This window comes from Zosterops lateralis (genome assembly GCF_965231275.1).
Source record: "Zosterops lateralis genome assembly, chromosome: 6".
NCBI classification, from domain to species: domain Eukaryota; kingdom Metazoa; phylum Chordata; class Aves; order Passeriformes; family Zosteropidae; genus Zosterops; species Zosterops lateralis.
This window is the reverse complement of record NC_139761.1, coordinates 10127964-10271311: the sequence shown is the minus strand read 5'-3', so window position 1 is coordinate 10271311 and position 143348 is coordinate 10127964. Positions and strand designations below refer to the sequence as shown.

General features: G+C 46.1%; 3 protein-coding genes across 3 annotated transcripts; 2 read left to right on the top strand and 1 right to left on the bottom strand.

The window, feature by feature from the left end:
* The first annotated feature begins 41490 nt into the window (after positions 1–41490).
* On the top strand, positions 41491–63417 carry EXOC3L4 (exocyst complex component 3 like 4). The gene is made up of 12 exons (XM_083863606.1): positions 41491–41828; positions 43665–44055; positions 46657–47305; positions 49856–49973; positions 50950–51075; positions 52339–52439; positions 53796–53891; positions 55845–55959; positions 57935–58057; positions 58334–58486; positions 59852–59973; positions 62075–63417. Exons 2-12 carry the CDS (start codon positions 43722–43724, stop codon positions 62235–62237), a joined length of 2100 nt encoding a protein of 699 aa, XP_083719732.1. The 5' UTR covers positions 41491–41828; positions 43665–43721; the 3' UTR covers positions 62238–63417.
* A 14246-nt stretch (positions 63418–77663) lies between these two features.
* Positions 77664–95400, top strand: LOC310910594 (tumor necrosis factor alpha-induced protein 2-like). Its single transcript, XM_083863434.1, has 12 exons — positions 77664–77770; positions 83467–83815; positions 85453–86080; positions 87377–87491; positions 88722–88847; positions 89582–89682; positions 89774–89872; positions 90060–90183; positions 91176–91298; positions 92181–92336; positions 93405–93526; positions 93945–95400. The coding sequence occupies exons 2-12, from the start codon at positions 83479–83481 to the stop codon at positions 94084–94086; spliced, it is 2073 nt and encodes a 690-aa protein (XP_083719560.1). The 5' UTR covers positions 77664–77770; positions 83467–83478; the 3' UTR covers positions 94087–95400.
* Positions 95401–119619: 24219 nt separating this feature from the next.
* LOC310910134 (tumor necrosis factor alpha-induced protein 2-like) lies at positions 119620–142105 on the bottom strand. The gene is made up of 12 exons (XM_083862587.1): positions 141458–142105; positions 139517–140111; positions 137763–137880; positions 134108–134182; positions 131882–131982; positions 130787–130879; positions 129346–129478; positions 128304–128414; positions 126377–126532; positions 123259–123380; positions 121629–121814; positions 119620–119729 (listed from the first exon to the last, which is right to left on the bottom strand). Exons 1-11 carry the CDS (start codon positions 141741–141743, stop codon positions 121634–121636), a joined length of 1971 nt encoding a protein of 656 aa, XP_083718713.1. The 5' UTR covers positions 141744–142105; the 3' UTR covers positions 119620–119729; positions 121629–121633.
* Positions 142106–143348: the final 1243 nt, after the last annotated feature.

Genomic DNA, 143348 nt, shown 5'->3' with positions numbered 1-143348 from the left:
ACTGCAGCCTTGCAACTCCCTAGTGCTTTACAGAGCAATCTGAGGCAGGAAATGTGGTCAAATCCCTCCGGCAGACATGAAAACTCCTGAGGCTTCCTCACATTCCAGTGTGTGCACTAAGCAGCTGAGCCCCTGGGTCTGAAAGTGATGGCTTTATCCTGATGCTGCCTCTTGGGGACAACACTGACCCACTCAGGCAGGATGAGGAGCATGCCAGTGACCTTTTTCAACTCAGAAAAACTGTGGAATAATTTAGATTGGGAGGCATCTGTAGACTTTATTTGGTCCAACCCTGCTCCGAGCATGGCTACCTTTGGTGGTAGAGCAGGCTGCTCCTGGCTGTATCCCATTGAATCTCGAACAACTTAAAGGACAGATGTCTTTTTTCCTTATGTCCCATCCTTTTCTACAATATGTGATTGTTACCTTGAGCCCTTTCACTGCACACACCTGAGAAGAGTTTGCCTCTTCTCTATGACCATCCACTGCTAATTAGACAAGACAAGACAGAAGGGAGCCTTCTTCAGCCTACTGGGGATTGGAAAGGTGGGCTTTTATTAAAAAGATTAACCATTGTCCCAGCCTGGTGCTCAGGATGTCTTGGCTTAGTGACTTACCTAGCACCAATCTTCCTGACACTGTGGGCAGGTTATCAGAGGAATGTGGCTCCAAAGTGTCCAGCTCTCAGGGGAACCCCTTTGTGTTACTACAGGAGGCCAGTTTCTCACTGCTGCCATCTGGACACTTCAGAGTAGATTTTTTTTTTTTCCATGTAGTGATTACCTGCCATGAAGACTGTGCTTGAAAATGCAGGTGTTTCTTTGACACCTAAATAGAATTTTTTTAAAAAATGTGCTGGATCTGATAAGTGCGGGGCAGATGGTCTTTGAGGTCTCTGTGCTTAACCTCTCCAGCCATAAACTGGACACTATAAGACTTTTTCTCTTTATATTTTCAAGGTCTTTGTGTATGGGCTGTCTTTCCTGAGTCCATGTAATGTTCAGCAAATGGCAACTCTGATTCTATTTGAGCCTTGTGTGACATAAACCATAGAAAGAAAGCAGGTGGGACCTTCTCTCCATGGTGGTTGCTGTAGCTGTGCTACTGGTGACTCACAAATCAATACACTTCACTTCCACCAGAATTTTCATGGGTAAGGGAGGTGTTTCCACAGCACAGATGTGGAGGAAGCCATGGTGACAGAGTGTGTGGGAGGGGGGCTCTACAGGTGCCTCAGCTGCTCCTTGTCACACCAGCCACACTGTGCACTGGCAATGCTAAAAAGTGGTGGGTGACAATAGCTATTGCTGTTTTCTCCTGTTGGGACAAGTACCCCCTTGTTTAAATATCCACACCTTTGTGCACACCTACACAATTGTCCAAATCATTGCAGTATGTGGACTGTGATGATATGAATAACATAAATATTCCTTTGTACTTGTTAAAAGATTCAAGCTCTCCCCTCCACCCACCCACCCCTGTGTGCCTCTATATGTCTGATAATATGGGATTATAAAACAGTGCTGTTATTCCTGTGGGGTTTGGTTATTTAACATTGTACTGAGCAAAGTTATCAGAGCAATCCCGACGGACCAAAATAACTCTTTGTTTCTGATGTGGTGTTTGCAAAATGGGAGCCAAAAATAGCTATTGGCTGGTTGGCTTGAAACATTGCTGACCTTTTAGCACACCCAGCAGAATCCGCCAGCGCAGAAATCCCTGTGCTCTGGGTGTGCAAGCAAACCACCCTCTGCTCATCACTCGAGCATCTGACTCCTACTAAGCCTGGGTCACTCGTGTCCAGTCCCATCTACTATCAGTCCCCTTGTGACATGTGCTGAAGGGGAGAGAGGTGGCAGCTCCACCTTAGGAAGACGGTCCAGCCTTCCAGCAGGGGAGAGGTCTGTAGGAGCACACCACCACCTTCCCCTTTTCTGTGACAGCTTTAGGGAACCCAGAGCCAGTCACAACCCTAAATGCGTTTTGAACAGTTTCCCCCTCCACACACAGAGACAGATCTGGACTTGGATTCCAGATGGAAGTCATGAGACCATTCCTGATTGTGCTCATGCAGGGTGTCCAGTTTTCTGCCCTGTACACCCCCTTTTCCTCCCTGGTTTTCACTCCACCATCCAGCTCAAGGCTTTGCTGGTCAATGCACTGATAAATACTTAACAACTCTGAAGAAGCAAAGTGTGTTCGTTAAAGGTGTCAGTCAAAGTCTCATGAAGCTCAGATCTCTGCAACTCTTCTGTTCCTGTATGACCAACTCTCAAACTATTCTGTCTTCCCTGTGGTTGAAGAGCCTCCTGTGATTGTCCTAGGGTGACTCAAAATTTTTTAAACCAGGACACAGTGAACAAAGGCCACTTTATCCTCTGTCTCACTCTGAACCTACAGTGCCATACCAAAAGGCAAGGACTTTGAAATTCTTGCACAGATCTGACCCTCTTCTCCTTAGCCATCCAGATGACTGTGACAGAGTTGCCTCCGGTTCATCTCTATTCCTTCTCACAGTGCCTTCTGTCCATTATTACTCCCTCTCACCATTCTCCCACCTTAGCTGAGAGAAAAACCCAGGGCCCAAAGGAATGAAGGCACCTAATAAACCAGGGACCCAACTGAACGTGCAGAGACATCAGGAGCAAGTAAAGGCATTACCCAGAGATCAGGGGAGATGGGCTCCTTTTCCAGGGGTCTGTTGCTGCCTTGACCCATGGAATCACCAGTGGGAAAGTCCAAGAGGAAGGGAAGACTCTGTCAGGCTGACAGAGTCACACTCAGAAGAGACATCTTGCAGCTCCAGTTTTTCCATAACCACTCTTCCTTGACTTGACAAAAGGTACAGCACTTGGTTTGCAAGACACAAAGCAATATAAGACATCATCACAAGGCATGAAGTGGAAAACATCTTTGCTGGCTCTGTTTGAAGAAAACACCTGTTCCTGCTGGATCTTAAGGGAAGCTCCAGACTGGACCCAGAGCTCCAGTGATGTGCAGAAGTGATTGCGAGGAACTGAGACTGCAACACTGTTTTGAGTTTTGAGGCAGCCTTCCCTGTAATGCACAGAGCTTGTGGAATAGAGAGGCTTGAAGAAATCTCCTGTGAAATACATGAAAGCTTTTCCTGTGCAAACTGTGAATATTTGAAAGTTCACTAATTTGGCTTCATTTAGGGGAATTTTTTACAGAGTAATAACATCTTAATACAAGATACCCATCAAATTTCAAATCACTCCTGCCATTCTTTCACAAAATGAGCAAAACTTTATGCTTTCTTATGGTTTATTCTCAGAAACTGCTACTTTAGGCTAACATTTTTAGGTAGACAGTAAATATATTCTGACCTGTCTCAGTCAGAATGCTCTTAATGCTACATTTTAGCCCAGACAGGAAAAGACTGTAAACTAAACAAAAAAGGGTCCTATAATCAGAAGCCTCAGCCAAGCAGCTTGAATTAAAGGTGGCCTTAGCAGGACAGCCCAGAACAGAATGCCAGTGGGCCTTTCCAAAGACAATGCTCTTAGCAAAAGTACTCCTCAACCTGCTGTAGGAGTATGAGAGCAAGAAGGAAGAACCTGAAATTATTAATAAATTCTATTTTTTTTTTTGGCTATTATATACTCTTCCTGTATTCTACAAGAAATGCACAGGTAGTGGTAAGACACTGAAAAATATCTTAGTGTGTATCTGCTGGGAAGGACTAGTCCTACTTTTAATAATTTTCCAGTGGTGCTGGGATCAGACTGGTTGTATAAGGGACGTTACATGTCAGCACCGATCCCACATCAAATTTATTTTAATGTAAAATAGACAAAACCTGTGGGAAGAGAGGCTGAAAGCAGAAAGAGATCAGCCTCTAACCTGTGAAACTCAGCCAGTTTCAAACCTGGTTTGATCCACATTGCTGTCCTGGATCACTGTGCAAAGTTATTATTCCCCATCTGACCATTCTGCTGATACCAGCTGGAGTTTCACTTGTAGAATATAAGTAATGGGCAGCATATAGATCTTTAATACAGACTGGGTCTTCTATTAACCCTTTCAGTTATTGTGACAAATTCTTGCTTGGCTGCTTGATCACAAGTTATTTTCAGGAATTGTCTTCAAGGGAATCTGGCTCAGGCAATATTGATCGCAGATTTGACCTGCTTGTCTTTTGTTACTTCACATCCTTATTTTATCATTCTTCAAAGACAAGTGTGTTTTCCCTGTAACAAAACCATCTTGTAAAGGGTGAGCACACAAAGGGCAGATTATCAGAGAATCAAGAGCAAAGCCCTTTGAGACACTTGTGCAAATTGCAGCTGAGGCAGATGGTATTTAAACAGAATGTGTGGGCACAATTAGGGGGAGAAGAGAAGCCACAGAGGACGTGGAAGGCAGACTGACAATATCCTGTAGCCTTGGCAACACCTTCTCCTGATTGTCCACATCAAATGCAGAGGGTAGGCCATGAAGGGGGTCGCTAATCAAGTGCTATCTTTGAGAACCTTCTTAATTTCTGCCATTCTGTTCTGAAGGGCTGCCTTCCTCCCAGACAATGGAGAAACGTTGTGCACTTGCCCAAAGGAGCATGGAGCAGCTTAACTACCACAAAAACCAGCTACGAACCTCCAAGTTCCTCCATTCAATATCCAGGATCCACCAAGTTTTCAGAGGTACCTGTGGGCAGGGAGGGCTTCCTTCCACCTTGTTTGCTTACTCCCTGACTCATGTGAATATGCCAGGTGGCAGCAGGCTATTCTCATTGAAGTCAGTGGGAAAAAAAAGAGATGTTTCTAGAGGAAGATCCATTTAATTTTTGAGATTTTGGATGTTTAAAATTAAGATAAACAAAGTATCTCACTGCATTCACATACATGGAAAACTTGTGGTATCAAGTTCTTGAGGGATTTCCACAAAAAATGAAAGGAACATAGAAATATTTTCTCTCTACCCTCTCTGGCATAATCACATTGGGTATTGCATGGAAAAGAATTCATTTAGATGACAGAGAGATGAGGTTTTTAATTTGATTTCAGAATAAAACTTTCTGTGACACCTGCCAACTTACCTAAGATGTGAAGCTTCAGTATTTTACCTACAAAAGTGCATCTAAGGTTTCTCAGCTAAAGAAAATAGTGAAAAAAGAACCTGAATTCTAATGTAAGCAATTCTTATTACCCTGGAATTGTAGGAGGAGTAAATAAAAAGGAATATCTACTGCAAGAGTAATAAGCATTTGAGGGATAAATGGGTAAATATGGAGCTGAAAAATCTGACAGAAAAGAAAAAATCAGTTACTTTCAAAATCCTCCTCAACTTGCACAAAGCAATTGCAGGAAATATGAATTCAGCTCCCTTTTGCATGCTGTAGTCCCTGCAGGACCAAGCAGCCACTGCTCTTTACCTCTGCTCTGGTACTTATGGTCCAGAACCTTCTGGCCAGCATAAGGATAAACCTCTTGCATGAGATTTCCCCAGACATTTGTCTTTCTTCCTTCAGTGACATCTGCCCTTTTCCTCCATAAGCAGCACTTTCTCAGCAGCACAGATGAGCATCTTTTACATTCCACAAGTCCCAGCCAGGAAATCCTGGTTGGCATCTGAGCTCTGATCTTCACTGACACTTTGGCCTCACCTGTTAGGACTCTCCTGCTGCTCAGTTTTACCTGTGCCTTGTAGTGGCTGGAGGGGTGCTCTGAGCAGACCTGTACCCCTCACTTCTTCAATACTTTAATGTTGAGCAGCCAGCTTCAAACAAAGCCTGTGAACATTCTTCAAGAGCCAATATGGCTGTAAACAACTCTTTTTCTCTCTCATTGTGGGCTATTGACACAGCTGTTCTCTTTCATCACTCAGACTATGGAGAAGAAGTGTAATTTCCACATGAAAAGAACGTTAATAAAATTTTCACCTCTCCTCACAAAACTGCTCTCCCAAGTTAATGAACTGCAGGGACAGATTTGAACAACTGTCAGTGCTGGCAACATCTGGAGCTTGGGAAATGCAGGGATCCCTCCACAGGCAGCTGGGAAGGTGATGGGCAGGACAGCATGGGAGCAGGGGCAGAGGAAGGGGAAGTCTGGGAATATCTCCTACAGCTCAAGGCCTGGCAGTGCAGGGCTTTTTATGGTTCAAAATCCAGGGGTGGACTGAGGAGTTGTGGAACCCAACACTCAGTCCCCGTGTCTGGCTAGACTTGGTGTGGGAGCTCAGCTTCTCCCCTGCAGGAGTGTCCTGGGGCTGTCCCACAGGGACAGGGTAAGGATGTGAGCTGTGTCAGAAGCTGTGCTTTGCTGGCAGGAGGAGCTGCCCCAGACCCACACCAAAGCTCACCAGGCTGCTCATAGTCACTGCAGAGAGGCCAAGGACAGTTTCTGCAGGAGGAGCATCCAAGAGGCCCCATGCATCCCACTGTGCCTCCACTCTCACAGCAGCTCCCTGGCAGGGAGCATCCCTTCATTCCCTGGGCACCTGCCCTGCCACACACAGTGCACATCTGTGCCCAAACTGCATCCCCCGGGGGCGGGAGCAGGGCCGAGCCGGCACCGCTCTCTTGATATCTTATCAGACTTCTTATTTTTAAAACATGAGAATAATATTTCTCTTTGCCTGTGCCGTGAGCGTTCTGGGTGGGTTTGCAGCTCTGCTTCTGGGAGAGCATCCAACGTCCTCGGCCGTGTTTGGAAAGGGTGGCTCCCGCCAGCCCTGGAGTTGATGACATTGGCAGCTGCGGCAGATTTGGCCCACGGACCTTGCTCTTCTCCTCGCTGATTTTCATCCCACCTCTCATGGTTTTTTCCACCCCACCTCCTCCCTCCAGGACAAAGATAATCGTTCTCCCGGGCTGCTCCTTGCGGTCCCCTCGCTGTCCCCGCAGCAGCTGGTGCCACATGTGTCCCCACCGCGGCCACCACGGCCCCTCTTTTCCAGCGCTGCCACCAGCCGAGGGACACAACCTGAAACCCGGCTGGAAGCTCCCTCCTGTTCCCATCCCTCCCGTTCCCATCCCTCCCCAGCCGCGAGTCCCCTGTTTTTAGCGGCTTTTTGCACGGCCGTGAAGGTAAAGAACTGTCTCTCGCCAGCCCAGGACTGCTCGGGGATCCCGCATCTCCCTGGCTATAATGGTGTGAAAATGCCCCTGAGCTGGAGGGGCATCACAGAGCCCAGGGCAGCCCCATCCAGGCAGTGGCCGGGCAGGGAGACAGCAGCCCTAAGGCTCTGGGAGGAGGCAGAGAGCAAACCCTGCTGGAGCAACCTGCAGCCTGCCCCGGTGAGGAGCAGCAGGGAAGGAGGGAGATATGCTCCCTGCAGGGGCAGTGCAGGGAGGAAAATCAGAAATAAAACCAGTGGGTTTGCTCCTACACCACTGGCTCTGCAAAGCCCCCTGTGAGAGATGAACGTGCTGCCTTCCCGAGGGGCTGGAGGTGTGTCCAGGCAAGCTCTGACTGTGTCCATGCTGGTGGCAGAAGTGTCCTTGCAGCCTGGTTGCTCACGGGGCACCCCTGTCAGACCTGTCTCCACCGGTGTCAGTGCCTCTCATGATAGACATGAGTCAGATAAATCTTGAAAGGACCCACCTGGCCCTTTTCCCCACCCTGAGTTCTACAAATACACAAAATTTTAGAGGTTTTGTGAGTAGAAGAGAACAGAAACCCTTTTGATGTAGAAAAAAAAATTTCGAAATTAGTCTGTGTTTTCCTGCATGGAGAGCAATGCTTTCTGGGGATCAGCCCTCTCCCTTCATCACCTCCAAAGCTGGGCTGTGTGCTATCCCAGTCTGTATCAAGCAAACAGAAAACTCTCTGCTCTGTGTCCTCCCTTATACAATTGATAGGAATATAACAGAGGGACTGACAATTCCCTATGAAAAGACCATCAATCTCCTGTCATATCTTTGCTGCACCTCAGCACAAATTTAGCCTGATAGTGACTGAGTCCCCTCACCAGTGTAAGCAGTTTCCTGCCTTTGCTGCTGCTTTGAAAGCACCTAATTCTCAGATGTTTGTATTTCCCATGATAGCAAACCCAGCTGCTTGCTTTCCCCCCTTTGGCACTGAGCTGAACCAATCTATTGTCCAAACAGCTGAAGTCAGCATTGCTGTGCCCCTGTTTAAGGGGCAGCCACTTCTTGCCAACTGCTCAGAGCAGCTCAGCACTTCCAGGCTCATTCCCATTTAACATGCAACAGCAGCAACACTGAAAGTCCCAAATATGTCCTTTGGAATTGAGGAGGTGGCTTGGAAAAGTCAAGATATGCTACAGTGGGTGTGATTCAAAGATGCATTTAAGTTCTTTTAAGTTTCATTTAAATCGAAATGAAGTTTCTGCATCTAAGATCTGAGATTTTAAGAAAACAGTGAATATTAAAGTCACAAGACCTAGCAACCCTGTCATTATTAACCATTTTCTGAGAACATCAAATGGCTGGGCAGCCAAAAGCCAGGTTATGAGATCTGTGTAGCAAAGGCGTCACCCTACTCACAAAAACATCTTTCATAATTCCCTTTTGTGTGCCAGTTGGAAGAATGCTCTTGTAAGGAAGATACTTACCTGGATTGCTCTACAGCTCAAGATCTGATTTCCAGCTCTGCTGTGGTTTTTAGCCTTGGGCTCAAAGAACTGATGTTCAAACACTCTCTGCTTCAGTTTCCCCACTTGAAAACTAAGGAAGCCACTGATCTCTCAAAATGGCCAAGATTCTAAAACTTTCTTTCCTTTTATTCAAGTTTCCAAAGAACTTAGAAAAGTCACACAGACAGAACTGTCTAAAATTAGCAAATTACAAAGCATTATTTTTTATATGAACTTTGTCTTGAACCAAACTCTCCTCTTTGACTCACAGTCCTTAATTGACACTGGCACGTTCTTTCCTTCATGCCTTTAATTGCTTCAACATAAATTAATTAAAATGTAAATTAAAAGATAGCTTGTGGGGAGATTGCAATTACCATGATTTCATCTTTCACTGCTACATTCTGTGGTACCAACAGGTCTGTGCAACAGGTATGCCAATTAAGAGCAGACAATAAAGATGTCTGCAATCACTTACCTCTCTGCTGCAGGTTATTCAGTAAATGTTGTCCTGCACAATTAGTATATGAGTATCTATCCCAAATCTCCAGCTCCATCAGATTGAGAGGTGAGAGGATGAGGTCTTCATTCAGCAAGAAAAAAAAGAGAAGGATGCCCAAAATATTGGACAAATCTGTAAAAAACTTAACAAAATATTTTCCATGTGGTTGTTGAGATAGTTAAAAGACAGTTAAATGAAGGAGAATATTTAAAGTTTTCTTTTTTTACTGTGCCTTCACCAGGGTCTAGCTGAGAGTGGATCAGCCTCTCCACTATCCCTGTGTGTCAGAGCCATCGAGTTCAGAATGTCTTTAGGCTGAAATTACCAAGTATTATAAAGAATGTCAGTAATTAACTTGATTATTCATAATCTGAAGGCAGAGATGGGAGAGTCATGTTTTTGCTTGCTTACCTAGAAAAGGAAAACAAATTATTTCTAACAGGGGCATGAAGAAAAAAATCACCAGGGCATTTCCAACAACTCTGAAATAAGTGCAGTTAATCAACTTCCATCATAAAATCCATCAGCTTCTTTTTTTTTTTTTTTTTTTTTTTTTTTTTTTTAAGGTGATGGAAACTCAAGTTGTTTATTGTCAGAAAATCCCAGAGCTTATGATCTTCACTGTCTGATAAGCCCTAGGAGTAGCCACAGATCTGGCAGTGAGCCTTCAGCAGGAAAACAGCCACAGCCAGAGCACTGAAAGTGTGTTACACTGGGTCACTCAGGTTCTGAATATCTCCAAGGATGGAGACACCACCACTTCCCTGGGCAACCTCTTCTGGTTTTCAGTCACAGTCAAGGCTAAACTCATGGGTGAGTGGGAAGAAATAGCTGCCTTGTGTTCAAGACAAGAAGAATTATAGAATCAAAGAACAGTTTGAGTTGGAAGAGGTCTTAGAGAACACCTTGTTTCAACCCCCTTCCATAGCCAGGGACACATTCCAGTAGGCCAGGTTGCTCCAAGCCCCATCCAGCTTGGCCTTGAACATTCCAGAGATGGGACATCCACAGCTTCTTTGGGTGACCTGTACTAGTGCCTCACCACACTCAGTGTAACAATTTTTTTTCCTGTTTCACTGTGGCAAGAGGGGTCTTGAAATCCTGCCACCCCCTACAGTCACCCTTGCAGCCAGGGAAGTGTGGTGAGTTTTCCCTGTGGGATGTGGGCTGTAGGCACAGCTGCAGCCTTTAGTGCAGGGCTTGCAGGCAGCTCCAGCCACATCTCCAACAGGTCACCCAGAATAAGCCCTTGGTGTCTCTGGGTGAATGTGGAAAATCAGTACTTGTGCCACGGTGCTACCTACATATGCTGCAATTTGTCCAGTTCCTGCAGTAAAATAAGCCTATTTTTGTAGGGCTGCTGAAAACATGGCCCTTTATTACTGCCTTCAGCAGGGAGTGGGATTATCCAGCAGATGAGAGAAGCAGCCTTGCTGTTCTAGGGGATGACACATTGGCCAGCTGAACTCCAGTCAACAGCCCTGCTCTGAGTCACAATTTGTACCCTCTCCAAAAGTAATAGTCCTGGTTTTTTAATTTTTGGAAGAGTTTATCCCTTGTACTTTTGTAATCAGTTCTTTCTTGGCTCTTTGCATGAAATGTTAAGGAAAAAAAAGAAAGACTGGCTTTCATCCTGTGGCATGGTCACTGAAAATTCTTACTGCTGCTATGGCATGAAAATGATGTACCTCATCCTGCAGAGATGGGAGAGAAAGCTACAGAAGACGCCAGACCTGTTTGTGTCACAGGCACTTCCGTGGGAAGCAGAACCAGACTGAGGAGATACAGCCCATCAGAACAACCTGCTCATGACAGAGGAAGGCAGGAAGCAAGGAGACTATCAACCCTTTTCAAATGGTGACTATGTTTAGGCATTGCCAACTCAGAGCAGAACATCTCCCCTTTCCAGCTCTTTAGTTCATTTTGCTTTTGCAGCGCTTTCCTTTCTTCCCTGTTGCTTGGTCTTGGCCACTGACTGACATTAATATTAGTTTTTCTTAACCATGACTCTCCTGCTTGTGTCCCTGCACAAGAGTGACTCCACACATGTCCTAGAAAAATCAGCAATTTTTGTTTACACAGGGGTTTTTTTCCATTCTTTAACTTTTCCAAATTGAAGTTTTGAAAGGTTAGACAGTGGAAAAAGGAAGATTTGGAAAAAAATATCTGAACATTGTACGTTCCCTGGCAAGCATATGGAGGAAAAGTTGAGAGGAGGTGGTGATGAGGGTAGGGAGGGGAAAAGAAAAACTTGACTGAATGAAAAAAAAAATTATTTTGAAAATTGAAAAGTGGAGACAAAAATCAATATTTTCACATTTCCTGAAATTTCTCATGAAATTGCTGTTTTGCCAAAAATGAAACTTTCCAGTGAGTCTCCTCCCTTTTGTCACAGTTAAGTATATTTCCATTGGAAAATATATGATGAAGAACAAACTAATGCTGGAGTGCCATGTCCAGGGCACAGGGTGGGAGTACTGGGGAGCTGGGATAGAAAAGATGCTTATTACATTTACAAATAGCTCCACCCTGGGACAGGCTGGATCATAAGTGACTGTAAAATGACTCCCCAAAAATCAGAGAAATATTCTGAAAAAAAGTAGGATGAAATTCAATTAAGACAAATTCAAACTCTCAGCTACAGGAAGGAACAGGCTTTCCTGCTTATGGGAGATAAGAAGCTACTTTGGTATCAGCTGGGTAAGAAGGGAGCTGAAGGTTTTAGAGGGTCACACTAAAGAAAAAAATCAACATTACTGTTGTAAAAAAGTCAGATACTGCACTGTAACATACAAACAGGATTACAGCTGATAAGACACATGAAGTAATTCAAGTCTGTTTAACATCAGTAAAATTTTAGCTTCAACTACTGCATTCAGCTGAGAGGCATTTTAAGGTCTTGAATTCACTGGAGGGAGTTCAGAGGAGACAACAGCTGAGCAGGAGTGAGCAAGGACCCAAAACCACAACTTGACCTTGGGAAGGTCAGAAGAGGTGTGTATGTTCTTCCTGGAGAAGAGAGGAAGAATTCAAAGGATGTAAAAAGAAACAAATACATTTTTCCCCATTACAGCTGTGGGTAGGACAAAAATAATGTGCTCAAGTTACAGCAGGGGAGATTCAGACAAAACCCAGCAGAGCTTCGGGTGGGTGCAGCTGGAGCTCCTGAGCAGAGACACGTGGGGTCTCTGTCTCTGGATGTTTAACATGAGATTCGACAAGAATATTAAGAAATGGCACAACTATGGCCATTTTGTCAGTGCTCTTCCACACAGTTTTCTGTGATTTTTACCAGTTCAGCAAGTAATGATTTTAAAAACAGTTCCCAAAAGATTTGGAGCTTCCTGAAGATGCCCAAACCTTCTCTCTTTCTGCAACCTTTTCACACTGCCTTGTATTTCCACTGGCTTTAGTGAAACGAGGGTTTGCTGGCTGCAGCTCTTGGACCACATCAATGACTGCTCATAGTCAAACATTTAATTTACCTCCCAGCCATGCTCAGAGCCTTGGGAGTGAACAGCTATTTTTAAAGCCACCAGCCTGCCACACTGGAACGTTTGGTTGTCAGTAGAGAGTGTGCTCGAAGAAATAATGACTGCCTTTTTATCCAGAGACTAATATAACTTGGGTTTAAAGGACACTAAAAAGCATGTTTCTGTGTTTTTGTATGGAAGGTATATTTAAGGCAAATGTCCCTCCAACTCTACTCCATAAGCAAAGAGCACACAGCAATACTCCACTCCTGACATTTTAAAAGCTCTCTGATGTTCTTTTCTTCCTTTAACAATGGGGCCAATTTTCCTTTCCTGGCTGCCAGCCTGCCCTCACTTTTTCTTTTAGCATGTCTTGAAATTACCTTGACCTCACCTTTAAACATTCCCTTCTCCAGGACACTGAGCTCAGGTGGTGTGGGAGGTGTTGCTGATGGAGGAATGAAAGAGTAGACATCACCATAGGGATGAGAATATTATCAGCACTTGCTCTAATGAGGACCCAGCCACCATTAATATTGATCCTGGGTCTCTCCTCTGCCCTGTCCCTTCACAGGACTGCAAATCTGTGATGCTTTCTGGCCATACGTCTCCATAAAGGACTGCCCCTGTTATTGGGAGGGGACAGAGTACAGACCACACTCAGTCTAAGCACCTTCCCAGCACTTTCCCAGCCATCATCTTCATGGCATGGCTCGGTCTCTTGATGTTTTGCTGCTGACCTGACAGAGATAGACATTGCTGCTTCCACACTCTCATCCTCACCAAAGAGAAGGTACCTGCTTTCTCCCAGCTGAAAAATAAGCAGTCTTCTCCTCTCACATAGAGGTTTAAACACACCCACCAAAAATAATTAGAGCCTCCCCTTGATAATAATAGAAAAATCATCTACCAACTCAAAGCTGTGAGTGTGTCTGTGCCAGGGGAATTGCATTCCCCGTTTGTAGGTACAAGGCCAGAGCAGCTCTTCAGCTGCATCAGTTTCATTTCAGGCCAAGTCTAACACAAGTTTGTCACTGCCCAGGGACTTTGAGACCAGGAGAAACCAGCCATGCTCTACCCATAACTGCTGCAGTAAATCACTGCACTGAGCTCATCTCATCATCAGTAAGCCCTGACAGAGCTAAAAGAATGGCATAGCCCTGAAGGTGGTGAAAGTCTTCTCCTTTACCATCACTGTGAATGAAAATCTCTATTTCTCCCTCTGATAGGAGACACCCCTGATCCAACCCCATCAGCACAGCTCAGTCCTGCTACAGCAAAGGCTTCCCTCAGAGGCAACCATCCCCATGGGCTCCTAGCCTGATTTTTTGGGCCCGGCCTATACTGGAAACACAAATCAGATTACAAGTAGTAATTACTTTTAAGTGCAATCCCCATTCTTAAATATCTCAACTCATTTCAAGTGTGTTATGTTAAAACAAACAGGACACTCAACACAGAATAAAATGTCTCATGCATAAAACCAGGTAACTGCTATGGAAAAATCTATTCCTGGGTAATTCCAGGCCTGCTCTGAGCACACCAGTGGCCTTGGAAAATGGCACATTTGTGAGGTGTCAGGAGACCCAGCCCATATCCATGAGACTGAAGAAATTTCGTGGGCCTGGAGGAGAAAGGTTCTGCACCCTGTTAACTCATAGCCAGTGCACTTCTGAAGGCACTCTCCTCACAGTAATTAGCAACTCCCACCTTGTCAAGGCTCAGACAAGTCAGGTATTCAATTATTTTAACATCCTGGCCCTTCTGAATTACAGCCTAGGGACATTGTCTACAGGCAACTCCTGTAGCTGGTTCACCTTCCAGCCGGTTCAAAGGAGCAGGGAGAGCTGGAAAAGCAGCAAAGTCACTTTGCTTCAGCTGATTCTGCAGCTGTGGTGTGCCAGCAGTGGGACCAGGGGTAACTGTCCTCTTTCTTGTGGGAAATCCCTGCACATGTGGCTACCACTGTTTTGGGGCAACTTTCTGAGCCAAGTCAGCTCCAGAGAGTCCATAATTTTGCTCCCAGGAGATGTATGCCAGCAGTTAGCACAGCCATGAAACTACAGACAATGATGGAAAAAGAAGGACCCAGAGATCCAGACAAGACTTTCACACCTGCAGAGTCACTTTGCCATGCCCTCAGCTCTCATGAGGTGCTTGAGATACAAACATAAACACTGCCCAACATGCAAAGGGGCAGTAGTCCCACAGATGGGAAGAAGACCTCAAGAGACTGGCAGATGCACACAGGATGTGTGGTGTGGGGTAATGTTACACCGTGGGTGACAGCAGAGACATGTTTTGAGGAGATTCGAGCAATGAGACTTCTGGAGGTTGATGAATCATCTCTCCTTCCAGTAGACAGAGGCAACACCCCACTCCTGAGAGCTCAAATTAGGGCTGTGAAAATAGCTGAGGTTTTTTGGCTTTAATCCCAAATCAAAATATTTTAAGAATTCGGAACAACCTGAAAAAAACCTGTTATTCTTTTGGGCTCAGTAGGCTGGTTTGAGCCACCCATCCCTCTCCTTCTGTATGGTGATACTGCAGAAATATTTGTGAATAGAAGCACTTATTTTAGTTCACTTGAAGAAAAAGGAAAAAAAAAATAAAAGAAATAAAGAAAAGACAGGGCTGTCTTCCTCTCTGCTACAAATAACTTCAGGAGACTTCCCTCCCTGAGCTCTTCACAGCAAGTGGTTGGTGTCCTGGAGCTCTTGGCCCTACCAAGATGTTACCACAGTGCAGATCAGTGTCAGGAGCACTCGAGGCAAGGCTAAACTCCAAGGACACAGAAGGTAATGGCAACCTTGTAGGGCACCCAGAGAGGGAGAGAAATCAAGACTGAGCCCATGCCTTAAAGGAGTCCCTTGCTCACTCATCCAAAGTGAGCAAACCAGTGAGGTTTGTCCTGCCGTGACCAGGAGTCATCGCAAGGGGATTATACAAGAGCACTGCTGTGGAGAAGTCAGAACTGAGCCATCTGAGGAGAGCTTGTCAGTACTGGGCAGGAAACCAAAATTCTGCTTTATAGCAAACATCCTATTTAAAAATCTCAAAAAAGGATCAGGTTTCAATCAAATACTTGAGTCAAATTCTTAAGGAATAATTTTAGGGCATCTGTTTTGATATACAAGCCAAATTTGAGAACAAAGCCTTTCTGACCTGTTCTCCATCCTCAGCAATTTCATTCAAGTAATAACGTTAGATTATCAAAATATAGTCATTAAAAAACCTGTTCCTGCAAAAACTTTCATTTTTTTCTGGTGGAAAATAATCTATCAGTACTTTTCCCAGCTTGGTCTAGAGCTAGGAGTTATTTGGTGTTCTCTGATGAACTGGGAACCCATGACAAATGGGTGCATATGACCAAATCCACAGGAAAATATTACAAGGAGGAGGGAAAAACAGTTACAAATTTTATTTGTTTTATCATGAGTTCTGGTTATTTTTATGGGGTAATAGGATGCCAGCAACATGATTTCTTTTTTTTTTTTTTTTACATTATTAGGGCAAAATTCAGAAAGCAGTCCTTAACTGGTATTTATTAAAACTTGTTTTAAGCTTCTCCTTTAAAATGTAATTGAGTTTTCAATTTGAGGTCTCTCAAAGAAGAAAAAAGCTCTTTAAAAGCTATTTACATTGTTTTCAGAGAGGTGTGATTTCTACCTTGTCAGCAGGCTCTTATGTTCTCAGGCAAGGTTTGCTCCAGTTGGAGTTTTGCAGTCTTGTCGCTTCAAGATAGAAAAAGGGCAGTTTCTTCCCTTCTCACCATTCCAGTTGTGGCAATGGATGGTTAAAACTAGGGGAACAAAATAATTTTTCTTCTAAAACCCATCATACTCTGGTGCAGAAGAATGGTGTGAGGAGCACAAACAGCTTCATGCCTTCCCCTAAAGCAGTGTCCCTCTGCATTGGTAAATTTTATTGACCCCTTGGGCCCCTTTTTAACTGCACATCCATCACCTCCTCTTCTCCCAAGCATTGCTGTTCCCCTCAGATATCTTGAAAGGTCCCTGCACCTCCTCCCTGGGCAGCAAAACTGCTTCCTGGCTCTTAATTTCCTCACCTGGAACCTACATCTACACCCTGCCAGATCTGGCCTCATTGGTGTTGGTGTGTCTGGGGCTTCCCATGGATGCCACAATAATCTATCCCTCTTTTTGGTCCTTAGAGGACTGCATTGGGAAAGGCACTTCCCACCTGGGGCCATCTCAGCTCCTGGCTCTGATCCCCTCACAGGCAGCCTGGCCCTGGCTGCTCCCTAACACAAAGAGCACATTAGGGATGCCTTTCTGTCAGGAGACTGCCATACAGAGCACCAGTACAGTCTGAGTTACAGATAATTTTGAATTGGAGGAGAAAGGAAAAATATTTAGCAAAATTATGTAACTGAGGTTCAAAAATAGCCTATTGCCATCTGGTTGTGCTATTTTGACAACCAAAAAATGCTAAAGTCTTTATAGAGCTAGATATACTGTTTGCAAACTCAGCCAAATTTTTACAAAATCTCGAATTTCACATGCCTGATTTACCTCTGGAGTTTTCTGAGCCAGCCTTGCCTGTGCACGAGCCATACCCAGTCATACATCTCCATTCCAAGGCTGCCATTAACATTTAAATGCTCTGTCATATTCCTGTAAAAGCAACTACACAGCGTTAGGAGACTGCAGAAAAAAACAACTTTTAATAGACTAAAGTATAAAATAAAATAATAAAAACCCCATAAAATACAACCCTCTCAAACACTGTGGGTTAATCCCTGACCTGCTGCCCTGCCTCCATTGGCCATCAGGAGACAGCTATTTTAGCAGCCCAAGTTGTAATGGAAACATCATTCTCAAGCTGTTCCATTTGCTAAAGCAACTGGGAATTGCAGAGAGCCTGAAACAGTGCCCAGACATGACCTTCCCTATTAAACAGAGGACAACTTCATGCCATCTGCACCCAGCTGAAATGTCAGCACGGAAGGGAAGCATCACCCTAAAACTCCTGCAGGCCGGCAGGACGGGGACAGAGCAGAGCATGGATGGTGTAAGGAGGGCCAGGAGGTGTGGTCACCCAGCCTGGCCTCTGTCAGCCGCACAGCAGCACTGCTTAGGGCTGCTGTTCCAGTGACTACTCACCACACCAGCAAATGCCAGGAAATTTCCTACAGAAGTACTGAATGCCTTCCTACAACTGCAATTGAATCTCAAAAGTTGTGCCTCACTGGGAGCAACTTGTGTGGAAACCTTTGGAATTCAACATCAGTTATATGTTCTCTAGTATATGGAGGAAAAGAAAAGTGTTTTCAAATGGATTCCCCAGTCATCTAGCCTGAACCTGCAACAGGGATGAGGAGCTGCAGCCTGCCTGCTCAGCTCTCAGACTTGCCCTCACAGCACTGAGATCATGATTTCCCCAACCCATACACCAGGGGAAAGAGTTTATCCCTTCAGCAGTTTTATGAGCATTGTCTTTCAGCCTCACTGCATAAGGTGAATGACCCCTGAGTTGCCTCCCCTGTACCACCTGGGATTACACACCTACTGCCTGCCCTGGTGCTCTGCAGTCCTGAGCCCTTTTCACACTGGTGGATTTTCCTCACACCCTGAGGGCCAGCCTTGCAGAAAAGTGGCTGTAATAATTTGCCAGACTGCTCTTAGAAGATGTTTTGTAAATCAAAGGTTTAATAATGAAAAAAATAACAAAGTAACAAAACGTTTAAACAAATACTAAGCTGCACAGGGCCTGAGAAAAGCCCAGACACCTTGCTACAACATCTCGAAAAGCCTTTTCTTCCTTTTGTGCTCTTTCTTAAATACTGAATGTTTTAGGAGGGATAACCTGGCTTGCAGCCAATAAAATCACCAATGAATTAGAGTCTCAGAGCCCAATCCATGCCCCTGTACTAGCACTGAGCCAATTCTTGTCAGGAGGTTATGGAAGAATCCAGGTAAACTTCCTAATGTGTCAGAGGTAAACTGAAACTCTTTCTCTATTTGGAAACAGCTGCTGGGGGTGTGGGAGATGCTTTACTACACACACTTGCCTTAGCTGGGGACATGGGGTGGTCTCAGCATAGACCTCTGTCACTTCTGGAGACATCATCCACCTCCACTGATGCTCATAGGTGCCCAAACCTGGCCTGAAGCAAAGCTTAGGACCCACCCATTTGACTCCAGGAGCCTGACTGAGGTGGCAAGTTCAAGAGGACAATTCCAGCTGACAAGAAGTTTTGAAAAAGAACAAGGTTTTATGTTGGTATTTCTGACAAAAAGCACTAAGCAGCATTTTTTGTTTTAAATTGATTTTTTTTTCTTGAAAAGAGAAAGTCAAGAAGTGAAAAACCACACGGTCAGACAAAAGTTTCCCTCCCTCCATCTGTCTCCATATCATGCAGCTTTCACAGTACATCACCCTAAAGGCAGAAGAGGGGAGAATCTGAGTTACCCAATAAAATGTTGAACAACCAAGAACTGACAAAGTACAAAATGTGCTCATGGAACACCATCTTCCCAGCAAAGGCTCCACTGCTGGTGGGGATTATTAAAATCCTTGATGAAGTTTCTCTTTTGGTCCAGGACAAAATCTTCCATCGAAGCTAGATATCTTGGTTGCTCTCAGAGCTTTCTAGTCCTCCCTGCTTTTAAAGGACTCAATTTTGTTTCAGAAGGGAATCACCTTTTCCCTCTGGTTTCAGGCCAGATGGAGTGCACATCAGCCCCGTGCTCTGCCACCAGTGTGTACAATTCTGTGAGGCACCATCATCTCTTGTGTGTGTAATTAAGACAAATGAGCAGCAGTTAACAGTGCAGAGGTTAATGGCAATTCAATTCACAGCACACCACGGGCAGTGCAGAAATGCAGTCACACACTCATCCATCACCTCCAGCCTGCTCCCAGGGAAGGTGGATGTGCAGGGAGATGGTTTGAGTGCTTCAGGGTGGCTGCTGAGTAGGGCACCACAGTCAGAGTTATGCCTTAGGGCTGAGCAGAGGGGGATCCCTCTCTCTTAACCAGCTATACAAGGAACCCTCCTACCTTCAAGACCACAGTTTGGTGCCTAGTGATAGGCAGGATGATCTCAGGCCATGCACAAAATTTCCTATCTCTCCCTCAATTTCCCAGCAGGCAGTATAGATCAGGAAACCCAGCACCTAACTTGCAAGCTGCCAAGTTTGACTCTACAAGCTACTCAGGAAGGACAGGTGTCCAGGACTGTCATTTCACTGTACTCACCAACGTGATTTCCAGAGAAAAATCAACTCAGGAAGGCAGCAGCCACCTCCTCCAACCTGCAAACTCACAGGAAGCATTTCTGGAGAGGGGCTTTGTACAGCCTTTGTAATGGGGAAGAGAGGTCCTACCACTGATGTAAGATATCAGTGATGGGGGATCTTTCACCTATGCTTCCTAAGGTAATGAAATTTCTGTACAGATTTGTGTGTTTAGCCTGGAGGCATTAGAGTGGCATCTGAGCTGTCCTGGGACAAGTCTGAGTGATGTGGGATGTTTGTCAGGTTGCACTATTGCTCGTGAAGAGGTTGCAAAAGAAGTCAAGCTTGAAGCAGGTTTCACACAGTGGGATCAAAGGGAATTTGAGGAGAAACTGGAAGAGCAGGAGGTGCTGACATTTCATTTTCCAGTGAATTGGACATGTGCTGGATTCAGAGATGCACCAGGACTCTGCACTCCCCTGCTTACCAGATACTGAAGATTTCATTTTACTTCGCAGCACCTGATGAGTGTCTGATGGGAGACTGATGAATTCACAATTCTTTGTTAAGAACTCACTGGAAATATTGGTATTTCTTGACCATCAGTCAGACTATGATTGCAGCTGCCCTGTGAGGCAACAGTAGCACGACAATGAGTTTTTAAAGCCAATTGATAGGACTCTATCAGAGATTTTTCTTTCAAAAAGGCAACCTATGAAATCCTTCAGGATGTCTAGAGACTGGAAACAAGGTAGAGGTGGGCCCACCTCCCAGGTAAATCTGCTTTGAGTTGTCCCAGACTGTATCTGCAGCTTTGGCTGAGCAAAGACAAGTTGTGCAATGTAAGTGAGACACCAGAGGCTGTTGCTCACTTGTGGCAGGTAAAGCCTGGAAAGAGGTAACAGCCTTCCTGGAAGCTGTGGCCTTATAGATAAAGAAACTTCTGGACTAAAAAAAAAAAAAAAAATTAAAAAATATTTTGAAGGTCTTCTTGCAGCTGACACTGCCTACATGTCAATGGGAACAGACTTGGCTAACTTCTCATGTGTGGCAGGAAAATAGACAGCTTGGTTGCTGTTGGGGATTAAGAGCCTGCAGTGAAGTTTCCCAACTGATCAGCAAGTTTTAAGGAAAAGAGTTTCTAGACAGGAAAAAGAACCTCTTAAAAAAAGACAACCATTCCAGTTTCCTGCTGCTGGCTCTGGCCTGGCATGTGCAGGCTCCTGCCCTGCAGACTGCCCAGTGACCTGGCACAGGCATTGCCCCACACCAGCCAGGGACATTACACAGGGCTCGTGCAATTGTCCCAATGGGACCTCAACCACAGGCTGGCAGGGAGCCCAGGCTGGGAGCCTCTTCCATTTCCTCCACACAGACTTCACCCACAGTGGAACTGGAGGCTTGTTCCCAAGCCCTGGGCACAGCCCATTTCACTCCAGAACAGCCTCTCCCAGATCCTGTCAGGAGACTGTGGGGCAGATGCTCCCTGCCTGCCACCTCCTGGGAAAGCCTCAGGAAGACTGTCCATGCTCTACTTAAAAAACAAAACAAAAACCCAAAAACCCTCTACACCCACAAATTGCATGAGAAATGGTCAATGCCTGTAGAGACAATGCCCACAAGGAAGAACCAGAGTCTTCACTGTAGGCTGGTGTCATCACTGAGGACTTTGTCTCAGGCTCACAAAGACAGTATCTCCTTTGTGCCAAACATTCAGAAGACTGGAAAAGTCCCTATTTTGATGGCCACCCTAAAGAATAGGGTCACATTGGAGATAACTTGATACAGAGAGCTGCAGCAAGGCTGCTGGATAGAGCTGCAGCAGAGAGCCTTGGTTGCCTCTGGGAGAGTACACATTCAGGAAATATAGGAAGGGAAACAAGTTGGACTCATGCCCTGTTCTAATTCTTTGTGTATGAGAAGCTGGAAGTATTTTGTTTTCTGCTTTTCATACTTAAAAAAATAAGAATCCAACATCAAGTTGTGTTTTGGCAGAGGTCTCCTCGGAAGATCTAGAGAAGTAGAGTGGGAGGTTTTGCAGCTTCTAGTGAAATGGGGAGAGGAGGAGGTGTTGAACTGCAAAGATTTTCTTTCTTCCAACTGTTGGTTGGGAGTGGAGTTAGATAAATGTTAGCTAAATACAGATTGCTTAAAACATTTTGTAGGAAAAGCAATTTGAGTTGAAATTCATCAGCTTTTACTTGCACTGTCATAATACTATTAATTCTTCAGTGAAGAAAAAACAAACAGGGTAGACAAGACCTGAATTGCTAATGTAAAAACAAGAAACAAAACAATTTTTGTACCATCTTCATACAAAGAAGATGACTGAGTGCCCATTTTTCCTTTGCAAATTCTCTTACCATAAACATAAGAGAAAGGAGCACATGGGACTTAAACTTCAACCCACTGCAGTACAAGATGCCTCACCCTCTTCTCAGTGTACTCACAGTGCACAGGACCAGGGGGATTTCTGGCCTGACAGGGGCAGCGGTTTAGGAAGTACAAGTCTACAGGCCAGGCAAAACTGATTTCTCAGGCTTAGAAATGCAGAGAGGATTGGAGACTCTAGATGGAGGACAAGGCTGACAACTCAGCCTGTCAGAAGATACCTTTTAGATGGAGAAAAAAAGCATTCTGATTGCTATTTATGATCCTTGAACCAGTTAGTGGTCCCCTACTGACTGATCCTAAACACAAGTCAGTATGATGAAGAGCAAGCCTGGAAAAACAGACTGATTGCAGATTGGTTTCCACTATGAACCTTTAGGAACACCAGCTGGGAATTCAGCTTGAGTCACCAGCAAGGTGGAGAGAGCAGTGGCCTGCTCAGCACCAGGGAGCAGAGGCAGGAACAGGTTGCACCACACTGAGGAGCAAGTGATGAACCTCTGAGACACCCAGCTGGAGGAAGAGGGGACACTGCCCTGCCTTTGAGTGACACCAGGACACAAAGACCAGCAATTGTTGCAAGACCCTTGACATGGACCATGCTGTTGGAATCATCCAGCATGAACAAGAAGGATGCATAAAGAAAATGGAGACAAGTGCTGTCATGTCATCAAAGACTCTGTTACAGTGAGGTTCCAATACCAAACCTTCCACAGACAAGGTGACTACACAAGTAAGGACAGGTAACAATGAGCTGAGCTACATCAATGGGCATCAACAACAGGGATTGTTTCATACATTAGAAATAAAGACAAGTCAATTGCCAGTCAATCACTGGACACTTCTCACTTTTCTCCCCAAGAAAAATTAAAAGTGAAATATGTATTACCAGGAAAATGTTCCCATCATTACAAAGAGCTTGTATAAGTGCACAAGGCAGCTCTGGACAGTATTGCCAGGAACCCGAATGCTTCTCCTGCCCCCCAAGTAATTGTCAAAAAGCGAATAAGTAAAACTCTTAAGATGCCCAAGAAAACTTGAATTCCAGCCCTCAGACAACTTATCCACATGGGATCCAGTTCTCAATAATGTATGCCAGGCACATGCATGTGAATATTGCAGAGTTTTGTGATTTCCCAGGGACAGGAGATAAAAGCCAAAAATTATGTCAAAATACCATAGGAGAAGTCCTCATGAAAATAAACAGGCTGCTCTGAATTCCATCACTATTAATAGAGAGAAGAAAAAAGACTGATGAAAAGTATGTTCCATACTGAGGCTGCAAAAGATCAGCTAGAGAAAAAGCTAAATGTTATTGACAGCTTTGCCCAGGAACATGACATGGCAAGCACAAAGGAGCGTGTGATATTCCTCCCAAACCTCAAGTTGCAGCCACAGGGACTCAATCACCATTGACATACTCCATCCATGAAGGACAAAGAATATTTTAAGTAGATCTTTCAATTCATTATGTTAAATAGATATTACTTGAATCAAAATTCATTTTTACCATCATAAAGGTAGATTTTTTTATATTAATCATGAGCAAATATGACCTTAGAGAATTTCAAAGTAATTGCCAAGAAAGTACAGGCTTAGAGAGCAACACACCATTATACTCCTGCCATTTTCTCTCAGCATCTCTGTAAAGAAATCTTTGAAACAAAGATATATCTCCTCAGCTGAACCTGAGAAAGGAATCTGCCCCAAGGGTGGGGAAATTCAAAATTTCCTCAGCAGGTTTAAAGTACAGCAACAATCAGAATGAAAGCATGCTGTTGCCTGTTCTAATACAATCCTTCTGGCAAACCAGCACTAAACAAAGCCCACAACACCATCAAGAACAGGCTCCCAATGCAACTTGGGTTTTGTCCTATTCTTTCACTGACCATATTTTCCACATCCTTTGAACAAATGGAAGAACAGCAGCTGTCCTGTGACCATTTCATACTGGCTCTTAGAAAGTCTTTGACAGGGCAGACAGAGACGTCACATGGCAGATGTTGTCCAACAGCAGAGCTGTCACAACAGGTCACATGGAGGGCTCATCCAGCCCAATGTCCTGCCTCTAACACCAGCCAGCAAAAGGTGTTTAGGGAAAGAACACAGGTATGGAACATGCACAGAGTGATTTATTCCCCCCCAGGATGTCATTTTCCACCCCAAACACCCATGATTTAAGGTTTCATTGAGCCAGAAAACCACCCTCTCATTTAATTTCCTTGATTTGATTTTCCTTGACTACCTACTCACTTTGTGAGTCCTCATAAAATTCTGTCATCTACATCCCTTGGCAACGCAATTCACAGATCAACTGTGTGGAAAAAATTAACCTCTTTTACATTTTGAGGCAACTTCCTGTTAATTACACTTGATGGTCTTCGGTTCTCACACTGACAAGAGAAAGGGTACGACCCTCACACATTCAACTCTCCCATTGCATCCTTGATTTCACAGACCTCTCCTATATTCCCCATTTCTCCCTTTCAGGCTGAAGGTTTGTGACAAGCTAGAAATACTTAGTTATCTAAATCTAGAGAAACCATCCAGACACCTAGAAATGTTCGGTGCTACTACTGTGGAAGAAGACCAAATGCTTCTTCCCTGTGCTGGAACAAATACTTACTCCTTGGAAGGAATTGGCCTTTCTCATGGCAACTGCAGTTCCAGGTTTGGAACAGTGATCTGGGCTTATCTAACAACATTTATGTCCTGAGTGATAAACAGGATGCAACAGCATACCAACAGCCAAGTTTGAACCAGCCAGCAGCAAACGAAATCTTAAAATCAGAGGGAAAAAAAAGTCAGTTTGTCCTCAAACGACCTCCAAGAAACAGGATTCTTGAAATTTTCTGATGCATTTACTGAGCTTTGCAGCAGTTTTCCTAAATCTGGTAGCTTCATCTACTGCAGATAGCACTTTTGGGTTGGATTTTTTTTCCCCCACTATCAGTAGAGGAATTCCAGCACTGAAGTGCAGCTCTTTAGCAATAGTGCACTAAGCAGAGTGTTAGAGGAAAGATAAATCCAGCCAACAGCAGTGAAATAGCTTTTATCATGAATGCCTGCTGCAGGTGTTCAGAATAAAGTGCTCAGGCACAACAAAAGTTGCTCAGATCTTACAGTGCACAGGTCCACATTCATCTGTATGAGCAGCAGGGGAGGGAAGAATTGTCTTGGTTGTGTCCTACAAAACTTGGGCAAAAGGATCTCTGAACAAACCCTGTTATAGGCAAACCCCAAGTGAAAGTCAGCTTAGTGTCATCCCTGCAATATAAAAGCAAAGACATCAGTGATTTTATACTGGAACAGGTTGAGAAAATAAAAAGCATTTGTCCATTGTAGGACTGCCTAGCAGGGAGAAGCTCTTCATCCTACATCTGGCAGGTGAGAGACGTGTCAGGATGACCAGGGAGGTGGACTGGAGCTCAGCAGGAGCATCAGAACCAAACTGATCTCAAGTAAGACAATCCCTGCTGTATCAGCAAGGCTCTTGCATGCTGCCTGAACTGTCTGCATAGCTAGAGCCTCCTTATTACGGCTTTTGGATTTTGAGATGCCTCAATCCTGTGTCCAATCTCATGACACTCAGTGTTAATGATATGGTAATAAAAAGGGTCTCAGTTGTTCATATGGCCAAAGAAAAGGCCTAATTTTATCTCTATGTAAAGTGTTAAATATAATCCTAAAAACACACAACCTTTGAGTTGGAGCATTGATGTTATTTTGACTTCTGTCTCCTGGTATAGCATTAGGAAAGCAGAAAGAGCTAATTTTGAAAACCTTTTTTATTGTGAACTTATATAACTTCACAAAATGATACTGCTAGACAACTTTGTGCAATAGTTTACAGATCTGTAAGCTTTTTAGTAGCAGTCCAAAATTATTGTCTCCCAATATTGCCTGATTTGGGAGGAACCTTGCCAGTTTCTATCAGCCAGGAAATCTGTTCCTTGGGCTCATCCACAGAACATTCTGAGCATCTTTGGAAAAACATTTGGCTTGAGGAAGAGAAGTAGTAGTCACTCTGAAGTAAACTCCAAAGTAAGTATATGGGCAGCAGTAAGGAAAATTCTATGGCGAATTCATTTTTATGTGGATGATCCAGCACCAAAATGTCCACAACCTGATATTTCAACATCCTCATGCCCCTAAGGCAAAATAGAAAGTTTTGCTTTCTCACCCTAAAATGCTCTGCTCCAGCTGCTCTTTCACACCAGGGCTTTCAGCATCTTTATGCACACACCATGCCCCCAACATTTAGCTTCAGTTCTCCTTCCCTCTGGCTCCTCCTGCCCTCACAGAGAGTCAGAGAAGAATCACTCTGGTCTCAGAAAGTCCAAGGAGCATCACAGCTCACCTCACTCTAACACTAGCACAAAGCACAAAATAAAGTCATCAGAGGTGCCTCTTTGCTGGTTTGCTTTACTGATTATCATGCACAGCTGTGGAGAACACAGTAGTGCCACTATCTACCATCATTGAGGAGTTTTGTTGGTTCACATATTTCAGCTGTAAACCTTCAGCTGATCATCAATATCATTAGCACCAATTAAATAATAACCTAAAGGAGCTCTTAGTGACACACAAAAAAGAAAAAAAAAAAATTTGTGAAGGGATTTCATCTGCTCTATATCACTTCTCCCCTTCCAAAAATAATGTGGCTTTAATGACTCCTCTCCAGTGGGGCTCTTTGCTGCCCACTGCCAGTTACACTCTGGTTGTTTACAGACGTCCCATGCAAAGAGAAGGACGATTCCTTGCTCAGACCAAACGAGATGTAAAGCCCCTGGGCAGAGCTGTGTTCACAGGTTACTGCACTGCAGGAGCCACTGCCAGAACCCCCCATCAGCAGCCCGAGCCCGTCTCCATCCCCAGGGTCTGACATCTCCCTCGGCAGTGGTGGGGCTTTGGGCACAGCCTCACTGCCTGCGGCCTCTTTCCTGCCTTGAGGAAGGAAAAAAACCCCAAATAATAATAATAATAAAAATCACAGAATAGATTCGAGCTTCCTTTTGTTTTCCTCTCCCGGCATCCCTGAGTCACGGGCGGAGGTGCCCGCGGTGACACCCCGAGCCCGGTGACACTCTGAGCCCCGGCGGTGACACCCCGAGCCCTGGCGGTGACAGCCCGAGCCCTGGCGGTGACACCCCGAGAGCGGTGACACCCCGAGCCCCGGCGGTGACACCCCGAGCCCGGATGGCACACGAGCGGCGGGAGGGGCCCCGCACAAACAGGTCGTGACTGTTTCCCTTGCGTTACAACGCGATCCTCACAGAGGTGACATCAAGCACGCTCCCCACCTCTCTGTTCCAAGCCCACGTTTCTCTCCAGGTTACCTAATCCATGCCATCACCCCCGGGGCGCCGTGAGGGCTGACACAGACACCCACGGGGTCTATCAGGGTGTCCCAAGGCCGTCCCAACCTCTGCTCACCACTTGTTCCCACAGGGATGCTGCTGGAGCCTTGCTCTGCTGTGTGTGTGTCACTGCTCCCTGCAGGTGATGCTGGAGGACCACAGGGCAGGACAACATCAGACACCTCTGGTGGGGAGTCAGGTAGCAGAGAATTGGCCACCCACACCAGGTATGAGCACAGCCTCATCATCCTGTGTTTACAGTGCTCATCTGGAAACCCTGAAGCAACTCTTAGGAAACCCACTGTGCCTCACACTTTCTTTAGATATTATAAAAAATAAGTAAAATGTTTATGTGGACCTGCTTCTGGATTTTGACAGCCTGTTTCTCCAGCAGAGATAGAAAAAATAAAAGGAGTTCTGTAATGAAGAGATTGCATTGAGGAATATTTCTAAATCACTGATCAGTGAAGGAAATAAAGGGCCTTGGAGCTTGTTGCTCACTTAAAGCAAACAAACAAAAAAGATCATTGATTTTATTGGGACTCCCCTAGGCAGAGCATTTACCTAAAGTACAATATATTTTTATTGTACCACTGGGAGCTGGATGTAAATATTTATGAATCTTCCTTTGAGGAAGTTAGCACTCAGCTGTTTTAAATAGCTTTGTGGGCTACAAAAATCTTTAAACCAGACATCCCTCACATTTAAAAGATGCCTGCAGAGAGTCATGGGCCTGTGGAGGAGAACATCACACATCCTGATGGATGAAGCCACCCTGCCCAACAGGAGGCTGAATTACCCTGCAGCAGACCCTCAGTGATGGTGTGTGGATAAGGACCCACTGGGTCTGGACCAGCCCTGAAAGGGGAGAGCAGAGCTGGGCATCAGTGGAATCCCCAGGGCAGGCTGGGGGAAGCAGCTCCCCAACCCAGCTGCACTGGGTGCTGCTCCAGGCAGGAACGCAGGGACTCAAGGATACTGCAGACTGGTGGGGTTAGCTGATAGCTAACAGGAACAGAATTCACTTGTTTAAAACTCATTCAGGATCTCTGCACTCACCATGCTCTCTTTGGGACTGCAAAGCCAGCACACTGTTGGTAACATGCAGCTGTGCTAAGGCAGTGGCAGACCCAGGCTGTAAGTGAGGTAAGGAGTGCAGGAAAGTGTTCTTATATTGTAAGAGCTGATGTGTTGGAAGAACTGGACAAGCTTTGGCCTAGAAAGGCTTTGGATACCCTATAACTTGTCTTTTTTTGCAGTTGTGTTAATTTATCACTGAGGATGGAGCCTGGAGAGGCTGTGAAGAGCACACAGGGCTGGCATGTGCCCTGCTTGGTGCTGCTTATCTGCACTGAACTGAAATCAGTGTCACTGGGGCAGTACAGCTCACTGTTCAGGCCACACAGTGATTAATAGGTATCTTTTAAAACCATACATTGAAGGAAATATTTATTTTCTCCTGTACATTGAAGGAAATATTCTCTGTCTCTTCCAGTACAGGAATTAGGGGTAGAAATGAAGCCTGCTTCATAGTGAAGCCCAGTTTCTAAACAAGCAAAAGCAAGTTGTTCTTCAGAGAGCAGATGGCCTTATGGGACCCCTTGCTGATGATGTTTTGCATGCTAAAAGTCTGCATGCATTCAGGAGGAAGCTAGAGAAGTTCCTGGGAAAGGAACCTACAGAATGTTGCTACATGCACACTGCAAACCATGTTTAGCTCAGGAAGCCCTGAGCTGAAAATGTTTGGAGGCTGCAGGAGTATCTGATGTATCTATTTTCTTCCTGCTTTTCTCTGCATACCTATTTATGATGCCCTTCAGAGACAGGGTGCTGGGCTGGATGGACCTATGGCCAGGACCTTTATTCCCAGATTTGTGGTCTTTTAAAGCAAGCCATCCTGATCCAAGTCATCTTTACACCAATATGACAGTGTCTGTACATTGGGACAAAAATAAATTACGTGGGACCCATGAAAAGGAAGAGCTGAAGGATGCAGAATTCTAAAACAAGAAGTGAGAAGAGAAGCCAGCTCCCAGGAGCAACCATGCCACAGAATGCAAAGTTTTCTCTGGACAATGCCCTGGACCTTACCTTTCTTCCCAGGCCCCTGATGAGGACAGCTGCAGCTCACCAGCTCCTGGACTAGGATGGACAGTCCCCTCACCAGCCCAGAAGGAAAGCCATTTGCAGGGACATAAAAATACAGAGAGAAAAGAAGCAATTCCATTTTGGTCCAGGATTTCACCACTCCTGCTCCTCACAGGCAACCCTTTTTCTTTGCACTGGGCATTTTGTACGTGTTTGTCTGGGACAACCTGCCTCGAGTGGAGGAGCAGGGGGACACAGGTATGTGGAGTCCAACCATACAGATAATACTCAGCCATAAACATGGGCAAAATAAAGTATCAGGATGCTTTATCCTTGGATTTGGTTTTCTTTTTTCCCCAGCTTTTGAAACTAGCAACAAGAAGTATTTTCCACTTCTTCTGTTTCCTGTGTTGCTACTGCTTCTACTGAGCTCTCCACACCTCAGCTCTCCAGGGTAGCAGTGCACATGCCCCATTTTAGGCACTAAAGGGAGAATTGCTTGGCCAGCATAGCTCTGAGGATGTCTGTCCTGCCCAGGGAGGCTCAGCAGGAGCACAGGAACCTCCTGGCCTCTTCCCATGGGCAGGGAAGGCTCAGAAACAGGATTCACTGGGAGTTACTGGTGACCATGTTCAGCAGCAGCCCAGTGATCCCAGCATGGGCACATTTGAAACCCTTTGACCTTTCAGGAAAGTCTAAGAATAACAGTGATTAAATGTAAACCAGCATGTGGACATGTCCAAATACTGCTGGCCTGAAGGGTGTAACATAGGAAGCCAGCAAATGTGTCTTGGTGTCAGAATAGCACAGTTCTGTCCCTGCACCACAGTGAGTCTCACCAAGGCCACCAAGCATGAGTGAAGCATGAAATCCAGGTGACAATAGGCAGTCAGTCTCAAGGAAGCATCTTCCTGGGGGCTGTTGACATTATTATTCTAGATCAAGAAGCAAATCCTACATGTTAGTTACTTAGCAGATGAAGTTACCATGCCAACTCATATGCTACCTTTTTTAAAAAAATTATTATTATTGCAAGAGTAGGCAGCACTCCCTTGAGATTTCACAAAAGGGGAGGAAAAATGTCAAAGTGCCAAGAATATAATGGAATTTCTAGCCTCAACCCTATTTTCCATAGATCTGTTTTTCAGCTTACATCCTGCTCCTTCTCATGGCAGCAGCGAGGCTAAGCCAAGAGACTCTCTGAATGGTAATTTAGTGGCCAGCCCACGGTATTGTGGTGCTACACTCCAGTAATCCGCAGTTCTCTACCCCCGCTTCACACAGTTTTCAGGGAACTAATGCAAGGAGCTGGTGCCAAATGATTGCACAGCCTTCCCCCAACCTCTCCTTGACTTCTCTGCATTTCTTTCTTTGTTTGCTGTTTCTCTTTGCCTTCCCATCTGTCTTCATTCCTCTGCTGAAAGGATTTTTATTTCTGACAGCTATTTTCATTTTTTTTCCTCTGTTGTCTTTACTTGTTTTCCTTCACAAAATACATCATATTCCTGTCTCTTCCCCCCACTCAGTGCTGCCACTTCTGCTCTCCATCATCTCTAGGGCCCCCTTGCAGAGTGTGGACCCTCCAGGGAAGCAGATGTGGGGGCCACCAGCGGGATGCTGGGAAGCAGGGAATTAGCTGTCCATACCAGTAACAATTTCAAATATGCACTAGTTCAGCCCAAACATGAGAAAGCCTCTGCCTAACAGACTCGGTGTGTTAAATCTTCCTGGAGGTAGAGCAAAAAGCCTCCCTAAATTTAGTGCACTTTGCTTTCTGTCTTGGGATCAGAAGCCACTCAACTGCAAGAAGCATGGGTGATGCAAGCGGTGGAGGATGTACGAAAGGAGAGGGGCTGGAGGGAGGAGGCTGGGGGCAGGATGTGACTGCCAGCTTCCCACACCTCTCTGGGAACCTGCGTGGGATTGGTGTGTTGAGGCAAACAAGACTCTTGAGTGCCTGCAGAAAGAAGTGGATCCAGCTGAGTGCAGCCGCTTGTGGCGGTGCCCGCTGGCACAGCCAGGAGTCCTTGGCACGGGAGGCACTGGTGCCTGGCGGCTGCTCGTGTCAGCATCGCCGTGTGTTTGCCCCACACGCCACAGTGATGGGGAACGATTCCTGGCAGGGGTTGTGCAGCTGCTGGGGGGACATGGGAGGGCTCTGGAAACTGGCTATTCTTGCAGCAGACGCGGGCAGGGTGACACCAATCAGCACTGTCGGATCTCGGTCCTTGCATCCCTTGTAAAAAGACATTGAACCCAGGGTTCGCCTTCACCAAGAGTCAGCCCCACCTCCTCAGAAGCAGAAGCACTGTACCTGCACTAGTTTCACAGCCTATTTTCTTTAAGACGTCTATGTGAACCAGAAAAATGGGGCGTAGACCTTTGTCCCAAGTAATGGTTCTTTCACGACTCGCCTTGCATGGCTTTATCCTGCTTATCTGGCCACAGACACTGAGAGGTGAGGTCAGTAAAGTTCAAGGATGTGATATGGGTTGTGACTCAGCAACTGGCTTGTCACCAGAACCAAACAGGATACATTCATTTGTCCTGCTCAACATCCATGGCCAAGTGCTGCTTTTTATCTTACTGAGAAATCTTGGCTATTGACCATTGTATTCAAATGCTGTCAGGTGCACCGGCCATCCAGAGATGCTCCTCAGTTGCTCAGTTGCTCAGTTGTCACACATCTGTTGTGTGACAACACAGCAGGTAAATATGAATAATTACTGCAGTTCTAACTTTCTACAATGTATTCTGATGCTTGGTTTTTTAAGGTCAGGTTTTACACATCTATTTGACTTTCTCTGTTGCCACTGGACTCCATGACATGTGGAAGCTTGACTCAGTGATCTGTAACAGGACTTCCCAAAAGTGTCCAGTGTCTGGCAGCTGTGCTCCCATCAAAGCTGTTTGACTTGAGGAAAAGCCATACTAATTTCATGCCACCTGCTCCTCAAAGATATAAAAAATACTTTGGAAGTATCAAGCTGAAGCAGAAGCAGTCAGACTTTGGAGAGGCTGCTCACAGGGATGAGGACTATCCCAATGTATCAGTGCTGCTGAAGGCCTGGGGAGATTGGAAGCTGTGATTCAATAAATTACACCAGTGCAATTACTGGTTTGTACATAATGACCTGAGTCATGGCTTGTGGGGGAGATAATTTTCATCTCAGTGCAGTGCCGTAGCACCGTGGGTTGTACAAGGTGATGCAGTGTGTAGTAAATCCGATACCAAACTGCACTTGCACTGAGTAACTCAGAACCCACAACTGCAGCTTGAGTGGAGTGTGAATTGCATGTCAGAATATGATGGTGGAAAAAAAACAACAAAAGCCTAATAGGAAAGGAACAGAGAAACTAAGTAAGGAGAATCAAAAATCTCATTGGTTGTATTCTTTCAATCTGATAAAAGTCAATAATATATTAGAGACAAGTGTTAATTAAGTCAAAGAAGAGATGACTGACATTCCCCTGCAATGTGGTACAAAGATAATCACCACGAGGGCAAATTTTCGAAACATCAGTCTAGCAGATGAGGCCAGAGAGGCAGTTAAAATGCAGGAGACAAAATGTGCCATAGCCACAGAAGCAACACAAATTTGGCTTCATATTTTAGCAGGCTGGGGAAGGTATTTGTGCTACAACTTAAAATGTGATTTACTGCTCCCGTTGCTATTTTGCAATCATAGAGAGGGAGGATTCACAAACCTTAGTGTAATTTTCTCTCTTCCTCATTCACACCTTCCAAGAAAATGTGTCTCAAATGGCTGATTAGAAAACAATGCAGAGGAGTCAATGCCCTTGGAGTCTGGTTAATTTAAACACATCTATGTTTGCTGTTCTGAAGAACTGCTAGATATGGACCAAAATCCAAATTCCTGCATGACAGAGGACTGAAGCCTGACTCAGAGCAAAGCTCTGTGGTTCCAGCATGCCTGCCAGGCACTGCCCTGGGAGGATGGTGCCAATATCCCCTTTGGAGCCAACAAAACAGTCCCTGGTGCAAGGCCAGGCAGCCACCTCTGTCTGGGCAACTTTGTACATATCTGGGTGAGGGTCAAGCCCAGGTGTGCTTGAATGATGGAGGACACCAAAGAGGACCCCAGGAATCACCTGCCACCTCCTGCTGGCCAGTTCTAATCACAGAATGAAAGTAAAAAATTGCGAGGGGCAGGAATCAGGCAAGATTTAATGTAAAACACTTTAAAAACCCCAAAACAAAACAATGAAACAAAACATTGAAAAATTTAAAATTTAGTTGAATCGTAAATTGATTTCTGCTTTCCCCTATCAGGTTCCTTAATGTGGCTGCTGGTCTTGGAAATCAGGCAAGAGGGATGTCCCCCAGCATGGCACCAGCCTGCCAGGAGTGCCCAGCTCCAAGGTGTCCATCTGCATGGCCAAGGCAGAGCTCTGCAGTGCTGCTCAATGTGTGGGATGAGTGTTTGGAGCAGCTGGGTGCTCAGGAAGGAGCTGCTGCTTCCCTGCAGGGAGAAAGGAAAAAGTCTCCCTCTGGGAAGGGATGTTGCTGATACCCACCAGGAGCCAGGAACTCATGTGGGGCTCCTTAAAAACAGAGAGCTCAACTCACTCCCCTCTGATGAGCTCAAAATTATTTTTTAAATTATTCTTTCTTTCCTGTAGTGGCAGTGGAAAAGCTGTGTGACACTGGCAGCATTGAGAAGCAGCCAAGAGTCCCAGGTTATGGGCTGGGAACCCCATCTCTGGGGTGGTATAGGTGCTGTGCCCACAGCAACGTGCTCAGCAGGGACACAGAAAAACTGCACAGGGCTGGCTCCAGGGCTGTGCCCAGGCAGTGGGAACAGAGCTCCCTGGAGAGCCCAGCTCTGTGGTGGCACAGCTGAGAGGGCTGCATTGACACAACACTGAGAGCTCCATCCATCTTCCAGCTGTCCAACTCACACCAGATTTTCCAGCACACTCTCTGCTCTACAGAGGCGAGTTTGGCTCAGTTCTAGGAGGGACGGGAACTGGAGTTTTCTGCACACCAAGGCTGTGCTGTGATTTGTAGGGCATGTTGTGTCCTCAAAACAGTGTCAATAGCATTAGGTCAAATTAAACTACATCTGCTGGTAAAAGAGAGAGGTTGGCAGGGTTTTCCCAGTTAGGAGGTGGTGCAGATGATGCCAATTGCTCAATCTCATCTGTGCCACACCATGTTTGATGCCACAGGAACCTCACAAACGTTGCCTGAAGGAATTTTCTGGTGGCTCAGGGATAAAGCCACGGCTGTATTGCCTTGAAGTTTGAGCCCACCTCAGCAGAGGGGCACAGAGTGGTCCAAGGCTCTGTTGGGCATGAGGACTAGGAGAGCAGTAGGGTCTGGGCTGTCAGGTCCCTGAGGAATGTCTCTGTAATCTCCACCTTTTACTCTCGTGCCTCTGCAAGCACCAGATTTCATCACTTTTCCACAGAAAAAAAAGTTGAGTCTTAAGTTTGAATCATTTGTTTGCTTCCATTCCTGCAAGACTTGTTGGGCAGAGTCAGACTGACTTTCAGTGACTTTCAGACTCAGAAGCAGATGTCTCATGAACACTATTCAGAGAGTAAAATAAAAAATTGTTTTGTGTTTTAATCCTCACTCTGCTGGCACTAGATTATGGCAGAAGGAAAGAAACAGAGAGAAACACTACAGGAGGGTGAAATGTTCACTGCAAGAGTTGGAATGAAGGGAGATGGGATAACCTGGGGTCCTTTGCTTGTCCCCTGCATAGACACACGTGTGTGAACACAACCATCTCTCTGCAAGCACATGCAGACAGGTTTCAATCACAGCATGGATTTGTGTGATGTAGTGGCACATGGAGATAGGGAAATACTGTAAATCTGAAGCTTTTGTTTCCCAAGTTGGAATAAAGTCGGTTTTGTCTCCTCAGGTCCAACACTGCCTCACTGATTTTTGATGCTGGAGCAGATAGAGCCAATTAAGCAGATCTTTCACTTTCAGGCTCTGGTTCCAGCATTGCGAGGTTTTTGCAAGAGCACCCTGGGAGCCGGGACACCCACACATCCTGCTGGGAGCTCTGCCCTCCCAGCGGCACCAACCCTGCGGCAGCGGGAAGCGCAACCCCCAGGCAGCTTCTCCTTGTTTCACCCTGGATAAACCCCAACTTCCCGCTGACAGACTCACACAGTCAGCCCAGCACTGCAGAATTACATCTGCTCCACTTGCCTCCTTGTTTTTTCCCCCGGGGAAACGGGATCTATAGGCTTTCTTAAAGGGCCACAGGGCCCTCGCAAACCCATCGGGGTGCACGGCGGGTCCAGTGTGGGGTGAGCTGGAGCTCGATGGACACACATCTGGCTGGCACTGGCAGCCTCTGCAATGGCATTTGTGCTGCCGTACACTGACCACACACCCATTTCTGTGGGAGCCACAAGGAGGGGGGACACGGTCCATCAGCACATACGGGCAATGCTCCGTGTTCCTGTCACTGCTTTATACCAAATAAGACCCTACAAAAAAGTAGATGGCATTTTTGCAGCAGCACCTGTTATGCTGCTGCAATTAGGGATCCATTATAGGCGCCCACACCAAAAGGTTTCAAAACGTGGCTATATAAATCCCCTTGGACTGGGGAAGAAAAACACTGCCAGTGAACTGGCCCACTTGAAAGGACAAGCAGGATTGACAGACACCTGTCAGGGCCGAGTGCTCTGGGGCTACTCAAATTATACACCTGCATCACTTGACTGCCACAATGACATGCAGTTTCCCACCTTTCTCCTTGGCAGCTGCCCACACTCCTGCTGTTTCGGGGGATTCTGGCACTGTTTTCTACTGGTCTCCAGTTTTCCACAGGGATTATACATTTATTAAAATAAAGGACAAACTCCTAGGACTGGTTTACAATAGCTTCATTAGACAGATTCCAGTCAGCCAGAAAAGATGCCCAGTGTTTTGCAGCAGTAGGAGCAAGGGTTTGCAAACAGCCTAATAACTGGTTAGGAGCTACTGCCTTTATTGGCTTAATAACCAGCTGTGGCTTAACCAGTTCACTCTGAACAAAATGACATCATGATTTCTGCACCAGCTGGTTCCACCCACCCCACCATCACACAGAAATGATGCCCAGCTCTCTCAAAATGATGGGAAAGATTCTGGGGGTCAGACTGATGCACTGCACATGAAATAGTCTGGAGTAACTAAACCAAACAAGAGTGACTGGGCTCTAATGCTTGCCCTGAGTGTGGCTCAGTTATAAAACCTTCAGCTGCCTCAGAGAGAGGAGGCCCCTCTGCCATCATCAACCACCCACCCTCATAGGGGCAGCTCCTTAAGTGAATTATCTCTGCAATGACGAGCCCCTGCATTATTAGCACAATAGCACTCATTAGCACAATAGATTTGAGCAGTTTCAGCAGATTTATGGGTTTAGGGTTTATGGAGTTATTGATATGTGAATTAAGCATTGACTGACTGAGACTAAGTCTTCAAAAGGAATCATTATAATCTCTATAGAAATACAATGATTACAGTGACAACATCTTCAATGAAATTTCAAAAACACTCATTTTTAAAAAATGGTACAGAAGTATATATTTAACTAAAGCACTAGTTTTCAGTTTTTCCCATCCACCAAAGGTAAAGAAAATTCAGATTTCCAGAGGTCAGGCTTCATCCAGGGAGATGTTCGGTAAAAGTTGCTTCCGACTTCCCTGGGGCACTGCTCACACTGGTGTGGACAATAAAAAGGTGTGATACAAGAACTCTTCAGTGCTGGAAGAAAGCCAGGGACTCAAAGTGTTATACAGATAAGAACCAGCCTACACCTTTCCTCCCTCTATCAAACCAAGCCTGGGATTAACCTGGAGAAAGTTTAGCCAGAAAAAGTTCAAAGTGGTTTTACCCAAGATTCCATTGGTTTTTCTCAAGGTCCTTGTGCTTTAGATTGTCCTGCAGCAATGTGACAAACAAATATTAACCTGGCTTTTGATTTTGAGCAGAGTGGAAATTTTGGTGCAGTAAAGCAAAACCTTGCAAAGGAGAAGCACAAGCTCCTGTTTTATGCAACCTCCTCATCATCTGCAGCAGAGGCAGTGCTGAGCTCCCAGCTCAGTCCTTGGCCTCAATGACACATTCTCAACAGCAGGCATCTAGCCCTGGTGACAGGCACAGCAGGCAGGTGCCTTGGCTCCAGAAGTGGTCTGCTCTTAGTCACCTAATTTAAATGACAGAATAGTCTAACTTTTCTTGAATTGCTCAGCAGGGCTTTATTCCTGCTCAAAGGCTGCTATCCACTGGGAACATTCAGCCCGAGCCAGCTCCAAGGGGAAACCCTCACTAAGCTAATTTGATGCCCCATCTCCAGGACATGGGGCTGGTTACCCTCTCCTCTTTTGGACATCACACTCCATCCCACTGAAGTCAGTGGAGTCACACTACGGTGAAAAGCTGTGACAGCAGGCTGTTTTTTTAGCAAAGTGTAGGGTGAATTAAGAGCAGAAGCACAATCACATAGATAATCTGCTGTCAGTGTCATGCACAAAGAACTTCTGCTCTTTGAGTTCTGGTTTGGCAGCTCCTGTGATGAGAAGGATGAGGGCACCCTGCTCAGCAGGACACTTCAGCTTCCTCCTGAAGCCAGTGAGCTGTGACATTTCAGTCTCGAGGCTGGGATGGTGGGCTCCACCCCGGCCTTCCCGATGCTCACTGCACACTAATGTGGTATGGACCACACAACCTGCACAGCCAGTTTTTAGCAATTACCATCTATCTACTCATCAGCTCACAGCAATCACGAACAAGCAGAAGGAAATGCTCAGCAGGCACCACCACAGTGCATCCCTGAGCATCCCCAGGAGTAGAGCTGCAGCCAGGCTGGGGGAGCACACAGGCACTGCCCCGGCCCTGGCTGCACCCCATGGCCAGTGGAGGCTGTGCCTGCTGGCAAAATGTGCTCATGAGGCTGTTGCAGCAAGAATCAGGAGAGTGGGGAAGCCTGTCTCCCAGCCCTGCCATTCCTCTTGGGCTCACATGAGTCCTGGCATGCTTTGGCACAGCTGGCATAGCACACGGGGCTGGGGGCTTGCTGAAAGTGTTAAAACAATTTCACTTCAAAAGGAGAAAACGAGTGTGAGAGATCCTGCTTGAACAGGCCTGTTCCAGATGTTTTCTAAGAGGAGAGGAAGGAAAACTTTGATGCTTATCCTTCAAAAGCACCTAGGATGGAGTTCCACAGCAGTGGCAGCTCTCATGGAAAATCCTCCTGGGCCACCTTTCTGCAACAAAATGAGCATTTGTGATTTTGTTTCCTGGTGTGATATATACTAGCTCAAGTGGTCTCCTCCCATGGCTACACAGGAACAGAGCAGGACACCATCCTTAGGTCTGGAGTACATCCTCTTCCAAATGTGGTAACACTCTTGTGTTTTGCAGAAATGCACCTTCCAAATTCTTCCACTCAAACCTGTGGGCCAGCATTCCTTCTCTAAAAGCCGGCCTCCAAATCACAAACTGTTTCTTTCCCACAAATGGACTTTTCAGCTTAAGGCTCAAACTTCCCCCAATCTAAAAGCAGAAAGAAAAATATTTCAGGTGAAACAGTATCTCTCATTTCCCTGCAAACCACCCCTCAGGAGGAAATGGCTGCATAGGCATGTGCAGCCTCTGAGCAAGTCTTTGCCTCATCTATCATCACTGATGCTATTAAAAATTTCAGGCCTCTCTGCTGCAATAAATCACTGCAGCTCTGGGATCTCCTCCACCCACACAGGCTGAGATTTCAAATGAAACCTGCAGAAAGGGAATGGGTCACATCATGCCCCACCAGGGCTGTGCCAGTTGGGCTGCTGAGGCTGTGAGGGGGCATCCAGCAGAGCTTTCTGAATCTGCATCATAGCAGTATTCTCCTGGAGCCTCAGCAATATGTTTTTCTCCTGCCCTTTGGAGCTGATGAAAACCTCAGTGCTGTGGAGAGAAGTGCAGGAGCCCCCCAAACCACTCTCCCTGTCCCTCACCTCTGCCAAGGGGCTCTGCACCTCTGGAGCCTTACACTGCTCCATGGGTGTTATTTCAGGAAAAGAAATGAGAAAGAAAAAAACAAATATGAGCAAAAGACACAGGAAAGAGATGAGTGATCAAATAAACCCTAAACTGAATATTCCAAAAGGTCAGGAGGAAAAGCAGCAGTTGCAAGCCTCATAGAGGTTAGTGGGCACAGGGCATTAGGGAGCTGTTAGACAGCAACATCCCTGCATATTTTAATGTACCAACAACTTGACAGAACACTTTGCAAAAGGCATAATTGAAGAAAAATAGTAAAAAAATGCAAAACCTAATACATCTTTAAATTCCCATGACCCTCTGTGGATGGACACCTAGAAACAGCATTACCCTGATGGAATTTCCAGGAACAGGAACGTTCCTTGAGAGCTCTGCTAGGAGAGAGCACCAGAAAGGGTTGTAGGGAGAGAGGTGACTCAGACTGTAGGATTCAGAGCTCCATCAGAATTGTGTTTATTAACATCCCAGCAGGCCCTGGTGCTAGCTGTGTTTTGGGGTAGCTGACAGCCCCCAGAAAGGCCCAGATTAGACCCCATCTATGCTGGACTTGCTGCCTACTCTGGCAGCACCCCAGTCACAGTGACCCTGTCTGTACAAACCAACACTATGTAAATATTTTGTGGATGAGGCAATTAAAACCTGAATGGAAAGAGGTTTAGTTGGACTTTGTGTCCAAAGGGGCTTTCCACTCCTCAGTCTGTGCCTGAATAAATAGCTCATTCCTTTGTTCACGTTGTCAACCTGCCAGGTGCGGAAGCATTATCAGTAATGGTTTTCCCCAGTACAGCAGGGCAGTCTCTGCCTTACACATGACTTTGAAGAGCCCAAGGACAGAAAGCTCAGCACTGCACTGCCTGGCTGAGGGAGGCTTCAGGCAGGACTCCCCCTGCACCATGGGGTAGCCACAAATGATGCTCTGCCCAGTCCCATCTCACCATCAGGGCAATTTCACACCAAGTCCATGCTGCCACAATTCTGTTTAATAGGCTCATAATTATTCCCATCTCATACACTTTCCATTCCCTGGACACACAGTCTCTCCCAGAAGTAGAGGAGACTGTTATCCTCTCTTCTCTTTCTCTGTTCTCTGCACAGCACAAAGTCCAGATGTCATTTATTGCATCTATCCATCACTAACCCCTCTGATGTCCCTTATCACACTGACAAGTGACATGCTGGCAGGCTCCTTAAGCAAAGAAGTGCACACTGCCCGTGGCAGCGTGGCACCTCCTGGTTCACCCCTCCTGCTTTACACCAGGACCTTGGAAACCTGGCAGCCTGACTTGCCTCTGTCTGGGCACTAAAGGAACCCCAGGGTTAAATAATTTTCCACAAATCAGTGACAAACAAAGTGACTGTGTTTAATGTTGTTTAAATCTTCAAGGCCCTTTTTCTTGTGGTCTTTTGCTTTGAGTTCCCTCCAAGGTTCTCAAATGCTCTGAGAATGGAGGGATCCATTCTCAGAAACCCCATGGAAATAAGTGCCCACAGGGCAAAGTGAGGATGTGAATATATAAATATTTAACAAAGGGACACATTACTCCCTGTCCCTCACCCATTCTGTCAATCATTACTGGGACTAAGCCACCCATGACCTGCAGAAACAGGCAGAAGGGGGTGAAATGCAGACAGCCCACACAGCAGCTCTGGGGCTGCTTTTGAAACCCCCTACCCAGATAAGTGGGGCTTCAGCCCATCAGGACAGGACCTCATCCTGAAATCCTCCTTCCCCTCATTGCCCCAGGCCGTCTCAAGGCAGCAGCTCACCCCGTTGGAGAACCTCTGGTTCCAGGCCCCCTCTCCACTTGTAGGGTAATAATTAACCTGGACTTTTCGCCCCACCTCCTCTTTTAAATGCTCAGACAATAGTGAAAGTGAAACAGTGCCGAGTCTTTTCCAGAGATCAAACAGGTGAAAGCGCTGGAGCTCCTGGGCAGGTGCAGACAGGCCTTTTTTTCCACTTTGAACAGCCCTTTTCAGAGGGTAAAGGAGAACAGAGAGCAGCACCGTTCCTAGAGGGGGCCCCTCGGCCAGCACCCGTGTAAGGGACAGTGCCCCAGTCACTGAGGTGGCTGAGCTGGCCAGGACCTCTGTCCTGCAGAGCTGCTCACCTGCCACTGTTTCTGCACTGGATTTCCTGCAGCAGGGAGCTGCTCTCAGTTTCTGTGGATCACACCTGTGCTATCCCAGCTTGCTGCAGAGGGGATCACTTCGATCACTACTGGGGTATGTATTCCTTTCCTTTCTCATGGGCTCACACCTTTTATTCCTTTTGCCCTGGCTCTCTCCACCATGTAAGTCACCCCTTTGACCATTGCTGCCTCTCTGCTCTGTTCTGCAGAACCCCCAGGCAGAGTCTGAGCTAAGATCTCAGTCTCTTTCACTGAAATTCCTGGGCAGTGGGGTGCCCCACTCTCTCTCCCACCCTCTGTTTGGGCTGTGATGGGTGAGCTCTTGAGCAAGGCAGTGAATGGTTAACTCCCTCCTGTAAGAGTGTGTGAGGCAGGGTCTGAGCCCCACAGCTCAGCAAACCCATGGGATGATTCTGTCCCTGCACTTCACAGCCTGTGAAATAATCATGCACAAAGAAGCAAAACTCTGACTGAGGAAGGATGAGATCTATTTCCAGAGTCCCAACTTGTCTATTAACTGCAATCATTTTTCAGTCTCTGGCTTCTGTGGGTTGGACAGACCCAAGACAGGCAGTTCCTTTGTCACCTCAAGCAGTAGCTGTTTCTAATAATTTGAACTGTTCACTCAGCTGCCTTAAGCCTGATCTGGAGAAATGTGGCATTTTCCATTCTCAGTGCACTGCAATGTACAATGGCTCTGTGAACAGGCTGTATCAGTTGGTGGTCTGATGGGAGCCCTTTGCAAGGGAGGAAAGGCAGAACCTCTCTCCTTCCTCTTTCCAAACACCTGGGCCAGCCCTCAGGATGGGCTGAGGGGTGTTTGTCTGCAGCAGGGCAGGAGCTGAGCAAATGCAGAGGCTGTGACTGCAGCCCAGCAGCACTGACAGGAGCACTCCTGCTGAAATCTGGGATCTCCTGCAGCACCCCCTGCAGCTCGTGCAGAGGTTTGTTTGACCTTGGAGACACCCATCCCTTGGCATGTTGGGATGCAGTGCTCTGCAGGATGAGTGATGTGAACCCTTCCTGCCTTGTGCTGCCTGCTGTGCTGTAACCATGACAATTCAGACTGCAGAGACAGCTGTGGCTTCAGTGGAAGGGGCTAGAGCAGAGCTCAGTCACCTGCTAGGAACCACTCATCCCTGGGCCACCTCCAGCAGCAGCAGCAGCTCAGAGTTTGAGTAGGGAGAAGTAGCAACAAAGCCCAAAGTTGCCATATTCACATCAGAAAGTGAAAACAACACAGTGAGATTCAGGAAGATTATTATTCCTGCATGGCTGGAAATCCACCTAGAAGAATAGAAAGCAAAACCATATATGGTTACCCACTGAAACAGTGTGTTTAGACAAATTTCAACATCTCTGACATCTCACAATTCCTTGGTGCTGGAGAAATAGTTGCCAGTTGCCTGGTTTATGGAGTTAGGTGAAGCTTTCCAAAGGACCAGGTGCAGGCAAGTGTCACTAGGCAGACACAGAAAGAACAACACTCACACAGCCAGGTTGTCAGAGCAAAAAAAGGGAGTTTATTTTTGTACTTCGATTTATATAGTTTTTGGAGTTTGAGTAGGGATTGGACTATGAGGTTGACACCGACCCCACTGGTCAAACTAGAAGTCCATCAATTGTCCTTCCTCCAGAGAGGAATGGACAGTTTACAAAATGTTACTTTTGTTGACATTAAAATCCATGAGAAACTCCACTACAAAAATGCAAACATCAGAAGGCTGAAAAAGATCAGGGTGACAGGCAAGCATGTGCTGTCTGTGGGGTGAGAGATTGTTTCAGCAGCTACAGGCTACAACATATTGCTCTGTCCTTGTATTTAGGTGCAGGAAAGGAATGGGCAAGATTTTCAGTCCAAGACTGACTTTGGAGACACAGTAATAACCTGTTAAGGACATCTCTAATTCTTCTGTTTTATGCATTTCAGTGATTGCTGTCAATCTGTTTGGTAAACCTCCTGTTGCAAGATAAGATAAATAGAAATATGGAGTTAGACACAAGGAGTGTGACCTCAGAACCAGCCTCTCCCATGAACAGTCCAGGGGAGGAAAAGATGGAGGTTGCTTCTGAAGTGAGCAGCTCAGATTCACAGAGCAGGGACAGTGGGTTCTTTGAAAGAGGTATTAAAACAATGCTCAGCATCCGGAAATCAAAACGAAGTCTGAAAAAAGAGAGAGGGAAGGAAGATACTGGCACCTGGAATGCAAAAAGACTTCTGAGAACACTCAAGAGCTGTGAGGAGAACAAAGTCACAACCTGTAATGGCATGGAGAAGGTTGGTGAACTATGTGAGACCATCGAAGCAAAACCTCTTTCAGGTAAGACACAAAACCACCAGTGCCACTTTCTTGCAGGATAAATGTAACATTAATTTACAGTGTGCAAGGCTTGGGCCCAACAGAGCTGCTAAAGAACTGGGCACCCCTTCACAAGGGAGAGATAATTGCACCCCTTGCGTGGACTTGTTGTGTTACCTGGCCCAGCCTGGGCAAGGCTCTGTCACTGAACATGCTGCTCTGTGGCCTCCTCTGCTTTAGTTTAGCCATATCAGCAGCCTACCTGTCAACCTGTCAGTATTCCCAATTACACCTATCAGTCACCAAGCTGCTGAGCAGTTTGGGAACTGCTGATCTGACAATACCTACACGTGCAGTGTGCTATTTCCTGCATTGCTGTCCTGGACAATTTCTGCTCTTCAGCTCTCAGACTGATGGTCCTCCAGCTGTGCTCTGTAGGGGGCTGCAAGGCCTAGAGGGAAAGAAAGATGGTTTGGCTATGATCTGGTTTGGAAGCTCCGCTTTGGTTCTTAATCTTAGAGATTGTCTTGCAAAGAAACTTCCACAGACATTTTGCTCTCTTGCACTGACTTTCAACCTGTCCTCATGACAGCAGTGCTGCAAGTATTTGCTTTTTGTCTTCCTCAGGTTGGTTTCTCTCCTGTGTTTTGTCAGCATTTTCTAGATAGGTCTCAGACAAATTATATCAATTCACTTTGGCATAGCTCTCACCTCTCCTCAGGTGTGAGCAGAGTGCAATGTCTTTGATCATGGTTTGAGCACTGCTGTCCTCCACCTTCTCAAGGCAGAGGTGCTACAATGCATTCACCTGGAGATAGACTGAGGTGAAACAGCATGACTTGGCCTTTCCTCAGCCTAAATTTCTAGAAAGAAATTCTTGGTGCACTGCATAGGGTGTCACAGGGATCAGATGCATGGGCTGACACTGCCTGATACTGCCTGTAATGTGCTCTACTGTGCTGGGAAGTGATTTACTGCTTTACACTGATACAGTGTGGGCTTGATAAGCTGGATCTGAGCCCATCCTATAAACTTTGCTAGTCTGATCTCCAAGGGTCATAGATGAGGAGTAGCAGAAAAAGTTATCACAAGCTTTCTGATCTCCTGAAATAAGCAAGCTGAGAAATTGCATGAATAAGGTCCATTCTCTGCCCAATAGCTCGTGTTTGGCCTGGACTAGAGCAGCTCTGTCGGAAACACATCCCATCCTGAGATAATATGGCAAGTGATGGAGATTCCACCATGTGCACTATTAAGCTGTATAATAGTTAATTGCCTTTCAATTGTTTTCCTTCAACCACCAGCTGGCTGATCTTGTACTGCTGAATTAAAGATCCATTTAGCACCCAACATCACCTCCCTGAATAATTATCCTAGATGGTGATTAAATGGTGTTTTCTCACTTTGATAAACAGAACAGAATGTATTCCTCTAGTCTCCCACTACAAGCATTTGTGTAAACACAGGTTTTATATTAATTTATCTAGAAGAGACTAAGTTAATTGGCAGACTTTCCCCCCCTTCTGAGTGTAGAAGCAACTGTAGCACCATATAGGCACTCAAAGATCTATGCGTTCTGTGATGCATCAATAGTTTGGTTATTTGGCATATTTTTGTCTCCATACAGAGATACTCTTATGCTACAGAGATTACTTAGTACATATGGTATAAAACCTGTGTGCAGACAAGCCTAAGGGCAGAAATTATGTCCTATGAATCAGTCCCTCTTTGAGTGCTCTTCAATTTTTCCATACCATTTTGTATGTGTGTGTCCCAGAAGCAGTGGCCACACATGCCTAAAGGATACCCTTTCTCTTCTCTTTCATATTTTTCTGATGCCCAGTGTCAGAGTGGGATCTCCTGTTCAGAACATCTGTTAAAACGCTGGAGATGGTGAGAGCTTCCTGGGGTCTCTCAAAAGCTAACAGTTCTCTTGGATCTCCTCAAACCCATGGCAAATACTTCTTATCTTACTGGCAAATAGGCAGTGGTTCTTGCACAAGCAAGACTTTGCAAAACAAATGGGAAACTCAGTAGACCTCAGCCACTTTGGGGGTAGCAATATTGGGTGACTTCCCCTCAGTCAACACCAGCCAGTTCTGGCAGTGGGTGCCAAAAGCAAAGGAAGTGGAGAAAACTCACATAAGACCTGAGTACCAGGAGCACCACAAGTCCACAGGTTTAGATGCTCCTACAATGCCCACACCTCACAAGACCACTGAGGGACAGCAGTGCTCAGCACTTGGGAAAAAAGCATCACTCTTGTGAGGCTGTGCCTGTCAGGTGGCACCTGACTGTGGGCAGTTCCTCTGTTAAGCCTCACCAGCTGTTGTTTGAGGCCTTCCTGCAGGGCTATCAGCAGGTTTTTTGCTATTTCCTGTCTCTATAACCAGCTGTTTAGGGCTGAGGCTCAATATGCGGAGATTGCTTTCCCACTGTTTTCCTCTCCTGTGTCAAACTGGAGCTGGAGAGATCAGGGAGGCTCAGGGACAGTCTCAGAGGCACTGCTGGGACCTGACTACTCTGAACAGCCCCCTGCCTGTTGGGCATCTTGTCCTGTTACCAACCTGTCAATAGCCTAATGCCTCCTTTATCCCAACCCCTTCCCCCCTGTTTCTGCAGTAATGGAAATCAATGAACTTATTCAGAAAAGACAACTCTTGGAAGCATTTGCAAGTATCAAGTTAATGGAAGATGAGACTATCTCTGAATGGGATTCTGAGAAATACAATGATAACCCCCAGGAGTTTGTACGGAAATCCAGGGATGTCGATTTGCTTTATAACTCCATGACAAAAGCAATCCACTCCATAGTGGAGGGAACACTGGAGGATCCCACTTCACAGCATACCATGCTGATCTCCATGGTGACTTTAATTGCCCATGAAGAAGCAGCTCATCCCGACACTGACAGTGCTGCTTGTCCTGGGTCAGATTTGCTCGGCAGGCCCAGAAAGTGGAGGGAGCAATGGAGGGAAGCTATCAACGAGAGTGCAAGAAAAAGAGTCCTGAAGGCACCCATGCCATCAAAGGAAGAAGCAACTTCTTGGCTTGAACTCCACTTATATTTCCTCCAGGAACACCTGAAGAAAGATTTACTGAAAATCAAGTCAGTAAAAACATGCTATCCAGAGGAGTACCAGGTGTATGACACATATGTGGAAGCTTTTCACAATGCCATTGCCTCACATTTGCAAGAACTCTCCCAGGGACCACTGGACTTCTGTGAGCTCTACACCTTGCTTGACTGGGTAGCCAACACTTACCACAGGTGAGTTGCTGTGTTTGTCACAGTGCCTCTGCCTCCTCCAGGGAGCCATGGGGCTGTGGGGTACTCCAAAAGCACCAAGCCATTCTCAGTTTTCCAAGCAAGCAAGCAAGATGCAGTGACTACAGTAGAGCCAGATAGCAAGTCTGTTAATATGTGGGGACAATGGTCTGTGGATAAAGCACTTGCTGCTTTTTACAGATCTATATCACTCCATTTTCCCCTCTCCCACTTACTGTTCCCATGCTCCAGGAAGCTCTTCCCTGCATTTGATAAACTTGCTGTAATAAACCTGCTCCCTTCTGCATATATTTTGCAAGATCCAACAGCTGTTCAGTGACTTTTCCAGGCACAGGCAGGGGCCTGTGGGGGAGGTCTTCCTCCTGTTTAATTAAAATTGTGATGCATTTGGAAATGGGCCATGTCAACCCCCATGCATGGGGTCAGAGTCCTCTTAAAGAGGAGTCAAGACATCATCCAGAGTAATTAGACACATGAAGACAAAGGCTCTGTCTCAGATGTGTCCACTGGTTGAATGGGAGGGGTTTAAGACATAGCTCCTTGCAGCTCAGGGATCTGGAAAACAAACATGTGAAAACAGTTATGTCAAAGCAAAATTGTGTGGGTAGCTGGCCTCCAGGTATGGCCTGAACCATTTTCAAGGAAGGGACAAACACAAATCCACTGGCAGCCCTCAAATAAAACAAGGAAGGAGTGAAGGCAGGTACCAGCACTGAGCCAAACAGTGGGTTAAAATGGTCAGAAAGGAGGCAGTGACAGAGCAGGGCAAGCAGCAGCACACTGTTGCCCAGACACCCTTAGCCTGAGGCAGCTTTTGGGTAAGAAACATTTGCAAGTGGTCTTTGTTCTGAACAGCCCTCCACAGGTTTCTTCTATGAACTTATCCAGCTGCTCTTAAAAACTCACCTAGAGTGTGGTGACCATAATGATGTACATAACCTCCTCAGCATCACAAATCCCTGCAGATCTCATCTCCTGCATGGCCTCACCCCAGCATTGCAGGAGAGCAGGGAAAGAAATGAGCTTCAGCAGCCAGGTTCTGTACCAAAGAAAAGTGCCCCCACCATATTTATCTAAATTGCTGTGAAAGGGTTTATTGAGAGTTTGCAGTCAGTTGTTTTGGGCACTGCTTGCAATCACCTGGCTGTTCTGGGGTATTCCCATTCGATTTTCCCATTCAAAAAACTTCACTGTCTCTTGGAATAAATAATCAAAAAGGAAGAGATTGACTGACCCAAACTCATTATTGATGTTATAATTCAAACAAACAAACAAACAAACAAAAAGGGGGGGTGGGTGGGAATAAGCCCCTTGAGTATACATTTGAGACTGTCCTTTCAGTTATGGTAGAGAATCCATATTTAAATCTGTGTTGTCCTTTAGAATGAGCAGCAGGCTCTGGCAGCAGCTGGGTTGTGCAATGCTCCTCATGTAGAGATGTTCCTTTCTGGGAAATCTGAACCATGACCACGGAAGCATTGACTCCTATCATAGGATACTATCAGCAGGCTGAACTTATTTTCTGCTGAGCAGTCACTCTGCAGCAGCCTGACCTTGTACATTACAGTCTTCACTTGTATCTGAACCTCACTGTGGGCACAGTGGTGCTGTGGCAATGAGAACCTGTTTTGGTGGCTGAGCAAATGTGCAGGCTGTGCGTAGGACATTGCAGACATGTTCCCAGATTAACAAGATGACAGCTCAAAACTTGGTATTCACCTTCATCAAGTGCATGAATATTTTCTTCTTTCTCTTTTCCACCTTCACTGCCCTGCAAGATGCGGTGCCTCCACAGTCCGTGGCAGGTTGCAGGAGTAACACATTCAGTTGTGCAGGCTAATGACATTTTTCCTGCCCCCGAGAGAGGAACACAGGCACTCCCTCCCTTCCCCTGCTTCTGTGCTAATCAGCTGGCCTGATTACATGTCAGTCCAGAGGAAAGTGAGCAGCAAAGTCAGCTGAGCCCTCTTTGGAGCAGGCTCTGAAGCTGCACGTCCACCCACCACTTCCATCTGCAGGGGAACATGGCTCATGTCCCAGGCATGGGAGTGCCTTCCAGGTCCTGCTCTGCCACCTCCTCTGGATCAGGACAATGCACAGGGACAAATCACAGGCTGACATGAGCTGTGATGTGACACCACAGAGGAGGCAGGGAGATGGGCTAACTCCAAAGCAACGCCCTACTACAGGAATTACCCTGAAAGGCATTTTGCAAGCTTCTAGTCGAATGAATCAGCTTCGTGTTGTTTATTTTAAAAAGTAAATTCTCATAGCACTTTTCATGTCCAAACAACTCACAAGTCTCATGATTTCTGAAGTGGGCTGGAACTTTAGATCATTTTGGGTCTGAATAATTAGGATTTTGAATAGAAAGGAAAAATTTTCTCGTTAAACCTTGAAAACAAGCAGCACAATTTAAGCTTTAAGTATATTTCTCATGGCTTAATAATTATGTAGCTCATGCTGCATGAATATTCCATCGGTTTATTCATACTCTGAGGCATTATAATTTGTTCATTTGATTCTTTCCAGTGAACACTTTCTGGGTCATCCCGAGCTCAAACCAGAGGTTAAGACAGAAAACCTGTCCTTGCTGTTAACACCAGCTGATTGGGATAAACTGAAAAATGACTACATTGCTTCTGCAAAGGTGAGAGTTTTGACCTAATCTCCACATGCTCCCCAGGGAAGGTACAGGAGCCCCAGCCTCCCAGACAGAGGTCTTGGATGACTGCATTGTGGTTTCCAGCCCCACCAGGTGCTGAGCCCTACTGGCCTCATACAGAGTGGCCTGTACTCTAAAGCAAAAAATTCCTGAATATCATCTTGGGGACCAACAGGACTGTACCAGACCCAGTCAGTGTGGCAGACACTTACTGGAAGGTCATAGCTGAGCTTCAGCTGATTGTACAGACTGCAAAGTTAGGGACAAAGGCATTTTCACAGCCACTGTCACTGTGTGGGATCTCCTCCAGCACATCTGATGTTTGCTATTGGCAGACTTTGGGCATCCCCACTAGAGGACACACTCATGGTCTGTGTCCTCTGATGAAGCCACTTCCCAGTTGTCTTTCTGCAGCCCTTGTCTGGCATGCTGTGTAAGACTTTCCTGGCTCTTTGCTGGGCTCAGACATTTTCTTGCAAATCATTTCTGAATCAGGGCACAGCTCAAGGTGAGTTCAAGGTACCCAGCTGAATGAAATCAGCATTGCTCCACCGTGCTGGTGAAAGATTACTTTGTTTCACCAGCAACAAGATTGATTTTTCAGCCAGTCCTGAGGAGTGCTGCCCACCTGACTGGCTGTGCCCTGGAAAGGACTGGTTTAATCTTTAATCCTGACCCGGTGCATTCCATGCGCTGGAGGACTTCGCAATCAAACAAACAGCTGACCCTGTTTCCATGCCAGGAGAATGACTCTCCTTTGATTTGAGAGTACCTTGCACACACACAGCACTGCTCCTGATTTCTCCTGAGGTCTGGAGCAAGGCCTGTGACTCTGCTCACCTTTTCATGTGTGAGTGTGGCCACACACACGTATTGATGGAGCAAAATGCAGCGGGGTGCTGTACTCGTGTTTGCTTCATTATCCTGAGCTGCGTGTTTCCTTCCTATGTTTAACATCTAGGGGAAAATCAAAAGTTATTTTGGAAACATCCTGAGACTAGAGGTCAAGGAGAAGTGGGAGAAGGAAGTTCATTCAGAAGAGAAGGAAAACCTCTACCACGCCTCACTCTCTTTTGATATTCAAACGGTATTTAATTAGCTGGGGGAAAGGGGTGGGAGTGTGGGGTCTCTGTGGCTCCAGGGAAACTGGATCGTTTCCTTCTGGGGTGGAGGTACCGCCTCCTGCGATAATTTATGTAAGTCACACACTGGCAGAATACATTAGAGCAGAAAATGCCGTTTATTACAACTTTTAGCTCTCCCGCTTGCCTTCTAGCTGCAAATTAAACCTGCTGTCAATTGTGTCAGCAACATAATAGGCAACTGATTTTAAAGTCCCTAAACCTCTTTGATTAGGAAGAAGAAAGAGAATTGGAAAAAAGGTGGAAAGAAAAGGTTTCTTTGAAAAAACCTTTGGCTTAAAGAGCAACTTTGTCCCAGGGCTGTGGAAGCTGGGGAAAGGCTGTAGGCAGTGACAGCCACTCCAATTTAAACAGTACAAAAAACAAAAGCCCCTACTAGGTTTAGGGACTACAGAGTAATAAAGGCAGGATTAATTCTCATCACTCAATTGGTTGAGTCACTTCAATTAAATAATACTAACAGAAAAAGAAAGGGAGAGAGAAAGAAAGAGAGAAAATCCAAGTTTTGCCTGCTGATGTGACTCCTTTTTCATAGAGGAATATTGCACATTATGTGATCACAGGGAAGGCAGGTCTGAATTGATTTAGCAGATGGATAGGATACCAGATGGATAGGTAGGGAAGTACCTGAAGAGTAGGACTGCAACACACCTCAGTCCTGAAGTGTAGCTGGGGTTGTGGGAATGGGAATCTGGGAGGAATTCCAGTGCAAACGAGAGTTCAGGGCAATGCCTGACCCTCTGTGCTGCCTGGGTATCACTCCTGAGAAGGGGGCTTGTGTGGACCCTCAGGGATGGGGCTTATAGTCACCCTTATCATGGAGTCATATGCAGGGACAGATCAGTTCACTTTGGGGTTTGGGTTGGGGGTTGATCCCTCCAGCAATTCCCCTAAAAGAGAAGGATGACATCAGGACACCTCGGAGCTCCAGCCAACACCACCGCCAGCTCCCACTCAGACAACAGAAGGGCATGAGGCCATTAAGGGTGAATAATTACATCACAAATCATTTGGTGCTTCTCAGCCCATTCTGCATTATAATTTTTTAAAGTGACAGAGATTAATGCAAACCTCCTGGCAACAAGTTGGCTGTTTGCCCCTTTGCTAGGTGAGCCATTCCTACTGACCAAAGCTGCATGAGATCCTTGTGAAGGATGTTTCACCAGTGCTTGTCCCACTCACTGGAGTTTCTTCATTCCCTTTTCTAGATCTTTGCACAGCATGTGAAGTCATCTAGAGATATCAGCAGAAGCCTGGAAACAAAAATGCTTGAGCTGTGTATGGCAGAGCTGCTCGAATTCATACCAAGGTAATCACTGCTCTGGGCAGCACTTTCTTTCTAAATGAGTCCCACACTGGTGAAAAAACAGGGAAAAGGTCCAGGCACTAGTGAGCAGGCACAAGGCTGCTCCTGGGAGAATTAGAGATCACAGTGAGCCCAGTAATAAGAAAGCTGCAAAACAGCTTGGAGGGAGTCATAAACAGGCCCAGATGAGACTCTGTGAGTCCAAAAATCTAATGTCAGAGTTCTGGGAAGTAGCTGCTCTCTGGAAAGGGATGGGACCACTGCAGTCCCACTGACCCAGGACTTTTGTGACATTGGACGCTGGTCACTTGCAGCTTCAGTCATGAGCAAGCAGTGGTTATGGACCTCTCACACTAAAAGCCTATTTGCCCAAAACATCATCTAGGTTTCCTGGGATGAGTCCTGCTGAGTGGTTTTCTCTGTCATCCCATGGCTATAGGCATAAAAAATGGCTGATGAGACCCTCTCTGCTATACCTTGGCAAAACACACAGCTGGGCTGCCTACTGAGTCCATTAAAATTTACCCAGTGTCCAAAGGAAATTGCTGCAATAATGTTTTTTCTTCTTTGTCTTTGTTCTTCTTTCCCCCCCTTTTTTTTTTTTGTTCTCTCTCTCTCTCTCTTTTTTTTTTTTTTTAATTTTTTTTTTAACTGTGTAAAATGCAAGCTGGAGCAGCCAGGGCTCTCAGATTAAGGGAACACTGAAATTTAAGCTTTTACTTAAACAAACCTGAGATGCAAGTAGCTGGGGCCAGCTCAAGCAAGTTTCTTTACCCTGACAAAGAATGGGACCACCAGAAAAAGTCTGTCTGAGCACACAGCCTCTGGCCTTCAACATGGACCTGGCTGTGAAACAGCTGTAAACCCCATGACATTGGTGCTACACAATAAAAAACTATTTAACAACCATGATGAGGTTTTGGAGAGGAGGGAAATAGGTGTGCTGCCCTATTCCTATATGTCTTCTGTTATAAAATCAGCCCTGTGTGCTTAAAAGGCACATAATATTGCCCCAAAAGCCAGAGAAATGAAAGCTCAGACTTATAAGCCTGTGTGCCATACCTGCAATTAAACCCTCAGCATGAGGAAAAGTTGGAAATTTGGCCTCCCAACATCCCTGGCATCTCTCCAAAAGTGCTGCGTACCTGCTCAGGCAAGCACATCTTAAACCCATAATTATCTGCCATCTATTCCCCTCCACTGCACACACATGTTATGGCAGCTGGAAAAAACTTGTCTGCATACAGAGAGGACAGGTTGGGCCAGCCACGGGTGTTTCCTGACACCACCATGTACACAGAAGATGAGGCATCCTCAGTGCCCCTACTGTTAGTGTTACCTGGGTTTATTTTCCTACAGGTTTGAGCAGGAGTTCATGGAGTGGAGCACTGCCCAGGACAGCCCCATCTTTGTGCCCTATCTTGTTGCCTACATCAACAGCTTCCATGACCTGGTGTAAGTCTGCTCCCCCCGAGCCAAACTGCCACATTTCTGGGGTCTGGGAGGGTGGCAGGATCTGGAAAGGAAAGACCAAGCTCTCCTTGAGGTGCCCTGGTGGGTGCTCAGCCTCCAGCCCTTCTAATCTCAGGGGAGGATTTCCCCTAAGGGATGCAAATAAAAGCCACAAGCGTGAAGAGACAGAAATATGGATGGATGCAGTGCTTGCATGAGATTTTTGAACTGATTTTCAGAGCATCTTTTTCATCCTCAAGGGAGTTTTTTTTCCATTCTTCTTTTGGTTCTGGAGGTTAGCAGAATAAACTCAGAAACATGGCCTCAAGGCTGCCTTTGGCACTGGGCTGGAGGAAACTATGAAAGCACTCAACCCAAAAATAAATGCCTACCATTGCTGCTGGCATCTGGAACTCCCAGGGCTTTGCACGATTTAGTTACTTCAAGCCACATGTTGGAAAGTGTCTCTGATGAACAGGTATCATCAGGCTGACTCTCAAATTTCTATCACTCACCCCATAAGTAGGATATGCCCCAGAGTCTGGTCCATCAGCCCCCTGCTGAGGCCCAGGGGCTCATCAGCATCTGGGGACATCCCTGCCATGCAGATGTGCTGCTTTTGTTTGTCAACCCGACAAAACACCACAGGACTAGTGCGCGTTCTCTGGCCACCAGAGAGACTGGGTTGTGATTTCCAGCCCCTGCTGCTGCTCCGCTCCGGCAGGGATGCATATGCCAAGTATTATTCAGGGGATGGAGGGGATTTCGTGCTCGGTGTCTCACAGGAGCGGGCGGCTCCAGGCGCAGCGAGCACTACCGCCAGCAGGTCTCTAGATGGCACGGTCTCTCCAGCAATGCTCGCCTCGCCGAGGAAATGGCTTTCCCGGCCTGCTGCTGCCCCTGCGGGACGTTGCTGCCCCTTCCCTGCTGGGAAATGAGAGGGGATGAAGGGAGACGCCAGCCCCAGGCAGGGAGCTGGCAGAGTTTGGGTGATGGGTTTATTCCTGAGCCAAGTTAAACACTCATCAGCCAGGGGTGATGAGTTGTGGGGCAGAGGTAGATGTACTAACAGCACGATTTTTTGGATGCTGGACTCAGACTTCAGGTGTTCAGCTACAGTTGCAGTCCTGAGTTCCAGCCTGGGATGACAGGGATGGTGTTGGGTGCTTTAAAGCCCTGCCAGAGCAGCCTCAGACACATAAATCTGGGCAGTGACAGGAACCTGCTGGTCTCCGTGGCACATCCAGGGATGCTCAGGCATCGCTGGTGATGCTTTTTTTGTGGTGGTGCTGCCTCAGTTCCCCCCTCACCAACACTGAGCATGTTACAGTGGGACAGGGATGGAAAGTGAGAAGAAAGTCAGGAGGTCACAATGCCCATAAAGCACACACACACTGGGAATTTCATTAACCTCTCAGAAGTTTTCTTTCTCATAAAGTAAAATAGTGCAGAAGTATGCACTGTCCTTAGGAAATTCCACAGGTTTCCATCCCCATAGTTACCATCCCAGCTGCTGCTGATAGACATTGTGTGGAGTGAATCAGACAGGCTCTGGGGGACATGGGGTCAGCAGCTTTCCCTTCTCTGGTTTTATTATTTGCTTTTCCCCCAGAGTCCTCCGTTCTCTCCCAGGTACCTGAAAATCATTTAGCAGAGGTGTTGCTTGAGTAAGCAGCCAGCCTACGCCACTGCCCCGCATGGCTGCACTGTCCCACCTGATGAGGAAATCTGAGGGGGTTTTTAACCACAATTACTCATCTATGATTAATTTTCAGTGTACAGGATTGTGAAAAAAGAGCCATTACTTCCACTCAGTAAGTGTTTCCAAGAGGAAGTAATAAAACACAAGTTTATTTAAAAATAATACCCAACATGCTGATCCAGATAACATGCTTAGGGCTGTGTAATGGTTTACATTTTAACATTAACTCATTGGTGATCTCTGTCTCTCTGTAGGTCAGGGTTAGAAAAGGCATTTCAAGTCAACACTGAGCAACTGCAGAAGATTTTGGCAGCTCTTACAAAGAACTTCACAAATATATTTTTAACAAAATTAAGAACAAAAGCACAGGTAAGAGGATCTTTGCCACATTATTTCCTCAACATAAGGGTTATGTGCAGCAGCTGAGGGTCATTGTCCTTCCCTTGTCTCACCAAATAAATGTAATTTTCATTTTGCAGCACGTGATATTATGATCCCCTCAAAATGTATTTAACACTTGTGGAAATCCCCCTTAAAAAGCAACACTTTCAGCATCTTGGGAATTTTTTGCTATGAGCAATGATGCATTTTTCAAGCTGTTAATAACATTCAAAAGAAAAGGATATTTAGCAGCTTCCAGTCTCTCAGGCAAAGCAGTGGGGAAAATCTTATCCAAAGTGAAGCACTGGAGAGGCCAGCTGAACACCACCAATGGGACACTTTCCCTTCTATAAAATCATTTGTATTTTCCAGGACTTTTACTTACTGATTCATAGATCTATCATCACAGTCTATCAGAAACCCCTTCAGATGGGACACAATTCATTCTGGTAGGGGTGGTTTTTCCAGGCTTTTCCCATGGTGACAAAAGACTGATTGTTCCAGAATGAGAATGCTAAAGGTCTTGTACCAATTGATTAAATTCTGATAAAATTTGACTTGTGTTAAGAGGCCTAAAGGCAATGTGCTGAAATGGAGTTTGTGCTTTGCATGTGCTGTAGATGAGCCTTTCTGCTCTCAGCCAATTGGGGTCCACTAGCTCCAGCTGTTATTACAGAAGAGATGGGGGAAATCAAGCCTTTGGTCCCATCCCTTTTCACTTATTCTAATTCATTTACTAAATCCCCAAACATAACTTCCAGAAACCAAGACAGTCATGGAATTTCTCCAACTCAAGACAAGCCCTTCTGGCCAAGGGGCTTTCCAGTGACTGCAGATTTTGTCTTGGAGTCTGAGCAGCAGGCAAGAAAAGGCTCCAAGCCAAGGCATTGAGCAAGAGAGCTGAAATGTCGTGAGAACTGAGAGAGACCGAGGCAAAGCATTTCTAAACAGCTCTCCAGCAGGCTGGGAGCACAGCAAGGGGGGAGATAATTGGGAAGGAGGTTGCCAGGAGTCTAAAGACAGAGATCATGAGAGCTAAGAAGAGAAAAGGGAACATGCCAGAGGAAGGATATTTTGCATTTGGCCTTTAGGGAACTCTCTTCCAGGTGCCAGAAGTCTTTAGCAGATACTGCTGCTTCTATATGAAGGTACATTAGCTCTAGGGACCCAGCAAAGGAAAGTAACCTGTTGAGGACACTTGGTCAGAGTACCTGGTACCCAGGACAGATGGGAAATAGTGCCATCACTCCCATGTCATCACTCACCATGAGGCATAAAGGTGGAGATGCTCCCAGCTGCCATTCCCCCCACCACCACATCAGAACAAGGAGCAGAAAGAAAATCCCAGCAAGACTTCATACAGTCCTGCAGGAGTACAGGCAGCCTCCTGGAAGGGCTGTGAACACAAAGTGCCTGATTTCCTTATGGAGAATGCTGTAGAGGTGATGGATTACTGGGCTAATTTCCAACAGATTCACTACCAAATGACTTCTCATTTCCATAGCTGGTGCAAATCCATGTAACACTGGCAAACATGGTTGCCCACCACAGCCTGTTCTAGTCATACCTGAGTTGCTTGTGATTATCATCTCTTTCTTCCCCAATACATTAGAGAAACAAATTTATTTACCTAAAGAAATAGAGTTGGTGGATCAGAAGGTGGCACAGTGCAAGGAAATGAGGTATCCCAAATAAGCCTTTAATGCCAAAACATCTCCTGTTCAGGGCGTGATGCTTCTCCTCTCTGCACTGGGAGGCCTACCCAGGAAGGGGAGACATGGGTGTGAACTCCCTGGGGTGGAGAGAGAAACCCACCCTGCTCCTTGTGTGTCTTCATGCAGAGGGGGTGCTCTGCTGCTTTCATTTCCAGCCTGAGATCAGGTGTACAGCTGGGTGCCTTCAGCTAGGGACCATCAGCTAGTCTGAATATACCTGAGCATCAGTGAATTTGTCTTTTTTTCAGCCACTCCTTAAGAAAATCCTGACCAAGAAATGGATTTTGGCAACAGAAAGGCCTGACTTGCTGGCGTCGGCGGTTTCGCAGTTCTCTGAGCACCTGCAGCACATGAGGCAGCCCCTGGGGCAGGTAGGCAGCAAGTCACCTGGGCACAGGGATGCTGAGGGGTCACACCATAATTTTCAGGCTGTGGTAAGACCTGCAGACACCTCTGCAACAGTGGTTGCTCTTTATAACTGTGGGGGCTGCAGTTTTAAGTGAGTGTGTGCTGATGGTGTGCTGCCTTCCTGTACCTCCTCTATGCCCTCAGGTGCTGCCAAGACCTGAGGGCTTTCCCTGCCCTCTCTCACTGCTTTGGCCTTGAAGGAACAAAAACCCCCATGAGGTTTGCTTCTTTTTAACCAGGACCTTCTACATGAAGTTCATAAATACGTGGTGAAGGAATACGTCACACAGGTCATCAAACCCAGATGGAAAATGAACAGGGAGACACGTCAGCAAGTGAGCAGAAAGATGAGCCTGGAAGCTGCAATCATTCACAAAGTACTCATTGATCAGGTATGTGAGCTGTCTCCTGGCATTCCCTGGCTGCCCCACTCCCAGAGGTGCAATATTCTCATTTGGTTTCACAGAGACCAGGCAGTAGGCTCTTGAGGAGGACAACCCTCAAGAAATAGAGAAGTGCTGAAAAGAGAGCAAACAAGGTGGTTACTGCAGGTCCATGGTGTGGGTTTCCAGCCTGGCAGCCTCTCTGCATTGGCAGCTTGTGCATGTTCAGCCAACAGCTCTCTGATGGCAGTACCTGGTGTTGTAACATGTTTTCAGAAGCTTTGCATAGGATGGATGGTTCATGTGCGGTAGGATCACACTCATCCTGTGGCAGCTTCTTCCTGGGCCTCTTCCCTCAGGCCATGAGATGCACTCTGTCACCAAAGGATCCTTGCCCTGGGTACAGCTCATGGAGTTGAGTCCCATGAGAAGTTCCATCTGGGTACATAGTCTGTGTACAGCAGGGTGTGGGGAGAAAGTGGTGGCAGTCTTTGTGACTGGACAACTGTTACAATCCACCCCTGAAGGTGGGGTAACTGAGGTTCCTGTTACTAAGTCCCTTGGGCCAGACTAGAGTGGCACAACACTGAGTGACCAGTGTGAGATATATAGATGTAGATAGGTAGATAGGTAGATAGACAGACAGATAGACAGATGTGTGTGTGTGTGGCTGGTTTATTTCAAAACAATTTGATTACAATGGAAAGAAGGTATGTAGCCATTTTGGTTATTATCTATAGTAATATAACAATATAAAAGTATAAAAACATCACTTAAGAAAATACATAAGGAAAAGAAAGAAAGGATGATACCAGATAGAAGAAAGGAACGATATCACCACCTGAGGATCCAGCAACAAGACTTGATTGTTGCAGTTTAGGTGTCTGTTGGTCAAAACAACGGCTGCATTTGGTTGAGTCATTAACCTTAACATTTCCATCTCCCACAGCAACATCAGTCTGGGATTTTCAGAGAAGTCAAAGTTGAAATGATTGGATTTTGTGGAATGTCAGGCATCCAGGGCACTAAATCCCACCTCAGAGATGAGGCACATGAAACTATCAGGCAGCAGGAGGTGAAGTCTCTGGCATCTGCTGCTATGCTGGACCACAGCCTCAACCACAGCCCTGCTCAGGGTCTGGCCTGCTTGGGTGCTCATGGGCATGGAGAAGTGCAGGATCAGGCCTGGGAGAGCTCCTGGGGTTGCCTTGCCATTGCCACCCAGCACTCTGCTGCCTGCCTGAGGCAGCCTGTCCTGCCTGCACCAGTCCTGGCTCACTCCAGTACATCCCACTGCTGTGCCCTCACCATTGGAAAAAGGCATTTAGCAGCTGCTGCTGTCCCTGATGTCCCCATGTCATTCTTTGTCCACAGGGCTCTGATGCCGACTGGCTCCTCCCGGCCATAGATCACATTGCCAATATCATTGGGGAGGAGAAAAAAGACAAAATCAAGGCATATGTCAAGGAGCTGTGCCAGGATTACCCAGATATCAGGTATGTGAAGCAGCAGAGGCCAGAACTGTTGGGCTCCATCCCAAAAAGCACCAGTTTGCCCTGTGCCTGGGCCAAGCTCTTCAGCTTCTCTTTGTTTGTGGCCACATGTTAGAGATCAGGATGTCTACCACCAGTGGGAATCTCAATTTATTTTTCTCTCTTTATGGCTGCATACTTTTTCTTTTTTTCCCTTGTGTTATGTATCTTACAATGCACACAAATTTCAGAGCCTTTTCATTTCAGTAAGGAATGGAATGGAATGGAATGGAGGATTTCAATCTATTAGGAAGGGACTTAGAGTGATAATCCAGTCCAGCTTTCTGATCACTTCAGGCCTGACCAGAAGTTAATGTAAATTATTAAAGGCATTGTCCAATGCCTCTTGAGCACTGACAGGTTTGGGACATCAACTACCTCTCTAGGAAGCCTGCTCCAGCACCTCATTAAAAAAGTGCTTCCTAATGTCAAGTCTAGAACTCCCCTGACACAGCTTTGAACCCTTCCCATGCATTCTATCACTGAATTCCATTTTATTGCTCTAAATGAACCTTATTTCATAATAAAGCTCCAGTTTGTTTTCCACTGCATCACCAGTATCAGCCTTGTTGCCAATCTGCAGGCTCCAGATTTGGAGCAAATAGTTTGTCTCCTGTTTCCAGGCTCAGACCTCAAAGTGTGGCAGTCATTGATACAGTTCAGCTGCAGTTTCTGAAATGGCCTCAACAAAACCATTAAATTTTGGAATAAACTACAAATTCTTTCTTTTGTACTTTCCATTTGCAGTTCCAAGGCTGCATCTGGAAAACTTAAAACTCCCAGAAAAGAAAAGAAAGTGACTAGCTCTGTGCATGGCTAAGCAGCTGCAAATCAGAAGTTACCTTCTCTTCTACAGCTCTTCTTTCAACCACTGAGAATGAATATCAGTGGTACAGATTGCAATAAATTCCATTTCATAAGGATAATTTAAAAAAAAAAAACAACCAAAAGTTTCAGCACTGGATGACATTTATGCAATTAAAATAATCCATAAAATTAAACTAATTGCTAGAATACTGAAGTAGACCCTCAAATACTGAGAAAAAAAATACCACATTAAATATATTCACCTCTCCCCAAAACTGAGGCTCAAATGTTTTCATAACTAGATTTAACTTGGGTGGTTCAGATATTCTTCAGGCTTATCAGTGTGGGAGAATTCAAGACATGGAACATGTAAAGGAACAATTGTTTCTGAGTAATTTCCTAGCTGAACATATATATCTTTTAAAAAAATCCCTACAAACAAACAAATCAAAACAAATAAATAAACCCCAATAAGGGTTTAATTCCAGTGGCCAGACTAAGCTGAAAAAGAGGCAGTGCCTGTTCTGGGAAGGATGGGGAAGGTAAATGATGGCTAGTCATCAACAATGGCTATTTGAAAACCATTTTCCAGTCAGAAAAGCCATTTACAGGGCTGTGATTTGTGGTACTTTTTCATCATTAGCCTCAGACCCAAGCCAGGTTTAAAGGCTTGTCCTCCTGGTTTATTAAATTTCTGATTTTCCATTATTGAGTAACATTATTTTTAACAATGAAGTTTGGAAAACAAGGCGGAACCTGCCGGACCTGCATTGCTTCCTGTTCAGGTCCCTGTTAATTTTTCCCCTGAGGTCTCAAAGACAGTATACACTGAGATTACTGGAACAGTGTATGTTTCCAAGTTGGCTTTCCAGCTCTAATCTAATTAGTGCCTAATCAGCTTCCTAAATATTAGCACTTCCATTACTCATCTCAAAATAATCATTACACGAAAGGTCCACAGCTTCTCTGGAAAACACGCAAATGGCATCATGGGTGTGGAGAGACAGCAGGAAATTCCCCGAAGCACCAGCAGCAGGAGGCTGTCCCACCAGTGTGGTGTGGCAGGAGCTGCTGCTCACTGCTTTGGTACCTCCAGAGGCTGCAGACTCCCATCCTGGTGGCTCCTCCAGTGTGATGAGGGGTCAGTCCCTGGCACTTTGCTATAGCCTTGCTCTGTGTCCAGCACAGCTGTTGGTTGCTCACCTCTGGGCAGGTTTTGCTGGCGAGATCTGAGCCAGGTGTTGTTTGGTTTCTGCAGGAAGGAGCAGGTCCTTGCCATCCTGGCGCTGCGGGGGCTGGGGCGCCTCAGGAGAGCGGCGATTTTTCGGCAAGTGGGCCCTGCACAGGAGAGCTCTGACAGAGGGGAGGGCTGCGGACTCTTCGCTGAAATTGATGTTCCTGTAATCATCAGCTGCTTCTAACACAGGACCAAAGTCAGCATCCTGCTACCTCCTCCACTGCCTCTACACATGATCCAAAATCTGCCAACCCACCTTGCTCATCTGCAAACCCAAATTTTTGACTGCTGTGGAGAAAGGAGTAGTTTTCTGAACTTGCTACCCCAAGTTCAGAACCCAAAGGCAACAGATGCACCAAGACACCAACTTCCTGTAAGAGCTCCTGCACAGCAGCTCCAGTCCAGGCTTGGTGTCCATCTCACGTTCCATATGGATTCTGTTCCTAGGAGGCTGCTCCACTGTTTCATACAAGATTGAATGTATTTTCAAAGAACAGGAGAAAACCAAAAGCAGTTCACTCAGAGCTATATAAAGATCTCAGCACTATATTAAGGCTTGGACTGTGCTCTGCATAATTATATAGCAGCAGAGCAAGAGCCTCCCTCATAATTAGCACCCATGAGCAATCGAGGGGCAGAGCTTGGGCAGGGATGTGGTAGCACCCGAGTTTTATTTCCTCCCCCAGAAATCAGCTGGCTGAGCTGGCATGACACAAGGTCGTGACGTTGTGACCTGAGGGCACAAACCACTACCTGCCTGGAGAGGAAAACACTGGGTAACCAAACTCCATGGCCAAGGCACACATGGAACACCCTCCCCTCCAGGGTGGCCCCTCTGGCATATCAGCAGATTTTCCTCAGTCGAGGGCTGCCTTGCAAAACTCCTGTTGGACTGAAGATCTGTTCATGCCATCGCATCTCCACATGTACAGACAGGTCTGGATGGGATATGCCACATGGAGGGAGGTTCCATGTTCTACTTGACTTGGGGAAAGAGCCACCATGCCTCTAGTCCCTTTTCTTGTGTGTTTAAATGCATTTCAACAAATCTGTTATAATCTGACTGCAGTATGAAACCAAATTTGAGGTGAACAGACAGTACTACAGATGAGATCCCCATCTGGGGTAAACCAGCATCATCATATTGATGGGCATGCATCACCATAGGATTAACTCCATGAAGGATCCAAAGCATTACATCCAGCATCTGCAGGAGAGACTGAAAGAGACATTCAGCCTAAAGCTGTATAAATGTGATTTTATTTAATTCAATTTATCCTTTAGGTTGCCCTCCACAGGATTTAATCTAAGACTGTACAGAGATGTGTTTATGATCTATTAAAATGATAAATGTGGACATGGCATAGCCTTGAACACTATTTTTTTCTGGCAGCAGAGTTTACAGCCTCACCAATGAGTCTCTTTTGTTTCCTTTGCTTCAGGCTGCACCACTATAAATTTCAGCCTGGGTGAGCAGCAGATGCTGGTGACAGGCCAAGGGAAATGTTCTCACGGATAAAGAAGCACAGAGTGCACCTTTAACTCACAATCATCATATGAAACTTTTTCTGAGGTAGACTTGTTACTTCCAAGGTGTTTTTCTAAAGATGGCTTTAAAATATAAGGTATAAATTGAGAGCTTAAAGCAGGAAATCCTGGGAGGAATTTCTACCCTGCATCATTCTTCAACACATCTCATGACAATTCCCACAAACCCTCAGCTTGGTGACTCCCTGTATTCGCTACACAGAAGGAGAAGTAAAACGCTGTCTGATTCTCCCATTAGGTGTGCAGAACACATGAACACTTTGGAGCTCCCCTCCCCTGTCCGGGGGAGATGGTGCAAGCAGGGAGCCCTGTGATTACATCCCCCATGGGCCTGTGAGCTACATTTTCCCTCCCAGCAGCAGGGAAGGGCATCAGTGCTGAGAGACTTATACTTATTGTTAGAAGGATTGACTGAGTGGGAGAGATACAAAGAGGATTTTGACTTTTGCATGCTAGGTCTGAGACTTCTAAAACTGCACTCCTGGAGTGCAAGATTTGAGGAACTAAAGCCTCAGCAAGAGATTTTGTGCATCAGAAATTTCTCTCCACCACATATGCATCTCTGATTCAAGCACCTCACACAAAGCAGCGGTAGCATTTTCCCAAGTGCATTATTTAAATGTATACTGGGGTTTTCAATCTCATTATTTTACTGGTAGACCCTCCACAAAACAACTGCCTTTTCTTGGGCTCCAGCTGCCTGTCCCTGGGATTAGATAAGGTGCCTGGTTTCCGTTTTCTAATAAAAGCAATCTGCTCCCCTGAAGTCATGGAGGAAAGCTGGGCACAATGGTCTGCCTTTTGTCACCGCCTCTCCTGGGACACTCAGATCCTGCAGCCTGGCATCCTGTGAGTGAGTGGCAGGCACACAGCCAGCTTCCTCTGGGGGCTGCTGCTCTCCGTCTGCTTGCTCTGGAGCAAACCAGTTTAAGGTTAACCCCATGATGGCAAGGCCATGGTTCAGCCCTGCCCCAGTAACTGTGCAAGTGCAGAGGGGGCTCCAGGATAGACGAGGAGCAGGGGGGTGCCTCTGGGCAGGGCGATGCTCAGTCTGGGTGGAGAGCAGAACCTGGAGCCAGCTGAGCAAGGAAAAAGGAAGGGATGTGCTTTCCAAAATGGACTGCTGCTGTCCAGCTGTCTTCTGTGGAAGGCCCAGTATTCATTACAGCCATATTTCACATTCCAAAGAAAGGCCTCCCAGGGCTTTTAAATGTGGAATATGCAGCTTTTGTAGGAAAGTGCCAAGAAGCTCAATTATTACCCTGTTAATTCCTTCTGCTTGTTGTTTCTCTGTGAAAAACACCATCGTCCCTATTCCTATCCCAGCACAGAGTTACATTCCCTCCAGGATGCACTTCTCACCTTTACCCCAAATGGCCCAAGTGAATCTCTGGTGAATAATGCAGATGCATCTCTGCTGTCTCAAAAGCACCAAACTAAATGAAAAAGCCAAACTCCCTCCAGACTTAGCTTCTCAGGAGTGAATGTTGCATTTGGGATGTCGGGGGGAGGCAGATCTGGCACAGCCAGAAGTGCTGTGTGGGTGGTGAAAGATGGTGTTTTTTTGTTTCAGAGGTCTTCGATGTTTCACAATACTGTTTGTTTCTGGTTTGGGGTGAAAAGCAGAGGGCAGTGACAGCAGCCAGGGTGCATGAGCTGGCATTTGCCATCTGAAAGCAGCCATCAGGTGCCACCATTTCACCAATTTTGCTCTGGGAAGTTGTCCTTTCCCGGAAGGAAGATATGGGAAGCAGACTCACTTGAAGCAAGAACGGAAGAGTACCAAGACATTGCAATGAATGCCCAGGAGGCTGTCCCTCAGCTGGGGATCATAATCAATCAGTCAAAATATTCCTGAAAAGAGCCTTTTAGTGCAGCACCTCTACAATGTTTAGCTCCCTGTCATGCGGTATTTCTCAGAAATGATCTCTCAGTTGGTTTAAAATATTAAGGATGATCAGTAAGAAGAGGAATGATGTTTTGCATCCACTTTACAGGCTGAGTGATGTGGCCTGGCTCCACCCCAGCACACACAGCTGGGATGACAAAAGCTGCCAGGGCATTATTATCTCAGGGAGGGCTGAAAAGTAAAGTTATATTAGTTTTAGGCTTCACTGCTTTAGTAGTTATATATCATGCTTCTCCCCAGTACCAGTGTTTAGCAAATATTTATCTTCTGTATTTTGCATCTTTCTCCATGAAATCTTATTTTGGTTGGATTTACTGACCCAAAGCCAGTCATGTTGGTTCTTTGGTACTGAGCAGACACAGGAGTGTTGAGTGCTCAGCAGCAGAGGATGCATTTCCATCCCTTTAGGACAATTTTATGTAATACTGCTAATGACACCATGACATTACTACTGGGATTGGCTCACCTCCCCCATAAAACCTGAGTAAGAGAGCAGTCAGGTTGCTGGAGCATTGATTTAAACTATTTGCTATCACTGTTACAGCGAAAAGACAATACTGGGAAAAAGTGAAGGCTGGTGTACATTAATGGGCAGCAAAAGTGGATTCACTTTTTAAAAATTACTAGAACTTTCTCTAGTCCCAGTTTGAGGCCAGTGAGCACATGAACTTTGCCTGCCTGCCTTCATCCCTGTCACACAGAGCACTGCAAATAGCCTCTAATACTTTTCCAATGTAGTACTCTCAATTTGTATTTGTAAATTCATACGAAGCTATTAGAATACATTTTCCCAGAAAAGAATATGTAAGGCAGAGAAAACTCTGGAAAATGGCTGTTGTTGTATTTCTGCCATTTTCATGCTACCTGAAAGTCTTGAATTGTCAGTGCAAGGCTCTCCTGCAAGCTAAACAGAGGTTGTAGCTCTTGCTAAATGAGGCACAAAGAGTGAATGGCAGACTAAAGGTGAGCACCTAAGTCCCAAGACATTTGACTAGGCATAGTTTGTGTTTGGCTAAGCATGAAATACTGCCTGGCAGCATGAGTAGGCCCATAGCCTGAGCTCCATAATGAGTGTGGGACTGAGGACACACCATGGCTCCATTAGGGGATGCAGGATTATGCCTTGGTTCCCAGGACTGTGGGGAGACTGGCATCAGGCGAGACAGAACTGCTTTTGTGTGAACAGTGCTACACAAGTGCAGAAAAAGCAAACCAAGCCAGAAGGGAGACAGGGGGCTGCACTCAGCCCCTGGGATGGCAAACTGCAGCTGAGAAAGAGAGGCTGAGAATCAGAAGAAAGCCCAGAAAACAGGAATGATTTCACAAACTGCATTCAGAGAGAAAGAGAGCATTGCTTCATATTGGTTAGTGCAGAGCAGTGGCCTTCAACATTTTTCTGTCTATGGATTAAGGAACTACTTCCATGGGAGGCACAGAACACAGATGTGATAATTGCCTTTCAGTTGATTAAAAAATGGCTGCAAAATGGAAGGAATATGCTCCTCTCCATTTGCTGTGGGGGTCAGGCATAGAGAAGCTTCTACAGAAGTAAGTAGATCCCAGTTAGCAGCAAAACCACCACTACTGCTGGCAGGGCTGGGCTGCTGAGGGCAGCGTGTCATCCCTACCATCAGGGGCTGTTACAGAATCACAATGGTTAGAATTGGAAGGGATGCCAAAAATCAACTCATTCCAACTGGCCTGCCCTGAATGGGGACACCTTTCACTAGACCAGGTGGCTCATATCCAACAGCACTTCCTGGTGAAGCACATCATGGGCAATCCCAGAACTGAAATGAAAGGAAAACCAAACTAATCACAGAAGTTCAGCACCTTAAGCAATGCACAAAGTGCTGGGGATCATTTCCTGAGCAAGGGAGCTCACAACTTATCAATACTTTTTCCCAAAACTTAGGGGAAAAATATTTCCTGAAAGAACTGTACTATGAATAGAAGCTCAATGAGTGGATAACAGGCAATCATGGAATTAATCATCAGGGATTCATGAGAAGGCACAAGGCCAAAAGTCTGGTGGCTTTTGTCTCCAAAAGCACGTCATACACTCGTGGACCGTCATCATACCCCAGCCTGAGCGCAGGAATGAATTGCTCATGCTTTCATCTTGAGTGCTCTTTAAACAAATGGGCCTTGAGCCTCCAAAGCACCAGCAAAAGCCCACGATGCCTCTTTCCCTCAGTGATCTCAAGGCTGAATCCACCCTGTGCCTTGCTAAGCAGCCGTTAGTCACCCTCTGAAACAAAGACCATTCCTCAGGAGTGCTGTCTGCGAGCAGATGTGGAGAGAAACAACAGCCCAAAGGCCAGGCTGGATTTGCCTGTGGTAAGATGTTCTCCCAGCAAGCTCAGGAAGGAGTTGTTATTTGGAAGCACCACATGGAATTCCACATGTGACATTTCAGCACTGCCTGGGGAGGAGGCTGAACCTGAACACACAATTCCCTCTGCTTTTGGCCCTGACCCTTGGGTCTGGGATTTCTCATTTCCACCAAAATGCCTTTTGCAAGTGATTAAATACTGAGACAGCTCAAGGCTGTGTCTCCTAAGTGAATTAATTTTTAAAAAGAGGATTTCTTTGCCTTGCAATAGGGCAGGAATACTTGAATGGATGTCTAATTTTGTTGTATTAAACATCCAAAGCAGAAGAAAATCTTGAGTTAGAAAAACTGCCTGCAGGCAGGCATGACAACTCACAGAAATATTATTCTATTTCTCAAAGTTATTCACAATCCATTGCAAACAAGAATTGCTATGTCTCCACAATTAGTCGACCTTCAGCCTTGGCGTGTGGATTTAGATGCCATTGTTTTAGTCACAGCACGAAAAATGAATTGCATTGTTGTTGTTCCAGCTGTATTTCTGGGAAAATGCTTGCATGGGATGTACCAAATAGAACCCTCAAAGGAGTATTATTTTCTTCAGTTAAGAAATATAAAACTGCCCTTTCAACCCCTGACGAGTGAAGCAGCTTCCTTCTGATGCAGGTAGAGAGAAGCCTGAAGGAGTTAAAAGCACACCCATGGGGCTTATTTTTACATACTGCATCCAAATTATTGAGTTTGCATGAGAGCATTGGATTTCATATCCAGCACTCACATTTATTTACTTTAGATATTTTCCTCTTTTCTCTGAAAGTGATGTTCAAAATAATTATGACAACCCTCCGGCCACTGTGTTATTGGGAAAAATCCTGGGAGCGAAGCACCTCACCCAGCCCTACGGTGCAGGTTGTGCCAAAGCAGGGAAGACAAAAGAAAAGGTTATTGCCCTGAAGATCCAACAAGATTCCTCAGATGTTTTGTTGAGAAAAGGAATATTTCATTGCATGATCAGTGGGAATTTCAGTCATTGGGAGAACTGTAAATCTCATTCAGAAATATGTCCCTATTTACAATGAAATGAAGGGCTGGTCTCTACTGCCGGTAAACTTGGCGGCAACAACTCTGTTGATTTGAACAATGAAATATAAGCAATGAGCTCCTTACTGAGTCAGACAGCTTGCCAGGCTGTCCTCATGGCTACTTGGGATTTTCCCTGGAAACTTCCCTCTGTGCCGCTCATCAAGCCCAAGTTTGCTTGGGCATGAGCATAATGCCACAGGAGAGAGGCCAGGAACAGGAAGTGGAAAACCTTGAGGACCCACAGGGAAATTCAAAACAGAAGCACTTCTGGGTGTTCCACTTTCAAGACCTCAAACAAAACTACTGCTTTTGCAGTTTCCCAGGTGCTTTCCCCCAGTACTTTCCACCATGGGGAGTTTATGGCTTCCTTCCCTGCTGGGCAAAAAGAAATGTCCCAAGGGAGAGAGCCCTGGGGACAGGCAGGGGAGATACCTGGGTTGGGGTAAAACAACTGCAGTTAAAAGAGGTCATGATTAGTTCCACCAGGCCTAAACATGATGCTGCTGCCATCATGAGGGCCAGTTGGGATTTCGTCCCATCCAGTGACCTTTCCAGTGTTGCATTCCCTGATCTAAAATTAGGCCTCTCATTCCTTACACACAAGCCCTGTGCCAGCCCGGATACAGCCGTGGGTGACAGGAGAGGATCCACCAGCTGAGCACTGGTGAAGAATGGCATGGCCCGGCCCCAGCTGTTAAATATGGATGAGCACACTCCTCCCACACCACAGGAGCTGCTGACATGGCCGCCACAGGGTGGTTTTGGTAGTGTCTGGACTCAGATGAAAGAGCATGTCTGCCAGGACACCTGTGCAGCACAGCTGTGCTATCACATCTGTAGCACTGAGACACATTGCAGAGAGCACAAGTGTCTGATGCTGCTCAGGATGTGGCTCCTTGCACCATTTCTTGTAGCTTAACTGACAAGGCAGTTCCCATTTGCCTTCCCTCAGCCCATGGCTATGGTAGCCCATGAGAACATACAAGTAAAAAGCATTCCCAACTTAGAGACCCCTATTTAATGCACAGGCACTGTAAGAAAAGCAACTTGCATGTTGGAAGAACACATTCAGATTTTCCTGGCTTCACAGAGAGCTGCCCCTTGTGTCTTCATGCTGAACCTCAAAGGCATTAGGAAGCTGCAAACAGAGAAGCAGTGTTATAGAAAGAAACAAGAGTAAGCTGGTATAAAGAAAGGACTATGGGATACTGGAGTACCTTAAAAATGGGATGCTAAAAATTATGCTGCTTTTCTGTCAGAGGATCCCTGAACCGTCTCCAAAGCAGCCATGTTTTTCAGAACATCTGTGCTACAGGCAGCTGTGAATCCCCTACAATGGCCCCAGCCAAGAGCTATTCCAGATCTGCTCTGAACCCCAAGCCCAGCGCTGTGACCCCACAACAGGCCCTCCGTTTCCCAACAGCAGTACGATAGCAGGAAGTGTGAGCTCCCACTCCTCTGGGGTGAATTGTGCTTAGATGACTGAACTTCCACACAGGAAGAACACTTCTGGTTTCTTTCTGCTGAAAAGGAAAAAGTTACACCCTTCCCTCAGCACCTGCTGTTCCCTCCCAAGCCATCACATGCCAAATGTTGAAGATGCCCATCAGACTGCAAGCAGCATCAAACACAGGGACAATATGACTCCCTCCAATCCATGGGGGAGGGTGGCTCTTCCCAGACTACAAAGATGGCTTGCTGAAGGTCCAGGGATAGCAAACTGGCTGCCAGGGCTGCCAGGTCAAGGGGACTTCCCTTCCAGCCACATGATGTCTCCTGCCCACTGTAAGCATGTCAGGGACAGGTGCCTCCAGCCAGAAATCTCTGACATGAATCCCTCCTCCCTCTCCATGTCAGACCAACCACAGAAATGCACACCTCCCTTGCTCAAATGCCAGGGGAGGGTGCCCGGGCAGCCTCAGGGATCGATGCCTCCTCCACCAGAATATCACAGCAAAGTTGTCAGCAGCCTCAGTTACAACTCCTCAAGTAGAAATACCAGGATGGGGATGCAGACCATGCTTGAATACAAGCCCTTCCTTTGATGAATATTTAGGACATTCCTATCAGGTTTGAACTCCTGGCTCACTACTCAGGCATATTTCTAATGCCAGAAGAAACCAAAATCAGGAAAGCTCTCTGTGGTTAGCTTGGCCCAGATATGACCAGAGAGGAAAAAACTATCATCATGTGAGGCTGGTACCACTTGCAGAAAAGTTCCCCAGACGGGTTCACACTGCTGAAGTTATCAAGCCACAGTTTTGCTGTGGATCAGACCTCCAGCACCAACCTCCTTCAAACAGACCTAGGAAAAAACATGATTTCACCACTTGGAAAGGAAGACAACAGAGGCTGAACTATGACAAGAGGATGAAGACAAACTCCTGCCATGGATGTTTCTGCTGAACATGGCTCTGCTTGGCTTTCAAACCTGGATTCAAAAAATCATGAGCAGATCAATCTTCTCAGCACAAGGTCAGGATTCTACCTGTGGCAATAGGGTCCACGTTGGAAAGGACAAAATATTTTGCAAGAGGAAGGAAACCTTTTGGATCTGAGAATATTAGGTTATAAAGTGCTTTAGTACTTAAAAAAAAAAAAATTATTCCATATTGGTTGGCTTCAAGATCTTGGGTTTACATGATGCTTTAAAGCAGTCAGATAATACTAGAATTGGCCAACTTGATGACTCCATTTAACCTCAGACTAATCTTCCACAGGTGTGAGTGAAATGTCTGCTCCCCACCTACCACAAAACAGCCTGCACATGGAATTCTCTGGAGAAGGCCACAAGCAGGCTTCAAAAACAGCAGAGATCCATCCCTTGGTGTGCTTCTGTGACAATTCTGAAAGCCAAAGGATGCTGTACTTAAAAGCATGTAACTTAACACATACATAATTATCAAGTGTTGTGAAGCACAAATGAAAACAAAGTTGGGGCAGGGAAGTAGTTCATTAAATAAGAGGAAAAAATGAGAGGTTGTATCCTGTGGTCTCACAGGTGTCTCAGACTGACTAGAAACAAGAGTCTCCTCAGGCTGAAAGGTTTCAGACTTGGATCTAAGGAGGTACTCTCCACTCACTTGTTGGCCCTAGGGCATTTAGAAGAAGTCCAGTTAGCTGCTGTCTGGGAAATTCTCACTTCACTGACACATATGGAAGCTGGAAAAGGAAACGAAACTTCATCCCAGTGATTTCTGCTATTGTCTGGGAGGAGAAGTCCTGAGTAGCCAATCTTTGCCCACCACTCTTTGGTTATGTCTCTTACACAAAGCACAGCCTGCCACAGGAACTTTTCCCCAGTGATAAGCAATGTGTGACACAATCTGTGGGTGAACTCAAGAGCCCCATTGCCCGGGCTCTGCTCCTGTCCCTCACCACTACCCTGTTCTATGCTGTAAGGCCAACATTTGGGTATATACACATATCTCTTCTCAGCCTGGTTGCTGATGGAGAAAAAAAATTCCTTTTTATTACTTGTAGTCATCATAAATAAGGGAGAGGAAGACAGCTCGATCAGTTGGAAATAATATTGTTTCAAGCTAACCAGAGTGACCAGAATTAAAATGCACAACAGTCTTGAAAGCTGGATCCACCTCTCTAGACCTCCAACCACTTCCTGGGTGCTTTGCCACAGCTGCTGGGCAGTAACAGTGCCTTTGGAGCCAAGTTCCTCCATAGTTTACTGACCTGTCACATCCCTGCACTCAGGGAGAAGAGCTGGGCCCCTCATGACCCAGCTGACATTGCTCTGACCTGCAGAGCTGACCCAACCTTCAAGAACTCAAATTTTCCTTCTTTTTCTGACCTGAAACTTTATAAAATTTTTGAAAGAACCAGGGAAATTGTAGCAGGTGTGATTGCTTGGTCATTTATCTCACATTTTAATGAAGACCCCAAATCCTCTTCTGCTGCCTCTTTTTGCACATGGCCCCACTTCTATAAAATTATTCCGCAGTGAACAGAAAGAAAAGAGCCGTTTTCCCACACAGGAGGATGAAAAGCAATCAGCTACAAGCAGCTCAGGTCACAGCACATGCAAGCCCCACCACATGCTGCTTTACATGCCTCCCTCAGCACTACAGGGAGGTCAGCCACCCTAGAGACATCCTTCCCTATTGCCCTCCCCAAGCTGCTGCACACCCCATCCTACATGGAAAAGCTGCTGGATATTACGTGACCCTGGTTTTCCAGTACAACCCCACACTGAGAGTATTTTCTGCCTCTCCAAAGCACCAAGTCAGGCACATCTTCTTGGGTTTTGTGTGCCCCTACCAGCTCCAGGAGACAGCCACATATTCCCAGCAGAAGGTGACAAAGAGTGCCTGCTTACCCAGAAAGCTGTTTCCAGCCACCTGCACCAAGACCTGATGCTTTCTACTCTGAAACATGCACAGCTGGAATTGCTTAGCAAATTAGTTCAATTCATAGAAAATCCCACAGGAAAATTACTGTCTACCCTGTCTGGTAATAAAGGTAATGAAAACAAGTTTGAACAAAAATCTCAAATACCATTCAATGAATAAGCATATTGGATTAATGGACTCCAGGAAGAGCATCTTTACCCTCATGACAATCTGCTTCTTGGCACGCCTTTAGCTGTCAATGAGGATAACAGCTTTTCAGCACCCTGAAAGAGGAAATTAAAACCGCACTTCAAAAATAATCTCCTTATAAATGCTCCTTGTTGAGAGTATCTTCATTTTTACTGGTAGATCTCTGATTGTCTAATGCAAAGAATTCACAAATTTTCTAATGGAAACACACCCCATTTGCAGGCTCCTGCTAAGCTAAATGTGGATATTAGCATTGGCAACAAAATTGACTTTGCTGCTCAACCAAGGAGGGGGAAACAATCCTATGCAAGACATTGTTCAAATCTAAGGAAGCAGCTGCAAAATAAAGTTACAAATCTCTGAAGCACATCTTGCTTTTAAGTGTAAGTTTCAGGTGAGAAATATATTCTGTGTATTAGAGAAGTCAGGCGTAAACCCCTGGATTCCAGGGATTGCAGACTTCAGTTAACTTCTAAAATAGCACAAACTATAAACACAGTGTAGTCCTATGCAGTACACTGAGTAGTTACAGAGCACAAGAAAGCTCCTGTGCAGCACTGGAAAATGTGGAGCCTAGTTTAACTTGGTTACACACTACCCAATATTAGAGTAAGCACAAGATACCTGTCTCAGGAATCAGGTTACACAGACGAGCAATGTCATGCTGGTGTAACAGCAGGAGGTCAAGGTGCTGTGATACATTTGATTCGGGTAAACAAGGGCAGCCAGGGGATGACATCCAACCTCTATGTTTTTAATTCAAAACCTAATTACAAGATGCTGCTTCTTCCCCTCTCTGGTGGTAGAAATGTCCTGACTTCACTGAAGTTAACCTAGATAATGATGAGGTCCAGCCACAGGTCCCATTACATGAATCTAATTTGGATCCCACATAAATCATTCTATACAAACATCGATTCAAGTAAACAACTCAGGATGCCCACAGATCTGCAGCTATATTTACTGCAGATGTACACCAGCTGAACATCAGACTCCCTTGGAATTCTCTCACCCCTAACTGCAAGAGTCTCCTACAGTCAGGGCCCCCAGTGCTAAGCTGGGGATGAGACATTTGTCTGAGCCAAGTGCAAAGACTCTCTGAATATTTAAAGAGAGGTTTCAGTGGGTCTGAGATGTGTCCTTGAGCCACTTCCCAATGCAGATTCCCAGCACATCTGTGATAGACATCCCTGCATCCTTCAGGGATCACATAATTGAGGATGTGAGGAACCAGCTCCAGGTTCCCCCCTGCATCCTGAACAGCATCCTCTGCTTTCAGACAGTCACAAACACTTCCTTCCCAGCCATGCCCAGAGCTCTGTGTGTGTGTGTGTTAACAATTAGCCCACACCAGCCCTGGTTCCTCCCAGGAGCCATATCCCTTCACCTCCTGCATGAAAAGGCCATTGGATGCAGCATCCAGCTCACCTCCAGTTGTCCCCAAAACAGCTCTAACTGCAGATTTCAAGACTTGCCTCCTCTCCCTTTCACACTGGCACTGGAGGTGGTGATGAAATACAGAGGAAGTTTCAGCACTCCAGGGCCAAGTCTTGCACTGTTTCCAATGATTTTCAGGATCATGTGGCACCCAGGATTTCCATCTCATGACCATGGTTATTTCTGGTCACTGGTTGTCAAGGAGTAAGGGGACCCAACCCTGGGGCAATCCTAGAGGGGAACCCTCCACCCAGCACAGCCAAAGCCTGGCATGACATCAGTCAGTGTTTCCAAGAGACCGGAGATCATGGGTTTGCCCATCAGGGCGGCCCCTCTGCTTCTGTTTCCTGTCCTGGCAGACATTGCTGAGGGTGAGGTTTTCCCCTGCTACCACGGACGTCTTGGACAAAGAGTGCCAGAGAGGAAAGTGGCAGTGCCAGCAGTCAGGATGCCTGCCAAAAAGCACAGACCAGGAGAGACATAGGTTCTCCAGCATCGTGCCAGCACAACCAGGCACTTCCTTCCAGCACGAACCATGGCCCCAGACCATGTCTGCTGCTGGAGGATATCCCCACACAGGGCCTGAATAGCCCCTCCAAAAGTTGTGTGACCACACAGGTGCTGAGTGTGGGCATCAGGAGCATGAGGTAAGCTCATCATTCACACTCAGCTTTAAATCCCTGGACCATTTTTTACATTTTGCATTAGACCAAAGCTATCAGATGTAAAGCAGAAATTGTCCCAAGCACAGGAACCAGGCACTTGGACTTTTTACTTGCCCTACTCCCTGCCCCACAGCCACTTCCCAGGAAAGGATGAGGAGGTAGGCTCTGCAGGACCACAGTATTTTGATTTTCTACCTGCAGGGCAACTGCTTCAACCCAGATCTCATCCAGATGTGTGCAGAAGATGCTTCCCACTGAAGCTATTTAAGCAAGGGACAGCACAGCCCTCACAGGCTTCACAGACCCTCTGAAAAGGCCCCCCACAGCCATTGCTGTCACCCAGGCACCCCCTGGGTCCCCTCCAGCCAGCCCCTGCTGAGGCAGCATGCTTTCCCACAGAACACTCACCACATTCCATGGCCAGGGATGCCAGTGGCTAGAAATCATGAAAAGAAATAAGGAAAACAAGTCATAGAATCATGGAATAGTTTGGGTTAGAAGAGACATTTAAAGGTCATTTAGTCCAACCTCCCTGCAATGAGCAGGGACATCTTCAGCTACGTCAGGTTGCTCAGAGTCCTGTCCAACTTGACCTTGAATGTATCCAGGGAGGGAGCAACTCTCACCTCCCTGGGCAACCTCTTCCAGTGTTTTACAACCCTCATCATAAAACATGTCTTCCATTTCTACAATCTAGATGGACCCTTCTTTAGTTCCAAACTATTACCATTTGTGCCATCACAACAGGCTCTGCTAAAGCCTCTGTCCCCATCTTTCTTATGGCCCCCTTCAAGTACTGAAAGGCTCAAGAAGGTCTCCCACCCACAAGTGGAACACAGAGTTTCGGAGGCCTTGAGGTAAGGAAGGAAGCCTGTCTCTTCCAGTCTCTAGGCAGGGAGTCAGTCCCCACTCTGAAGGTACTGGAGGGTATCCATCTCTCCTGGGAGCGCTGTGAGCCCTGCTCTGGGGAAGGCATGATGCAGGACTCAGATATAGATGGCTGTGTTTTCAGGCATGCACCTCACCCCTGACAGCCTGCTGGTAGCAGTGCCCATGATTTTCAAGAATCATGGAATATCTTGAATGGGAAAGACCTACAAGGATTATGAAGTCCAACACCCGTTTCTGCACTGGACAACTTCAAAAAGTCACACCATGTGTCTGAGAGCATTGTCCAAATGCTTCTTGAACTCTGGCAGGCTTGATGCCATGACCAGTTCCTTGGGGAGCCTCTTCCAATTCCAAACAACCCTCAGGGTGAAGAACCTTTTCCTATATCCAACCTAAACCTCCCCTGACACAGGTTCAGGCCATTCCCTTGGTCCTGTCACTGGTGACCATAGGGAAGAGATCAGTGCCTGCCTCAACTCTTCCCCTTTGTGAGGAAGCTGTAGGCTGTGATGAGGTCTCCCTTAGTCTTGTCTTCTCCAGGCTGAACAAGTCAAGCGACCTCAACTGCTCCTCAAACAGCTTCCCCTCCAGATCCTTCACCATCTTTGTTGCCCTCCTTTGGACACTCTCTAATAGCTTTATGTCTTTTTTATATTTTGGTACCCAAAACTGCCTCCAGTACTCGAGGTGAGGCCACCCCAGTGCAGAGCAGAGCAGAGCAGAGCTGGACAATTCCCTTGCCCAGCTGTGATGCTGTGCCTGATGTCCCCAGGACAGGGTGACCCTCCCAGCTGCCAGGGCACTGCTGGCTCATGTTCAACTCGCCATCGATCAGGACCCCCAGGTCCCTTTCCTCATTTCCCAGGCTGCTTGCACACCCAGAGATGACCACCCCAGGTGCAGAACACGGCAGTTTTGGATGCACCTGCTCTATCCCTGACGGGGCGTTTCCAAGCCTGCAATGGGGCGCATCGAAGAGCGGAGCCCTGGGGCAAGGGAGCCCAGGGTGCCGCATCCACCGGTCAGTCTGTCGAGACAGGGACCGGCCCTCGGGACCAGGCATCCCGCTGCCGGCCGCTTTCCCCGCCGGAGGGGATTTCTCCGTTCGGGAGGAGGTGCAACTGGAGTTTCCCAGCAGTTGGGTCCCGCCCCCGCCCTCCTCCCTTTTATAGCCGGGCTGCCCCCGCTCTGGTTGCAGACCCTGTGACAGTGTGACAGTGTCGGTGACAGTGTCAGGGCCGCTGTCCCCCGTCCAGCCCCGCCAGCCGTGCCGCCGCCCGGAGCCGCCGCACAGTAAGTCAGTGAGCGCTCCGAGCCGCCCGCCGGGGCTCGGCTCCTTCTTTTCCCTTCCCCTCGGGCTGGCGCCTCCCGCCTCTCCCCGCTCCGGGATCACTTGCTGGGGAGCTCGGGGCTCTCTGCTGGGGCTCTGAGAGAGGGGAACCAGTGGCAGATGCTGAAGGGTGGATTGCCGGACACAGGGACAGGTTTCAGCTCCACCTTGTAATTATCAGAATGGGAATAGATCAGACCGCTGGCCGGACAGCAGCTCCAGGCATGTCCCAGGGCACGGCAAGGATATCTGCCTGGTAATTCTTTTGTGACAGCTGGGTCTGATTTCTGCTGCTTGTCCCCCAAATTTCAGGGCACAGGCTCAAATAGTCACTACTGTAAATCATTCCCCCCCTTCCTACCCCTCCATCTTCCAAGACCTTTCCCAAAATCCAGATGTAGGTATTGGGGGCTTAGCCAGATCTGGCACTGGGTTCCAGATCCAGCGTGGCACTTCTGCCCTCTCCTCTTTGTCTCTATTTAAAGGAAGTGGTTTTCCCCCAAACCACAGGAGAGTAATTGGATTGTGATTCACTCAGTTTGGCTACCCTGAAAAAACACCATTTCAGAGCCTGGACCCTGGTTGGCCCTGGGCAGCCTCTGTGACTTGTACCCTGCCAGGGACTCTGTGCCAGTTTCTGCATCGCTATTCTTGCCCTTTTGTAACTGCTTTTTCCTAGTCAGGGATGTCCCACAGCTCCTAGGACCTGCCTCTTCCCAGAGCACTGAAAAGCCTGTAGAAATTCCCTTCTATCTTTGTGCAGCAATCCCAATCCACTCATCAGCTCCTCAGCACAAATTGAAAAATTCAGCCCTGGGCTTAGGATCTTTATTGTGTTCAAAGTAGAATTAATTTCTTTTTGAGGCTGCTGCAAAGTGAGGAAAAGGCTTTCTGTGACTGGAGCATATGGCTGATCTAGAAGCCATGGTGCCTCGCTTTGACACCTAAGTTCAGAGCAGAAAACCTGAAGAAACACTCATACTCCAGAGTATCTGCTGCCTGTCCCCACCAAGAGCTTTCCAGCTGTGATAAAGGAAATCAGATGGGAGCAGAGAGCTCAGGTTTGGGTTTGCTTCATTCACTCTCTTTACTAAAAGATGCCTGGAAAGCCAAAGAATTTGAAAGTACGGAGAGAAGCTCCTGGGGAATTTGTTTATCTTCTCAGTCGCTGTTAGCTCTAGCAGTGAACTTTGCAAACTCCAGAGGATTTGGCTTTGGAACTGTATTATGAAAACAAAACTCTAGACAGCAGCAGCTGGTTGCTCTTTCAGCCGCAACAGTTCAAAACTATGCTGCTGAGATTTGAAGCAAGAAGAAAAAATGTGGTTATTACAGTGCATTTTCTCTGCTTTTTCCCAGTAAGAGTGTATATGTAGAATTTTCTCTTTCTCTGTTTGAAAGATTCTCACTAACAACAGGAAATGATGGTTTACTGGACAGTTTTCAGGTGTGCGTCAGTAATTTAGGGAAATCAGATTCTCATTTGGAAATGACTGCTGCACTGCACAGCTGTGTATGAAACCATACACATGGTTTTATGCTGGTTTAAAGCAGCTCTCTCCTGCCAGGTCAGATGCCTTGGTGTCCTCTGCCTGCTCTGCCACTGCCATTCCTGAGTCCCTTGGGTTCCCTATCACCCCCAGCCCTATAGGGGTGCCTGGTGATGTTGAGGGTCATGAGTTGAGTCCTCTGGGGAGGTTCTGCTCCTGCCTTGCCTTCTTTTCTGGAGACAAGTTTTGTTTTCCCTCAGCCCTCCATTAGGAGCAGAACTTGGCCACCATCAGGATACTGCTAGACCACATATTGGGTGGTGGGTGTCTCACAGGGGTCTGCAATAGGATGTGAGCAGCACAGTCAAGGGTCAAGGTGGGGCTTTGGGTGGCCCAGCTCTTGTATGGACTGTGATTTCCCAGGCAGAGGTAGGTGGGAGCCCTCAGATTTGCAGTGTCTCCATTCAGTACTTAACCCAGATAACAAAAATGGTAAGGAAAAAACCCTCACCTCATAGGAGGGCTCCCAGTTTGCAGAGATTGGATCTGGCATCTCTGTGGACTCTTTGCTTTGATGATTTAGCAGTTTGTTTAGGTGTCAGCACATGGTCTGAGGTACATTAAATTCAAAATGTCCACATTGCTCTGCTGCTTCGAAGATGGCTTGGCCCAGTACAGTTTCCTTGTGTGGGCAGGGATAACCACTTTTCCTCAGAGAACTGATGGGGAGAGAGACATGGCTGATGCAAATGCAGAGAATAAACTTTGCTAGATAACTCTGGATTTCTGAGAGGCTGTGGGAAAGTAGGAGATATCCACTAAAATGAGATATAAATCCTCATGGCCTAGGATGTCAGCAGGCTGGAGAGCACCAAAAATCCAAACAAGTGTTTGTTAATACTGGCAGCAGTTCAGGAAAAGAAGTCAAGAAAATGTTCAGCAAAGAATTTCAGAATAGGGATAATTATTAAATCTTTTCCCCTGAGTGCTTTCTAGCACACCAATGAGATCATTCTGCATGAAAGCCATTTTCTTTGAGGAGGAAAAGGAGAAAATGGGAAGCCACTGTGCCCAAAGTCCAGGCTGGGTCCTTCCGTGTCTTGTCTCTGCTCCAAGTGTTTCCCTTGCCCTTGCAACCCACCCCAGAAAAGCTCCAGCTCGGAGGTAGGTGCTGTGATCAGCAGAGAGCTCACTGTGTCCCACTACAGCTACACCAGCACTCACAGCACCACAGTCCCAGTACTACAGGGGGTATGGACAGGGTGGCAAAGGGTGCTCTGTGACCTGTGCTGCTCTTCTGGTTCAAAACCAGAAGCTAAATGTACTATGTCAGAAATAATTGGAGCTAAAGACTCCCCTGGCACAAACCATGTTGCCACGTAACAATAATAATGAGGATGACGATGATAACAGTAAATTAGTAATAACACTGAGTTGGGAACAATGTCAACTCTTGACCTCAAATCATTATATTTCCTAAGACTTGAATTTGAGTTCTGTGCCTGGGAAATGATTTAGCGTATCTCCTGCTTAAAAAAAAAAATAGGAGCCTGCTGGAATTTTAGCAAGCTCTGATTTGTGAGAAGAACACAGGCATAGAGGAGCAGCCTGCAGCCATCCAAGCCAGAGCCAAGCTCCTGTCTGCTGCACTGGGCAGGAGCACTTGCTGATGGAGGCAGGAGGTCCAGTGCTAGCACAGCATCTCCTGTCTGTGCCCCCCAGATGTAACCAGGACCACCTCTTTTTAGCTGAGTTTTTCTTGTAGAAAGTGTTGGCATTTTTTTCTATAAGTTTTTTAAAAGCATTTCTTACAGTAAGAGCTTGGCTATCTAACAATAATGAGAAGAGATGGACAGAGAGTATTTGGTACTCCTTGACATTAAGACTGGGGCTGCATTTCAAGGCAGAAGTGGGAGCTTGGGTTTACTCATATTTCCTGCTGCAGATACAAACACAGGCTGATCAGCAGTGGCACATGATAATCACTGGGCAAGGGTTCAAGCGGGCCAAATGTGAGAGAGCATGGCAGATTTTGCATCGACAGCCTTACCAAGGTGCTTGAGGCTGGCTTTTTTGAGCACTACCAGGACAAAGTTCTGATAGATGTTAAAAACTCAGCTTTTAATCAGCTGAATCATTCACTTATGGACTCTTGTATATGTGGTGTCACGTTGATGCTTTTCAAAGATACATTGCATTCATCTTGGCATTGAAGAAGAACCAAAACGGTTTGAAGTCCACTTTTGTGATCATCATTCATCAGAATGAAAGACCTTAGCCCTTTGGAAAGGGAGAGGTAGTTTCTTTGGTTAGAAAACAAGCAAAAAAATACCTCACCCCAATAACACTTTGTTTAAAATAATAGGAGAGAGATAAAGGACTCAGCTGAGTCTGAGTCTATGCTTGAACAAACAGGAAGGAAGGGATTTGGCAGAATTAATCTAAACAGAGAGTTGTATTGGGAAATGCAGGTTACGAAAAGAGCCCTACAAAAATTGAGAAAGTCCTAATCACTTACAGAGCATGCTTGTTGCTTTTTTTTTTTTTTTTTTTTGGTAGTATTTCTGGGTATTTTAGTAGTGGAAGTGTAACAAAAAATGAGCTCTTTTCCACTGCTTTCAGAATTCTAGTGGAGCATCCTGACTAGCATAGCTGGAGTGAACTGCAGGGAGTTTTCTTCTCCCTCCCCTCCTCAGTACATGTGCTAGGGAGATGTAGGTGTACAGATTCAGCCATGGCACAGTTGCTGGCTAACCTGGGATTAGCTCAATTAGTTAACAGTATGGTGCTAATAATGCTTTGGTTGTGGGTCCAATCCCTGTATGGGTCATTCACTTCAGAGTTGGAATTGGTGGTTCTTGTGAGTCCTTTCCAGCTCAGACTATTCTGTGTCTCCTGTCAGCTGAGCTCTGGTGCTCAGCCCCTCTTTGCTTGCTCATGCAAGCAGAACTCCTTCCCAAGTGAATTTTCATATTTGCTGTGTTTAGAAAGCAGTAGCATTACTAATCCTGAACGTGGCCTGGCATCCAAAGCAGGGAGAAGGAAAGCTCTCAGCAAAGCCAGGCTCTCACTGCTCTCTGCACCACTCAGCTGCTACCACTAACTTGATGCTTCTAAGCTCTCCAAGCTGCCAGGTGACAGCAGGAGAAAACACAGTTAGAATGAAAAGCCACAGTCTTCCAAACAGTTTTCCCAGAAATAAATATCACATTTTGTATCAGCGTGACACATACCAACATTATAAACTTAACAAGGGTATTTGAAGATCACCACATTGTGGCCTTATAACAGAAGCCAAATTCTTCATTTATTTACAGTCTAATATTTCTGCCATTACTCAGTACAAGTAAACCAAAACTTGCCTGAGTGTTCTTCATACAGATGTGCTTCAGTCTCCTAGGAAGTCACTTTAAATAAAGTGTTATTAGAATAAGGATTGGAAACTATCAGTCTTTATTTATTTACAGACATTGCATAATTATAATCATTATAAAAATTGTTATGGTTATGCAAATAAATATTTTGCAATATGTTTAATTATAGAGGAACATAATTCTAAATACAAATTCTGAAAAGAAGTTGTAAAAATATCAAGTTTCTGTTGTTAATTATTTGTAATGTAGGAATGTTTGTGGTAAGGTAGGACTCTGCAGGATCATGTCTGTTTAAACAAGGCTAAACTACTCTGATCGTTGTGCCTTGTTCCCACTTACCTTGAGCACAGATCAGGAAATAAAGGCCCTGAGTAAGGTGGGAATTGATCCTGACGCCATATAAGAGTCTGAGAGTTTCGTGGTTGGTTTGAAGGCACAGGACACTTATCCCACCCACATCATTCATGTGCCCATCCATGCCCATCATGTCCATAGTCACACAGCATCCCATGGGAGAGCCTGACAAGCTCAAGGTCTCAAATCAGGTCATCTGAATCACCCTCAAAATGGCTCTTTGTTTTTCTCTAAGATAGACCAGAGAGCTGCTTCCATTCTCTGCATTACCTGGGATGGTGTTGCTCAGGTATGCTCACACCAGATGTGTATGCTCACACCAGATGTGTAGCATTCTCCATATTGCCCACACATATGTCTTGCCACACTTTCTCCTTGGTATTTTTCTTCCTAACTGTTATAATCTGATCCTTTCCTTTTTTATTTCTCTGAAATTTACAGGCTAGAAGGAAAATGATGAAAATGTTACCTTTTTTCCAAAGTGGTCCTTTTGGAATACGCAGTGGATCAGAGGGTTGCATCAATGCAAACAGGCCATTTGAAAACACTTCAGCATCAGAAGCTGAGCAAGTCCCTGCCTGTCCTGAACCTTCTGCAGATGAAATCTGGTCCAGAGAGGAGAAGATGAGAGAAATGCCGGGGGCAGCCTGCAGAGCTTCACGTGCCTCTTCCATCACGAGCAATGAGAGTTGCATCTCTGCTGGGGACAGCCCTGAGAAGGGGAACAAAGGAATAAAGGGGATGCTTAAAAGTGCATTTAAAATAGTTAAAAAGACCAAGCCACCCAGTGGTAAGTGCTCCTCTATCCTCTTTGCACCACTTTATGGGCCATAGTTGCCTCAGAGAATTGTCTCTTAGGGAGACAAAGGTACTGATATATCAAAGTGACTTTTCCAAGAAGCCTGAGGAAAATTAGGCTGAGGAAGACACGACCTTAAGTCCCAGTCCTTTAATACCAAGGGCACAGTCCTTGAGGAACTGTCCATTTGCAGGTTTTCTATCCAAAACAAAACTTATTTCTACCTCTCATGGGGGCACAGAGAACTGTGGGTGGGTGAGAAACCAAGGTGTAACTCTCAGCTCTGTTCCTCCATCCCCCCCTATTGCTTTAGTACAAATTATTTCATTTCCAGAAGAGCCTTTATCTGTCTTATTGGCATCTCTTTCTCCATGTGCCAAATGCTTTTCCTAACTGGTGGTTTTCCTTCTTGACCTTGAATTTGCTGTTGAACAGGCCTTTTGTACTTTTGTTCTTACTGCTGCATTGCCCCATCCCCAGTGTATTTTGTTGGGTTTTTTTTAAGCCACCAGATTTTTTAAAGCAACCAGAAAATATTCCAGATGAGACACCACCAATTTGTGGTACAATATATTCCTATTTTCCCATCTCAACTGGATATTTCTCACTGAGTACATCCCGGGGTTGTAACTGACATGCTCACTATCACCTCTCAGTAGGGATTTAGTAATTCTCCAGGAATCTCTCTTTCTCCTCCATCTCAAGCTGATACACGTCCAGCTTGCAGCAGAAAATCATATTTGTTGCTAAGTAACTTTTGTTCTATTGAATTTGTATCTTGTGTTTTGTGCCATTAAATTTCAGCCCATTTACTATTCAAGTTATCCCATTGTTCCTGTAAAATACACCAAGCCCTCAGTTTTGATAATGTCTCTGAACTTTGTGCAATCAGCAGATGCCAAAAGGGCACTCCCAGCTTTTGTGCCACAATCTCTGAGGACAAATGAAGTAAAATGAGTTTAATGAATAATGTAAGCTTTCTCCACCCAGGGTCCTCCATGCAAATATTACACACCTAACAAATCTTATTTTGGGATATAACTTTGCCATTTTAACTAATAATTTCCCAGGTTTCCCTGTCTCAAGTGACTGACTAGTTCAGATAAGATAGTTCAGTTTTATTTGTCTTCTTTGCTAAATGTGTCCTCCCAAACAATTTCACGGGTCAGGCTGTGCCAGATCTATTTCTGGAAAACCCATGTGTTATTTCCTTTAGCACATCTTTAGTTACATCTTTCCATCGACATTATTTGTAAAGCCATGCTTCTGACTTGAGATAATATTAATGGCAAGGAGGATGAGCAATAACTAACTAACTAACTAACTAACTAACTAACTAACTCCACAAGGCTAAATTTTGGAAAAAAAATTATAGGCAGCTCATGAATAGCTGTCCATATGCAACACACTGGTGATGGGTATTCAAATTTCATTGCCCCAGTTACAGGCAAGCTAGAAATAATCTGATCTTTAAATAAACATGTTTTCTATATGGTGTAGAAGCCCAAGAGCTAGCATTTTGGAAGTATAAGCATTTTTAAAAAAATATTCCAGAGCCATCATTTTTTATAAAACAGAAATCTAAATCTTCACTCTTGGTTAAAGAAAAGCTATTCTTTTTTCACCAGTCAAACAAGTCATGGATCTCCTTGGAGAGCAAAAGCTTTGTGATGCCATTCAACATCTGTTTGTCCTGGAGAAGAGCCTGTCTAGCAAAAGTGAGGAGGGGCTGAACGCCAGTCAGAAAGACATTGAGTCTGTCTATGAAGTTCTGAAGCACAAAGTCTTCAGCACCTTGAAAGATTCCGTGCTGCTTGCAAAAACAAACCCAGACCTGCTGCAGCAGGCAGTGGAGGCTCTGAAAGAGCAGGAGAAAGAAGATCAGAACTACATGTCAGAGAATCCACCTGACCAAAATATGCAATTTAGACCTAGAAAATGGAAAGAGCTTTGGATGGTTACAGTAAAGGAGTCGGTAGAGGCTCGAATGAAAGACACAAGCCGTACTCCTAGAACTGAGAACCTCTCTGCAGTTGGCCAGAACCTCCTGCACATGGGAAAGACAATGAGAGAAGATTTGACAGTGGTTGCCAAGTACATTAACAAGCTTTATCCTCCTGAGTTTAATGTATTCAGCATATATGCAGAACTCTACCACAATTATTTTGCCTCCCAGGCAAAGAAAAATGCTGAGTCTCATCTGGAAGACAAGGATATTTACCTTCTTCTCTCATGGGTGCACAACTTTTATCCAAAGTAAGTGGGCTTTTATAAATGTTTACCCCTGGCAATCAAAACAGGCTCATTGGCTGCAAACCCAAACATTTGCTTGATTTATGAATTGGTATTACTGCAGTGCAGTCCAGCACCTGGCTAAGTTCTGGTGTTACTGATGATGTGCTGATTTACACTCCTTGCCAGAACAGCCAGAAGGGACACACTCAGGACTGCTAGTCTGTAAATGAAGGGCTGTTCCACCATTCTGGCTTCTGAGCAACAGACATACATGGGTATGTTTTGGACTTCATTTGTGGGGTAAATTGGTCAGGTTCATTGCCTTGATATCTATTCTAGTATAGATAGACCTGGGCTCACTCTTGAAAAATTTGGAAATTTCAGGCCTTTGTACCAGAGGGCAGACAATAAATAGAACAACCTGAGATGCAATTATCTTTCGTGGGCATGGAGGATATTGCTTAGCTGTTACCCACAGTCTGTGTGTTCCTCACCTTTAGGAAAGCCAGGGTTGCACCCCTGTGAGAGAACACCATCAGCTAAGGGTCCCTATAAACCCTGTATGTTATCAAACTGAAAATACTGCTTTTTGTGGCTAATAGTACTGGATGGCAAATTGAGGGCTTTCACTTCTTAGGTGGAAACCAGTAAAGACACCAGCAATGTTTCTTCTGTTCTAAAGTCATTCAACCTTCACCTTCACTGTTTCCATATCATGTTTCACTGATGAGTATAATGGTTCAGTGTTGATCCCAGAAGTTTTCCACAGCTAGTGTTGTGTTCTAGGTCAGGATATTCAGGCCTGAACCAGCCCATGTTTGGAAGTGAGCAGTTGTGAGGAGTAGGGCTCAGCCAGAGCAGCTCAGCCCAGCACTGGAGACAGTGTTGGCCAGAGTAGCAACTGCTTTGAGAGTGTTACCAGAGGTCATGTCCAGATGAGGGATCACCTCCCAGCCATCAAACATCAGCTTTTCACCTGCTCACCTCTCTGTATTGATGGAGAGAGGTCATGTCCGGGGGCTAGACTCCCCTGCTTGCTTCAGGTGCCCCATCCCCACCAGAGCACAGTGACTGGTACTCAGGAGTTTGACAGACCATGACTCCATTACCAAGGTTGCTTGTGGTCCCACCCTCAGACATCTCACCCCTGCCACATATTCATTCAGCTTCTCCAAGTCCTACCTGGACTAAGGACAATGGACATTTCCATCTGTTTTTTCACTGATATCCTCAAGAAGTGTTAGTGATTTGCATCAACAGCTGTCTTGAATTACACTGCCCTTGGAAAATGCAACTATTTGGCTTTTTTCATTCCAGTGACATGAGAAAAGATCATGATTTAGCTGTGGAGTTGGATAAAGTTAAGCTTGGAAGCCTTTTGCCTTCAAGTCTGAGCAAAGAGCTTGAAAATAAATACCTTGACAGTGAAGAGGTAAGAAAGGTTCAGTCACTCCTCTTCTTCCTTTCACTGCTCCCATATGACTCCTCAGAGAAGCTGTGACTTGTCCTGCACTTTGTGTGTGACTTGTCACACACTTCTTCACCGGTGAGCCACACACCCTACACACCCTTCCAGGGAGAAGCAAAGGTGTTTGTTTGCTGGGGAACAGGTCTGCTAGATGGGACTTGCAGAGCAAACTTCTGCTTAGCCCTGGGAGCCATAAGAAGAGAACTGCTCTGTTCCTGTAAATCATGTGGTAGGAACAGAGGGAAAATCCAACAACAGATATTTATGGGCAACTTTCCAATTTTCTGATAAATCTCCAGAGGGATATATGATCCCTCTCACAGGAATCTCTGAAGGATCTTGGATTACTCCTGGTCTCTGCAGAAGTGCCAGACCTTGGATAAGTGCAAGACATGGAGATCTGGTCTTGACAAATCTGTTTCTTTGATGTAGAATTGTCTGGTCTGCAGAAAATAAAAGTTGCTCTGGTTTTTGTATCACCCTTCCCTTAATGGAAACAAGAAGCCACTTTTACAGTACTCCCATAGCTTAGTGCTTTTGGCACTTGGGGCTGGAATTCCCGGAAAATGAGAAGATGAGTTCCAAGTTTAGATGTAGTCAGTGATGGTTTGCATATGGGAGAGGTGGTGTGAGGTCTGCAAAGCGCATGAACAGGGCACTGGGGGATCAGCAATACATGCCAGACACTGCACAGACCATTTCCAAAGCTTCACTGCAGCACAGAGGGGTCAGAGCAGAGAGAACCTGGGAGCACTTTGTTTCCCTCTCCAGCACTTGTGTGGCGTCAGAAGAGCTCATGAAAAAGGATTGCAAAAGCAGATAGCTCTGAGTGTGACACACACACAGTGCGTGGTTGGGGGAATTTGGGCTCTGGCACACGTAGCTGATGCAACTTTCCTACCCACTGCTCCCCTCCCTGCCCTCCTGATCCCTTTGATGTGGACGTGTGATGGGACCTTCACTCCTGCCTTAAAATACTCAATTCACTGTTGCATGAGGTATCGTGAGGGGGTGGTCCTTGTTGCTGTGAAGTCGTGGATCAAGCATCTCCTAACAAGGAGCCTTTATTTCCCAGCCAGGGCTGAGGAAAAAGTCTGCTGAGCCAGGCAAAAGGTGGGTGGGTGAATAAAACCTGCAGAAGGCAGGATCTGTTGCATCCATGGAGTAAATGCCATTGTTCTTCCTTCCCTAAAGGTTACTGTCAAAAATTCACTGAGCAGATGTTTAGATAAAGAAATCCAAAGATGGAAAGAAGACAAGGAGCCAGAGAAGCTAAATGGGCATTTTCAGAGTGAACTACTAGGAATATTTGTTATCCAGGTAATACAGAGCTATAAAACAACTGCAGCCTTTACCTACTTAGGATTTGAGACTGACTATGGTCAATGCAGAAAAGAAAATGGCCAAGTCACTTAGTAGAGTGGTAGCAGAGGTGGATGGTACAGGAAGGCTCAATACCATGGTTTGTCTTGGGCCTGGTGTACCATGTGGTGGAGGAAAACTCCTCTATGAGTAAAACAAGAAGAAAAACTGCCTTCATTCTGCCTGTGCAATTTCTTCTGCATCCCCAGCAGCAGAGAGACAGGAGACAGGCTCAGTTGATTGAGAAATGGGGTGTCTGTTTCTTTGTCCCAGGGGAAGTGCCACAGGCAGAGCTGCCTGTTTCCCTCCTCTGGCTGCAGAGGATTAGTTGAGTTTATTTAAAAAAAAATAAACCTCTCATATGTTGAGGTTATTGTGATTAAATTGTTTATTTAAATGCAATCTAATGACATTAAAAAAAAAAAAAAAAACAAAACAAAAAACAAACCAGCTCCCAGAAAAGAAACAAAACCAAGTGTCAAATTGCCTACTTTCTCAACTGTTTTCTAGATTTTCTTCATGCTCCTTTTGAACCTCTCAGCTAAGTATAGCTGCTCTGTGTGGTCCCTGGCTCAGTTGCAGGGGGCGGCTGGGTGCAGTTACCTCAGTAAAGGATCTGCAGCCTCTTCACCCAGCAAACTTGGCCTTTTTGGAGCAGGCAACATTTAAAACTGATTTTGCTTGTTTGATAGAGTATCTACAGCAGCCAGCAGCGAGCTGAGAACATCAGCAAGGCTGTGGGTGAGGAGCTGTCCCGTCGGCTGCTGAAGGAGCTGCCAGCCTTCCTGAGGAGGTGAGGTGGTGAGGACAGCAGCAGGGCAGCAGGGCTGGCCAGCACCTGGGCAACCACTCACCCACCTCTCATCTTCCCATCTCCCCTCCAGCTACAGGGATGCCTTTGAAGACTTCAGGGAAAAAAGCAAGAAGCACAGATACTACAAGCCTATACTGATTGCAAATATTAACAACTGCTGGAATTTTAGGTAAGGGTCCAAGAGAAATGGTTTTGCTCCTTCCTCTGCAGGCAATGTATAGAGGGGAGGTACTCCAGAGTGAGCAGAGGTAGGTCCATCTGCCTGCAGAAGGTTTGGAGACCTCTGAATTTCTCTCTCTCTCCTCTGAATTTCTCTCTCTCTCCTCTGTTCTGACCTGGCTGGTATTTTCTTGCAGAGAATACACGGAGAAATACATGGCAGAGAAGGATGACAGTAAAGCCGATATCCTCAGCACTCTCACTGATATTGAAAACAGCGGCTTTGATGTGCTGCTTCAACAGCTCTTTGCCCAGCTGAAGGTACCGTATCTGTGCCCCACACCCTCCTGCCCCATGTCTCAGCTGATACCAGGGCAGGGCATGTTCTCCTGTTGTGCTATCTATTGCTCACATCTCTGATTCAAATCAGCCAAGTTCAGAAGGGACAGGATTGGTCCTAACCCGACCTGCTGCCGGAAAAATCCCACTAAGGTCTCCTTGAGCTGGTCCTCAAACCTGCAGGCAAAATGTGTGCAGTGACATATGCGTGACTGTGCAGGTGAACATAAAATCTGCTGATCACATCTGAGACCACTGCTGCAGCAGGGAGAGTCTGAACCTGCAGCTGTTTGCTCTCCACACTGTAGGAAGCCATCAATAATGGCATAAACCGCAATTACGCAGCTTTTGGCTTCCCCATAAAAGTGACCTGAAGGGCATTTTTGTGCTTTTGGCTTCCTTTTTTGGGTTTGTTTTTTTTCCTTTTTTCTTTTTTTTTTTCTTTTTTTTTTTTTTTTCTTTTTGATTGTTTAAATATATGTATAGCACAGTCTTTTCAAGATAAGCAGTTTTGGTGGAGGAAGAGGAAGCGTAGGAGTCAGGAATGTTCAGTCACAATCTCTCCTGCTTTCTCTGTAGAGAGTTTTGGAAGGCACGAGAGAACAGGGGTGCGGTTTTTTCATATTTATTTACTGTGGCTGAGAAAAATTATGATTGAAAACATTTCATAAGGATTCATTTTTTTCCCCTGGTGATACCATAATTCTTTAATCAGACCAGACAGTGAGGCAAAAAAAAAAAAAAAAAAAAAAAAAAAAAAAGAACCTTTCAAGCCCTTGGTCTTTTTCACCATGAGGAACCAAGAAGGAGACACACCCCCTTGTTCCCCTGGCCCTGTAAAGTATCAGCACACACCCCTCCCCAGGACTACACACCCTGCTCTCACTCCATGGGATACTTTACACGTAGAAATGACAAATATACGTATGCATAGAATTTGCTTGAGGTAACTTATCAGATTTTCCTTTTTTCAGCCAATGTTCAAGAGGTTTACAGAGAATAAGTGGGACTCCAGCAGTGAAATTATGAATGAGATCGTTAAAACCACCAGCAAACATATTTCAGACTTGAAGACCTTAAAGGACCCATTTTACCATGTAAGTCTGAGGGAAATATTAGAGGGATTATGGGGTGCTGAGGCTGCATTTTCAGCTCTGATCCTAGGTGGCTTGAGTTGCCTTGACCTCTGGTGGGCTGGACTGGCATCAGGAAACCTCTCAGGCAGGGTTTTTATCAGCATGCAGTTTACTCAGATTAGGCACATAAATCTTACCCTCCTCTGACAGAAGCAGACTCCTGCAGCTCTGCTGCACTGTTTGCAGAGCAAACCACCCCTGATGTAGAGAAAGTACTTTAGAGACCACCCAACACGTGGCTTTATTTGCAGATTTGGTTTAGCAATCTTGAAATACAGATGCAGATGCATTGTGGTTCAGTCTCATTGCTCCTTTGATTGCCTTAGGGACTGGAGGAGGTGGATACAACTGAGACGAATCCCAGAGAATTGAAGCAGAACCACATCCTCACTGGTGCTGGACTGTATATGAAATAACATCATATAAGACAATATTTGATTTCCTGCCTTTGCCTTTTTAGTAGCTGAGACAAATGATGATATTTTATGTGTTAGAGAGAGGAACAGGAAAAGCAGCATAAATTCCTGTTTCTCTGGAGTACTGTTACTCCTCTAACACATGGAGATCTTTTCTGTGCTTTAAACTCTTCCCAGAAGGAAACAACACTTGGAAATTCCCATACTTATTAGAGCACAAAGAAATTCCCAGCATCTAGGATGTGGTGTAACCAGTCTTGGGATGTTGGCAGCTAGGGTTATTCCTGCTGTGTAATCAGCAGCAGGCATTGGTGGGGCATGTCTCACAGCACCCAGGATGGCTTTGTCATTCATCCACACACATGGTTTGTTCTGTCCCCAAGCAAAAGAGAGACGGATGATGATTTCCTCCTCTCCTTCCCACCAGGCTATAGTTGAGAAGATCCACACCCGTTTGGTTAAAGAGTACATTGTGAGGCTGCTGAAGAGGAAGGTCAGCCTGAAAACTGCAGCACAGCAGCAAACTCTGGCCCAGCACATCTCCAAGAATGCTGCTGACCTGGAAGCCTTCTGCACCAGCAATGTACGTAAATACTCTTGCCACGAACACATTGGCACAGGACACAGGCACACTGAAAAAACAGGAAAATAATTCTTGGAATTTTTGCTAACCTTTTCCACTCAGCCTAATTTCCTGAAAGGCAGGACCTTAGGCAGAAAAAGGTCTCTAAGTTCCTGTAGCCAGAAAGATTCCCCTGTCAGCAGCCTGCCCCTCCCTGCTTGGAGAGACAAAGGAGGATTTCATCTTCTTTTGTCTCATAGTCAATTTTCTTTTGAAGGTTTATATTAATAGGGTCAGAATACTTAGACAATCTTTTCCAGTTTCAGTACAGTATCCATGGTGTCTGGGTTTCCTCTCACCCTTGATTTTCCCCATACTGCATCTTTTAGGTCAGCTAGGGTCTAAAGCAGGCAGTGTGGGGTCTGTGGTATGCAAGGAATTTATTCATGAGAGCCATAGCTGGAACACCCCTCTCTGTGCATTGAGATCATCTCCCTTCTTCCATGCCTCTAATTTTGCCTGCAAAAAAAGCTAAGCCAAAACCTGCCCCCCACCACCCCATGTACGTTTGACTGGAGAAGGAACAAGTCTGAGTTTCACACAGAGTTGATAGGAGGTCAGGCAGCTGCACCTTGGAAATTCCAATGGCCAAGAAAAAGCTCCACTTGGGGCTTCCACCTGATTTTGGCAATACCTGGAGATGCTAAAGGCAGGCTTGTGTTTGGAGCTGGGTCAGAGCAGCACGTGGCAGTGACTTATCTGGCCCATCAGACTTTGTACACACATGAGGCAATGCAGAAACCCAAGGAAAGGGAAGTGAGCAGAGAAAATCTGCTGAGGTGGATGTGGAAGTCTCAGTCTTAGGGCAAACCACACACCACTTGTGTAGGAGGATTAAAAACCATCAAAAAGTTAATCCAGTTTTTCTAAGGCTGCCTTGGGCAGAAACACCCCTGAAAACAATGAGGCACCTAAAATCATTGATGTGTCCTTTCCACTTGCCAGGAAACAGCCTCAGGAGGCAGCTCCTGGGGTGGGGGCTGGTTTTTACCCCCATGATGTCCTGCTAACCACTTTTTCTTCTCACAGGGATCTCAGGCCACATGGCTGAATTCAGCACTCCCCAAACTGGCTGAAATAATCCGACTTCAGGATTTAGGTGCTATTAAAATTGAAGTTGCAACACTCGCCACAACATACCCAGATATCCGGTAAGAGATGCTGAAACAGATTTGCTGATATTCATAAGGAATTTTAATTGAGCCAGAAAGCAGTCAAATATGAATATAGGTGAGGTTCATATAGCCTGAGCCTATAAACCTGGGTGGGAGCTGCCTTCCAGGGTGTGGCAATCCCAGTCCTCTCAGAAAGCAAAGGAAGATATGAATAAAAGCCTGTTGATATATTCCAAATTCTGGCCTGATTTTCTCGTTCACCTTCGGGATTCCCTTCCCTACCTCAAACATCCCAGGACAGTGCAGGGCCTTGTGTAGGACTGCCAAATGCTGAGCTGGCACCCACAGGGGACATCAGCATGTGGCACAGGGTGGGAGCCACATCCTGGTGCAATGGCCCTGACATGAGGAGGTGTGTGGGAGGAAATAAGACCTGCCTGTTTCTTTTCCACAGGAAAAGGCACCTGGAAGCGTTCCTGCACATCAAAGCCAATTTGTCACGCAGTGAACTCAAAAGCATCCTGGGCTACTTGGCGGACAGCACAGCATCCACACAGCCCAAGGCCCCACTCTTCTCCAACATAAATGTGTCCTAGACCAGTGCCTGCCTTGGCACTGCCCTGTGCTGGACTGTGGGATGAGCTGGGGGTGGAGACCGTCCTCTGGAATGGTGCATGGCACACACTGCCACCTTTTCCTATGGAAAGGGCTTTGTCCCAGTCTGGTGCTCAGCGTCTCTGTGGGAATCATCATCCTCCATGTGGGGCTGGGTGCAGGGTGCACCCATGGGAGGTACAGTGCCCAGAAGGACCAGGGCTGCTCCTCACACCAGTCATGGCTTCCCCCTGAGGTCTCCTTGGTACCACCACATTCTCTGCCTGGACAATGCCCTGGTGCTCTGAATTCCATCTACCTCTCAGGGTGCCACGAAGGCCACATCAGACCAAGCAGGCACCACCTGTGTAGCTTTTTTTCTTCTAAGGAAATTAAGGAAGACAAATACTGGAACCAAAATTAAGAGATGTTGAAAAAGTCTCATGTGAGTGTGCTTGCAATCCATCTGCCTTCCTTGGAGCTGGGCAGGGCAGCTGTGTTAGGCCGGTGGGAGAGGCATGAGGTTTGTGGTGAGGAGGAGCTGCAGCTCAGCCATGACAGGGCTCCTGCCAGCCCCCTTGGAGCAGCTGCCTGTTCTGACCCAGGGCAGCAGCAGTGCCCAAGGCCTTGGGGTTTCCAGTGGAGTACTGGCCCTGGAGAGCTTGTGCTTCCTTCACCTCTGTGAGGTGAGAACACCTGGGCCCCTGGCAGCCCCTCTGCAGTGACCCCATCCAGTGCATCTGCACAGAGGGACTCCTGCTTACAGAGGCTGGCAGCAAGCTACCTATTGCAATGGATTGTGTGGGCTAAGCTATCATCTAGTAAGCACTTTGGATATTATTGAAGTCCTCCTTATCAAGGAGAGGACTTTTCCAGACCCCATTAACAACATGGGCTTTGAATAAGGTGTGGAACTGATCTCGAATGCCATCAGTACGTACTGAGCACCCTGTATGTGTCACTGTTCTCTTGCTTACTCTTTCCCCTCTTGCTATGAGATAGTATGTGAAAACACAAATGGTCTCTCGTGAAACTGTTTTGTTGCTTACAGCCCCATTTTTTTTGGGAACCTAATCACTTGCCAAAACAACACTGTGTATATTTGAAGACCTTTCCCTTCTGTTTTCCTCTGTTTGAACTTTTGTATCAGTCTCTGGAAAGTTAGTCCGGAAGGAAGATGCCTGATGACTGTGCAAACTATATAATGTATTTATATGTATATGCAGTATATCACTGGTGTATTTTTACACCAAATTTTATTTTTTCTCAGTTAGAGATACTAATTTGCAATGTTTATAATAAACAGTATTCAAATATGCTAGAAAAGTGACTCATTTATTCTGTCTCTGGCTGTTATTTCCTGTGTTGCCACAGCTTTGTCCTTCAAAGGGCCATTCCTCCCAGCCTGCTCTGATGAATGTCACCCACTGGTTCCAAGCAGGGGCTCTTACTGGACTAAAGAAAGGCTGGAGAAGCATTGCTGCTGCCCCTGTAGGAAATTCACTGAGCATGGTGGGCTGCTCAGTAGCAGTGGCCAGTGGCACACACTCAGAGGAGTTTTGTGCCAGCAGGTCCTGTGGCAAAATTGTGCCCTGACTGAAAAACAATGCTCTGGTTTTAGTCTGCTGCCTGGCCACAGGCAGCACAATCATCTTCTCCTTCCTTAAGCACACTCACACAAAACTCATATAGACACATGGGTTAAAAAATTATTTTTTAAACACTTGTCTCAGCTACAGTTTAAAGCCAAATGCCAAAATGATTTCTGACTGTGCTGAGCACTCATGACAACTGTCACCTATTGGGTAACATTTTCTTTCCCAATTAGTGAAAGGTCATTTTATTGCTATAAAAATACGTATTTTGATTTAGAGATCTGTTAAAGGCTTACAGAAATGCATCATATAAGTGATTGCACTGATCTTTTAAAAAAAGAAAAATCAAGCTAAGTAAGTGCCCAAAGGGAAACAGTATCTATTTATATATCATAATTAACACGGGTAGGAGAAAATGATTTTCATACACATTTCATAAGCCATATGGAAGTGCATTGTGTGGTTCTCTTCCTCCTGCTATAAAACCCCAGCTTTCATCTCTAATGAGCCCAGAAAACTAATTTATTTCTCTTCCCATATGACTCAACATTTACAATGGCATTTATTTATAGATGGTGTATTACACATAGCCAGGTAGTTTCAGGAGGTTGCACAAAAGTCTTCTGATAACAGTGTTAGTTCAATATGATAAATAGCACTTCTAAAAACTAAGTAAATAACATTTTCTGAGGGCAGTGTGGCTCGATTTTTTTCTATCATGCAACCTCTGCTGATGCTGATGCCTGCCCCTCCTTGGAGCAGAGTGGATAGCCAAGATTAAAAAAGTAAAATCAATTTTACAGAACAGTTAGGAAAGCTGGTTCCTGAGCAGAGCTGCTGTGGCATTGCCAGCTTTCCCTGTTTGCTATCATCAGTGCCCCCAGTGCACAACAGCCACCACACTGGGCACAGGCTGAGCTCAGACATACATTCACACACGCTCCTGGCTCCCTCCCCATCCATCCCACCTGGCACTTGCGTCATTTGACAGAAGACTTGCAATTTGCAGTGCAAAAGGCTAAAGGACATAAACCACAGCATAGCAGGGAGTGGCTTGAGGCATTTACTACCTCCTCTGCTCCTGCAGGAGCCACCTGTGGTGTGTCGAGTCCCCAGGGACACCTGGGAACCTCTGTCTTTTCTGCAGGGGAGGCCAAAACCTCCAGAGAGCTCACAGACTCTCCTCAAGTGTGAGTGTGATGGAAAAAAAACCCAAAAACATAACCAAACAAAAAACCCCAATAACAACAACAACAACAACAAAAAGCAAACCCAAAAAACCCCACACCAACAAAAAACCAGGAATGTTTCGTTAAAGCCTGCTGAGAAACTTTGGGAACTGCTGACCTGGAAATGAAGGGTTAAGAGGCTAGAATGCCAGCAATTCCTTCCCTTTGAGCCGGGATCCTCCCTCTAAAATCCACTGAGAAATGACAACACTGGACCTAAGGCCACAGAATTTACTGATGTGCTGATTTTAAGAGAGACACACTAGAGCAAAGTGGTTTAGTAGGTGGGCTTTTGCAGGTGGAAAGTCCTGGCTTCAGTGACGTGCTTGGGTGACACATTCCTCACCTACTAATTGCTGTAAAGCAGGAAATGTATGAGCAATTACATCTTCACTAATGATGTGGCAACAATTTGCCAACATCCATTTTTAAATCCTGCATGTAGCATAACTAATATGAACTTTTATTAGAAAAAAAAAATAAAAATGGAAACCCCAATCCAATGGGAAGAGACCTGAAGCCTGGCAATGCATGGAGCAGCCCAGAGGAAAGGTGTACCTGCAGTGAGTGGGACAGCAGAGCCTCCTTCCCAACAAGAATTAAGGCACACAGGCTGCAAGTCCAGGATGGTTTCACTTGCTGCTCCGTCACTTGCCTCCTGCTTCGATCAAAAGCCAGTAGTGGGGACCAAACAGGCAGGAGCACCAGGAAGGAGGGATATTTTGGTAATGAGATAGAGGTAAGTGAGCTTAAATGGGGCTCTAGCAAAATCCTGCTTTCCCATGCTGTAGATTGAAAGCCACAAGAATAATTGCTGCCTTCCTGCATGACTTAGAGGAGGATGTGGCCACACCACCATACTGATAACCCTGAGACACAACATAGCTTTCCTGTAGCCACAATAATAGAGATGGCAGCTAATATGGGGGGATTTCAAGAATTACTCATCAATGCAGGAAACACAGATTTCCACCGTGGCAAACAAACAAGTCCATGGAAAGAGAGGTGAATCTCACTTCCTAGGAGGAAACCAGAGGAAATGCAATCGAGCACACACACACACACACATTAGGCTGTTCAGGAGCGTGTTACAGAGGAAAAGTTAACTGTGTTTTTTTAAAGCAGTGTGAAGTTTTTAAGGTTACCATTAAGTGAATGTTCACACCTGCTAGGCACCATTTCTCCTTGCTACCAGGGGCTTTCTGCTCTAGAAATCAGGTTTTAAAAACCTCTTTTGAACCGACCAGCTTGGAGGCTTCCCTACAGAGACATTTTTCATCTCTTCTCTGGGTCTTTTCCTCAGGTATTCAGTTCCTTCTTTCCCCTCTCCACAAGTCTCCTGGTATATCTTCCAGCACTACCCAATGAGGCCCTGGGACCACATTCTCCCAATTCTCTCAACCTTCCAGCACATGGGACACACCAGGACAAATTGTGTAACAGTGCCCAGAAAAAGCATCATTTGAGATCGAGGAATTCAGTGGTATTTATCCAAGCAGTTTTTATCCAAATAGGACAGAGCACTTGAGCTGTAATAGCTCTCATAATGGACTAATAAAAGAGGAAAACTTATTATTTGGCAGAAAAGCTGAGCTCTCAAAAGTACTCCTCTCAAAAGGGAGGAGGTTATAACAAGCCCTTAGGTAGAACAATATTGGTCCTGGAGTCTTCAAGAGATTTTGAGCCCTATCCCAAAGACGTGAGGCCAACCCCTAAGTCCCACTGGCAAGGGCAATGTAGCTGAGAGCTCAACCAAGTGCATGGTTTAGAGAAAATAGCAGGATAAATTACCAGTGCTATGGCCTAGTTAGCAGAGGGCTGTTTCTGCTCTTTGGTTTCATTGCAGCCCCCTTTACTGTACACCAAGGCTGTAAGAAGTGGTGAAAACCATCTGAGCTGTGAGGCAGGGACTGTCATCTTCATGGTGCTGCTCAGCAAACCCCTTGTCTCAACCAGGGTCCCATCCCCAGCTTCACTCATTGTGACACAGCCCCCTTCCCAATCTGCATAGGGCTATACGAAACCAAAAACCTTGCCTGAAGCTACCAACTCCCCCTGTTCAACATGTGGGGAGTGCCAGAGGTATTTCCAATGCCCCAAGAGAGGCATTCAGCCCAGCAGGATCCTGGCAGCCACCTGCTTATGGCAAGCCTGTGCAGACACTCCTGGACCACACGAGTTTTGAGGCAAGTGGATGTGAAGGAATGTCACCTGAAGAGGTCACACTGCATTCAGAGGTGTCATTGCTGTCCTGCTTGGACACGGGTGGTTTGCAGAAAGCAGCTCTGAGCAGTATTATGACCCTTGTCCAGGATGCAAAAAAGACCTCTCCTAAGATTTTCTGGAGAAGAGTTACTGAAAAAGGGGAGGAAACTCTTTCACATGCTGTGTGAGCTAGACCTGCTGCTGGAGCAGCCTTGGCAGCTTGCAAAGATATCACAGGTAAGATCCTCAGGTTAGACCTGGAGCTGGCAAAAAACCCCAGCATGAGTAGTAATCTAGATAATCTAGTAATCTAGTAATCCAGATAACCTTAACTGTATGTTGGTAAGGGAAACACAGGAGGCTGCAGAAGGTGAGAGAGCAGCCTTCAAGTATCTGCCATGCCTCTGGCCATGTCCAAAAATCTTCTGTAGCTCTTTGTTTAACTGTCCAGCTCAGCATCCCATTCAGATCCATTAAAAATATCACCAAGACTAAAGTATTACTGTGGAATGCATGAACTGCCCAAGCTCCCATTTTTGTTTGATTTGATTTCTCTACGAAGCTTCTCTCAAAGGGCTCAGATTGCTTTTACTTGGGGAATATTTTGTCAGATCAGCATGTACAGCATGAAATCAATAGCAACTTTTGAAGAAAGACCAGATTCATGCGTTGTCCAGAACAACTTCTTCAGCCAGCTTTTCTTGGGTGGAAACCACACTTAAGAAAAGGACAAGTACTACCTTCCTTCAACCTCCTCAAAATCCTCCCCTCAATACTCCCTGTAGACCACAGGCAGAACCCCATCTCTCCATGTAACATTATCATTGTATAAAAGCCTATTTCTGTACAAAATAACACTGCATCTATCCAGATATTATGTCATTCTTTCCAGTGTAATTTTCTACTATCTCACATGAACAACTCTATTGTGCAAGCTTCCTCTTATTATTCAAAATTATGAATTCCCCATTTTTATACATTTCAATACAGCTTGAATTGAAAAGCAAATTCCTGCTTTCAGTTATACATGAGCAATGCTTTCATGTTAATGTGCAAATTATCATGAAGAGAATCAACACAGAGCAGATTTCTGCAATCTGTTTACCTCTCTATACACAGATATATCCTCTACAGAGGTGCTTTCCAGGCAGAAATGGAAGCAATACAATCTATAGATTTTTGAGAGCAGATAACTGGAGTTGTGTCAAATACACAGATAATTTCTTAGTCAAAGGCTCATGCATCAAAAATGCACAGAGTGCCCCCACACAGATGCTACTGCATAACAACTGTTTTTCTCTACAGCAACTCTGTATCAAGCCTTTGCCCAGTTTCAGCTCTTTAAGGAACAATTTTCTGGAAATTCAACATTTTTCATCCACAGAAACTGGGCAAATCAGGATATTTGGTTTGGAAACTCAAACTGCGAAGTCTGGGGCCCAAGATCTGGTTGTGCTGATGTGTGAAATCCCCTTTCTCTTCCCATGCTTTGCCACAGCGTGGGCTTAGATGAGTCCCAGCGTGGGTTTTGGTCATTTCCTTCTGCTAACTTTCTCTGCAAGGAAAATACCAGAAAATTCAGGCCATAAGAGCTCACAGCGTTGTAGGAGCTTTAACATATTATGACAGAAATGCAAACAACATGCAGAACACTTCTGTTCTGTCCAGATCCATGAGCCATCAAGAACCTCAGTGTTCCTGAGGTTCCTTAGAGCAGCTCCTGCCTAATGTAAAAAATTACTCAAAAACCAGAAAACATACTATCATTTTACAATCTCTACTCTTGCTACTTCCAGTATTTAGGACTGTCAAATGAGCAGTTCTGAAATTCTGAATTCTCTGCATTCTGAAGCTTTTGCTGTACAAATATATGCAGGGTATGCCCAAAAGGACAAGGTGGAAGGCAAACACTCAGAGGCTGAGGTGGCTGCTCTTTTGAGCCAGTGATGAACTATGTGGTCAGGTTTTTAGGTGTTCCACCTGTGTGTCATCAGGGCAGCCTGTGAGGTCTGGGGCAAGAGGTCTTCTTCCTTAGGACAGGCTGACAAGTCACTAGGGCCAGGAGCAACGTCACCTCTCCTAGCAGCAGAGCTGTTTTTCAGACAGCTGCTGCAGAAGGAAAGTCTCTGCCTATGTATGTAAGATGGGAAACAACCAGCAATGCAATCAAGTGGTTGTCCATCTCCTTGATAAAGAGAGAACAAGAAGAGTTCCCAGGAGAAATGTGATACATATCTGGACAGGATCCTGGGAGGATGTCAGAGGAGGATGGCTGTGCTGTGGAAGGGAAGGGTGGCCTAGCACCAGCACCAGGAAAGGAACCCAGAGCTGGTCTCTGAGCAAAGCTCTTTAAATACTGCCCCTGTCAGAGGCTCCTGATGGGCACAAACCACAGCACAGGAGTAGGAAGAGGCAGGAAGCTTCTCTGGTGGAGCATTCCTGCAGGTTGTGACTCTGGCAAGCCTTTTGTGCCTTCGTTTCCATCTCTCATGAGTACAAGCCATGGAGTTCTCAGGTGCAAGCACAGGTTATGAACACTTGTCTGTGCTTGTGCCCTGACTTCCATCTGGCTTGGATGACTGCAGCATGAGGTGATTGGGTAGCAATGGGCTATCCCAACCAGACCATGGCATTCTATCTCCAAAGACACAACAAAACCACACACAGGGGCTGAAGCACTGTAACACAGTGGCCCAGCTCCTCCAGACACTCCTAGCCAAGGGCATGACATGTGAGATCAGCAAAGGTATCTCCCAGGGGCCTGGGTGTGGGTCTCCAGTAGACATCATGAGCTTGGGGCAAGTGTCTGGACACAGGCAGAGCCATAGGAGGGACATCAGAACTGTAAGTGAAAGCCAGGGAGATACAGTCTTCAAGGTCAGATGATGACTAGCCTAGGACGAGTGGGTCTATATTTGGCAGTGATGCAATCAGCTGGAAGCAAATACTCACTTTCCCTTGAACCATAGGCAAGGCAACGGCTGCCAGAGCTCACATGAGCACCGTCAGTGACAGATGATGTGTTGTCAACATCCAGACCATCTGACTCTCCTGTGTTTCTGTTCTCTTTAACTCATTTTCTTTTTTCTTGGAAAAACACAAGTGGAGAATGCATTTTTTCCCTCTCCCTGTATAGTACCAAGCATGGCAAGAAAAGGTGTGGTGTACCCACAATGTGAGGCAGAGCTTTCTTTTTCCAGAAAGAATTTCTTCATCAACCTGCAAAGCTTCAGTACTGTCAGGCACAGTTGTACTGCACACAGAAGCCAGTCTGAGGCCAGAATTCTATTGAGGATGAAAATTCAGATAACAAGCCAAAACTGAGCTACATAGCAGAACACGGAGCAGAGAGTCCCTGCCCTGCCCTCCACTGCCCCTCTGCCACAGGAACCACAGCCCTGCAGATACACCTTCACCAATCTGTAAGTGATCAGTCCCACAAACAGCATCTTACCCTAAACTCAGCCCTGTCTTCAGTCACAGAATCCAGAAAACAGAGGCCCTTGTTGAGCTGCTTGGCCAGAGCACTTTCCTTGCCCTGATTTTAGCTGCCATCTATGCAAATCAAAGCATTTTCTTTATAGCAGAGAAACATGTGTTTCTCAGCATAGGACTGCTCTCTCATTGTCCCTCATGGAGTTGAATTAAAATAATGCCACTAATGAAGGTCATTAAGCATCAGTTATCACCTCTTATAGCCAGACCAAACTGTCTAAACGCTGCACATTATGAAGATTATAAAGAGGGAGGAGTAGGAAAGAGATGACCAGAGAACCAGAAAGTATTCTCATGCACTACACTATGCCCTGACTTACACCAAGCCAGAAATATGCTGAGCTGTGTCTGCTGGGGTCCCAAGGAGCCATTCCCAGTGGGCATTGATTCTGCTGGCACAGGATCAGCTGATGGACTGGAGATCATGGGGATCAGCAGCCTCCATCCCCCTGGGGTCCTGATGGATGTTTCTACCTTGCTTACCTCTGACAACAACCCACCTAAGCCAAGAAGGAAAGAAAAGAGAGGAATGAACTGTGTTTGTGCAGGGTGGAGAGCTGGTCATGGGGAGCTTGGAGAGTGCCCTGTTGAGGTCTGGGGCTCAAGGCAAGAAGTGAGCACCAAGCTGCCTCTTGGAGTCGATAAGTTGATGTCAGGGACACATGGTGTTGGTCCCAGAGGGGGCCTGGTAGCTCTGGAAAGCAGGAATTTCTCATTTATCACATGGTGGAAACAGATAATTCATCAGTGGTGTGAACTTCTGAAATCCTCAATGTGGCAGTTCAGCTGTGAAGAGGAGGAAACCTCTGCAGTCAGACCCCAGGTAGCAACTGCACATTTGGCTAAAAAATTCACCCAAGAGCTACCTAGAGAGATTATGATGGACAAAAAGGGCTCAGAGGTGCACAGGACAGCTGAACATCCCTCAGACCAGCAGCTGCATAATTGCTGTCCTCAGCCTCCTTGCATCGTGGGTGCTGTGTTTACCCTGCAGAGAAGCAAGACAGATGGCAATTTCATCAGCCCAGGAATGCACATGTCCTCTCAGCCCTTGGTGTCATGTTTTCTCTCCTCTCTCACTTTCCTTTCCTGTCCAACACACTCTTTAGCCTGTATCTCTGTGGGGAAGAGGCCATATCTGTGGGGAAGAGGCCATTTCTTAGCACAAGCAGAGATGTCCAGTGTCTCTGGCAAAGCAGTATACACATATATCATCGTGTCCTGGTCCAGCTGACATCACAATGTGTGTCCAGTCGGTCAGCCCACACCAAGCCAAAAATAAGGACATAAGCATTATTTTAATTGGCTTTCCTCCACACAGTTGAATTGTGTTTGCTTCACTTTGAGTTTGTTTGCTTTAACTTTTCCCTCATTACAAGAAAACATTGGCAAGAGAACTTTGAGCAATCTGAAGTCTCCTTAACAATGGCTGGGAGAAATCAGATGCAAACAGCCTGTATAGTTCAGTCTAAAACCTGCAAGTTGGCTCAATATAATACAATCCATATTACTATACTTGGTTTTAGCTACACAAGTGATTTTGAGTAATTTTTTGCTGCATAGATTTAAGCTCATAGTTAATCTGGACAGGACTGGCCTTAAAAATCTTTCCTGTGAGGTGCTGCCTGCTTTTTATCTCCAGTGCAAAGCATTTCTCTGGTACTACTGCAACATGCTTCAGCTGCCAGTGTAAATGGAATCAAGCCAAGCCAAAAAAATCTTCAAGAAGTGGACTACACTTTTTTTCAGACCAGATGCACAGCAATAGCCTTGCAGACATCACTCTACTCCCACCAACTCAAACCTCATTGCTGTTACAGTGGGAGAAGAAATGGGAGAAGTGTTTCAGTTCTTGTGCTTGTCCCTCCTTGGACCAACCATCTATTTACATGGTCCTTGTGCCACAGGATCAGAGCTCAGTGACTAGTGTTCATTCTTTCTGTGCACTGGGAAAAGGGGTTGTTCTGCATTTTAAAGAGCAGGACATAAAACACACATGTGGCTGGCCCTAGGACATGTCATGGTCTCACAGCTGGTTTTTGAGCCCAGGCCCAAAAGTCCCTGGGCACTCTTTGGCCACCAGATCAGCTCAGATTTTCAATCAGGCTGAGGCAAGGAGTTTGGAAATGGAGCAAACTCCCTCACCACCCTCCCTTCTGACATCTATTGTGCAACACTTGGGGCATTGTGATGCAAAAGGCGCCAGCAGGAGATGCAAGATGTGACTTGGAAAGTCCCAGCGTTGTATGTTGCTGGGGCATGGATGTGACAGAGAGCATCCCTGTGGGAATTCTGTGTCTCACATTCCTTCCCTGACCACCCTGAATGGCTGGGTTTTGTTTGCTTTTTTCTTCAGCTGTTGCGAAAATGATGTGGCAGGGACAGCACTGCACATGAGGAATGGACAGCTCATGAATAGTGCAAACCACTCTAATCACACTTCATGGATGCTTTCAGTTGTTCTGGACCATAGCCATTCCAAAACTCTCATCAGGAAATGCTGTTATCATGCACTGCCACCATTCTTGTTCATCCCTCTTGTCCCAGCACCTCTATCATCATCCCTGACCAAATGCACGATGGAATCTGTGTGAAAAATGAAGAGTCAACCTGGAAGGGCTGTTCCTGCTCCAGCATGATGAAACACACCTCACCACCCTTGCAAAAGGACCTGGAGATAATATTTGCCCTCTTCTCTTGCTGCCCCACATGCCTCTGCTCCTTACCTGGTGCCAGCCTTCATCTTTAAAAACAGTCATATCCAGGGAATAACAGAAATTATGGAAACAGGAATCAGAGAAGTTGTAAAGATTCTGCAATATCTTGTTGATGCAGTAACACCACAGCTCTGCCACAACAGGGCATTTCCCCTGTACTTTCCCTCTTGCTCAGTGGATAACTAGAATTTTTGTTTCAGTTTCAATTCTCTATCTGAAAGTTTCCAATCTCAAACGAAGTTAGGGAATTCTTACCACAGGATTTAACATCAAATTTTCCATTCTCCCTGACCACGTCTGCTCATGTTGAGCTGGCATGGCTGTGGTACTCCCTGGGCTGCCAGACACAAACTGAACCTGCATCTCAATCAACACAGGTTAATTGGCCAGAAAACACGAGGCAGCTATTTGTGCTGGGAAAAGACCAGGATATAGAAGGCTATTAGGTCTTGGAACACTGTATTTTCCTGCAGAACTTAGCTCCAGGAAGTCAATGCTTTGAGGCAGAATTTTCTTCCCGGAGCTCCTATTCCAGAAAGGGCCTGGTGAAGGCTGGATGTCACAGCCCTAGAGGTTTTACTTCAATTGTAAATTAGCTTTTCAGGCTGGAACAAGCAAGTTTTAAACCACCTTACAGAAAGGAAGGGACATAGAAAGGTAATTGTGTCCTTGGCCAAGGAGAACAACCCAGCCAAGCCAGGCCGGAGGAAATAACCCAAATTCCACCCCATGCCCCAGGGCAGCCGACCAGCTCCACTCCTGCTCAGGGCTCAGGACCCACATAAAGAAACTCTGCAGCTTTGGAACAATTTTGTTTCTGGGGGCTCCTGGAAATCTGGAAATTTAAATCACTTTCTTATATTCAAAGTTGTCTGCATCTCACTCTGGAAGGCCTCCCTGGAACCCATGGGCTTTGCACTATTGTGAGCCAACAGCAGGGGCCAGCCCCACATGGGACACACCAAGAGAGGGTGACTGTCACATGAATAGCAGCCCCAAACCAATTGGGTCTTTTCCCCATCACAACAAAAATTACTGGTTTTGCCATTAAGTAACCCCAGAAAACCATAGGTTTTCCTCAGCTATCATCCGTGTGTCATTTCCCCAGACAGGCTTATTCTCTGCCACAATGTTTCCTTCACATATTGATTTCCGAATTTGAAAAAAGGCATCTACAGGATCTAAAGCTGGGGACCCTCTCTGTACTCACAGCTTTAGCTTCAAAGCCCATCTGCTTGAAACTGAGTGAACAACCTGCAGGGTCATCAGAAGGAAGGAGGAATGCCATTGTCATGGGTGCTGTGGGTTCTCCCCATGGGCTGTCCTCCAGACCACATCTGGGACATCCCTAGAGTAAGACAGCAGCCTCACAAGAAAGTCCCCATCTGCTGCTCTGTGATTCTCATGAAACAAATTTCAAAACACTGGGGATGACAAGGAGGGAGCCATTTGCCCTGAGATGCAAAAGTCAAATGTAATGTGTGGAAGAAGAAAGAGCATGTCTGTGATATGCTTGGACAGACAGGTGTCAAAGACTTAGGAAACCTGGCAGATCCACCTCCTTTTGCAGCAGATTCAAGTGGGAAGGGCATAAACCCACTGGGTGAGCCTTGGAGGAGCCCAGAACATCAGTACCCCCATTGCAATATGGCTTCATGCCCAGGAAGTGTCCTTCACTGGAACAGGGACCAGGAAACTCCCTCAGGATCAGGGTCTGCAGGGTGGCAGGCACAGATCCTGCAGCAAGGGCAGCCCTTGGATGCCTTCAAATAATCTGGAAGGCACCCACAGAGTCTGAGCCTCTGTGTCAGGTGTCACCAGCACCTGGCAGGCACCTTTCTGGCCTGTCTCATGGTAATTCATGGGAGAAGAACCAGCCCAGCTTGGCACCTCAGCAACCCCCAGAGGTTCTGTGAGAGGAGCAAGGGAGCACAGGAAAGAGGCTGTAGCGTACTGAGGTTTCCAAAAAGCATTTGGAAGTTCTTGCTATAGGCTTGGAGAGAAACTGGGAGGCAATAGGTGAGTGAGAGGTTCTCACAAGGACAAGTAACAAAGCAAAGATGGGAAATAAGGCACAATTTTCATATTGGAGGGCTGTTCTTCTATGCAGGGTTGTGCTGGGATGTCAGCAGAAACCTGGGCAAGGTGGACAGGCAGGTGACAGCTTTTGCAGATGACACCAAATGGCTCATGGCAGTAAAGGTGACCTTATGATGCTTAGCAAACAGGTGTTCAAGTGGCAAAGGAGATTATGTAAAGGGAAGCAAATTCTTGTTTTACATACAAAGCAGGGGAGCCAAAAGAGACCCTGGGCATTAGGTAACACTTCTAGCTCTGTAGAAATGTTACCTAATGCAAGGAACAGTGAAGAAACCTCAAATTAAATGTGAGGAGTTACTAAGAAAGTGAGGGAAAGCAAACAAATCTGGAGCAGAAAACCATGTCATAACAAAATCTCATGGCAGCCCCAGCTCAAAAATTGTGCCATTTGGGTGCCTCCACCTTGAAGAGGTGATAGCAGAGGAGAAGGTGCAGAGCAGAGACATGGCAGAGCTTCTAGATGAGCAGGACAGGACTCTTCAGGCTGCTGGAAATGGGCCAGCTGAGGATGTGAGTCTGCGGAATAGTGGAAGACTAAATAGGATGAAAAAGAAGAAAATTGTCTCTTCCCACACAAGAGGTATCAGATGAAGACATTAGGTGCATAACCCAAAAACAGAAAACTGAAGCTTTTTTTGCATAAGGTGTAATTAGGCTGCAGCAGCTCCTGCTGCAGGATTCTGTGGTTACTAAAAGCTCAACTGAAAGCAGGAAACAGTCAGGGATGAAGAAGGGACAGGAGGAAAAAAACAACATTGAGGGCTCTCAAATACAGACACTACTCTAGCTCAGGAAGCTGAAAAGTGTTGGTGTATGGGAGAGTATAAGAGGGTGGATTGTGCCTCTCCCACAACTCCAGCTCCCTCTGGGCATTTATTCTTGACACTGGCATGGAGAGGATGCTGGGCTGGAGACATGTTTGGCTTCAGGCATGCTGCCATCCTGCACCCGCTCCCAGATGCCCCAGATGTTTGAGGTTTGTGGATTGGGTCATTTGGCTCCATAATATCTGGAATCTGTGTTTATTTTAATAATTTTGGTGTAGTGCCCAGAGATTCAAGAGAAGCAGTGAGTGACACTGTGAAAGGTCACCCTCAGACATTGCCAAATCTCATTTTCAATTCCAAAAGCAGTGTGAGAAGTCACATTGGTAAATCAGTCTTCTCATATTTCTTCACAAAAATCATCTTCTGTTCTCTTTCTTCTTGTCACTCAGTAGAAAAACAAAACAAAGATGATGCTATGCTAAATACAGAAAATATCTTTACAAGAGACCCTTTATAAATTCCATAAATTGCATTTATTAATTCTAGTCAACTTTACTTCATAAAAACCTCCCAAAACTTTTTGCTCTGGTCTTAATGGGAGCTTGGAACTCTGCCTCATGTCCTTGTGTGCAGCTGGGACATGTGTTTATTCTATTCTTCAGTCATGTCAACAAGAACAAACATCCCGAGCAAGCACCACTTCTTGGTTCAATGACTTGAGAAAGCAGGGCCTTGTGGGAAATTCCAGCCTTGCCACAGCCTCTTGGGAGGCCTTGCTTCCCAGGAAACAATGCAAAAATGTAGGTCCTTCATGCCAGTATGCTTCAGACTGGGAAGAACCATTCAGTGACACAGAGAAATTCCTTCTGTTCTTCTATTCTGCTCTTATCTGGTCCCTGGTGGGGACATTTTCTGTTCCATATGGTGTGGGGTGAAGAAAAAGACTGTCACCTTTGAGGAGATGCAAACCACTCCAGTCTATTATGTTCTCCCTCTCTTTGTTTGCCCTTTCTCTTAGTACAACAGGTCAATGTTACAAAATTACAGATGTGTCCTTCACCCCAGCCTTCTGCTCCACCCACCTCCCCGTTGCACTGTTCTTGGGAAGAAGCTTGCCAAAGCCACAGAGCCCTCATCTCCTGTTTATTTTCAGGCAGGTGAGAAGTGATGCTGCATTACACATAGGCACTCACACAAGCTGTAAATCAGTTTGGCCTGGCCACAGGGCTCACAGGATGACACCGCTGCTGGAAGGGGGCTCTGGGGACTTCTCTTCCCTTTCCCATTCAAAGCAGGACCATTGCCAATACTAGCTCGGATCATCCTGTGGTTTTGCCTAGAGAAGTCTCGAACAACCTTCAGGCAGTAAGTCTGCCACCTCTCTGGGCTGAATTTTCTCCTAGAGAAAAAGTTTTTCCTTGATGTTGAACCTGAACTTCCCAAACTGTAACCTGTGCTCATTTTCCCTTGGTGTACCAGCTGCTGATACTGAGAAAATTTTCACTCGGTCACCATCATAACCACCTTTCATGTGGGTTGCTGTCAAATTGTCCTTTATCTTCCTTTTTGCCAGATTAAGCAAAACCAGCTTCTGCAACCTCTGTTCATGGTCTAGACCCATCTGCTGAACCCTCTACTGACCACATATCCATTACTGGGGCATGTCTCTGCTGCATGCAGGCATGGAGTGGAGACTTCAGTGGAGATCCTTCTGGCCAACAACGGTGCCTTTCCAAAACCAGCGGCTGTTAGAGGACAGGCTGCTGGCCTTGTGTCCAAGCCCCCTGACATCAGCTCCGAGCACAGCCCTGGGGGAGATGCTGGAGGTGTCAGCCCAGGCTGTTGAACAGCCTTTGCTCTTGGCATCAAAGTCTCAGCACCTCAATGGCACAGCAGTGCTGCCCTGCCTGTGCTGGCAGAGCCTGGCAGTCCCAGGAGAACCTGGCCAGCACGGGAATTGTCCCCAGCCCTCACTTATGGCCAGGAGAAGCACCCATCTGCATTCTATCTGAGGTGAAAGGGAAATTTCATCAGTGCTGAAACCATAGCAGCCCAGCATTGTGCAAAACATTTGAGGCTAACGTAAACATCTCTGCTTTTATGAAAATAGAAATCAGATGGCATCTAAATGAACCCAGAACTGCTGTTTCTCCAGTGCAGTGTTCTGTCATTTGTCCACAAATGGAGCAACTGGGATCTGGATTTTTCAGCCAAATGACTCAGGCCATGCTCTGCTTTTGTTGATAGCTACAGCCCTTCTTTGACACAGTGCTTAAAGCACGCTGAAATCTGAGCTTGTGTAATGTCTGGCAGCCTGGACAGTTTCAAAATCCTTGAGACACGTGATTTACCAGAATTGCTTCTTTTCCTGCATCCTTACAGCCCTTCAATAAAGCCCCAGCATTCTGCTGGTACTGGAGAAGGACAGCCCTAAACACACATTTTAACCCCAGGGCTTGGCAGCTCAGACCCTGCTGAAGACCAGAACACAAATGAGCCAGACAGGTTTTCCTGATGGGCCTTGCAGTGAGACAGGACAGACAAATCCCCCGCACCTCCCCAGAGCAGGGACACACCTGACAAAACACAGCAGGACATGCAGCAGCAGCACTGCAGCTTTGGAATGGAAACTGAGGCACGACATTGATGTGTGACAGCTATGCCCAGGGCCATGTGCCTTAGTGTCCCCAGGGATCCTGCAGACTTTTCAGCCTGAAGCTCAGCTGCAGAAGTGGTTTATCTGGAGTTCTCCCATCTGGGATAGTTCTCATTCCCAAAACAGCTGTGCTGGGCAGAGCCTGTCAGCATTGGAGGCACCCATATGGGTGAAGCATGGCTGCCCTCAGCCTCTGTGCTATCCTCCTCCTCAGACTTCTTATATCCCCCAGTCTGACATTTTGAAGAGACCACATTTTCCTTCCAGGGTCCCCTGTTCTGCTGTTGTCCTCCCCACTCCTTCCAGAGATGCTCAATTCTGCTGTACCTGGGGGTTGCCCTGCTTCAATTTTAAGGATGCCCCTTGTGAGCCTGAGCCCCCACAGATGGCCTGGGAAGTGCTCCTCACTGAGTACACAGGGCTCAGTACTGCTTTTCTGATCCCCACTTCATGGGTGGGAGAAAGGATCCAGCTCTGTGCAGAGGAAAACAGGACCAGGCATGGGAAGACCAGAAAAATTTCAATTTTCAGGACAGAAAGAACTGGAAAAATTAAGTAAAGGAGGGCAGATTACAGATGCAGATAAAACAGGGAAGACGCTGGGACAGGTTGGTCTAACAGGAAAGATGAATTTAGAGGAGTAGGCAGCTCCTCAGGACATAATATTAAAGGCATGAAGAGGTCTCCCAGTGCAGTAGGAGGATATGCAGCATGTTGGAAATTCAGCTGAATCATAAATTCCTTAATCCCTTGAAATTTAAGAAAGAATTACATAAAGAAAGCAAGTTATTCAAATTCCAGGATATGAATGTAAAACCTTGGCACAGGCATCTGGGGAGCAACTGGAGAGCTGAAGCACAGATGCTGATACTGAGGCATGAGAAACACCACAGGATCACAATTTTAAGTGCTCAGAGGTGCATCTGCTCCAGCAGCAGTCTTGGTTTAAGCAACCTCTGTCATTCTCCCCACCACTTGCCCAGCCCCAAAGAGCTGCACTAGCACAGGGGAGGTCACACATGGAGAGGGGGCTGCTTATGCCAATGATGCTGCCAAAAGCTAAAAGAAATAAGATAATGCTAACAAGCTGTGCACCCATTGCAGCCTAAATAAACCAGAGGCTTCCAGAGGTGGATTTCATCCACCCAACTTGTCCCAGTACAGCATATTTGGAAAAGCCCTCCTTCAGCCATCCACCTCAATGGCCAAGAGGGAGGTGGCTCCTTGGGCAAGAGCAAGCAGTGCTGAGCTTAAAGACATTTCCTAGAAAAATATAAGTATAATTAAAGAGTTTTCAGCATGAGAATACACCAAGACTGTTTTTAATCAAATTTGTTCTAAATCTATTTGCTTTCCTTCCAGGGCAGGAGTTCACTTCCCTGAAAGCAGAGCAGTTGTGGATTGCAGAATCATGGAATGGGTAATGTTGGAAGGCATCATGAAGATCATCCAGTCCAATCTGCCTGCTCAAGCAGAGTCCCCTGGACTACATTACTCAAGATTGCATCCAAGCTCCTTTTGAAAATCAGTGCTTAGTCACTTTCACAGTAAAGAATTTCTTGTTCATGGTCAGGTGAGATAGTTGAGACTGTTGACTTTAACAAGATTTTTAACACTGTCACAAGAACCATTCATGTAAATAAGTGAGGGCTGACTGTGGCTTGGCACAGGTCTGGGAAGCACCACACCTTTGGGCATACAGACCTTGGGCTGGGGGTCTGCTCTTGCAAAGCTTCTGGGGAGCAGACACAAAACTGGATAGAGATCCATGATCAGAGCAAAACTGCAGGGGGTATTGAGTGCAAGTCCACAGGAGCCTTGTCTGAGCCTGACTCATTAATGATTTGAATGCTGAAATGCAGAGAATGCTTACAAGAGATCCAGGAACTGCAAGCACGGTGACCAGAAATAAGGGACAGATTCTGACTTCAGAATTATCCAGGAAAATAAAAAAACCAATAGGATGCAGTTCAAATACAACAAGAACAGCACACAGCAATGCAACAGAAGTAAACAACTGTACAAACACAGGGAGGAAATTGCCCATTCAGTAATAACTCTGCAAAAATTCAAACACTCCAGAGCAATGACAGGTCATGGATAGGCTGTGTCAGCACATTGCTGTGAAAAAGGAAGCGTCCAGCTGGAAGACACAAAAAGGAGTGACAGGACAGCACAGAAAGAAACTCCTCTCCTCCAGCTGTTATTGCCAGAGCTTGGCTACTGTGCAGTGTCCACTCTTGGCATTCCAGAGACCAAAAGGTAAAAGGGAGAATGACTGACAGACTAAAAATGTCATGTCTGAGAAAGCACTGAAGGAACCAACACAGCTTAATTTAGAAAAGAGAGTAGTCCTGGATGAGATGTTGGCCCTCAAAGAAGTAGAAATTGCTTCTAGAAAGAAATGCAGTAGTGGGAAGGCAAGGCAAGGCAAAGCAGGGCAGGCAAAGCAGGGATGGTAAAGCAGGGCAGGCAAAGCAGGGCAGGCAAAGCAGTCTTCAGGGAAATTCAGCTCCACAATGGCTTTGGTACCAGGCCCTGGCTGTGTGATTGCAGTTCTTCCCTCATCAGTCTCAGGAAACCACTCACTCTTCCTCATATGTTGGGAATGCCCAAGGTTTGCTGGCAACTCTACATTCCTCTAGGGTCATGGTTTCTAGGTAAACAGTAAGGAAGATGATGCCAGAGCTCTTCTCCTTGAGCTCCAATCTCCCCCACAGGACACAGGCACTTGGCTCCTGCCACTTCTCCCTTCCCTGCAACGAGTGTTGGGTATGCAGAGACATTTCCCACTGTGCCCACAGTAATCTCTGCCCATGTGGCTATCAGGCACTCTTGGGGAAAACATTTCAGGCATGACTATTTTCAATTATGATCTTGCAGCCTGAGCTCCACCAGCCTGGGCTTGTTTGATTTAAGAAGGAGCCAAGAAAGTGCTGCTGTCAGGACAGTTATCAATGACCATGCAGGACATGAAACAGCAGGACACAACAATCCCGACTAGCCCACAACAACCTTTATTAAGAAACCACCAGAGGTCTGAGCTATGACACAGTGCACCCTGTTCCTCATAGCATTCTCCCCTTGCAGCACAAACTCGTGCCACAGGAGTCCCCAGGACAGCTGCTGTGCCCTGGGCCCAGGGCTGAGCCAGGGACAGCCAGGACAGCTGCAGCAGCCCCGGGCTGAGCAAACCCCACTGGGGCAGGGGCCTTGGCTGCAGGGCTTTCCCCACGGCAGGGACAGAGGCAAAGCAAGGATGGGCACAGCACTTTTGCCAGGGCTGACATCCCAGGGAGGAAAGACAAGTAAATTGGCGGGGATTTTATGAGAGACCTAAGTGTAAACACAGCAGGAGGAGGAAGCCCCCCCCAGGCTGAGGGACCAGGCCCAGCTGGGCGTTAGGACAGGACTCCCGATGGTTCGAAGAGGAGGCAGATTTATCTCTGCAAGTGAGCCCGGCTCCGCTGTCCTGAGTTTTTAAGCTGCAAGTCGGTGGGACAGGGCTCGGGAACATCAGCTACCAGTTGCCCATGGGCGACAGTCGGCACCGGCGCCGGGCCCGTGTCTGGGAGGCCAAACCCCCCGGTGCCAGCCCTGAGGGCAGCGCCCGCTCCCCGGCCCCACGCGTGGGCTCGGCTGTTCCCGCAGGTTTTACTCCCATCTAGTGGCGGATCCCGGCTCCACACGGGTGCTCGGCAGCCAGGAGAAGGCATCCCATCCCGGGGGTCCCCAGCTCGGCTCGGGCCGGGCAGTCAGACCCGCTCCCTGCGAGGGGACGCGGTGACACAGGCCGGGCAGGGCTGGGGCTGCCCTGGGCGAGGGCTCATCCCTCACCCTGTGCCCTGGAGGGTTCTCCCCGCTCGCCCTCAGGGAAAAACTCATGTCTAACATCTACCCCGGCTTCTTCCCGAGCCGCAACACCTCAGTTTGGGATTATCCTCCCCCTCCTCAGACCATCCTCTCCCTCCAAAGTTTGGATCGTGCTGATCATGGGCAAAATGGGCCATGGACCGTGTGGCACCATCAGCAGGAGCTCCACCAAGCATCTGAGAATGAAAATTTAAATCTTTCTCAGCACTGGGCTGCCTGGAAGGGAATAAAATTACATCATTCCTTGTAGCACAAGCCCATTTTGTTAGGCACAAAAGATCAGTGTGGAGAAGTTCAGCGAGTAGAATCCAGGGAAGAAAAAAATCTAATACTCATCTGTGAACCAAGACTGGCTTTACAATTTCCCCAAAACCCTGAAAGAGTATATAACAAACAGCTCCAGACAGTCTGCTCTTTCAAATACTTTGTCCCAGCCTTGAAACACAGGGGTTTTCCCAGCAGCTGCTTTAAACTCAGTCCATTTTTTTAAACTGTTGGCAGGCTGGCACCCCTTTTAGAACAGCTCACTGGGGCAATGATCCCATACAGGCTGTGTGAGCCAAGCTGGACAGGACAGGCAACCAGCCACAGCCTCTGGAGTGTGCAAGGGGACAGCTCAGGGAGGGCAGCTGGGACCAGGCTGAAAAACAGGATAGCAACAGGAGACAGGAGAGTTAATGGGTGTGAAGGTGGCAGCTGGAGCTCAGAGAAATGGAACCAGGGCTCCTGAAAAGCAAATAGAAGAGGCAAACCCATGCAAGATTATTTATTTTGCCTGCTAATTTGCTGTCAGCAGAGCCATATGATGAGGTGCTGGGGAGACACCCAGGGGTGAGGGCAGAAATCCATCTTCAGGTGCCCATATGGCCTTAGGTCAGATTAAGCCATCTAAAACCTTATCCTAAAGCCCTTTACTGCAGCAGGAAGCCCAGCTGCTATGGAGTGGGAAGAAATCCAGTCCTTGGGTCCTGGCTCTGCAGCACTGCCTCTCAACCTCTCCTCTCCACACTCACAAGTTCCAGCTCTTTCTGTATAGCACAGGACACATCCCACCTATCCTGCTCATCCCCGTCTTTAACAATCTTCCATAAACCTGCTGGTTATTTGGCAGGCAGACGTATCTGAGTGCTCTGTACATCCTATTTTACAGCAGACCTGAGTTCCCAGCATTTTGTTGTCCTGCAAGTCTTACACTCTGGTAAAGGGCCACTCACAGCCCACACAATTGATACATCATGTAGGCATATTTCCCTCTAACTCCTCATAATAATAACGCAAATAATAAACATAAAAGAGCCACTTCCCTTTCCATGTCCCAGTGCCACTAGATGGCGCCAGGAGCGTACCCTTCCCGGCCCGGGTGTTTCCCGGAGCCACTGGGGGAAACAGGGAATCCAGCCCAGCCCTTCCTTGCTACAGAGCCAGAGACCTCAGCACACACCAGTGCCATCTCCTCGTGTTTTCTTCATGGACCGTGGGGTGCTGCCATAAAGGCAGGCATTTCAGCCTTAAAATCCAACCTTCAGTGATGTCTAGGGGGAATAGCCTGTGCTGACTTTTGCCATGTTGTCTGTCACACACACCTCCCTTTCCCCACCCACGGACCAGCATCACTCCCAGCTGTGTGCTGGAGAGGAAAGCCTCAAAGGTGAGGTGTAAGTTATTCTGATTAATATTGGGATTAAAGTATGAGTTTCCCATCACTGACAGGCTCCTCTTGGGAGAGATGAGAATAAAACACAATTCACTATATAATTTTGCAATTAGAAGGTTTTCCTTCTCTGAGGTCTCACAGTTTTAGGGATTGATTCTCCTCATATACATTTGATATCCAACAGAGCTCAGCGTGTCCCAGAGTATTACCTGTGTTTTTCCCTAGAAAGCCCTCCATTCCCTGTCACATCCTTGGCAAAGCCACTAAATAAACCAGGGAAACGCAGGCGGCACTTCAGCAAATATCAGGTCCTTCCTCAGACCTTGCAGCATAATTAAGGAGCATCTGCTTTCCACTGCCCTCAGCATCAAGCCCTGAAGGTGACCCTCAGAGACAGCAGCTCAAATGAGGGGACAGGCTGGTGAGGCCCTGTAGCAGCACTTCAAAGCAGCCACCAAACCCTTGCTCCAAGCAGTGTGAGGGACTCAGGTGACAAATCATTGCTCGTCACACAACCCTTCTGCCCAGAGCACAGCTACAGAGGTGGTGGAGCACAGCTTCCAAAAGAGCCAGAGCAGCTTGTCACTCCTTCCTGCCCACATCACAAGCCTGGCATGTCTGGGTGATGGGTGAGCATGGCAGCGGCACAAGCCTTGTGCCAAGGGGATCCCAGTGAAACCTTGGCTGCAAAGAGAGTGGGAGAGGGACTTTGTGCAGGGAGCCTCTGAGTGATCCTGTCCTGCTCACAGAGGTGAAGTCACTGGAAGAATGGCCAAATGAGAGATGCTTAGCATAGCTCCATGATGGCACTGGTGGGCTGGTGGCAAAATGGCAAGGCTGTCCCTGCCCACATCCCAAGGCCACAAGGTAATCCTGCAGGAGGATCCTGAGTGTGACCCTGCTTCCCAGCCCTCTGCAGAAAGTGGCACAAATCCCACACAAGCGCTTTAACCCCAGGTTAGGGTGAAAGCTAGAAAGGAGGCTGGATCACTTGGGAAATTCAGGTCACACACCAGAGTGGGTTAAAATCCCTCATCCTCCTTCTTTGCAGCCTCTCCTTCCCTCCTTGATCACCTCAGTCAGTCCTAGAGAGTGACCCAGCATTCCCTTATCACTGGCTCCCCTCCGGGGGAGCTGCCTGGACCTCCCCACACACCATCTGCTCTCCACAGGTGACTTGTGGATGCCCAAGGACATCCCTCCCACACCATCTTCCTCCACACCAGGCTGCCTCTCCCCATCACCCCCAACCAACACCCTTGGGCCCTCTGGCTCTGGAAAACTTCATTAAACCTCATGGACAAACTCAAGTCTTTATTTGGTCTCTCCACGCGTGGTTGCTTCACATATGGTGCAAAAACATCCTGCTTACAAAACCTCATTGATCTGCACACAGGAATGGCAACCCTGGTGTCCCTCAGGGCTCCCAGCTGCTTCCGATTCCAAGCAGAACACCCCCTTGTCTGGCTGTAGATGTCAAACAGCACAGACACACAAAGACATCAGTGTGTGCATGGCCAGAGCTGTCCACATGCTGAAGGATTATTTTTAGCCCGACAGTGATGGAAATGTCAGAGAGGGTTTTATTTATTTTCTCTGAAGGCTTGTTGCTTGAAATCCCCATTGGCAGAGGCTGACCCTGACCTTGCTGTCACAATAGGGTCTGTCATCCAGGTCTGACATCCCTTCCCACCCTCGAAAAAATGTGCAATTCAGGAGGAGAGGGGGGTGACTGGCCCGGAGTGCCTGGCAGGGCTGGCAACCTTCAGAAGGCAGGTGCTCATCCAGCCCTGCAGCCCAACCCATGCCCACCTAGCCAGGTTGCAGCTGCCCCAGATTCTCCAGTCTTCCCACATCCCAGGAAAGGTCTCACTGAAATCACAATGGACAGCTATGAAATGTTCGGGACACCAGCACTGGCCTTTTGAGCAGCTGTGTAGTCAGGAAGGGCCTGCAGGCCATGGGATGCTCTCACTGCCCTTCAGTGACATGAGGGACAAAGTGTAACAGCGACAACCTCTCCTGGTGCCTTGAAAGCACACAGAGGACTCCCTGGAGATGGAGCAACGTGTTTCTTCCTTCTCCTCTGACACTCACCCCATGCTCAACTGGGATTCCTTTGTTCCTACCTGCACCAGGAACAAAGCTAATGACAATTACAAATGTGCACTGGCTCCTTTCCAGCTCACAGGACCCCATCTGCATGAAGGGCTCCGGGATGGGGCACCAGTGTCCCTGGGTGATAGCACAGCACTGCAGAATGTGGCAGTGCCCAGCTGGGTCTGCATTTCTCAGGGTGCCAGGGTATGATATGTCTGTTGCTACACACATTGACAGGTTATGCACAAATTTTCCCTCTTCTTTTTAGGGAAGCAGACTCGAGGGGGAATGGCTGCTCAGAAAAGCACAGGCACATCTGAGGTAGAGTTTTTTGCTTGGTTATGGTGTCAGAGAGGAGGAGTAATGGCCTATATTCACACAATAGCAAAGGAGGGCCTTGAACCACATCCAGCTTGGGGGCTGTGACAAATCCATAGATAACCAGGAAGAAAAGTCAGTGTTTTCCTTTGGAACTGCCTATTTACATCTGAAAACTAGCAGAGACCTTGCCCAGAGGCTGGGACAAACAGCTCCTTTTACTGCCTGCTCCCCATGAGGTTTTCCCCTCCCTCTCCAAGAGGAAATTTCCAGTAACTGAGGTATTAATGCAAAATTAATGCAAGAGTATGCTCCTGAGCCAGCTGTAAAACTCATACAGGAAGAGCTCCCCATCCCACACCTCACCATGGCAGGCAGCCCCCAAAGCAGGTCCCAGTCTTCATGAGAGAGGGAAGAGGCTCTGTCTGCACCCTCCTGGTGCAGGTCAGGCTTTGGGGGGTAAACTGAGATGCCCAGACCTGCAGGCATTGCCAGCACAATCAGCCAGGCAATATTCCCTAACAGAGCTCTTGGATCCCTCAGGAGGTTGCAATGCTGCACCATGTGGTGCAGCAGTCCCTGGTTTTATTTGAGATTTCATGGAATAAGGAAGGGAAACAGAGGAATTAGGTGAGGAGAAACTTTCTTCCTCCACACTTGCCACATCCTGGGAATAACCACTAAGACTCAGCTAAATGGCAATCTCTAGGAAATTTTGAAGAAATGTCTTTCGACCATATCCCGTTCATTTTCCTCCTCAACTTTACACATAAGATTAGGATTTGAGCCACACAGTTTTCCTGCAAAGGTGCAGGAATTTTGTCTTCCATGGCTGACAGGCTTCTCCATGCATCCAGCTGCATGTGAAGCTTTCAAGGAGCTGTGGTTGCAGATGCTGGCACAGGGGAGCAAGGCCTCGTGTTTCTCCCAGCAGGCCTGAGGGAAGGCAAGAAAAAAGCTGGGTAATTAAATAGCACTCGTCAGAACACGTGCAAGAGTCAAACACACTTTCCTGTGCACACAGGAACACTTACCTGCTGAAATCCTCCATTTCCTGGGCTAAGGAATCCATGGGCCCACAGCCATGGGCAGCACCCCTACTGCTGCCTGCCCTCCCCAGCCAAACCTTCTCACTTCTCTTCTGGAAGGACATTTTGTGCTAACATGAAACAACCAAAACCAGTGCTTTTCCAAAGTCCTGCCACTTCTATATACAGGAGGAAGAAATGTGTTCCTGGCTGGGAGGAAGCAGCTCATTCCCAGAGAGCCTACAGGTCCCAAAGCATGGCAGCAAAATTACAGGGCTGGGATGGAAGGAGGAAGGTGGTACATCCCTTAACTGATTTGATCTTTACTGATACCCCTGAACTCAGCTGAGGCCACTAAATGGTGCTAGGCATGTGTGTCCACCACACTGCACACTCAGCAGGGTCTGCTGGGATTTGGGAGCCTATTTACCCAAGGGATTTCAGCAAACAGGAGATTAAGTGACTTACAATGTTTTAAAAACATGTTCCTCGATATCTTTATTAAAGCAGAGGTGACATTAGGTGTAATTTCTTTAAAACAGGGTATAAACATGGGTGGCTGACAGCCAGGTCATTATATCAGAATCAGTTTTCATTAGGAGGGGAAGCTTTGTGCTTATTAATTGTTTCTCTAATTGCTTTCTCTCCCTGCTACCAGAGCAGCCTGCTGTCTGCCTGTGCCTGGAGGGCAGAGTCCTGCATACCTCATCCCTGATCTGCTAACATGGGTAACTATAAATAAATGGTGACACCTGGGAGTGGAGGAGGAAAAGGACTGTGCTTCTCAACCTCAGTCTAGTCAGCTTATGCAACAGAAGGCAACTGCTGACAATCAGTGTTTATTAACTGAGAGGGACTATTTCTGATAGCTGAGGGCTCTGACCTGGCAAACATAAAACAGAAATCTCCACCTCAGAGCTGGAGCTGGATAACTTTGGACTAACAAGAAGTTGCCAATTATTTAAAGTGAAGAAAACAGCTGCATGTTCTCCACTAAGCAGTATTTTAAAACTGCGAGGAACTGCTTGACTTCGAAATCTGCTGCAAGTTAGCCCCTCCCCCCCACCCCCCCACCCCCCCCAAAAAATAAAAATCCCCATTTGCGACTACGAAGGAGCCCCTTGGGAGACTGAAAGGTGATTGCAAGCGCTCCAAATGAGCCTTGTCAATTCTCACCATTGGATTTAACTCCTTACAGTGACAGTCATCCCTCTGATTTTAACCTTCCTCCCTTCTGACATCAGCTACTGCTGCTGCCAGCACACGGTGGGCACATTTGCCTCTGGTTCTCACAGCACAGCACAGTCACCTAAATGGGGCCAAGCCTAGTTTAATTAATGCAGCTGTCATGGAGGGGGCAGTGGTGGGGCTCACATATCCTCCCTTTGGCACCAGAGAAGCAGAAGGATCACTGACAGGATCTTCTTTGGCTTGTCCTGCTAGGGGGAAACAGCACTTGCCTGGGAGACCATGCCCATGCAGAGGGTAAGAGCTGGAAGGGAAGGAATGCTGCAGAGAGACCTTGCTGCAGGGACACACGGACAGGAGTGAAAGATGGAGAGGAAGAGCCCTGTCTTCTCCTTTGTCCCTGCTGTAACCTGAATCACTCATGTAAGCATTCAGCACCCGGCACTGCCTACAACACGATCCTCCAGGCTTTGGAAGTCTGCAGGTAGAGAGGGAAGTAGAGCCAGTGTAAAGAGCAATGAGGACCTTTGGAGGTGAAGCTACAGCTCCACCTCCCTGCAAGAAGTGTGCCTACCTCTGCAGGTACACATTACACACAAGCACACACAAGCACACTCACCTTTGCTAACAGCAGAGGCACCAACAGAGTCCACATTTCCTAGGTTTTACTTCTATATCTGCAAAAAGCAAGTTTGCTTCTGTTTCCAATTCCTCACAATTATCGTGAAATGTCCTCAAGAGAGCAGCTCTGTCTTCCCGGCTGAGTGAATCTTTGATGTCCAGCATTGCACTCAGATGTTCCTTCCTTTCCAAAACAACAAGAGGACAAGTAAGTGAATGAGTCAAGGAAAAAACCAAAAAAGCTTATTTCCTATCCCTCAGTTTTCTGGACCAGACCAAAGAATGGAAGCTGCTCTTTGACACCCTCTGACTACCTAAGGAGGAGGCCATATCCCAAGAGCTGTGTGGGATAGGGCTGAGCTCACAGGTCCCAAGCCTAGGGCACACAGCATCCCTGTAAATTATTCAGCTCAGGTTATTCCTAGAAAAAGACCTGTATCTATCAAAATAGGTTCCAGATAACTCTACATTTGACCATTTGGAAGCATTTTTGATATCTTTTCTCCCCTTAAATGAAGCTAATTCTTGTTCTGGAAGGTTGCAGGATTTGTGTTCTGCAGAGCACTGTTCCACTGAGTGGGGAAATATCTTCTTGGATATGAGGCAAATGTATCCAAGCCAAACAGTCTGAAACAGAGAAATCTGTTGTAATCAAGAGCAGTGTGTCCACTCACACCAGGATGACCTCCTCTGGGATCTGGGTCTTCTGAGAACTTTCTATGCCCACTTCCTATACTATATATATATACATATACATTTACATATATATTTGCTATGCTGTATCAGATAAGCAGCTTTTTAGCTCAATAGAACCTTCAAAAGTAAAAAAGAAAAAACCAGATGAAGCATAGGATAATCTCTTTTTATTATTTTTCTTTGCCTACATCAGTCCTTCCTACAGAAGTCTAGAGAATTCCCTTGCTGCAGGTTTATATCATGACTCTCATGTTGAATAGGCATTGAAGTAATTACCTACCACAAATTGTCTGCCCCACATTTGAAGGTATTCATACTTTTGGCCTTCACAGCATCCTGTGACAGAGAACTCTACACTGCAATCATGTTAAGTCAGAAAAACACAGGCACAGCACATCAGAAAAAAAGAGAGGTGCAGTAAATCACAAGCTTTGGAAAAAATGCAGTTAGCTAAGATTTCTCCTTCCTAGTAAAAGCTGTGTTTCAATTCTGTTAAGTTTCCTGTAAGAAATGTTAGTGTATATTCTTGCTGAATACACCTAGAAATTTGTGAAAATAGTTATACAAGGTTTGGTGAAGTGTTAAAGATACGTGTTTGAAAGTTATGAAATGCCCAAGTTAAGGATGTTCTTAAAACCTACATTTGACACATATGTGCCTGTAAATTCTCCATTAAGGTAGTACTTTTCCACAGCATTTCTGCTTTGTTGACAGCAATTTCATCCATCCTCCACCTTTACAGAAGGACATCTCAACTCCACCAGTTCACGTCTGGCAAAGATATAAACCAGGCACAAGAGAGGACATTCAAAGGGTCACTGTGCCTGGCCCAACACACTGCAAAATATCACAGGACTAATATTGCTGTAGGTCTTCTGGTGTCAAGTAATCATGTAAGAAAGTACAGAAATCAAACCAATCAAAGACATTACCTGAGGTCAGGAAAATCTTTTAGAATGGGCAGAAGTGCTATTTTCATCCCCTCAGGATCAGAGGTTTGAATAAGTTCTAACATTGCTTTTATGGGATCCTTGAGAGAACCAGCTGCAGGACCCTGAGGAGAAAAGCAATGTTGTGTTCAGGGCAGGGGAAACAGCATGGCACATTAAGAGCTGGACTTGTGTCAGACTGAGGATCTCTTCGTGTGGGTTAGGAACTTTGCAGGACTGTCTGTGTATGTATAAAAATCTGATTTTCCCCCAGGGTAGTAGTAGTAGAACCTGAGGAGTAGTCACAGACTGCTTCCAGGGTGGCTGGGCAACCATCTTCAGCAGTGCAGAATCCCCTCCTGCACTTCCTTTGGCAAAGTTGTCAAATGTATCTCATTTTTCCCTAAATTGCCTGTCCTTTTGGGGCCATTTCAGCCTCTGGGAAGTGGTTTGCTTCTGGAGGTAAGCACAGCCCTGCACTTGACCTATATGAAAAACAAGGTTTGTTAGCCAAACGTGCTGGCGTTTCTGGTACCCCAAAGCAAGCCTAGGGACAGAAAACCAACCTTAGGGAGAGGGTGAGGGGACACAGATCCTCCAATAGAAAAAAAGTGGGAAACAGGGCTGGACAGTGAAAAAAACATTACATGGTTGGTAGATGTTGCATATGATCAACTCCTGCTAATCTGGAGCACACAGGAGAAAAAAGTCCCATCAAAAAACACACAGCATTTTTAGCAGAGCAGGAGAAGCAGAATGCAGATGAACCATCAAGAGAGAGCTTCAGGTCTTGCTCGCATTTTTCATCAGTGCAGTAATGCAGTTAAATTGCTTCCCTGAATTATTGATGCCACCACCTCAACAGAGACTCTGTGACAAAGCAAACCTGGAGAACTGGCTGCCAAAATGGGGCAGGAGAAGCCCAGGTTCCCCTGATTTCCAGAGGGCATTAGAAACAGCATGTCACATTCCCCATGTGACACCTCTGCATTGAACATAAATTAAAAATAATAATAATATTTGAAGACAGCCTTCCCCCTCTCCCCCTGCACTGCAGGCACACAGCATGTCTAACTCTGCTCAGTGCACAAGCTGTACTCAGCTCCTGAGGCACTGGGACTGTACAGCTTCATACTTGGCAAGCTCACTATTACAAAATGCTAATTAATTTGAAGGCATCAGATTTAGTTAAGCACTACATAGGCAGGCAAGGTCAGAGGTAAACAGCCTGCAGTCTAAAGAGAGAAAAAAAAAAAGGTGTTTTGTCAGCAGTGTTTAAGTGCCTTTGACACATACTGCTCTTAGGAGAAAAGCAAGGTATTTCCTAATGTGTTTTGAGAATGGAGGGGAAGGAAAAGCCCAAAGAGAGGGCAGAGCAGGGCAGGGAGCAGGTGCAGCCTGTGCAGCAACTGCATGATAAATTCAGTCTGCAGCAGACTGCTCGTATGCATAACTGTGAGCCTCATGACTAAGAAGCAGGCTGTCCCCTGCAAATCACTTGTGCATTTCACCTCCAAGGCTTTTGGTGCTCTCACATCACGTAAGAAAGCAGACCTGGGAGGGCACTGCTAAGACCATTGTAACCAGATGCAGCCCTTCTTCATCCAAGCTTAATGTAGATGTAATGCTTAAAATTAGATTTCCTGTATCTCCTTTGCACTGTTCCATGCTCGTTACATCCAAAGCTGAGCACAGCATTACTGGTAAACTTCAGAGTTAAGATTAGAGAACCTTCCTGCAATTCCCCATGTCTCAATTGCTGAAAGCATTAATTCATCTGTGATTGATCCTTCCAAGAGAGGTGGATCTTCAGCTAAAAGCAGCTGACAGCCTCTAGCTTTCCACCATGAAACTAATGCATTAATTATAATGGGTCTGAGAGGATTTTAGGGAAGCCTACAGATGATCATTTTTATTTCATTTTATTCATTGGACGAGGTAAGAATTGTTGACATATGGCTTGCAAGGGACTCGTCTGTGACAAAATACATTTTCAGTCCCTAGCACTTAAATAGGCAAGTTGTGAGAATGACTCAGCATTTGTGAAATTATTAAAACCAGTGTAGCCATGGGGGTTTATATGCAGTCACATTTGAGTCCTGTTACCAGAATGACTTTGCAACCACTTCTGTGCTGCTCAGCCCAGCCCCTTATGAAGCACCATGGCCGGGCACTCTCAGCCTGCATCTGCTAATGAGCCATGCCAGGGACATTGCACGGCAGTGATTCTCCAACTGGACCAGCTGAAGGAGAGAATGCTGCTACCAGTGCAGTCCTTGCCCTTGGGTAATCAAGGGACTCATGTGACAGCCTGGTGGCATCCTCAGATGCTGTGTGCAGCACTGCCGATTACACCACATTATGAGGTGAGGCTTTTAAAAGCTTCTGAAGTTGTTTCTGCAGATCAGAACCAGCACTTCTGCACCAGTTTTTTTCAGAGGTGTGGCTCTGCTTTTACACCCAGTCTTCTGCAATGTGCCTTCACCTCCTAATGGTGTGAGGTGTTTACCCCTGCAGGAAGACTCGTTCCTCCCCACAACCGTCAGCAACCACAACAGCATCAGCATGTTTTTGCCATGAGGAAACACCACAGCAAGGGGAAATGGCTCAGGCAGCCATCATCCCAGCTCTGAGGGGCTGGGAAGGGCCTGTGGGGAGGGAGAGGCTGGACTGAGGGGTAGCAATGCACACCCCGTGTCCAGGGAGGAGCAGCCTTACAGGGCAATCCACAGAGCAGGAGGAGATGTGGAGCAGCCTGTTTGGTTCATCATTCCAGAGGCTCAAGGGAAAGCACTGCCACCCCATGCCATGTACCAGCAGCCTGATGTGGGGAGCTGGCAGCTTTGGAGCTGTCTTCACCAGCTCAGAGGAGCACACCTCATTCTTGTGTCACTGGCAGCAGTGCAAAACTTGCCTCCTCCAGTCACACATTTCAAAACCATGAACTAACAGCTTCTGACAGATCAGAAGGGATGTCAGCACATCTGACTGTCATTATGGTGAAGCTTGATACCTCTGTGGTAAAAACTCTTAAGCTTTTTTGTAGCTTTCAGAGTCTTTTCCTCTGCTGCTATTGTTCTTGATGACAGAGAGCAAAACTGAAACCATATCAAAGACTTACTAAGCACTCTTTAAAGATGGCTTGCATCATCGTATGATCTTCTTCTATCTTGTTGACAATCCTCCTCCTCTGCATAGCAGATGGTTTCCTGGGAGTGGTCAGGAGGACCTGCATGTATTCGGTAATAATGATGGCATTGACAGCCTTGACGAGGGCCTGTTCCAGAGCAAAGATACCCAGATTAACTTCCCTGCACTGAGCAAGGTTCAAACCACACCTGTACCAGGGCAGACAGCAAATATTTTGCCCATGCAGATGGATGTCCCATTTCTGTGCTTAAGTATTAATTTAAAATGCTTCATCTAACATTTGGACTACCTCCAAGCTGCATGTGGATGACATAAACCTTGATGATAAGTGTGGGGACATCAAATCAAAAGCAATGGGACCAGTTAGCTGAGCCAGAGGTCATTCACACTCCAGAGTTGCAATGACACTTGGCTTTGCTAAAAAATACATCACCTGGGGAGAGCTTGAGCCATAGGCAAAGGCTGCTGTAGCCTCCCTCGAGCATCCACACTTGACACAGGGCCCTTGGGCACACAGCTGTGGCTGGGCACAGAGAAGCCACCAGGGCAATTCCCTCTTAGCTCCCACTACCTGCTGAGGAACGCCAATGCAGAGGCCATGCAGTGCCTGACAGGGAGAGTGAATGTTTCTGATGGAGGGTGGGCTGCTGCACAGGAACCGCATTTTGTTAGCAATTGAAATCAGAGCAGGGTTAGGCTGCAGTCCAAAGGTACAGGAAATCCCCAGCTCTGTCCAAAACAGACAAAGCAAGAGACAGAGAGCTCTGGCACAGTGCTTCACCACTGAGCTGCTGCTTGCCCCAGCACTAATGTGACATAATGTCCAGTGACAGGCTTTGAACAACAGCAGAATAGATTCTACTTTTTTCTCTTCCATTACTTTTTTCCATATTGCAGAATGTTTATTAAAATCATCACTGACAAAGAGACTGCAGACCTGGGAGTCCTGTGCTTAGGAGGACATGTAGCTCATGTAGCAGCAGCAAATCCAGCCTGCACAAAAGAGAGGATTCCCCAGGTACCAACCTCATTGCTGGAGAGATAGACTCAAGGGTGTTGTAAGATCCTAGACAAGTTGTTTAGGCTACTGTAAAGGTGAAAAAACTTGGGTACTATGTGAGGTTGTTTGCCAGTGCTCTGCATGAGGCACTGTGCCCTTTAAGAAACTGGACTTTTCACCCTTCTGTGTCCACTCTACATCAAAGGCATCAATAATCCTTATAAATAAGGTTGAAGCACATTAGAAGCTGAGGATTTCCAATATAATGGTGTTGGGGTAATGGTAGGGAAGGAGGGAGCCCAACATTCCCCTCTGTATTTAGAAGGTACATTCAGTTTTTGCATTTCTTCAGTTGTTGGTTTCTCTACTGAAATTACAGAAAGGTCCCAGCTGTCACGACCCAGCCCTGGTGGATAGAGGTACTGGACTGAGACCACTAGATACTTAAAAGCCTATTTGACAACAGAGAAAACTGCAGTTTGGGTTAATGTTCTAATACTGTGCCATCCAAAGATTCAATTACTAGTTTTATCGATTTCACAAAATAGAATGGTTCGGGTTGGAAGAAACCTTAAAGATCATCTAGCTCAAACTCCCCTGCCATGGGTAGGAACACCTTCCACCAGAACAGATTTCTCAGTACCCCATCCAACACAGCCTTGAAAACTTCCAGGGCTGGGGTATCCACAGCTTCTCTGGGCAACTTCTTCCAGCATCTCACCACTCCCACAGCAAAGAACTCCCTCCTAAAAACTAATCTAAACTTACTCTCTTTTAGTTTGAATCCATTCTCCCTTGTCCTGTCACTACATGCCCTTGGAAAAAATCCCTCTCCATCTTTCTTGTAAGATGATTTCCTGAGTAACATCCTGTTCTCACTTTCTTATTTATTTCTTACCTCATATATATCTGCCTTTTTCTTCCCAAAGGTCAAAAAGCTTTGCTTTAAAGACTCAAGGATGTGGTCAAAACCACTGTCACACTTTTTGAAGTGGTCCTTCAGTGTTCCCTGAGGAAAAGAAACAGACAAAGAGTGCACATGTAGAGACACTACACAAACAACAGACACAGATTATTGTGTCTTTGCTCTTTCTGCTCTTGGAAACAGACTTCTCCACAAGCTACAGCATCCTGTGCCTTTATTTCAAAGAAAATAAAAACATGAAAGAAAGAAACAATTCCAGCTCAGGAAGGATGTACTAAGTTCTTAAGCCCAAACCTAGAAGACTGAAAACTTGAACCCTAGGCCTCCTGTTCCCCCCCAGGGTTGCCTGTGCTCAATCAGAACCACCCCCAGTTCCCATGTAGATATGTGGGCCCATGGGACAGGCTGGCTGTGAGCTCTGGAGGCCAAAACTGCACAGTGTAGCCAGAGTTTCTCTTGTCATTTTCCTTTTGCTGCCTCCAGCATGCCCGAGGGAGCCTGTGCAATGAGGCTGAAGATGCTCAGGGGAGCTTCCCAGGGAAATGCACAGGTTCACACACTGTTAGGAGCCTGGAATTCTGTATTTTCCAGACACAAGGGTGAAGGGTGTGGGTTAATACACTGGTATTAGAAAGTGGGAAGGGAGGGGACCTTATCTCAAGGGAGGGACACATTTCTGGTCAGTCTTCTCTACATCCTGACTACCCAGAACAGCCCTGGACTCTGTGAGTTATCACTGTCCTGAGGAGATGCCCAGCTGCTGGGAATGAATAGGTACCAGGTGAAATTCAACTTCTGGGCAGCACAACAGCAAACACTACAAACAGTGAAACTGAGGTCCCAAAACTGGAAAAGGTGAAACTGTCCATATACAGATGCTGACAAGACAGAGGAGAGCACTAGATTTGAAGGCCAGGCTATGGCTTCAGCTTTTCCAAATCAGGACATGAGAGAGGGAAGTGCACGCCAGCCATATGGTCTGCAAATAGTCAGAATTAAAATGGGTCTTCCATACCTTGACTTTAGAACTGATGGTCTGCAGAAAATGCTCCATAATGTCGTCTTCTATCCTGTGTAGAAATCCATTTACCTTAAAATTCTGATCAGTGCTGACACTGTAAATATATGTTAGCTTGTGCCAGACAGTTCTGTTAAAAAAAATAAATATGGAAAGTATTGATCAGATCAAATCATGCTATTCTCTCAGATCAAAACTCTTTGTAGTGTAACCATCACAGCTTCCTGGGTAATTGAATGGACACATGCTCAGGTCCAAAGCTAGCTCAGTGACCCACATTTGTGCACTTGTTAAGACACCGCCACAAGGGCATGAAAGCTCAGTGCATGCAGATGCCACTTGTACCCATCACTAATGAGATCAGATCAGTAAAACATTCTAGTATTTTCAAAATTGAGCAAGCAAGAAGCAGCCTTGACAAACAGAGTCAGGGTGAGCATCCTGTGTGCCTTTGACAACCTACAAATACAAGACAAACAATTATCTTCCGTCAGAACAGTCTTCCAGTCAGCGAATCCTGGTTAAAATTATCATCAGCTTGAAACCAGACATTTTACATTCTGGAAAGGCTCAGTGTACAACTTCATTCCCAGTAAAGCTGTAAAGATTACATAAAAGAGACTCATAAGTATTCAGTCTAGGATCCAGCATCAGCAGCATGCAAATACAACAAACAAAGCAGTTACCTAGGCTCAACGCAAGGCTGTGATGTCAAGTAATCACTGTGCATATGTTGGATTTTGGCATTTTGCTGACTCTAGAGATCCCCAGATAACTTTACATAGGAAGAAGAGAAGCAACCTTGTTTTCTCTGTTGCTGCAAGTGCTTCTGAAATAAGCTCCTAGGTGCAAACATCCTCCTCCACCCTTCTGTGCTTTATTGCTTCCCTCCTTCCTAGCAACCCCAGGGAGAGCCTGGCATATTCCATGGGGTTTCATTCAGCAAGATTGCACCTACCAAGTGCACTAGCACCCACATCTCAGCATAACCTTTATGAGGCTTTCCTGCTGGAGGACAATCAGGCCAGGAAAAAAAACCAAAAACATCACAACCCACAGCAGGGTTAGCCAGGATAGTGTCCCCATGCATGACACAGCTCTGCTGCCTGCCTCCTGCTCAGTGCAGGAAGGGGGAGATGGCTACAGCCCCTGTACCTGCAGGGCCTGGGAGCAGGCAAAAAGTGGCAGTACAGCCCAGTGGCCCTGGCCTCAGTCACAGCCCCCATATGAGCCTTCCTCTTGCTGGGGCAGCCAGAGTAGCTCTGGAGGGGTCTTGTTGACAGCAGCTGGCTTCTCCCTTGCTTAAAGGCTGCTGTGCACAGGGTTGAATGACCATACCCAGCTGGAGGCAAGGTTGACCTCATACCAGAGTCAGAAGGAGATCAGACCAACAGAAAACTCGTTTTGCTCCCCATGTCATAAAGCACTGTTTTCTAACCTGAGAAGGCAGCAATTCTCCAGGATTCGTAAGCTGCTGCAGATCTGCGGGCAGCAATCAAGCTGGAGAAAGCTTCTTACTTCATCTTCATAGCTAAATTAAAACAGGAAGAAGTACCTTTAATCTGGCATGCTCCATAACACATCTAACAGCAATAGCAAACTGAAGAAATACTCTTTGATTATTTGTCTTTTTGTCTCATGGTTTCAATCCCCCAGGGGGCATCTACAGCATGACAAAGACAGTCTCTGTCCTGCCCAGCTGATGAGGAAGTAAAATACAGGAACAGTAGGGAGAGCCCTTGAGCTGCCTGGGTACCTCTGCCAGGGACCAAGAGGCAGGAGATTGATTTGCAACACTTCCTTCTGGGAAGCAACTCAGGCTTTGCCGATAAAGCTGCAGAACAAAGTCTCAGTGTATATCAATAACCCACAAGGTCTCTGAATGCTTTGTCAGTCTCAGTCTCACAAAGGGCTTCTGGACTACTCCATTTTGTAGGAATTTCCTTCCTCTCATCATATGGAGGGCCAAGGATCTTAAATCTAATCTCCATCTGAAATACTACCTACAGCCAGCAGTCCAGGCATTTTCTGCTGCAGGGGGTACACGGGGAGAGAAATACCCAAGAGCAAAAAGCAGATGAAGGGAGTCAGAGGCAGTGGTGGGAGGCCAGATGAGAAGATATTCATTCTCCTATGAGAACCAGGACAGAGCAGGGCTCCTCACCCTCCCACAGAGCCAGCAGAAAGCACTGTGCATGGGATGCACAGCCAAGGTAGGAAGGGCCAGGCCTGAGCACTGGACACATGGCTGCCCCACTTCCCAGGTGTGTTTAAAGTCTGAGCCTCTCCAGAACTTCCCCCAAGGCTTTATCCTGTCCCAGCTACTCCAGATGCATTTTGTTCCCTCAGCTTTAGTCCAATGACAAATACTGAGCACACAAAGAGCAGTGAAGTGCTGTCTCTCCAGTAACAGCTTGATGGGAAACAACCATCAAGATCGAGGTGAACAAATCATCACCAGCTGCTTCATCAGGATTTCTTTCTTTTGAGCATTAAGAATGGAATGAAAGGAGGAAAACAACACTCTTCCTACCTCTCCAGGAACCTCAGGCACTCTTCCAGGCATTCAGCTTCCACCTTCTCACTCAGGCTTTCGCTGACTCGCCTGGCAGTCTCTGTCTTCTCTGTTAGTATCTGTGGATTTCAATGTGTGAGAGGAGAACTGGCCAAAGCCATTTGTTCCCTATGCAGTGAACAGGAATATATCCCACTGCTCACCCTGTAGCAAATCCCTCTGTCCTCTAGGCACTAATTTCTGCTTCAGTTTTGAGAGTCCTCATGGAAATAAATGTATTTTTCCTCAGGTTGATTGTAATGCTCAACCCTACACCTTTGCTACCACTGTTTTGGTTGTGGTCAACAGGCCTGTGCTTGGGTAAAAGCCTGTCCCTGCAGATGTTCTCTACTGGCCACATCCAGCCTGGCAGCTCAACTTATACATAGACCATCTGCAGGAGCACCTGTGCTTTTACCTGACTCACCCTTGCAGATAAATTTGGGTGCATCCACTGAAAAGAAAGTTATGCAGACCTAACTGCATGCCCTGCACCTCTGCCAGGGTCTCTACATGAGGTGCCTGAAGAGGGCAGGTGTCACCTTCCCAGGCACCACCACTCACACCTGACACAGGTCTGTGTGTTAAACCCTACAGCACATGTCCTGCCCCACTGACCCCGGCTGGGTGGCCCAGGTGTCTGCAGGAGGTGGGCTGTGCCAGACAGCTCAAAATTCACCCCGTATCGGGCAGGCTTGAGCAGGTGGCAACTTAATGCTACCCATTAGTTGCTCTGTGGAAACAAAAACTTGCAAGGGGAGGAGAGCCAGATGGATAAAAGGAGACAGATGGACCCATATGCTGTGCCCTCACAGTGCTCGTCAGCCAGAGACAAAGGGTGACTCACATCATGAATGGGTTTTTCCACTGCTCATAACAGATGTAGAAGCTCACCCAAAGGGACAGGATAAAATATGCCACCCCAAAGTGTCAGAAAATCACAGCTGATGAGTTTCCATGACACCTTATTCATTTTCTATCTGAAGTTTGTGTTGGCCTGAGAAAATTGAGGAGGTGGTAATTTCATAAGGCTTTCCTATTAATCCAGGCTCTTCCATCACCCACCCCAAAGCATTCAAACCTGTCAGTTGCATACACAACAGAGTGAATCCACTCATGCTGAAGCATGGCCAGATGTTACAGATATCAGGACTATGGGATTCAAACCATGCTTTGTCCTAGTTCCTGTTAGAAAACTTTCCACTGTGAATCAAGACCTGGAAAAATCCTCTTGGTAGCTAAAAGCCACCCTAGCACAGGTACATCACTGCTCCATTGCTCTAGCAGGTACAGGGCAAGGCAAGGAGCAAACAGCCCCTTTTGTGAGCTCTGCATTTGGTGCTTGGATCTGAGAAGGGCCAGAAAAGCCAGTGCTTGCCAGCTAAAGCTGTATCCTCACACAGAAAACCAGCTGCTGTTGATCTGCAATGATTCTAATGCCTGTAGTTCTCTGCCTTCCAAAGGACCATGGAGCTACTTGCCTCTCCCATGATCTGAAACAGGACTGCCACTGGGGTGGTGGGAGCGGAGAAGAAAGATACAGTCGTGACAGCCCACAACCTGCCCCTGATCTCCAGCATCGCTTGAGCCCACGCATAAACTCCAGGATTTATTTTAATCCTTCTGCAGGTCTTGATCCAAACACCCTCTGCCCACAGTATATGCTGCTCAGAAATTAGCAGGGTGTGCTCCTGCAATGCCCTTGGAACCCTCACCTTTGCTGTGCTCTGCAGAATCCCCCACACTGCCTGACCCACCAGGGCAGCAGTCTCAGCAGGGACAAGCAGGGAGCAGCCTGCCTGCATTTTGCACTGCCAGGCACGGGGCCCTGCCACAGCTCAGCAGCTCTCCCTGCTTTATGAAAGTGCTCTGCAGAGCTCACACAGAACAGGCTGGGTAACAAACATCACAACTTTCCAAAAGGTTATGTAAAGATCCAGGAGCATGTATGAAAATGCAGCTTCAGCTTGAATCAGCTCAGGCTCATACTTAGTTTAGTTAGGGGTTTTATGCTTTATGTATGCCCAGGACAAAAACAGGTTTGGGAGCAAACAGACACAGCTTAAGTATGGCAGCCAGCAGAATTTTAACACATTGAGCTTAGACTGAGACATGCAAAGCTGGGTCTTGCCAAGTACCCACATATTTGTGTGCAAAACCACGACTGCCCCAAAGTATGTGAGTTTTCAGTTCCCCCCAGTTTACCTCAATGACTGCAGCATCTGCACAAGGGGGTTTTCCAATATCAAATGCTTCTTTCAGTGCTTTCCCAACTTCCTTCTAAATGATAAAAGAAAATTTGAAAGTACAGTTAAGATACAATGGCATTCATAACGAATAAGGTTTCCCTGCCTCTCATTATCCATTTGGACTAGATAAATTTCTGCCTCCATTTTTTTGGCTGTCTCATTTAACCCAAAGCATGGCTATTTTCCAGCTGACCTAATAACATTGTTCTGTTTTGTTCTACATTGTTTGTTTGAGTTTAAATGATTTGCAGCTTTCTTTCATCCCAGTGTCAGCTTGGGTTATCTACAGTCTTCCCTAGTTAGCTTAGCTCAAATGAAGGCGCCCACACAGCAAAACAATGCTTAGACACATCTCCATGCTGCCAGCTACTGTAGCTGAGATTTTCCACCCTTCCTCTCTCCAACCAGCACCCACAGAAACCAGCCAGCATTAATTAAAACCATTCTCTTGCTGGAGCCAGGGACTTGTGAGTGCAAAGAGGAGCTGGGTTAGTGTTTAGAGCTACTGTCATGGTGAGATGGGCCCCATGAGGCTGCATGATGGGAAACTTCCCAAGACTTGGCTGGCTTGTGCTAGTTTGAATGGCTGTAAAAACAAAACTAGCACTGCAGAGAAAGGGCTTGTTGCTTAAAACATGATCTGACCTTTATAGAAGCTTTAAACTCAAAAGTCTGGCTTGCTTATTTATTCTTTCATTTCTGAATCTTCCTCCAAGGAATATAAAGTCTGATCTCCCATTTTGGTCTTTGTTCTTTTCTGGCTGATGAATTAAGAATTTTGTGGCTGTCAGCTGAAGAATTAAAAAAAAAGTATATTCAAAACAACTGCTCTCCCACACTCACTGAAAAGTGTTAATCAAAGACAAATAAGCAGTTGTAAACAACCCAGAAAAAATTCTTTCCTCACAAGTGCCATCACCTGACTGTGAGCAAATGTGTGAACACGATATGCTGAGATAGCACATCCCAGCTGAACTGCACAAACACTTCAAGCCTGCCCCCCACAATGGGAAAAAGCATGGCTTAGTGAGGAACTGTAAGGCAATTAATAACTTGTTGAGGACAGCACTTAGTTGTTTTGGATCAGATGATGTGTCTGAATTAGAAACAGCTTGCTTGCCTGTAGCTCTTGTAGTGACACCAGCAGGTCAGGCACCAAAGCTTCAGTGTGGAGCGGACCAAAATTTCTATTGTAATAAACAGGCCCCATTTACTTCTTGTTTCTTCCTCTCTGACCAAAATGTTGCAAGGCTTCAGATATGTGGATGATCAGTACACCTGTGCTGACTGCAGAACACAAACTTCTCAGTCCTCCTTTTGTCCATTTGAAAAAATAGAGGGGTGGTGGGGAGAAGACACAGACCAAAGGGAGCCTTTGCAGGTCAGTGTAAATGAGTATGAGTCCTGGCATCATGCTGGAAGGTCTGCTTTGCACTCTTATCTAATTCCCCAGTACAGGAAAGGCAGCAAGGTGACAAACTGGCAACCCAATCAATGGCACCAGCATTTTCAGTTCACTACTTTTGTAACTTCAAAAGCCCAAAGCTTCCTTGCCCCAGGTGTGTCCAGACTGAGAATGCTGCCTGAATGCAGAGCTGACTGAGTTCCCCACTCAGGAGTTTCAAAGTGGTTTTGAACCCCGTGTGGCATCTGGGCTCTCAGCACCTTCAGATATGCTCACAGTTCTCACCACTCATTTCTGTTTAATGTGTTTTCAGTTTGCACAGATATCAGGCTGCCACACCCAAACGATAAGCCAGGTATTCATAAGTAAAGCAGATCATGGCTTATTCTGCTCAGGATCTTCTCATTCTGAAAAATTTCGTCATCCATTGAAGTGGCAAAACACACACCATGTGATTTAGTCACAATGATATATGACAATTTTTAAGAGGTAACAACAGGATATTTGCTCAATAACAACTTCCTCTATATTAGCATAATGAAGGGCTGAATTACTCTAGAAGCAGAAATAAAGGGATGAAGCAGGTTTCATAAGCTGTGCCACTGAGCTGAAGAGACAGTCATAATATTTCCATATGGAGTCAGCTTATGTCCACTTAAGCTCATTAGCTTGAATCTTGAGCTGCTCCCAAGCTGGCTGGGTTTGAAGTGAGCTGGGCAATGCTGTGCTACACTGTCCAGCCCTTCCAGCTCTGTTCTTTCTGTACAACTCAGCACCACATAGAGCTGTGATGCTTCAGGATCCAAGGTGGCATGAAAACTCAGGGCAGCAAGGCACAAAAGCTCATAACCACTGCCAGATTGAGGTGAGCCTGCTCAGTACATGGTGTATCAGGCAAACAGAAAACCCATGGTTAAGCAAAAGCATTCTTCAGCTATTACATTAGAGGGAACTAAAAAAAAAAAAAATTAAATTTCCCATCACTGTTGGTCAACATCTTTGAGGCCTTGCCAATGACTCAGTGATTTGCTCTAGGATAACCTCAGTGGCACTGCCCTGAATTAAGTCACTTCCTTCATTGAAACCAATGTTAAAAAAAGAGCTTAAGAACACATGGTCTTCCCCAGGGTGATGATTAAAAACAGCCCATAAAGATACTTAAACACTGAAACCAGTAGGCTTTAAGCATATTGTCACCAGCTGGCACTTCTACTCCCATATTTGTGACTACCTTCATTCTCCTTCAGGGAATAATTCTTGAGGAAATTCTCTGCAATTTAGAGTACTTTCCCTGGGATGATTCAGCAGTTTGCCGTGGAATTTCCCCTCCTCTGCTCCCCAAGGGCTGGTGGAAATGGAAAGCAAGAGCTGAGTGTGGTAACTCCTGCTGTTGCATTTCATCTTTAGCTGAATAAAAGAGGCCCTGCTGAGTTTTCCAAATAACGTGGTTTCCTCTGGAACTCCCCGTTGCTAAAACACATCTTCCCTACTTCATTTGCATTCTGCATGTCTCAACAGAATTCTTCAAAGGGGGAGCTTGGCTGAGAAAAGAAAGAGATGCTGCAGCCGCAGGGCTGGGGTCACCTGTGGTATCACAAGGCAGGAATCTCTGTGGGGGACTGCTGGGTGGGCACCATCTGCACATTTTCTTGTGCTGAGCTTTGGAAATAATCTTTGCTCTAACATCAGCAGTGTCAGTCCAACATGCTGGAGAGGACTGTGAGGGATCCACACACAGACAAACTTAGCAGCCTCAATATCCTGCACAGCTGAGGCAAAGGGACTGTAAAAAACCCCACAACTCTTGCACACGATGGGATCATTAGCAGATGGAGAGAAGATAAACAACATTTTGGAATGGCCCTCAATAAGGAAGTGGGTTTCCCCCATAGCCTCCATTTCCTCCAGATAAATGGGCTTCTGAGCAGAGCAGATTGCAGCTCTCTGACTATACAGCAATGGGATGAAGAGAGATTTGCAGATGTCCCAGCATTTCCTTGCTAAGGAGTAAGAGCAGAGCAGCCTCCCTTAGGCAGCAGACAATCATGGATCATCACATCTGGGCTCTGCAATGAAACTCAGTCGAGATGAAGGCCTCGGGACTCACACATGCCTGAACAGAGCTGGCTATTTAACAAGGGCACCCCTTAATTTACAACCATGGGAATAAAACACGCAGATTGGGGTAAAACTCCTGAGTTCTTACCCGTGTGATTGCAAGTAACTTTTCTTCAGTCCTCAAAAGAATCCACACGAGGCACTGCGCACCGAGGGAAAGGCTGTGCTGAGGCATGTGCCCGGGTCTCACACATGCCTGGCTGCCACTGCATACAGAAACAAGAGCTCAGCCGGAGGGGCAACTTCCCGCGGGTCTGCAGCGTCGCCTGCCTGGCACCCCCTGCTTGGCACCGCAGCCTCACACTAAGCAAACAGGGTGCCTTGCAAGGACCCAGCAGTGTTTGCCATGCTTGGGCAGCCCCAGCACAGTAAATGATCTTTACAATGGCCTTTCGACAGCTTTTCTTTTGTGCTCTTTCTTTTCCTTCTTCCTACATTTGCTGCCCAAGTTAAGGTTTTTGCTTGTTATTCCCCTCTCCCATCACTGCTGCTGCTCAATTCCCTCTTGAGCTTGGGGGCAGTCTCCCAAGCACACTTGCATGAATGCACAATTTTGCAAGTGTCACATATTCTTTCTGAATGGAATGAGAAGCAGCTATATACCAAGACAACCGCATCTATGCATGAGCTTTCATAGAGGTTTTAACTATATTAAGAGAGGAAAAATGAAATGCTAAAGTCTGGCATCTCTCTCTTCTCATTTCCACTTTTTTCACTACCATCTGACTAATATAGTCACTGGTCTTACTTGTTTGGTTTTTTTTTTTTTTTCTTGAAGGCATTCTGCATTTATATAATACTTTTTTTCCTATATTTGACGTTTCTTTATATAATTAAATTACATAAATTTTTCACCTCCAATTTTTTTTCAAGTTTTCAATATTTCATCAATCCATTACTCCAGACTTTTACCATTTTAAAAGCAGCAGTAAAAGGGGTGCCTCCTGACCACAGTGTGGCCACCCTGTGCCCAATGATGGCCAGTGTGCACCCACCACACTGCTTCCCTCCTGGCTGGGGGAAGAGCCCACCTGATGAGCTGCTTGGGAGCTAATCAAGCATTTATAAGTGCAATTAATACAAGGAACAGAGAAGCTGTAGGCTTGGATGAAAGAAATCAAGTAATCCAAAAAGGCAGAGAATTATTAGGGCATAAGTAGTTTGGAACTGCCAATTAGCAATTAAATCATGGACACAGAGAATCAAATGTCTCACCCACCATAAAAAAAAGAAATCGCAAGAAAGTTTCAGGCTTTGATGACACACACAGGCTTTGAATTCACATTGGGTCAAAGGGTCCCAGATGTGCCACGCTTCAGAGGGAAAGCCGTATCTGTTTCCCCAAACTTGGGCAGGAATTTAATGATCTCTTACACGTTTTTCTTGTGATCTGAACGCTAATGAAGGAAATGCAGAAACAACTGGGAAAACTACAAGCCAGATAAAGCAGCTGTAGAACCAAGGGCAGAACAAGAGAAATCCATAGAGCACCATGCTGACATAAAGGCCAAGGGAAACTACTCTGAGGTAATTGGAGTATTATAGACCTTGTTAAAAAAGATTTGATGCGAGGAAATAAATTGTTCAATAAAGCAGAAAATTGTGCATGTCCAGCAGAAAAACACCTGCCCACTTCAGGTAAACCCCTGAATCTGGTATTAAGAATTTAGAAAGAGGCAATGAAAAAAGGCTCTGGTTTTGAGAGCATAGAAGATAAAAGAGACAGTGGGCAAATCTAAACTCAGCAATAGTCCCGATCATCACTGTGTATGAGGGAACTGTTCTCAGAAACAAAAAATAGAGATACAGAAAAAATGTCAGAGAAGAGTCCCTCAGACATACCTTTTGTACATTTTAATGCTCCATTCATAAATTAAAAGACTTTGGCTGAAGTTGAAACAGTTGCTGTCAATAAGTGTGGCAAGGTGAGAACACAAAGAGGCGTGACAGCAGCGGGCATAGGTGACGAGCAATCCTGCTTCCTTGAAGACATCACTTCTGTGCTCCAGGCTGGGGAGAAATGTCATTTCCAGGTGATTCAGGTGCTCTTTTAGTGCAGTCTCATCTGTGTTAGTAGAGGAACCAAACAGGGGAATCTGGGCAGTCATATACTGCATTAGCTTTTCCTCCAGATCTTTTCTCCAGAAGTTTGGGCTCCAGGTGGAAACAGACTCTGTCTCTAGCCCGTTACCAAGCCGCTCTGCTTCCTTCTGCTTCTCCCACTTCAGTGATTCCCCCACTGACTGCAATGGCTCCAGGAGCATCCTATCACTTCCACTGAGTGCCTCTCCCACTACAGTCCACATTCGTTCAGCCAGCAGTGCATAAAGTGATTCAGACTTTTCCATACCATCATTTCCAGAATGCTCCAGATTATGAATTTGATCACAAGCCTCCAAAAATTTTCCTTCTTCAATGAATCTGCAGATGGTTTCCTCTGCAAGAGAATAAGAACACAACTTGTTGTTTGTTCACTTGTCTATAGGACCATCACTTCAATATCCAAGTTATGAAGTATCTTGGTTATATGCATTCCAAAATTCCTCAGGATCTACTCAAGATCAGCACACTTAAAATCTAGCACTAGCATCTCTCCATTTCCTCAGAGCAAGCCCTTTTTTGTTTCTAAATTTCTTTCATCCTTTCTCCTCCAGTTTAGCCAAACCTGCAGATTAGTACGCAGCTTTCTGTCATCATTCCAGAGACCTCCTTATGTGAGCAATGAAGGTTCATTAATTACAATCTATCCTTAAGATATGTACCTTCTGTCCAGAAGAAAAGCATTAGAGAAAGGACAGCTTCTGAACAAGCCAACAGCTGAAAGTCACGTCTGGAAGGAATTTTCTACCTCCTCTACAGAAACCCTGGCAGGACCAAAGTACTGCAAGTTTCCTTGGAAGGAAGATTTTCAATGCTGCTTGTTTCCAGTGTATCTTACCTAGCACATCCAGCCAACCAACAAGAGTTAAATGTACTCTCACAACAGATACACAGACCTGCAGGGTTTTTTCCATGTGTTTTATAGATCACAAGGTTGAGCAACGGAGGGTTAAGGTGTGTCCAAAGGTATCTGGAGCAAAGCCCAGAGGACAAATCAAATTTGATGAGAATGCAGGGAAAGTTAAATAAAGCCAGAAGCAGTGGGACCTAAATAATTCAGGATACATCTTTGGATGTAGAGTGAAGAATGAAAGGAGTATGAACTTGCACTATGTTTTGCCTATATCCTTCCTACCTTTCCTCTATGAAAACATATGTGAAGTAAGAATTAAATTAAACAGGACTGGAGGGAGGAACATGACATGAAATGGAAAAGGGTTGATGCAAGGGTGTTCAGCAAAGGAATTGGCAAGCTATTCAGGAGGAGTCTACAAGCTGCACCCATCTTGCCTCAATACCTGCAACACATGGGAAATGTTTAATTGGCACAACCAGCCTGTGTGCAACCCACCTCCCCCTTCCATCTGTGGAGGAACAGCACAGTCACACGGATGGGGTGTCAGTCACACGTACATCATCTTTCTCACAAGACACATCAGGAGTCTTTGCAGAGATAAAAATAAGAACAGTAAAGAGAAACATTTGTGAGGCAAATGAAAAGTGAAATACAGAACTGTCCAGAGCAGCAAGTGTAGGGTTCAGAAGGGACAAAAATTCAGGTGAAGGACGGGGAGGAGGAGAGTGGAAAGCACCTAATCCAGAAGCTTATGAAAAACAAGAGCCTGCGGGGTGGGAGGGGCAGAGAAGATATAGGCCTGGACCCAGAGATAAGTTCAAGGTTACCTGCAGGCATCCCTCTCTCCACTCTTTTCTTACTGGTTGGTCTCTTCAGCAAATTCCCTGCCACATCCTCAGCACTGGCCTTCTCCACAGTCTCCTTCCCACCAACCACAGTCTTCAGCAATTTGCCTGCCAAGGTTTTCAATTTCACTTTCCTCTTTGCCTCCTGCTTCTTTCTCTCCTCATGTGTGGCCTTGGGCAGTATTCTTGCATCTTCCCCAGCCATTTTCTCCCCCTTCTTGTTGCCTCCTCCCACACAGGCTGCCCAGGAATGCTTTGTCTTCCTCATGATCCAAAAAGATTTAGGTGTTTTCTGTCCAATTGGGAATACTATCAGAAGAAAACATGAGGAACAGTTGTATGCAAAGTAGTCTTAATGTCTATCTCCTAGAGAAGTTCTCTCTTCTTCTATTTCTTCTTTTTTTTTTTTTTTTTTTTTCGTACAGCTACAGATTTCGGCTGCCTTTGAAAAAGTCTAACCTGGTTCCTGTCTGTGCCAAGTGAGGACACTTTTATAGGCTTCCAGCCTCTTATGTAATCCTTCCCTCTTCTGGGTAAATAATGTCAAAAACCTCATACATAATCTAACCACAATCACTGGGGGAAAGCCAGGGGGATTTTTGGCATTTTCTAAACTATTAAAATATCCCTGCACTGCCAGTTACCTTAATGACCATGCTATCAGTTTAAGGGAGTGATTAGTAATACTTTCTATGAAGCACACATCCTTTTCCACCCACCCCACATGCCCAGGCTGCACCTGAGTTTTTCTTTGGCAGGGAGATCATATCTGGGTTTGCAGCCAAGTTTTCCCTCACCTCCCAGCAAACCTAGTGCTAGGCACCAGGGATGTAAAGGCCCAGAGAATGGGTGTTGGTTTCCATGTCTTAATAACACCATTCAGAGGAGATAAGAGTGATCTCAGGGCTTCTGGAATGTGCAATATTCTAGCAACTATGTACTCTATTATGTATTATTTAAAAATTAAATACACACATATGGATATAAATGGCATAACATTGCAGCAATCCACCCTATGTATGTGTGTGTGTGTGTGTGTCCATACACATATGCACACATAGGGATCAGTTCATCAGCCAGTATCCACAAGTGAAGGAAAAGGAGGTGTCTGTCTGCTTAGCACAAGGTCCATATTGGGCTGCTAAAGGTTCTGACCATAAATCACAGAAAAAATTCCTCCACAGAAAGCATCCTTTAAATCCAAGAGCTTGCATTTAAAATAGCTTTTAAGTCCCTACACTGCTGTAAGAACTTAGAGAGGAGTTGAAATTCTGTCCTTACCACACCCTTCTTGCAAGAGAATTACAAGCTGGGTTTAATTCTCCATTCCATTATTATAAAGATTAAATCAAAAACTTGAGGATTTTCATCAGCTGAGGACAGTTTGCATTAATTATTACAAGCTGTATTGATTCAAGACCATACACTATGCAACAATGATTTCAGGGGTATGAATTTAAGAGGTGATTTTTCCACACATCATCTAGACTGTTTCAAATATGTTAATTCATATTTCTGGGTTTAATGCCTGCAGTTTCTTCCAAGATTTTCTACATTTTCATGATAGTAAAATTCCACTAGTTTCCTTCTTGGAAACCAAGTAAATGTTATGTTGTTCTGGCTCTTTTATCGGCACTTAATTCCACCAGCATGTTATCACAAAGCCATTTGATCCATCAGTAACAATAGGGAGGAGGAAATAAACACATTTCATTTGGAAAGAGAAACAGAAATTCCAGCAGTGGTCACACATTTGAGCTGCTGCCAGTAGGAAATACTGAGGTTGCAAAATACAGTGTTTTCCCAGCTTGTGACTAAAGTTGAAATTTGAGAGGCTTTATACACATTCCATTTTGACCTTAATTTTTAATCG

Bases quoted from the DNA above. Each gene is read 5' to 3' on its own strand.
- EXOC3L4 (XM_083863606.1), top strand. From the start codon at position 43,722: ATGGAGTTAGACACAAGGAGTGTGACCTCAGAACCAGCCTCTCCCATG. The intron at 47,306-49,855 runs GTGAGTTGCTGT...GATTCTTTCCAG, and splicing joins GTAGCCAACACTTACCACAG to TGAACACTTTCTGGGTCATC. The intron at 55,960-57,934 runs GTAAGAGGATCT...TCTTTTTTTCAG, and splicing joins AATTAAGAACAAAAGCACAG to CCACTCCTTAAGAAAATCCT.
- LOC310910594 (XM_083863434.1), top strand. From the start codon at position 83,479: ATGATGAAAATGTTACCTTTTTTCCAAAGTGGTCCTTTTGGAATACGC. The intron at 83,816-85,452 runs GTAAGTGCTCCT...TTTTTTCACCAG, and splicing joins AAAGACCAAGCCACCCAGTG to TCAAACAAGTCATGGATCTC. The intron at 92,337-93,404 runs GTACGTAAATAC...TTCTTCTCACAG, and splicing joins AAGCCTTCTGCACCAGCAAT to GGATCTCAGGCCACATGGCT.
- LOC310910134 (XM_083862587.1), bottom strand. From the start codon at position 141,743: ATGAGGAAGACAAAGCATTCCTGGGCAGCCTGTGTGGGAGGAGGCAAC. The intron at 137,881-139,516 runs GTATGTCTGAGG...TTCTGTATGCAG, and splicing joins AGCATTAAAATGTACAAAAG to TGGCAGCCAGGCATGTGTGA. The intron at 131,983-134,107 runs GTAAACTGGGGG...TGAAATCCACAG, and splicing joins CAGATGCTGCAGTCATTGAG to ATACTAACAGAGAAGACAGA.